At 44.6% G+C, this 129,608-nt stretch overlaps 1 protein-coding gene across 2 annotated transcripts; it reads right to left on the bottom strand.

Annotated features, from left to right (window-relative positions):
• Positions 1 to 13,130: 13,130 nt before the first annotated feature.
• On the bottom strand, positions 13,131 to 109,662 carry LOC132914052 (nucleolar protein 4-like). 2 transcript variants are annotated; one of them, XM_060972843.1, is made up of 9 exons: positions 108,305 to 109,662; positions 47,601 to 47,655; positions 39,538 to 39,771; positions 27,388 to 27,719; positions 26,084 to 26,287; positions 25,595 to 25,741; positions 20,850 to 21,064; positions 19,397 to 19,587; positions 13,131 to 18,591 (listed from the first exon to the last, which is right to left on the bottom strand). In XM_060972843.1, exons 1-9 carry the CDS (start codon positions 108,347 to 108,349, stop codon positions 18,425 to 18,427), a joined length of 1,590 nt encoding a protein of 529 aa, XP_060828826.1. In that variant the 5' UTR covers positions 108,350 to 109,662; the 3' UTR covers positions 13,131 to 18,424. The 2 variants fall into 2 exon arrangements, with proteins under 2 accessions (XP_060828826.1, XP_060828827.1); XM_060972844.1 differs by having other exon boundaries at positions 19,406 to 19,587.
• Positions 109,663 to 129,608: the final 19,946 nt, after the last annotated feature.

The raw sequence follows: 129,608 nt of genomic DNA, 5'->3' as shown, positions 1-129,608 counted from the left end.
TACGCGGTACAGTCAACATGAATCAGACTCGAGACGATGAGCAGAAAGATGACTACGAGTAGAGATTACACCGGAGATGACGCTCATTAATTAATCATTAAATATTTCCATTGAGAAACAGGATTCGATTCATGGAAATGGCACGTCACAGGTTACTCGATACAAAACCGTCAAGTCATTCGAAACATCGTTCGAAACTGTAGGTTCGTCGTAATCTTAGAAAGACTTCGTATACATATCTGACAAGTTTGAATAGAGAGTGCTGCGAGTCTTTGAATGACAACAATACATCGTATAATTTTCTATGTAGGTACTTACACCGCTAGATACCACGCACCTACATATGTTATATATTGTGCGCGTCGTAGAACTGCCGTTGCCGTTTTAATTAATATCAATTATTTTGATTTTCTTTGTCGATGCCAACGATACGAATAAATAGGGCTGCCTAACTTTCAAAGCTGAAAGCCTTATCAGACGCATCGGATTTCCAATATAAAAATACACAGGTACGCGAGTTTCTCGAACTCTGATTTCAATCGACGTCCAATTTCAAACGTCCAAAGCGATTCTTGTTTCTTTGGAACGGCATCGGTCGAAGAATCGCGGAATGGAGGATCGAACGCCCCATCGCGAGCTCTGAATGCATCCAGGTTGACCCTCGTGACACCCAGCAGCTTCCGAGCCATTAAACACAAGAACGTACACGCGGTTTCAGCGGTGATCGAACCGGTACCGGACGCTTCGCTCGTACAAATCTGCATTTTGATCCGCTGATCCTATCATGGCTAACATTACTGGAAACTGGTGCCTCATTAATTCTATCCAGCGGCCCTTGTTGTTTAAATGCACGGCACAGGGGAAGGCAAACCTGCCGCTAGATCCTCCGTGTCCATTAACCGGTCTTCCTGACGCATGGCTCTCTGCGTGCTCGAAGGGAGTCGCCAGAGGTCGAACAGGAACACTGCGCGCTCTCGTTTCTTTGCTCGCGTTTGCCATACGCTATACCGCGGTATCGATAGTTTCTTTTCGATTTCACTTTCGCATTACCCGTTGTACGCGTTACTCAAAATGAACGACTTTATATGCGCGATCCGACCTTAAATAATTATTCCTTTATCTTAAAACGATCTCAACGATGATTCTCCACCAGCTGTGCCTCACAGTGCTCTATTAAACACGAAATCGTTACATGCCAATTGCCTACGGTATCGTGTCCAACTGATCTAAGACTTTCAATTAGATATTTTGTTACCCTTGTTCCATGTTCGACACCTATTTTCTTCTTTCTTACTTCGCGTGTCACACGCAACGGTCTCTGCTAATTCGTTTTTCGAAAAAAAGAACGCACCTCGATCGCGTTTTATCGAGTACTCCGGCGCTCGATTAAAAACCACGTTTTTCGCGTGTCTTGACAAACTAGACCACCTTGAGGTTCTCGAAAATCGCGAATTTTAATCGATCCTGGCCGCACCATACCGACTTGCTCTCTCGAAAAATCCACGTTCCACCATTTGACATTTCAGCTAGAGTTATAAAGCACCGCTTTGTTTCGTTTCTCGCTTGTACGTTTCGTACGACCTTCAGCCTCCGAACTTTCCACGTTTTCCATCTCCATCGCTGAGACGCAGTCAAACGTAGAATCTCCACGCACACACGCGTGTAACACGCGTGGTCGCGTGCAAACACAGGGACGAACCGCGTGCATTAGCTGGCTGGCACGGTCTCTTAAACGGCATCGGTGCTCTCCGCAAAACAAGTGGTCTAGCCAGTCGAGCAAATTACCCACACTTATTCCCGCTGGTACGTAGGCAAGGGAACGTAGCCAGGACGTCTTCATTCGACATCGACAGCAGGCCGCGGTCTAGCAGTTGCCCGCCGCTGCCGACCTGTCCCGTTGCTCGCTATTTTTCCGCTCTCACGCACGATCAGCCTCGTCGATAATTATCAACGACGCTTCCATTCCCTGTTGAAGTCGCCGTGCCTGTCCCCCTCGAGATCCTGGAGGTCTCCTTTCGGTCGGAACGGACGGTGACCTCCGTGTTTTCCTCGATCGATCATTGACTCGCATCGGAATTTTCTAACGCGAGAATATCCGCTAGAAAATATCGCGGGATTGCTTGGAAAGTTGGCGGGGAAATTTGAATAATTTACGGGAAACGTTTTCATTTACAACGATACTTTAGGTAAAAATCTACGAGTACGTGGAATCGATTTCGTGTCGTATCTGCTGAAAAGTATCAGCCTAATTTCATGTTTTAAGTACTCGATAGACAAATCTCGCTGCCATAAGTTTAATTAGGAGAAATCTATGTTATCTGACATCGGAGGAACAGTAAATTCGCTTACCAATTATTTCACACTAGCGACGGCTTAATTAAGATTCCGACACCGTTTCGTTTCTTTCTACATTTTTCATGACACACGCGATTCACGTTCGAGATAATTACAATAGCTGTGCACCACCTATAACGCGTTATTAACAACGAAATGAATTTATATAATAACACGAATGTATATCGATCTGACAACTTCGACACAGTTTTACTCGCTTTACAACTGGTAGAGAAAAGACGAACAAAAGGTACTTGAAGTCGTGGTTCCACGCCGATTTATCCGTTCGCAATGCCGTTGTTCCAACAGTCGGCGATCTCAGACATCACCGACGATCGCGATCGTGGCGATAATCCGACTTCTGTTCGATCGCAACGGCGATATTTGGTCTTCTCGAGTACAAGAACGCCGATCGTTGCGAGGAAACTATAACAGGAAATAGTGGTCTCCGGGAACTTCAAAGGGAAGTGGTGAAAGAAAGTGAAAGTTATCGTCGGAAACGTTGAACGCGAACTCGACGTTGTAACCCGTCATCGGTCGGCCGAGGGAAACAAGGGCCGATCCTTGGCAAAATGGATCGTGCTGTCTTCGAACGGTTGCACAATAGAAATCGACAAAAGCGCGGAATTTAGCGAGACCGGAGTTGTACAACGCTGAAAATCGATACCAGCCACGCTCAACAATCGACTAATTTCAATGTAATTCGTGCGTCGGATTTCGTATTTCAGAAAGAGTTGGTATTGCGAGCGATCTGTCGAAAGAAGATATCTAAATTTCAAAAGTCCATTAGCGGGAAAGATCGATCTCGCTTTCCCCGGTAGCTTTATCCGACGCTAATTGAGAACTGATGCAGCGCTTCACGCTTCGCTCCAATCCTTACAACATCGAAAAAATATCTCTTCCAATGGGTAAGAATTTTACAACAGGTCCAAACGTAATGGCGATACGAACAGATACATATTAGGTAGGTTTCAAAGGCAGGTAGCCGAATAGTTTTACTGGCTATGCTATAAAAAAGAAAGAAGCTCAGTCACGCTTTATTTAGAAATAGGAGTTCGGTATAATACGAGGATCGAATTATCGGTACGATCTAACGACGCCAATGTATTCTAAGCGTGAAGTATTTGGAACGATCCAATCGTCGTTTTCATCAATCTTCATCGTCGTATCCCTCTCGAGCCGCACGCTCGCGTAATCGAATTCCACCGCTAATTCGTACGGGAGATTTCTGGCAGCCACAGATCGACGCGTAGCTCGTTTCACGGCACCATTATTTCGCCGGCAATTCGTACGCGCACCGAACCATATCGCGTTCCTTGAAAGGCTGTTTTCACGTGCGCCTCGTGGCCGTTAGGGTAAAAAGTACGTCAGCGATCGGTTGTAATTGCAGCTGAGAAGGGCGAGCAATTAATCTCCATTGGGCTGACACGAGCGTTAATGCGAAGGGAGCGTGCAGCATTGACACGTGACGAAAAATGGACCCGGAGATCGTGAGCAAAGATTTTCGTGGCCGCCGCGGTAATTGGCGTGGGCGGTTCGAGATACGAGTAATCCTCTCGAGAAACATGACAGGGAATTTGTTCGAACTTAAAAGGCCAGGTAAATTACTTACCTACGTTAAGAGTATGTTAATTATTTGTTGTATCCTTTCTTTTACAGATAGCCGTGTATACTGTGTTCGTGCAGACGATCGTAATATTACGTCATGCCATAATGAACGTCGTTTGCCGACGTTTTATTTAACTCTTCTGTACTTTTCGCCTTTCAGAGGTACATTACAAGGCACGCGCGCGTTCTTCGTACCGAGAGGATGGTACTCCAACGAAAGAAATCAGGCGCGAAACACGGTTACGTGATCGAATTCGAGTCCCACCGCGATATAGAAAGCCGTTTTGAGCCAGAGCCAAAGCGAACAAAGTGTTCGCGGCCGGATGATCCTGTGACCCGCGCGTAGACCACGAGTCGCGCGGAAAAATACGAAAACTCGGAAGGCTGCGAGTGGCTTAAACGCGTATGAATTATTCCGCGGACGTCGACGCCGCGCACGATACGCAATTAAGCCGGTCCGATGAATTGCAAATACAGTCGTTAGCTCGCCATTACATTCGAATGCTTTCAAGAGAGGCCGGCGGACACGCGGTCCGAGGGGAGAGCTACGAGAAACCGTCCAGCCAGCGTCACTGCAATCCGAGCCACGAGCGGAATTTCAATCTGCCGGCAAATAGAACACAGTGGTCCCATGGCGTAAAGGTCGCCAACCGCCATGCACGCCAACCTAGCCGGACGGTCTGATGATGCCCCGGGTCGGTCGTTACCCAGGCTAAGTGGACCGCCGTTACGGTGATCAGGGTAAGCGCTCCATATTCCGCGTGCTGTTTCATCGAATGGCTAGATAACACGCGAACCGGCCAGCCGACGATTCACAGCTGCGCATAGTCACTTGTCTTCGACTTTGGCCACGTGTCGCGTGAATTTAGATTCATCCTTCGCCGAATGCGATTCACCGTCATGGACTTTCTATGCGCATTACGTCGTACGGTATGGCTTAGACGAAGCTATCCGAAAACCTTGTTCGACTTCCTCGAGGATACGCGAGACGCGACGCGCGTTATATTTTGGCGAGCGCAGGTGTTTCGCAGATTCGAAAGTCGACATGCTTTTCGCAAGTTAAACCTGCTATTCATTTAAAAAATTGTCGAATTTAACGTGTCGGCGTTACAAGCATTTCTTTCATCCTGTGTACAAAGGAGTCTCCTATTCCCAAACCTCGACCCACAAGCCTGTAGCTTACGCATCAAATTCCGTGTCACGTCGTCCCTGTCATGAATGTAAATTACCTCCACCAACTCTGACTTGTCCTTGACTATTGTTATCGCATCCCACATGTCCACTTTCCACGCGTTGAACAAGGAACATCCGTCCAAGGCTATCTGTATCTTTCTTCTCGATCTCGCGTTTGCGAGAACTATTTTCCTAAGCAAAAAAAGTAGGAAAACGGTTTTAACCGTCCTCCACAGAGTGTGTGTATATATGTGTGTGTGTTTGTGTGTGATAGGACAGAGTTCGTGGTCGATTCAATACGCCGTGAATGGCTGAAATTTAAAAGACTTCTCGACCGCGTCTACAGGACCCTTTCTTCGTTTCTGCGAAGTCGTTAAAATTATTCAAAGTTTCTCGATACTGCACTTTCCAAAAAGTTTCGAGGAAACGCACGACGTAAGCACAAGCAATCCCTTCTTCTTTAAAAGTCGAAACTTTCATCGGTGAACTCGCTGGCTCGCGTGTTTTCGCCTTCCGATGCAGCAACGCGATCCAGTGGGAAATTTTCGACGCGTTTCCACGCGGAAGCGCGGCCAACAATGAATCGTTGGCATAATTGGTAAGCGCAAGAATAGTTTCGCAACGCGTACGTCGACTCTTCTCGTTCCGGACCGAGTCAGTAAGTCAGTCAGTCAGTCAGTCGGCTCGCTCAGCCGTGGGATTGGATCTCGACGTGCTAATGAGCGCCCGCGGTTACGCAACGCTCGTTAGAGCTTCTCCCGCGAGGATCCTCATGATCGGCCCGCCCCCGGTGAGAGTCCTTGCGCGGGCGTGACGATTCCTTGCGACATTTCGCACAACGCAATCATAGCCAGCCCACGCCGCTTCGTTTAGAAATTGCCCTCGCCCTATCGACGACGAAACTGACAATGAGCGCCATTCTTCGAGAATTCCTCGCGGGGCGGTGCCTGGCGAAAGCGACGCGTTTCGCGACGAGAATCGATTATTTTCTACGCTTCGTCTTTCCATTGGTAGAACCACAAGCAACATCGTTTCTTCGCTTCTTCTCCTCGAGAGAATCTTGCGAATTCAAGTAATCTTGCTTTCGAATACAACAAAGATCCTTTACAATTTTTGTGGAAAAATATCTTTCGAAATTATTGGATCAAAGTGCTGGAAGATCAATGCAATAAGTACCATTTTTCAAGGTTCTCCGTTCAATATCAAATTCCTATTCGCAATCTTTTTGTTCCTAACTGAACCGCCGTACGTGTTATCCATTTATGGCTACATTTCGAACGCGTCTAGTTTTATCGCGATATTAGACACGTGATTCTCGATACCTATCGCCTCTCTTCTTCTCGTTGCCACGACCTTCGTCGTCTGGAAGACGACCCTCTCTCGGAAGTAATCGAGAGCCCCTCATTATTTTCTAGTTGACTATCCGACACTCGATTATTCTCTCGATGATGGATTAATTAAGTTGCCCGATTTGCTGGTGTTCCTACGCGTCAACAGGTGTCGGACGAGTACAATCGATTTCTCAATTAATCTCGGATACCCTCTCGCGTATTTCTGTTCGCGTACGCTCGCCTCGATCTATCTCAAACATTTGTTATTTTCAGACAAAGGAGCCATTATCGTCTCGGATAACGATCGCTTTTCCATTAAAGGGTTCGAATTAACTTCTCGCCGATTAGTGTACGCGTTCGACTCGAAAGAAACAAAAGTCAATTTCAGTAGAATCTTTAATCGAACTCGTATCATTCCTAAAATAAATCACCCTTCTCATCCTTATTCGTTAGACCTTGGAACACCTTATTTCGTATACGAGAACGCCTCCCACAAGCCGAATCTCCCTCCGCTTCCTCTCCGTGGTAATTTCCATCGAACTACCAAGCCAAACAGCCTGTCCAATCAACCGCTCTAAACGAAATAAATCCAAAGAGACAAGCGCATACGGGCGAAACAAAACTGACACACGCTAGCTCGTAAAACCGCGTTCTTGGCAGCCGGTTTCCGACTAATAACGATAACGTGGCGAACGAAAAGATCGCTATTGGAAAATCCTTCGACCTCGTTCTCACGATGCCGGTTTGAACGGTAGATAGGAATTCTCGACGAAACGCGTACGTTTTCCAAGCGAAGCGAAATCCAAGGGGACCGGTCGATCCGGTCAGCGGCCTTGCGGTGTTTTTCGAAACAATTAGTAGAAGCGATTTTTCGTACCTACAATGGAGATTGGTTCGCCAGGCCTGCGAATAACGAGATTTCGCGAGGTCCCGATGGGAGAATATATATGGAGGCTGGGGCGGCCAGGCCAGGGGGCAGCACGTTTCTCTCATTATGCTGGCCGCGGCCGCTCGAAATCCTAACTGTACAATGCACTCACCCCGCCCAAGGGGCCAGCATCCTCGACACGCTCCCGTGTGGACGTGGAACGCAGGAACGTGCTCGATTATTTCGCCGAGCCGAGAGGGAGCGTGCGAGAAGGTCGCAGACACGCCGAGCTACTAAGGGCCTCCTCTCGAATCGGTCATCTTGATTTACGACGTCGGAAGCGGTCGTAGATACCTCACGCACTCGCGTACTCGCGACGGTTCTTCGTTCTGTCTACCGGCTGGTGCTGCTGCACTTGGAAAAATCGGTCCGCTTCTCCGCGTCCTTGAGACGCTTCGCGTTTTCATATTAGTATCGTGTGCGTGTGCGTTGACGCGCCACGTACGACGAAAGGAGAAAACGAAGGGGCGTACAGAAGGTTTTAAGGACTAGTTGTGGATGTAATTTCGGTTGAACGAGGTCGCACCTCGATATGCTTCTTCCATACGATTGATAATGGTCGACGATAGGACATGACGTAATCGGTAGCGCTAGTCGGTCCAATGGGTTGAAATAACATTGTATATCCATCGATCTGAGACGTAGAACGAAGCTAAACTGTCAGAATTGCGAAAGGCTACCTCGGCTAATTGCGTGTAGCAAAAGATAACGAACTCCGCAACTTTGGTAGTAATCGCGGAGCAATAAAAGTCAATCACCGGTGTAGCGAGGCCCGTGAGATTTATCCAGTTTTAAAGGTAAGAACGTTCCAACCTTTGGCCCCTTTTGCTGGCGTAAAGGAACCAACGCGATGACAAAAATCAATCACGGGAGGAAAAAACAACACCTACAGCGATATTAGCCAAGACTGGAGCGGCACGCGGTGGATTTGAACCGATCGACACCGAAAGGAGCCAGCTTCCGCTCTCGAACGCCTAATTGGACCTCTATACCAGCTCGTTGATCGTGATAATGACATTTACATAGGACCCGGTATCGGTTTACGGAACTGGTTCGGCCGCGAACTCGTTAACGAAACTAATCTCAATTAAGACTGAATCCGATAATGAGGTGACTTAGTGTTGGCGTGCGCGCCAGCGCGCTAGCTTCACGTATACATGTACACAGGGCAAAGCAAAGCCCATCGACTTATCTAACTTTCACATTCCAGCGAGCGCGAAACGATTTGCCTTGGTGCTTTATTAACAGGCTTTAATTGCGAATGCAGCAACCCGCCGCCGTGTTTGGTGTCGATTAATCACATTTGTCAGGACAAGGCGCACTTCCTAGTGCATCGTATAACCGAACAGACCCGATAGAGTATCCCTGATATCCTTGTCGCGATGATACAGAGCCAGGTGCTTCTACCAACTAGCGCCTATCGTATAATCGCGATTGATCGATAATTAACAGCGGCTTCGGCCCGTTCCTTTCTTCTTTATCGGATTCAGCTAAAAATCTCTGCTTACTTTGCCTTATCTAATGTCCGATTAGCCTTACCTCTGCTGTACAACGCGGTTTTTTAACGACGATGGTTTGCGATAAACCTTTTTTTCTAAGAAAAAAGAAAAACTTCCTTACGTTCTTGTATGATAATAATAGAGAAATAGGAAACAATAAGTTTTAATAAGGCTCAGCTACAACTATTTATACGTGTTCCGCGTATGCTCGACACACAGCTATTTTAAGATCTTGATGTTTAAAACGTAGAACCAGTCTCCTTTTTTCGCTTAGTCCGCTAGAGTCTGCTCGGAACAAGAGTTTCTTCCAGCAACGATAAGGTAGTTTTTTGTAGCAAGTAACTTGTTCTAGTCCACCCATACAAGCCCACTCTTTGTTACCTCTACGTGTACTTCGATTTCTTATACCCTTTAGATTGACCTTGTCGGATTAATTACTCCGTTACTCCACTGGTATTACATGTCTCGTTTCACGCGTGTCCATAGGAATTTATTTATTATCTCTAATATCGCAAAGATATTCGATACCGAATACCAGAAATTTCATATACATGCGTATAATAACGTAGGGAACGGGTGGAAGAAATTAATGGTTCCGAGTATTTGGAATTCTCAGCTGACTTTATCAGAAATAAAATCGAAAATAAGGTATCTTTAACGTAAGCCGACCTACATATCCTATTTATGATCTCGGTTGCATACAATGAAACCGTTATGCTTAACACAATAGAAAGTCAGAGAAATTTTTAAACAATTAAGCGAATACAATCACGTATAATCGCCACGTGTCGATAGAACGAAGTTGAAGAAGTATCGCGACAAAAACGTTAGCTAAACTGTTGTATCTAGCGATCGAACGATATATACAGTGGCGGATTAAAGCTGGTCGTAAGGGAATCGATTTCTCTAATCCTTGCCGAATATAAATCCTTCGGATGGAAACCGCGCACCACCGGATTCGCTTTCGAGTCACGTCCGACGATCGTTGGAATCGATTCACTGACGCGTGCACGCCTTGACCGCAACACGGCGCAACATATCCGCAAGGCTGAGGAACAGAGCTCGCCTTAACCTAGGCGAAGCAAAAGGCAGTGAAGCAGTGAGACGCGCGAAGCAGAGAGGCAGGCTACGCCGGAGGCCGAAATGAAAGAGAAGGTGAACGCAAATACGGCGTAAATCACGCGTGGCACGCACACGAAATCAATCGAACCGGTGATCGAAGATCGTGGCCGAGCCAGTATCAATAACCCCAATCACCGGGTCGTTAGAGATCGCGGTCGGTCGGCCCTTAACGATGCAATTAGAGCGCACGAGGGTGCTCGAATTAGGGCTGATAAATGTCAGGAACGCCCCCGCGCCGCTCGCGTCGTTTCGCTCGCAATCAGAGGCGGACGAATTTATTCGGTACGTAGCCGCAATATACCGAGTCAGTCCGCGTCATTAATCCTCTGTCGCGCCGGTAATAAGCCCTTAATCTTCTCCGCAAGTTGGCTACCAGCGCGTACCGAGCACGATCTCGCGAGTTATACTTGCGAGTAGCCATCCAGTCTGTTCCCGTTCGCGTTCACGTTGTATTCCGTGAATTTCTAAGCGAGCTACGCTTCTCACGCGGTCTCCGCGCGATATTTACGACGAGAAAGACACTTTTCGCGCCGTCGCGATTAATAAAGCTAATTAACGCGGTTAATAAATATCGGCTTGATCGCGTTAAATCACAGCGAAGGCCGGCCACCGGCTGGGATCCAGGCTTCTGAAGATTCTGAAACACGGGGCCGGTTGCCGATCAACCGTGGAATTTACCCTTCTTTTCTTTCTTTTCTCCTTCGTATCTTTGACGTTCTTTCTTTGTGCCCCTCCGCTTTTTTTCAGACGCTCTGGACGCTCCTCGATCGCGCCAGGTTGATCGAGTGTAGGAAGATGATTTATCGGCGGATCGCGGGGAATTTTTCGAGAGCTTCGAGCGTACATTGTTTCTGTTGCTGCTGCGTGTCGAGGATCCAACTCCGGAGAGTTCACGCGTAGCTAAAATGGCGCGTTAAATTGCCTTCTCGTTAAAATATTAAGTACTTTTACTTTGGTTCTCAATTTGGCGCGGAGCTGATAGAAACGGAGGAAGAGATCGTAAATTTAACGAGAATCCGCGAAAATCGACGAGAAATTTGCGGCAGGGATGGACGCTCGTGACTGCGCGTTCGCACGTGCAGCTACGTTCAGCGATCTTCGATTTCAATTCGTTTAAATACACCGTAAAAAGCGTCGATTTATTTCTGTCGCGTCACGTAATCGTCACGAAAGAGTTATTCTTTAGCGAAGGCGAAAGTTCGAGGATCGTCCACGGTGTCGTGTAAATCATTCGACCAGCAAGGAAATAAAAGAACGGAAACCCTTCTTGCTTGCGCCACCTCTCGCCTCCCTCCCGTCCTCTCCGTTTCGTTCGAGATTTCCAGGCAATTTTCAGACGCCTCTCTTCGATCCACCAAGTTTTCGTTTTTCCTCCGGAACCATCCATTTGTAATTCGAAATTGATAAAACGCGGTCTTCGTTGTCGAACCGATACCAAATTTAGCCCTATAATCAGAATTTTACTTAGACGAGAGCAAAAATTATCCATCCTTTGTCTGTTCGCCATACCTGGACCCTGAGAATGATTTGAGATATATTAGCCACAAGGTATCTTCATTTTCCTATTCTAATTTATCTTCGTCACTTGGAAGCCCATTGCAAGAAGATAAAAGAATGTATCAAAAAGCCGAAGACAATTCTTCTTAGCCACTACCGATAAGACAGTCGGTCAAATGCTAGCCGACATCCCAGCTGGGATTTCCATTACGCATTCGTCATCGTCAAGCAGTTAAAATAAACAGGCAAACAACAACAAGATACGAAAATATATTCATGCAACAAAAGCAAAGACCTAAGGCACGCAGTGGTAGCCGGAGGTTCGATGCCAGCGAAATCGCGGCTCGTAATCGTTGGCTGGTGAGTCTATACTATAACCTTGACGTGACCTTCCTTTGAATCGAATGACCCTGACAAGCGCACCGGACCCAGCGGGGGCCGGGCAACGTTCCCTATTTCGCAGCGCGGAGGCCTGCGATGAGTCCATCCCATTACGGGATGCGGTGGAAGGGCATTAAAGCCGGATTTAATGAGCGGTTTCGCCTTTCGGTTGGCGCGATACGCGCGCCGATTCCACGTCGTAATTGGTATAATTGGCGTTGGTCGATCGGTGACCGGGCTGCTCGTTTCAAGGGTCGTCGCCTTTGGCTGCGCCAAATTCGATCGGTCCGCTCGGTCTTCTCCGCGTTCGGACACATTATTTTGCGCGGCTTTGATCGATCTCGCCGGGACACTTTATCCTCGAAACTGGGTTACGACAGGCGCGTTCTCCTAGCGGAAATTTCAGCCTTTCGAGTCCCAGCTCATTTCGTAAACCCGGTGACTAATTTTCCTGAATTTTCGTTGTCCTGAGATTTTATTTTGTAGCTGACGATTCTGTAGCGGCACGGACGAAAATCTTTCGACCAGGATAAAAATAGATTCGCCAAGAATAACATTTTCCACAGACCTGGAACGACCTGGTTACAGATTTGGAATAAAGTTCCTGGAAATTCTTTCTGCAACGGGAATAGCCCGGCGTAAGACGAAAGTCAATGTTTTTCGTTGTTGGTATCGAACGATTCGAGCACTCGGCTCGGTTACACGGCAAAGGGACAAATAAAAGAACAAGGCCCGATGTTACTTTCATTCGTTGCTGTGAGCCGCGCTCGTGGGCAACTCTTATTTCACAATCGAACTATAAGATCGTGATCTCGCGCGGCTCTCATTCGACTTTCCATTTCGTTCGATACACCGCGCACATAATACATTACCCTGTTGCTTGTTCGCCGCTTTTAAGGCGCTGATTATGCATGCGTTCGGATATTTATGTGCCGCGGGAACTTCGGCCGATTTTTATTTTTGCCCGACGTTAATCACACCCGGCTGAGGACGACCAACCAAAAGATTTATGAGATTTCGTGGCGCGGAGCCACGGAGAGCCGCCGATCCTCTTTTTTTCTCTCAGCCTCGCTCGAATCTGATTTAAAATTGTCGGAATTATCGAGCAACGAAACAAATTTCACTTTGCGCTTGAATAAATATATTTCTCTCGTACGATGAGATTTCTCTCGGAGATTGTTCGTTTTAAAAGCATCGCGCTTCTAATTCGATTCTCAAAATCTTAAACAGGACCGGAGAAAGAAAGACAGGCTGGACTATAAGTTGAATAATCGATTATATTTGGTAAAACATTTACAAGGTAATAAGACTTTTTTTTTTGTTCATTTAACGTTACATTTACAGGCAAGGCATCATCAAAGACCGTACCAACTCTACAATAATCGTAATAATTGTATAATGTTTACTTATAAGAAAGTATGTACCATCAAATTATCTTTATCGTTACTATCGATATTAATATTACGGTAGTACTACTCTTATTAATTCTTTCTCAGGAACAAATACATATTCTTTTTTTTCTTTTCAATATATTTATATATTTATATATATACCTTTTTTTTTTGTTGCTTTAATCTTTAATCAATATACATCAATTCGCGATTACATTGAACGGTATTAGAACTGCACCCCGTGTAGGCAAATAAGATTATTTCGACACATTGTTCGAAGTGTGCCTCCACGCGTTCGTAGACGATCGAACGAACAAACAAATTATACGTGTTACATGTATATATAGAATATGTACGTGTATGCATACGAAAATGAAAAAGAAGATGAGAGATAAATGAAACCGTAAATGTGTGTTTGTATTGTTTCTTCCTTCCAAGTTTCTCGCTACTTTCTTCGTCTTTCCCTTTTCCTTTCGATCGCATGTCGGGCGTATCGTTGACTCGATGCTCTTTTCCCTGCGTGAACGGATTCGATCTACTATATGTTTCAATGGAATCGTAGTCGCGATTCGTCTTCCAAGAGACTTCGATCGATTTCAGTTTCCCTTTCGATGATCATCGTCGAGTGGAACTACGGAGGGTTTGGTCAGTCGCGGAGAAAATCGAACCGAACTCGCTGTACCGTGTTAATTATAAACGATTTTAATCGAAACAAGACGAGGAATGATTTTGAAACAGTTGCGTTCGAGGCTAGAAATAATAAGACTTTCGTGTCGGTAGATCGACGTGGAAACAACAACTGATCGTTATTCAAACTTAACCGAACGCAATCCAATTTCTTCGATTAAAGGATAATTGAATCACATACAAGATGGAAATCTATTTAAATTAAATATAATTCAGCTGTAATTACAATTAGTTTCCATCGAGTTTCGTTTAAAATTGCATTTATTCTATAGAACGGAACAATTTCCAGCTAACTCGGTCTAACCACGACGATAAAAAGAATACCGTACGTATTACGACAACTATAAAAGCGTTTCATTTCTTCCTACGTTCAGCTGAAAAATCGTTCGAAATCTATTATAATTCAACTCCATCGAGGTAAATAAGTTTCTTTGATTCTGCTTTTCGATTAAATTCGATTCGATCGTGTCGCGACTAACCGTAGAAACCGTGATGCAAAACGGAATTATCGTGGCGTGTTCGTGTAGATGCACGCGGTCCCATTACACACGGAACAAGTGTACAAGTCTGAGAGACACGGATCTAACGCGGTACAACTATCCTGTATGATACGACGATCCTAACGATTATTACATTTCGCGAAGAGGAGACGTTCGAATGAAAGGAGGCGTTCCACGGTGCCGCGAAGCGAAGTCTACTTTATGCTCACACGGAAAGAGACAGACAGACAGACAGACAGACAGACAGGCAGGCAGGCAGGCAGGCAGGCAGGCAGACAGACAGAGACAGAGAAAAAGAGTAGCACTTGTGTGTTTGTAGAGAACTATTGCACTATACAGATTGACGATACTTGCTCGATTAACTAGGCAGCGGCAGCGTTTCGTCGAGATTCCACAAACGAGACACGTTCGATGGTGGGCTCTCGTAGCGTTTCGAATCACTTCGAACGTGTGACGAAAGTTTTCGATCGTTTCAAACGTTGCCGAAACGTAGCTTGGAAATTATTCGGGAAAGTTTGGAGAATACCGTTTATTTATCGATAGAAATCTGGCGGCTTTCAGCATGAACTGGAATTTTTATACGAATTTTCCGAAGGTTGTCGTACACGGTAAAGTGACTTTTCGATCGTTCGTCCTGTTCAGTCATAAAATGTAGAGAAGAAAAAGTTAAAGTGTGTGAGTTACTTCTACTACTCTTATCCTCTCGGTAACAATAAATTTTCAAATATCTGCTACTTTGTCTTTTCCAACGACCGAATTATTCGATGCGGCATATAAATTGCGTTTATGTGTTCGATCTATTTGCTTATGGCTTATAATATTGCACTGTACGAATTATCATCGAAATGTATATGAAATAAATAAAGTTTAATCAAACTATATACAAATTAGATAACAATCTTTGCCAGACGCAAAAGAATAAAATCATAAGACAAAGTTCTTCAACACCGAATTCATTTATTACATAGACTTGTAACATTTAAACGATTCAAAATTTACAGATTCTTTGAAACTCTCGTCCCAATTTTCAAAACCTTTCGAAATGAGATCTCGATCTCCTCCAAGATTTCAAATTTTTTCCAATTCCTAGTAACCTTAGGAACTGTGGAAGTTCCATGTACTTGGACTAAAAATTATTAGAATTTTAAATAGACCGTCAATTTTCTTCCAAACCATTCGACTTCTCGCTGGTATTCTAAAGCCTTTCCATTTTCAGCAACGTTCGATTCGGTTCCAGTGTACGGTTGATCGAATTACTCGAACAATTAGCAACCCGCTTGTTTCTAGAGATATTCCAAACGGAGCGATCGTCGACCGATGGGACAAGTTGAAAACGAGTATATACGTTCGTTTGTCGAGAGACGAAAGCAATCGAATGCGCGATCGAATTCAATGATAACGGTCGTTGTCGAAACGGAGAAGGGAAAAGGAAGTACGACATCGTGTACAGGGGTCGGTTGATCGTAAAACAGTCGGAGAGTCGTTCGTCAACCCTTTCCTTCTTTCCAATTGTTCATTCATCCCTGCCGATGGAATGTTTCTCCGTGTCATTCTCAAGCTCGAGTTCACGGCGTCACGGCCATCAATCATCCGTAAAATATATTTTACAATGGTACATATACATTTATATATATATATATATATATGGATTTATATGTATAATAATAATTAATTAATTAATAATAATAATATATTCTCTCTTCGTATCCCGTTAAAAGCAATTCACATTTTCGAAATTTTCTTTCATCTCTCGATTTCTCCGTCGTAGCGTCGCGATACGACTTTTATGAACTATGTACAGAAAAAAAAAAAAAAAAAAAAGAAACAACGATAGAATCGAATTAACGCGCGAAAACTGTTAGCGATAAACTAGAAAGATTCTTCTAGAAAGCTTCCCTTTCGAATCGTCGGTTCGAGGGTAACATAAAATATAATAATGAAACGTAATAGCGAGCGAATAGCGATAGGTAGACGCAACGAAATCGATAGAATCGATAAAAATAATGCTTACGTGGCGGAAGATATCGGATGTGGCGCGGAATCTTTCTTTTCTTTTTTCTTCTTCTTATTTCCTCGTAAACACGTTAGAACGACTCGTTGGCTCAACGATAAAACAACGGTTTTGCCTTAGAAGAAAGTAAAACGGAGACCAAATAAAGAAAAAGTAGAGAGAAGAAGGAATAAACGCGTGTCTATATAGCCCTACATGTATCATCGTATAATGATAATGATGATAATAATAATAATAATAATAATAAAAATTATAATAAAAATAATAATAATAATAATAATAAACAGTGTTCTTTGGTAACACAGTGATGCGTCCGGAGACCACGAATACGATTTCAACGTATTGTCCGATCGTGACAAGATGGTCCCGATAAATATACGCAGCGTTGGTCGAGGATCCTAATTTTTAACATGTTTTTATGATAAAGCGCATTAAACTCCAAGTACTTGTTGTTTTCGCAGGGTCTCTATCTTTGAAGGAAAAGTTTCAGAGGTACAAATAAAATTCCATACATACTAAGTAGAAATATTTCAACACGTTTTTTCATAGATTAGACACGAATCGTTTACAAATATGGTTAGAACGTTTCAACTATTTAAAAATCATATATACAATGGTATTTTCAATGCGACAAATAAAAATACATGGAAATGTTCTATCGCGAAGTAGGTTTACCGCGTTCGAAGCGGTTGTCGAAACAGCCTCGAAAATCTTTTCCTTGAAAGCTAAGTTTCAAACAAGACTGGTCACTTTGCTAATAAAATTCTTAGAAATCCCCAAGCCAATCTGCACGATTCAAGTACTATGCTTTCAGCCAGTGCACAATTCCTGTGTACGATTGATCGTCTCGATCCACTGACCGTTTTCTCGCGTAACAAAGCACGGCCTGCATCTTGTCCCGCGACCTAATGTAGTACACACGTTTAATCGCGCGGACGTACATGTAGTTACGCTTGGGCTCTATATACACGTAAAGACTGCTGGAACGTTCTTCTTCGTTTCCAGGCTACTCGCGTCTCCCCGAGTTCTCATCTTTCATTCACGTAATTATGGTACGTGATCCTGTTTCTTTCACGTTGATTCGTATGTACATAACGACGTTCTCGGGTAAACGACAATGGCGACGTTCGATAAGTTACACGATAGACGTTCGAAGCAGCGAGCTTTGATCGATGGAACGAAAACGGCAGCTTCGAACGTTACAAGCGGTCGTTGCGATCGGGGATCGATTCGCGTGGCTAGCGGAATTACTCTAAAAAGATACGCCAAAGTGTACTTTCGAGTAACGATCGATCGATTGTTCCGCCGGGTCGCTCTTCGTCAAAGCCTCTTCCATGCATTCTCGCTCGCACGCACGCACGCAACACGCATCGTCTCGTATTCTCTTAAGCTTAAGCTTATCGATAGTTAAGTAAATATCTGTAAATCCTCTCTATGTACACCCTGTTTGAATAGTTCCCTTAAACCTAGCCCTAGAAGAACCGCGCGTGTTTTCCGGCGATCCCCTCGCTTGGCGCTTGGAACTCTGTTCTTTTTCACGAATAAAATTCGCTTTCACTTCGTCGTATCGATCCAGATGGACGTCTCTCGTTATTCTTTCGAGGCGTTACAGGCTGCGGAAGAAGCTAACCGCTGTCATGCTCGAACGATAGGAAATTCTATCATCCGACGTCCTCCGGTGTAAGTTTCGCCGGGTTGCATCGTTCGTTGCTTCCTCGGGGCGATCTGTTCTCTCTGTTCGGGAATCGTGTTTCCCATTGGTGGATAACGGAATCTCGTTACCAACAGTCGGTAATTTCGACTTAGAGCAAGGTAAACGGGCTTCGTTCGTATGCGGGCATTCGAGTCTCCGGATTCGAGGATCGGCCGTTTAGTCGGTATTCGCGTTGCATGGCAGTCTGGTTCCTCGTTAGGAAAGACTTACGAGCCGAGCTGTTGGCCACTGGCTACGTAAATGTAACTCTATGGTTGTTGAAGCAACAGCTGCTCCAGTTCGTCGGCAGATCTCAGAAGGAACGCTGCTGATTCTCGATATCCAGTGATCAATTGCCTGACGGCGGTCATCTCCGTCGCGTTTAACTTGTGACTGAGAAGCGGCTTCGTGTTCTTCATGCTGAGATCCGTCGGTCCTGGAAAAGTAATCACGGTTGGAAGAGGTTTCATCGTTCCTATCGCGCTGAGCTTTAAGCGTATTTTCAAGCGAACATCGTCCACCAATTTACGACACATCGACTGGTATTCGAATTAATCCTTTCGTCGCGGTATCTTCGGAATTGAAAGCGTTCTCGATATATACTTGGACCATGGAATCGGCTTTTCTTAATACGTTCCGTTGATCTACGCGTAATCTAAAATACAGACCTCGCGACAAACGAATTAAAACGTTGTAACGTAATGATATATGAACGATTTGGTACAGACCTTTTTCTACTCTATTACAGTTTCGTTCTAAGCAACCAATAAATAAACGTTTCTTTTTCCATTGTAATCCCAACGTGTAATTATTTGGAAAGCTACGCGTACGTCATCGTTCGAATTTACTACTGGAAAATCTACACCGACCGGATTATCTACTACCGTATTATATACAAACGAAAGCAAAAAGAAACATCTCGTTTGTTCTGCGGATCATCGAACAGTGAGAAATAGGCAACACGTTGAAACAACTTGTCAAAAGAAGGCGTATCTTTCCGAGATTAACTTCGATTTGCTTTGTACGAGCGATTCCTGCGTGAAACTGCGATGAAACTCGTACAGCACGTGACCGAATTCTCTGTCGGCAGAGGCTGAGCAAGATTTTCCGATCTCGTCACGAGTGCTTCGCGATTACTCGAATCTTATATACGCGAACGACGGAATATATAGCGGAACGAAAATAAAATGGAACTAGCGCAGCATAAGCAAACTCATAAGAACACCGATAAGCAATATTACTTTGTGTACCGTTGCTCAATAGACCCGACGTGAAGCTCTGCGTGGGGTAGAGGCCTGCTGACAAAGTTGGCGGCACTGTGGTCGGTCCAGCTCGCTGGAACGCTTGACTGAAGTTCGGTCTGTACATCGCCGTCGGTGCACCGCCGCTGGCAACACCGTTAACCGTCGACGAGCTGACTATCGTCGCCTGGCTGAAAAACGCGAGCGAGATTCGTGTTAACGATAACGCCATGTAGCATTGATTAGCTCCGCCCGATTCCGCCTCCGGTCTCTCTTTTAGTTTCGTTCCATGATCTTTGACCGTCTACGAGACGTTTTATCTGCGAGCTCCTTCCTTCGCCGCGGCTAACTCGGCTCTCGCTGTGAATGAGAGATCGTCGATCGCGGAGTGAGAATGGACGGTCGAGCCACCGATTACGACAGGAGAACGTGCTTTTTTTCATAACGATCGAACGTCGTGTCGACGCGCGAGCTCGAGGCGTGTAACGATCCAGTTGTGGAAGACATTTTACATCGACGCTGCTTTTATAGTTTCTATTCGTATTTCTGTTACTACGACGAACCGAACGTCACGTTTACGAAATTTCCGTTCTTAACGTTATAGAGGAGAGAAATATTTATTCGTCTTTCTTCTAATTTAATACGAAAGCTAGGACTGAAATTTTACTTAACTAATTATACTAAGTTAAGCTATTTTTAGCCGAGAGGAAAGGATAACTGTGTCTACTGAAATCCTTTTACTTGAAATCGAATTTCTCACTGATCTAAATCCGGTCACCTCGTCTAGACGCTATCTTCGTTTTTATAAAATCCAGCATCACAGTTCACTTTAAACGTATTCTCGCGAATTTAAAGCCATCGCCTATCTTTGTAGCGATGTAATTGACGCGAAGTTGAATTACCGGACCAAATAATATGATCTAGTCATTCGAAGTTCGTCGTTTATTTCATTTTTCAACGTATTTAACTTTGAATTAACGAAGCATATTTGATCTGACATGTTATATTTGACGTTTGAAAGTATCACGGTTTCTCGAAAGAAACTTCAACGCGTAGTTTTATAAAGATTCGGTAGAAACGGTAAAAAAAAAAAAAAAAAAAGAAAAGTAACTTTCAACTTCGTAATCTACAGATTTCTCCAAAACCGTTATTGCTTGAATTCTTTTTCAAGATGAAAATATCTTCGTAGCGTGAACGAAGATTTCGTAGCCTTCGTAGAGTTCGCTCTATCAGTATGTTCTAAAAATGGTATTAGTATCTTCTACTTATTAGTCAACAATTTAATAAATTACGCTTTTTAGAAATTAAACGATTATAAATTCAATTACAGTTACTGAACAAACTGATAACGGTGTAAATACAAGTAATCTGGAATTGCGAATCTCTAGTATTTACTGATTGTACGAATTATCAAAAATAATCGCTCCAGCGAAACTAAATAATTTATACTGACCTCATGAGACCCTTGTTGTCTCCTGGCGCGAGCAATTTCGACGCGGGTGCGAGAGACAGGGGTGTAGAAGAGAGGGTGCTGCTCGGCAAGTTCGCCAAACTGGTTAGAGGCGCCAGGGACGTTAGCGATGCCGGTGGTGTGTCCTCCCTCTTACCAGGAAGTGATTTCACCGGTGTACTGGAGAAATGGTCCAAACTTGACCGAACATCTGTTTGCTGTAACAAGCGGTGCATCTTAGCTCTCGTTCGAGCGCTAGTAGAATCGAAAGATCGTTGAATTTCAAACTTTTGGCTAAATTACAGAAAAATGAACTTCCGTTTATTCTCTGTTATTCGGTAACGAACGAACTTGATTGGAAACATACGTTTCGAATCTTAAGACTGATGGCTGAAGGGATGACGATCTTGTTGGAAACGATCTTCAAACATTTTCATTCGTATGAAAATATAAACGTTTATAAAATTCACAAACGAGCGCCTATAATACATCGCTTAATCCTTTGATCTTTTATTTCTGTATATCGATAACTACAATCGTTACATCGTGTTACAAGTGAGCTAATAATAATAATAATAATAATAATAGTGACAGTCCCATAGTTTGGATTCTCGTGGTGTTTGAAATTTCTTCGAAGCTCTTCCGAACGACGTTTTCTCTACGCTATCACGCGTATCGATAAACAGCCAATTCACGTAATTCTGTATAATTAAGAAAACTCCGTATCGACGAGTATCTGTATCAACAAATGGTATTCCAAACGACCGTCTATAATTAGCAACTCGAGAGAGCCAGTTCACCGATTCTCAGCTGAGATTGAACGACAACCGACGTAGTTGGACAAGTTACTTTTGAAGATGCACGATACACGATACATCGTCATATACGTAATTTCGAGTATCATAAAACAGCTGGTTTGTAAGCAAACTTTACAAGATGAATGTAAAAGGTTGCCGGTCGTGGCGAATCCGTAATTCAGCGAACAAGCTCGACTCGCACGTAAATTGATCGCAATCGAGTCTATTCGTGTCTGAGACGGGGCACGACTTTTGGATCGCTCGATAAATGGACCATAATCGTTACATTTTGTTGCCTCTGCTGATTGGCTGTATCCCTCCTCTCTTGGACGCCCCTCCACCCCCAACGCATGAGAAACCATTATCCGACGCTCCACATTTTTAAGCATTCTGACCCAGTTTTCGCCAGTGGCGATTGAGAATCGGTTTGGCGCGGAGAGTACGCGAAAATCGATCGGACGCGACGTCTCCTTTCGAGAATAAAACATGGAAGCACGTGGCCGTAAACTTCCTTCGTACCTGCTGGACCTGCACGCGATCGTACACCTGCTTGTGCATCACTCTTAGGTTCTTTTTCCTCATGTTTGTCCCTCGTTCTCTAGTCCGCTTCTTTGTCGTCACCGTCAACTCGCCAATGTTTCCTGCACTTGCTCGTTCCGATGCATCGTGACGGACGCACACTGGTCGTTTCTCGACGAGAAGATGTTCGCAAAGTCACTTGCAACTCGTCACTGACAAGCACACCATGGCCTCCTGAACCGGATTATCCTTGAAACTCGATGATACACCGTGTCACCAAAACACCACGTGTTGCCAGCGATGGCCGAATCAACGGACCACCGATCGTCGATCTGCCGGATGAACCCGCGACACGATCATCCTTCTGGTCGGGCAGACAGCCCGGGGTTGGGTCACCTGGCGCGAGAACGGTTCGGACGGATCGGCGAAAAACGGTGGCAAAAAAGGCGCGGAGGGACGGGAGCAACGAGATCGAGAGGCGGCCAGATGTGGCGGACAGGGACGTCGAGGCGTGAGTAAGCTCTCTCTCGTGGCCAAGGAAATTAATTCGTGGAAAGAGAGGCGTGCTAGTGGCGAAAGAAAGGGGAGAAACAGAACCGAGGAAAGGAAAGGAAAGGAAAGGAAAGAAAGAAAGAAAGAAAGAAGGAAAGAAAGAAGGAAAGAAAGAAAGAGCGGCGTAGAGAGACAGCAGAGGGGCGCGTACCGCGGGAGGGGTAAGGGAGAAGAACGTGATCACACAGGCGTGCACGGAGGAATGAAATCGTCAAGAGAGAGGAGAACGGATGTAGGGAGGTGTTTTTATGAAAGGCGAGCAGTGTGCGTTGACGTCAATTATATAGGTGGCCACGGCAGATAGCCGCGTCCGTACACGAACCCCGGTCTTCTCCTTAATGGGTTAGGTTTAGGTCGCCGCAGAGGTTATCGGTCTCTCCGACCTCCCTCTCTGCTCCTCGCCAAGCTGCCACGCTATCTTGCTCCTCCTCGCTAGGGATTTTCAAAGTAGATAAGCCTCGAGACGAGAAACTCCGATGGTTCTAGCTTCTTGCCTCTGATCCGAGCAGGGATCCTCCAGAGTAGGTATGTAATATTCACGAGGGCAGAAGGGAGGATTAGGCGCGCCAGTGACACGCTGCTGACACCCACGCGTTAGACGCGCGACACGGTGAACACGTCGCGCGATTCTACGTTTGTTGCAGGGTGAACGAACAGAACAGTGTCATGGTAACCAACGATACCGGTTGCAAAATGACTCGCTGTGCGCACTCTTGCAACTTGTGAAATTCGTGTTGAATTCGCGGCATCATCGACTACCGAGTAAACGCCGCATAGATGTCGCTGGCTTTGCGCCGCCATGATCCAACGGATGACGGCCTCCGCAGAGAACATCAGTCACACAGTTATACGACCAAGGGACGAGGTAATTCGTTGAAATGCTGGAATACGGCGGTTGGACGAACGAGAATGTGCGATTTTCTTGATCGGAAGGCGGAGCGAGTCAGCCGTGGCCCTTTTTAAACGATGTCACGGACGCGGGACGATGACTAACGCAAAAAAAGCTGAGACTGATGGTGATTCGGGCTCGTTATCACCACCTTTGACACATGTGTATCGTTCGATTTTTATCTGAGACAATACAGCCAGAAGAAGCGGCGATGCTTCGACCAAAAATCAAACCTCAGGTTAACTCTTTCTCTCGTGTGATTTCTTCGTTGTGAAAAGAACATCGATACGCGGTGTTGGATAACGCAACGATCTCTACGATATAATTTCTTTTTTTTTTTTTATGTTCGTAGAACGGTTTATGTTCGTAGAAGCGAAAGTTTGGAGTTGTCGCGTCGTCTATTAAAAAAATTAATTTTGTTGAAGTATCGCGAAAAGTCTGTTTCACTGGCTTATCGATCGTAGCCGGAGAGCTTTGTTGCCGCAAAAACAAACTCTGCTACGCGAAGACTAATTTCGATTTCGAACATGGTATTTCGTCCGCTCTTCGAACATACCATGGGAAAGCTATTCACGGCTGGAATCTCGGTGAAAATTTCGATCGAGCTATCCGTAGCTTGTTGACGACTCCTGGCCTGGCAGAGAGAAAAAGAGAGAGAGACAGAGAGAGAATATTTCGATTTTTCCGTCGTTACACGACCACGCGTGGAACGTGGTCAGCGTGTGTGCGTTGCATCAGAGTGGGAGAGGTGCGCGACCCATGGGGTTATCATCGGCCTCTCTGTGTACCTATATCAATCCTAGCTTCGTTTCACGTATCACGCTCCGAAGCGTTGCGCAGGAGCCGCGCGACGTTCTCTCGGATCTCGACGCGCGATAATTTTATGGACGGAGCTACTTTCATGGAAAACTTTATCGTACACGGTTGCGTCACCAACACGATCGGGATCCTCTGTCGCGAACCGTCGATCTCCACTCCTATACTTGGTCACTTTTAGCGAAATATATTCGTATTCGATCGCACATTTCCGTTTTTAAAAATGGTAAGACGTCGCTTTTGACAAATCGTCCGTCGCTTCGCGAGTAGTTAACTATTCGTAATGGAAAAGAAAGTGGCATATTATCAGTCGTATCGTATTTGAATGGTCGGGTTTTGTTTGCATCGCACTTTCGATCGCTCGTACGTCAAAATTACGACAAAATAGCGTTTGAGGTTATCGACAAACGTATTGAACGATATAAATTATTTATTACTTTTCCTAGAATGAAAAGCTAGATACGCAGCTAGAAAGTTACGTCAGGTGATGTCATACGATCGATATATTTCATAGAAGAGATTGATACTTCTTCGATAATTTAGTGGAACGTACGCATCAATTAGAAGAAAAAGTATAGAGTGCCGATGCTGTTGCAATACTATTCACGTGCAAAGCGTTGTTAGGATCATATAATAATCACGTGATGGTTCGGCAAGCATCTCTAACGCACGACGATTTTTGTTTTATCAGCATCAATAGAGAAGGCTGACGATGATACATGTGTACATAATTTCCCATTTCCTATGCTGAAACGATACTGTATCGTCGTGAAATAGTATCGAGTTACGTTGCTTTGCGCATTGAATTAGAAAACAAAAGTGCAAACACGTTATCGTTTCTTCCAGTTTTCGATTTTGACATGCAATAACCGTAATTACGCTGACGTTAACATATCGAAACGTGATACAGAATATTTCGAGAATCGATCTTGCGATATTATCATCGCTGTGGTCGTTGCGTCGTTATTTCCCTCCTCGTCGCTAAATTAATAATTTGAAACGGAAAACAGAAACCTTGAAAAGTCTTCATTTTCGAGCAGGCACTTTAGGTTGAAATAAAAAAGTTAGCGGTCAAGAGAACGAACCGTAAACCGCGACAGGCAGAACACGAAGCAGAGAGGTTGAAACCGCGTGGACGAGCGCGATCGTGCTCTTTTCATTCTAATTTTACTCACCGTTGCGGCCGGAAGAGTTGGCATGGGCTGTGAGACGGGTTCCAGACCGAGTCTCATGCGTTTAGCGTTGTCGCTCTCATTTTCGCATGCCGTTGCCAAAATCTGCTCGGCCTGTACGGAGGTCAAGTGTGCCGGAGTGGGCCTCGCCTAAAAAGAAATCCCACGGTCACGTGATCGTCGCATACCGAAAAGCTCGAACTTGACTCAGACCTCCGGAATTCGCGAGCCTTCGCGGCCGATCTTCCGTGGTCCGCGTCGAGAACGTTCCTCGAGAATTTTTCCCGTGCAATTTTCGTACGTTCGACACAGTCGAGGACGCACCGACGCTAATACATCTTTACGATAGCGAAACACGGCAAGTTACTAAAATAAGCAATATTCGTCTTCTTTCCGATTACCGATACTACATCTTCAGATACCTACCCACCCACCGTATCGCTCGAAATTGTTTCTCACTGAGCTCACGCGACAAAATAAACTTGGACTCACCGCGTCCCAGGGTGCACCTTCCCTGCCACGTTTGTTTCTCCGACAGCTTTTCAGGTACGTTCTAATCCTCTTTCTGGCCCTCTCCGCGAATTCTGGGAACTGCCTGGTGCAACTGTCGATGATGGCTTGTATCTTCTCCTTCGGTTGCTTGGAGATCGGCACGATACGGTCCAGGTTCTCGTCGACGAACAGCCTGACGAACATCTGTAAAGACGCGACGCGGACAGACCGCCGCGGAATGAATTAAACGAGCCCGTACAACTTAGCCGGCGCAGGAATTAAGGATTTCTGCGATGGTGGGAGCGTGTACCGCGGCCCTCTATTAAACTAATTGTAATTAATTAAGGAGACGCTGGCTAGCCGACCGACTCACGGCCATCTGCGGGACCCGCTTGGATTTCAGGTTCCGCGAGGGCAGAAGGGAGGCTGCGTGCCGCCGCGACGTTGCCTTCGTAAAACTTTACGATAATTGCGGCTTTTTCGGGGCGAAAAAGTCCAATACCGGTCTGGTTTAGCTTTCATTTCGAACACACCCTCCCCCCGCCCGCCGCCTCAGCCTTTCCGTTGCGAACGCGCGAACAACAATTTCGTATCTTTTTACGCGGTTACGGAGCACCCCGGCTAATACCAGCCGCAATAAACTCGCCGTTTCCGGTTTAATGCGGCCTGCTGCTCCAGCATACGGTAGTAACGGCAGACGCTGCTCCGGGGTTACGGTTTCAGGTGTTCCTACGGACGTTTAGCGCGGATAATTACGCGAAAACGATCGTTCGCCGGTGATGCGCCGTACACCGAAGAACAGAGTTTCTCTATCGATCGTATGATCGTGCTAGTGACTTTGGAAAATGGTGGTTTCAGCGTGTTACGGTAATGGTGTTTTGCATAATCGTAAGAATAGTCTTGCGAATGTAACGTTCCAACTATATATTTGGAAAAGCTAGAGATATTCTTTGGAATGGAACGCCTTTGCTGCGTCGAAAAACACGCGTAAAAATTAAGCGCGAAAACGTTAATTCCGAAGGTAGGTGACTTATCGCGGCCCAGTTACTACGTTCTTGTCCGCAAAATCCCAATCGCAGCGTCGCTCTTCGTCTCTGAACGTAGCCAAAAGATTCATCGTTCTCGCCAACCCTCGATTCGAAAAAAAAGCAGATACGAAACCTACTCTCAACTCCGTCTCGCGTCATTAATCACGTCGCCACGGTGCGACAGGGTAGCCTCGCGTTTCGTCTTCACCCCGAAACAAAATAAGAAGAAAAAGGATAAAGACCGGCAGAAGGGAATTACGTAAATCGCGAACTTACGTTGAAAGCCTTCTGGCGCTCTGGGTCGTGATGTCTGGGATCCAACCTCTCGTCGGCATCCTCGTCGTCGTCGTCCTCGTCCTCCTTGTTACCGCTGCTGCTCGTTTCGTCGTGAGCGCTGCCCGTTCCCTCTCCAGGTGGACTGGACTCGCGATCGCGATCGGATCGCGAGGGCGTGGCAGCGGACGCTGGCGGCGGTGTCTTCTTTAGTCCCATGGCGTAAGAAGCCCACAAGGATGCCATATCCTCGCCTCCGACTCCTGCCACCGCTCCCAAATTCGGAACGGTCCCGGCTGGCATATCTACCAAATCCGAGGACCCGTTTCGCGAGTCTGCAATATCGATAAAAGAGCGTGGTTATTCGTCGTTATATCGGTCATTGATCCGCTGAGGATAGAAAGGTGGATAGAGGGATTTAGGTTCTGGGGTTAGCGTGGAATAGATCGCGAATTTTAGCTGGCCATAGTCGTTACGCTGAAAGACAATTTCGAACAAACGATGGTTGGTCGTTATCGTAGATTCGTCTGCCTCAAACCTTCCGGAATTTTAGCGCATAAATCGTCGAAAACGCGGGAAATGCGGAAAGTAGGAGTCAATTTCTCCTCGAACGTGACTCGAGAAACACGTGAACTTGGTGGTGCTAGATGTTCGATGACGGGTTTGAAGCAGTCCGAGGTACGTTCCTGTCCATAAATCACCGAATGTTCGCTACGCCGCGATGAAATGCTTCCAGGTAAGATCTTGGAAAGGAATGGGAATTATTTCTAGTGAAAATCAAACTTAAAGCAAACACACGGATCATACGGAGAAAGAACAGCGCCGTAGGCACTCGTTTTCGTTCTGGTTTTGTTTTCAAGTACGAAGGAATTCTTGGCCCGCCGTATCCTTCTGTGAAGAAAGGCATTCCAATTGACCCCGACCATAATTGTGCTCAAAAGCAAGAACGTAATTGGCCCGAAACGTTCGACTAAAGTGCTAAAAGCCGAAAACCATGCCTGTGTCGTCAATCTTCCCATCAAACAATTCGCCCGACGTTCACGAATTACGCGAAACGGTGAAACGAAACGTCCAATTCCGCATTTACATCAACGACCAGTCGCGTAGCTCGGCATTAAACCGTGAAGTTTTTATCGCCGCATCTAGAACGGCGTCTGTCAACTTGTTGCGCCTAGCCAACCCGCGAAGACAATTCAAATAACCTCTCAGTTTTCCGTAGAACTTGTTCTCATCTGGCGATCTAGCAATTCCCTTCGAGCCTCGATTCTCCCGTTTCTCGGGATCTCGCGAAGCGATAGATCACTAGGACGACGTTCGTTCGGAATCACGCGATTGGCAAAATATTATCGCGCCAAAGAGAATTATTAAGGACAAAATATCGAGTCGAGAGGAAAGCTTTCGCGTTTATAGCATGTCGACTCGAATAGAATATTAGCGCCGATGCGATCGATATCATGCAACTTTTCCATATTTTTTGGAAGCTTGCAAATAAAAAGATCAGGCTTGCATATAAATAATGTAATTTGCATACAGAGTTAGGAAGGATGTAACGTTTAAAAAAGCAATCGTGCTATATGTGGTTCACGGTTGTTCAACCATGCTAATTCTGTTTTCTTCGATTTTGTTACGCAGAGTAAAACACGCTTGAAAATCTCAAAGATACATCGGATGACTTTAAACGCGGAATACAAGCTGTTAACTGGAGGAAGATTGATGGGGCGTTCCTGTTCAATTGAATTCCTGTTCGCGGAAGAGAAGGACGATCCCCTTTCTTCCCACGGTTAAACTGGAAAACACTAACCGGTTAAATAAACCAACTGACAACGAGCATGTGGGTGGTATTTATGGCATAAATATAATAACGATGCTACGTTTGAATTGCGTGACGCCACTGATTAAGGACGATCGAAGGAACAGCGAGCCGGCTCGCTCTACCGTATGCATCGTATCTGAGAACGGGGCTGTTAGCATTACAGTTATTCAAGTCTACGATGGAGATGTGATAATTTCAGTTGTACTAGCACGATCAAACAAGAATACTATCCAAAGTCGTATCGGCATTTGTCGTTAAACGAACTTGTTATAAATTCTCCTTTCAACGGACGACTATCAGATCAGATATATAGAGCGATATTTAGCAAAGTTTTTTATTATTAATTAAATAAATCGATTCCTTAAAATCTCAACACGCTATAAGCAGAAATCGTAGCACGAAAATTAAAGATCTGCGTTTATCGAACCCCGTTCGACGGTTCCTCGTAAACTCGCCACTAAAAACACACATTGTCTAACAATCCTCCACCTAGAAAACCATAAACTTAACGAACGGCTCTTCACACACCAAAATTACTCTTCTAAAGTTCTTCGCTGCCGCGAACCATCGCATCTCGGTTCGTAGCTCCTGGTATAATCACTCCTCGGCCGAGTTCAACCAATTGCCAACGAAACGGCCACGGGAATAAAACATAACAGAACGGAACACTGTCGTCGCGTTAACAACAGGATATCTTAACGGTTCCCGAAGAAACTCGCTCGGCAAAGTTGGAGCGTCGAGCCGCGTAAAGTCGCGATGCCTATTAGAAAATCGTTCTTAGGCAACGAAACGGCTCATCTTCGCCTTTTAACGGCTCCGTATTATTCCGAACGATCGGGTTCCGTCGAGAAAAATTGCAGTCCGCGACCCGCGCTCGTTCGAATAATGAACATCGTCGACAAGTTGGCGCGAGTACGCGTGCAACATGGAGCGCGGCGTCCCGAATACGGGCCTCTGTCTCCGCACCAACCGCTATTTACAGGCTTGTCTCGAGGCGTCTCTTAGGAACGTATCCTTTCCGCCGTGCAAAAAGGCCGACCTGTTTCCAAAACCCGTAATAAGTCTAAGTAGATCCCTTCCACCGGGTGTAAGAAAGAGGCACGCCACCGCGGTCCCGGGAGAGAACGTACCGGGCGAAGGTGCTTTCACGAGGATGTTGCCGAGGACAGGTACGAGTCGGATCGGCGCGGCGAGAGAGGCTACACGCGCGAACTCGACCGACACCGACGCGGATCCGTGGGTAGGGAGCGCCGCGGGGGAATCGTAAAGAGGCTACCTCGGCTTCGTCCACTTCTTCCACTCTACCTGCTCGATAATCGATTTTGCATTAGGAAAACAAAAATCGAGGTTTGGGAGGAAAGCGTGATTGTCTGCGAAGGATGTTTAGATCGCATGGATTTTTCAATTTCGCTAAAGTAGCTACACGCGTAGAAAGCTACTTATTATTCCTCGATAATTTTACTCTGGAAAAAATTAATCGCCTACCAAATTCCGCATTCGACGACTCGAACTCGACTCGAAAGACTCGCACAACGCATACGCTTCGATCGGCGAGAAACTCTCTGCCGCGTTTCCCACGAAGCAGCGCGCAACGTGAGCAGAAGTCATCGGACAGGAAGTCCAACCCTCTTGTACCGAGAGAAAAAATCCACCACAATACTAAACTTACACAGTTAGACCAGGCGCTCGACGGTGCGAGCAGAGTAGTCTGACCAGTCGCTCCACAATGAAACTGGCTGCCACGAGCGTCGAAAACAACAAGATTAATGGCTAAATAATCGCGTTTTCAATGCCGTCTGCGTCTCGTTCAGCCGAGGGACAAATTGCAGGACGCGACATCATCCCGGAAGCCGTTCGACTCGAGATTTGCGTGGCGTCTACGTCGTAAGGCGATGTCATTGGTAGAAAGCCGGGCGCCGCGTCGCTCATCGTTGACCACCCCGAGTCGCTTACCGATTCTAATTCCGCGCCGCGCGTTCAACGATCGCGCGCACGCAACCACGCATGCCGCTTCCAGGAAGATTCCGGTAGAACCAGTAACTGAACGCGCGAGTAGACGACCCAGGAAACTGGACCCTCGTCCAGGAGGCGGCGCAACATCGGCTCTCCTTCCCTCTTTCTCTACGACTGAAACGGCTCCGAGGTTGCTGCACCTTGGTTCTTGCGCCCGTACACTCGGCTCAAACAATTCGTGGCCACGAGGAACGCGCTGAGCGGAACGGCTTCCCTATTCCCCACCCCTTGTCCTGGGTCAGGGAACGATTTCCCAGTTTGGTCATGCTCGATTGTGTTGCAGAAACATTTCGCGGCGGATGCGATACAAAGACCGTTGCTCGATTTTTTGACCGAGTTTGCAGCCTTTTTAGGGTGAAATTGAAGTTCCATTAAATCGAAGATAATTTTGAGAAGGGAAATCGCTCGTTTCGTAACTCAAGGAAGAACATCGAAGAGTCGTGTCCGGTTCCACGCTTCCTTGATATATTTTTTACATTTACGTACATGTGTATGTATATATCATTTTTATTAATCGAGACGATAAGCGGATGTAAGTTGGCGTTACTGCGAACGTAGAATGTTAACGTAGAACGAAAGCATACGTGTATCGGATTTACCAAGCCGTAGATACTAGTACCGAATACGTCTGAACAAGTGCAATATGAGTTTGCAGTATCACAAATGCGATTTACAGGCTGCGAATTAACTAGCGAGGATAAATAGCTATCCGATGTGGGAGAAAAGTCCGTGTGAACGTAGATGATCTCATGAGGGCATACTTTAACAACGCAGCGAGTCGAGGACAATGAATAAAGCTATTAATGATCTTCAAAAGGAATAACAAATCCGCCACGATGCTCTTTGACCGAAGAAATCGCAGATTCAGCAAGAACATAATAGGGTTGTAATTACGATTAGTAAGAGACCTACTCGAACCCAACCTATATGCCGTGAACTCAAGAAATTTACGCTGCACCCTCTCGGTGTGTTGTTTGTATTTTATCTGCTTTGGCACGCTACGACGCAAAGTGACGAATAATTTTTTATTTCTGCCGAGAACGAATATTCCTATTCCACGCACAGAAGTAGTAAATAATAGATAATTTCGCGTATCTAAAATTCTAATATAATATCGCGTATCTAATATCGTTTCACTCTCACTTCCTGATTCTCTCACCATGCAACGTTTCGTTTTGATATTTATTTCAAAGAAAACGTAATATAATATTACCCTCGCCATTGCCTCTTATTAACTCTCCTCTCCGATAGTCAATAGCTGCTTCAGGCCCAAAACAAAATTACTAAAACCAGCCATTGCTTCATCCCCCGTCCCGTTCCACGTCTCGACTGCCGTCGGTGAAAAAGCGTGCAAAACGAATCGAAGCATCGGTGTTCGTCCTGCTGGCGAGTCGTTTGAGCCGAATGTACATAGGTACTGGTACGTGTACGGGTATACGCACGCAACGTGCAGCGGATAGGAGCAACGCACGGTATACGGCGCATACGGGGTACGGTACTACGCTTACACCGAGGCATCGAGGGTTTCTGGCCTGCGGCGAGCGGATGCCGGCGTTGCAAAAGCAGCAGAGGGGCCAGGGGAACCCGGCCTAGGCTCGGCTAGAAAGCCGGTTAGCAATCCCAATCCCACCAGGCAGCACCGTTCCTGAACTCGAATGGCCGTCCTGAACCTGAAATCAGTCGCCTCGCCACCCCACCCGGCAGAGTTCGTCCTCCTCATTCTTTCAACCGCTTCCCGCAAAAGGAAACTAATACCCGGCCCAGGCGACTTCCTCTTTTTCTAGCCGCTACATGCGTGGCCGTGCAACAAAATTCACGGACGAGCTGGCGCACGCCCACGGCCCCGTCCGGCCAGCTATGAATACATACCGGCAAACCAACTCCGAGCCAGCGTGTGTTTTATCTCGTTCAGCCAACGATACACGCTAGAATGTTGCCTGGGATATAGCGTGGAACACGCCGGGGCTTGAATCCGAGAGGATGTCGTGGATTTTAACGGCATGGTCGCTGCCGCGATACCGCACCAACCGCCGGACGTTTACGCGTTTCGTTCTGACTTTGTTGCGTTGGTGTTGATGTTCGTTCGGCTAAGGGTAGGGATAAGGATCTTTCGTCCTTTTACTTTACGCTTTACATGGTTCTGCCGATGGAAAATTTTATATTAACGTAATGCGAATACGTGGTTCGTCCGCCTGTTTTCGCAATCTATCGGTATTTTTCTCTTTCAACGATTTTGGAGTAACAGCTTGCCCACCCATCCTTGTTTTCCTTGAATATTTTATTTCGACCATCGGCTTGTTTCGATAATATATCTAGACGGATAAAATATCTGTATGTGCTAGATTACAGAAATTCAGAAATTTCCAGTTCGATCGATCCGATGCCATTCGCCCGACGCCGCAGTAAGTGCACGGTCGTTTAGAACTATCTTATAAACTGTCAAGCATCGAATCCTACTGCATACAAAGTAGTCTGGCAACACTTTCTCTGACGGTACATAATCGTAATATCATTTTCATATCTCGTGCCGATATGTTCGCACCAGTTGTCGTCCCATAGATAGATGTTTCATTCTATTTTAACTTATAGAGGCGTTATATATTTTAATGAACGTTTAACGAAACGCGATGACTTTCACTCTTCCCCCGATATTATATCTCGATACATAATTGTAGTATCATTTTCTGCACGAGAGAATACAATTGATCGAGTTAGCGACGTTTCGTAATTAGACAGAATTATAGCCTTGTTTCAATTATAAGACTATTTGCAATCTAATTCAATTACGAACTTGTTGGAAACTTCTTTGCGACTCGAAGCTACTGTTATTTTTGAAAAAAGGAAGAAAGAGATTATCCCTACGCTTTCGCGATTTCTTCGCGTCAATTTTCACGTTAAAATTCTTTGAATCACCAAGTATAATACATTCTGAAACTCGTAGCGTCCACGTAATTCCGTGGTAAACGCAAATACGAACAGATTCGCTGGCACAGAGTCTTATCAAGATTCGCGTTATCCGAAAATCGCCTGACGACACGTACGGCCATGACGAGAGAAAGAAAGTATCCGTGGCAACCGAGCTAATAACCATACGAGAAAATCACCGGGGACACGATTCGCCTCGCAACAGGCGTTACTTCGCGTCGCTTTCGTAAATGTCACCAACCATTAAAGCGAAGATTCTTTATCGCGTCGCCGACCGCAGGTTCTGCGAAACAACGAGATCTAAAATCTCGATATTCGCTCGAAAGATGAAAAATCGCGAAAAGACGTTTTTCCGTGGCAAAGAGAGAATTCTGTACGGAGCGTATGTCGCAACAGCCGTATGCTCTTCTCCGAACGAACGAAATTCGTATCTTGTAATTTTATTACGAGCCGGAGATATTCGTACATAATTTAAAGACAGTCGGTGGAAAATTTTAAATTTCATATTTATCGTACGATCGAAGCAAGAACACGCGTACGAAGTGTCTAGTCGTAAGTAGTATAAGTACAAATTAAAATGACAATGCGTTGCTCGCATCTATCGATTCGAAATTTTACGATCGTTCGTACCTGACGTATCTCTATTCCCACGGAGACAAAACCAAAGAAACAACGTACACCATGGAAACAGATTTCTTTCGCCGATTAATAGATTTACATAACAGCCATGACTATCCTTTGTCACGAGCGGCCGTGTTTCTGACCAACGTCTGTTCGCCTACGAGTATTTCGCAAAATCGATTTCCCGATAAAGGCCCCGCCATTCCGCGCCGCGATCGCGTTGAAAAGATCGCCGGGAAAATATACAACGAGCGAACTTTCGTTTCGCAAGCGCGGCTGCTATCTGCCTTTTGAATCGTCCGACGAGAATTCACCTTTCTACAAAAATATAAAAAGGAAAAAAGAAAGGGAGAGAGCGAAAGAAAGAAGGAGGAAAGAAAGGACGAACCTTCCCTTAATGGTCAGTGACATTTGCGAGGATGACGGAACAATCCGCGCGTCTCCCCACACCTCCGCGAGATTCCTGATACCGCACCGGCACTTTTGTTCCTTTTTTCTTCCCTCGACCTCGTGTTCGCGTTGGCAGTCCAACGTTTCGCGAGAATTCATTTTCCTGGGACATTAATAAATTCTTTGGCCGAATAGCACGCGAAAGAACGTGGAATTGCTTCGTACGGATGGCCGACGTCTTTGGTGGCAAGAGTTTTCGGCGATTTATGAGCAACGGTTCGTTAAACGATATTTCTCAAGCAATTGTATTTGTATCTCTAAAGCTCTAGTCATTTCTGGCTACTTTTGATAAAAATTCTACTTCGTAGGCGCGTTCGTTTAAAAATTTATTACCTCGCCTATTTTCCATATATCGCGAGGCAACTCTCACGAATATCAAACGGTAATTTAACGAAGAGACAAAGCAGTCGTAGAAGAAAATCACTTTTGCTATGCAAAATCAGGTTTGGTAATCGCACGACATCAGGCATCTACCGTGCAGTAGGTACGCGTTCTCTTTGGCAAACATCGTCGAGGAAAGATTCTTTACCGTTAAGGCACAACTTGAGCAGGAGTGTATTAACTGATTGAAAATCCTGATAACCACACGATGATAGGACGAAGATTTATTCGTTCTTCTCTCGAAGCTGTTCTGTCGACGTCGGATGACAGGCGCAGCCTTCTTGGAAGAATTCATCCGTAAGATACATCGTTGCCCACGAGAACTTTTATTAGGAAAAAAAAATCGACTTATCTTACCGGCTACTGTTTCGAAATTCTATTCGCCGTTAATGGCTTTATCGGTAGTTCGAAGCTTGTACAGGGACCGGACGTTAACGAGTAGTCGGGTGATTTGTCGATGTATTTAAGTTACGAGCGTCGCCACGGTAGAAACATCTGTCGCGAAGGACAAATCCAAGATTCGTACACTTCGCCATCGCAAAAAGCAGAAACCTAGAGATGCGCGATTAAAATACGTTTCTCGTTTTTATCGGAAACAATCTAACATCGCAGGAACGAAATTCAAAAATCAGACAAACTCGAAATCCTCGGAATTCCCAAAGCGTGATAAACATTTCAATTAACACACCCTGTGCACGCAGCCAGGCGAGACGGGACGAGACGGAGGCAGAGCTGAAACCGGCGTGAACGACAAGCGGGATGGGAGGGACGCTGGAACGGGGCGAAACACCAGTAAACCGGTATAAAATATCGTCCGCCATTTTCCCAGCAAATTTTCCGCGGCGATCGTAAAACGGCGGCCGCGCGTGTTTATCGCGAAATCGATTTGCGAAACGCGCGTCCGGGGACAGGAGAACGACGACGAGCTGTCCCGCGTGAAACGCAGAATCCGCGCGCTGGTCACCGCCGCCGGTAAAGGAGCGCAGAGAGGCAGAAGGGGAGGCGTGGAACGATCCTCCGGTTTGCGCGCGTACCATCGCGTCTTCGTCGGGCTGGTTCATTACGCAATGACCAGGTCCGAGATGCGGAGGCCCGGTTCGAAACCAGTTTTGCGAAACGGCCGCCGCCGACCAGGATCCCGGAGGAGGGGACAGAGGGCAACGGTGAATTATCCTTCCGCAACCTCGCCTAACTGAACCGCTTCGGCATCGAGTCAACGGCGAAAAAGGAGAAGGGAAGGCTGCTCGGTCTCCGACAGGAGGTGGTGTGCATGTCATCGTGATTTAACTCTTTCGCTACGGCCGAGTTGCCCTAAAAATGCTACCGTTCTACGACAACCTCAATTACGAGCGTGGATATTAATCAGGATGACGAGTTATATCGTCGTTCGCCAATTACACGACGAAGCGATCTGCTTAAGATTCCGAAATTCCGAAATTAATTTTATTAAAAAATGTTATGACGAAAGTTTTATGAATCGAGAGAGAATAAAGATTCCGATGGTAAGCTCGTTGCTAATCGTACGATTAATCTCAATGTATACTTGCAAATCGGCTGTCAGAACGAAATTGATTCATCGCTTTGATGCCTAATGTATACTTAATTCGACTATGAAGATTTAAACCTTATTGTAGAGTCGCTTATCTAAATGAATAATCGCGGAGAAAGAGAAAGAGATCCTTCGATATTAATCTCGACGATCAACATTCAATTGAATGCATTCATTGATTCAGATCGATGTAGCGAGGAAAGAGAAAGGACTGCTTTGGAGTTCAATGTCTAATTCGACGGTAAAGAGTAACGTCGGCACGCAGTCGCGTATCTGAATCGATTCGTTCTTGCGAGAAAGAAACCGGGTATCCGATGTCTGATATGATAAGATCACTATGTACTCGTGTATCCGAATGGCTTTAATGCTTGTTCGCTTGTATCGATTCTTACCACCTTGAATGGAAGATAAGAAATAGTTGCTTACGTACTGCAGCGTTTGAAATAACTGATACGTTAAATAGGTGTTATTTAAAAAAATACGCACACGTGCCGTACCGTGCATTCGGATAACGATAAAATTAGTTCCATTAATAAACGTGAGTTGTCGCGACCTTGTATCGAAACCGATTTTAAACGTAGCGCTGTTTTCGTGCTATTAACAATCGGAAATTAAAAACTTAGAATCTCACGATTTAGCCAATTCGGAGAAAAACGTGAAATATAAAAATTGAAGAACTAGAATCCATCTATCGGGCTGTAAAATCGTTTAATCGTAATTAAATTTCATTTTTACGTTGCAAGGTAACATCGTTCTCTCTTCTGTGTCGCGATTTTCCAGACAACGAAAGTTCCCGAAATAATCCAACATAAAACGTCAACCGATCGATCCGCGTAATCCCATGCATGAATCTTCGTAACATTGCAGCATTAGTCGAGCGATTCCGTCAGACGATAAAGCGACACGAGCCCGAGACGATTCCCAGCGCGAAAATATTCCAACGAACGATTCCAATCCCCGTCCACGGCTGATCGAGGCATTTTCTTCAACGTTCCCGTGCATTCTATATCTCTAAGTACTCCTGCGTTCCCGAATATCCGCGATTTATTTCTGCTCGCCGAACGACGCTAGGGATTTGCGAGTACTGCGAATCGTTCGACCGTGTTGATGCAAAGTCTAATTGTTATTACGTTTCGTTGATATTTGAAGATTTTCCTTCGCTCTACGATTTATCATCGAATGCGCGATCACGGGTAAAGTAAAGGAATACGACCGTAAGTGATGTTGATATTCGCAAAAGTACTAAATCTTTTTCCACGATGTAAAACCGCAAAATGATCGTTCTTCGTCTCCGGCGAGCATTCTATGTAAGGTTGAAAACCGAATGACAAAAGCGAATTTCCTCATCGCGTAAGTACGTACCGCGCGATACAACGGGCCACGCGTGGGTGACATGAGAAATGAAGCACGGTTAATTAGCGGCGTTAATCACGGTCGATTAACAGAGAGAAGTATGTCGCCTTCGAAACGGCTCTGTTTCGCGGGCCAAAGAAGGCGCAGTCTGAATTTCCTGCGCGGCACGTCACGGCCCGACAATCCATTAGTCACGTCAGCCACCACGACAAAACTCGCGCGAGCTAAATAGCCGGTACACCTTGGCCCCGCGAAACCTGCAATTCACTGGCCGCCGCAGAAGGACGCGAAACTCGAGCATTGAAGTCTCCATGTTTATGCCGTCGTTGCCGCGAGATCCTTTTCAGCCTGCGTCCAGCGTTTCGTCATCAAAGTGGAATCAAGCCTTTCTTCCTTTATATACCGCGTAACGTTATTTCAAAGGATATCCTTGTATCGTTCCCATCGTTTTTAAGACGAATCGCTCCGACGAAAATTCCTCGAACTAAAAATTGTTTAACCGTACCACGAGTACACTACGTTAAACGCTTGCCTTTCCTCCCGCCCCCGTCCCCCTCCCTCTCGCAAGCGAATCAATACGATTCAAACAGATATCCAAATTACAAAGAAAAAAGAAAGAAGAAACACTCCATACCAACCACAAAGTACATATAACAACTACTAATGTCAACGAAATATTGCAACAATATTACCAACCAAACAAGATATACTATACGAAAATACCAACTTCCTATATTCATGCTGATAAACAACACACGTTATCAAATTCTCGAAGTCCTTTTTAGTCTTCCCATCGAGAAAGAAAAGCGAAAGGAAAAAAAAATATATCGACCCCGGTTGAAAAACTTCAAATGTCTACCGACGTCGCAGCAACCGATCTTTCAAGCAAATAAAAAAACCTCTGTACTGTTTCGTTACTCGCGATCCACGGTCACATGGAAGAAACGATCGTCTTAATTCTTTGTTAAAAAAAAAAAAAAAAAAAAAAACGTGGAAACTGCGGGAAGCTCGCGGTCGGTCGTTCGCGGTCGATGAAATAAGGTGTTACCTGTAAGTGTGGAGTTGTTAATGGTGTTGTTTGCCGTGGAAATGGCCGATTGGCTGGTGACAGGTGTGCCAACGGTGGTGGCCGTGGTTGTCGAGGAGTTATTTGGCGAGAGGGCCGCGTTGGCGGCCTGAGCCTGTGCCTGGGCCTGGGCCTGAGCCTGAGCCTGCTGTTGAAGATTATAATTCCAAGCGAGCAGCATCAGCTTCAGCTTATCCGCGTCTTTCATGAGCGCGCCTGCCGAAATTAAAAGTGCCAATTGGTCTCAGGGCATGATTAACACGGTGAATGGTGCCGATGGAGGGGTGAGAGTCGGATTTTTCGCGCCCACTTCCGGCCCGGCCGAGGCCAGACCGGAGACCGGACCTTTCTGGTAGTGCGACTTGCATATAACATACATAATATATTGGGATTGTTAGATTGTGACGTGGTGCTTGAACGATCGAGATCGTTAAGGATCGTGATACTGTAGTTTCTATGATCGTTTAATACTCGATGGAGAATTTTAACATGGTGATTTATTCGATGCTTTGATTTGCGTTTCACATCGAGTTTAATTATTTGGGTAACCTTTGGGAAATATCGTATAGTTCGTTTTGTCTTTCCTTTTTGGTCTTTCGCGGAGGAATATCCGTGAAAATCGTAATATCTAAAGACTCTTGTACTTTTCTTTACTAATGGATAATAAAAATTGCCCTAAGGTCGACGTTATCTTCTAGCGTCTGAACGAAGATCGAAAAAGTTAAGAGCAGAGAAAATTTTCAATGAATTACTTTCGATGAAAATAAACGAGCTAATGATCGCGTAATCGATAACTCCTTCGTTTCGTATATTCCTGATAACGGTTATCGACAGTCACGCATGCTTGTAACTCTTGTTAAAAATATCATTTGTTTTGTAATCTCTATGAAAATAACACAAATTACTTCGTATCGTTTACACAAATTACTTATTTATAAATACAACGTCGAATCTTTGGCAAATATATTTTAGCGTTAGTAGCCTCGAATTAAAACGTTAGTTAAATTACATCCATGCTCGTTAAAGTAATTCCCTGCGTTTCTCTAAAATACTTTGGAATATGAAAAATTATAAACCACGTACGTAAACTTTCTTCGCGCTAACAACGATTATCGCCACTTCAGCATGTATTAAATTGCTTGACTCGGGATACTTATACTCGAAAAGTATGTAGTCTCGGTATTATCATCCTATATAGAAGACTACTAATTGGTCATTCGCCGAATGTACATGCGCATAACAGACTTTCAAACTCACTTTCTTCGAACGCGAAACCTAACACGTCCGACGCTAATTTCTAATTTAAGATGGAAAATATTTCAGAAATATCCTCGATAATCATTTTTGCCAACTGCGTGATTAAAAGAACTCAATCTGCTATCATCGGAAGTAATCTCAACGATATGTTCCTGGTCAAAAAACAATTATAAAATTGTACGATTCGGAGAACTATTTTGTTTGCATAATAATCGACGCGTATAGCACCGTAAATAATGAAAATCCGATCAGCAGCGAAGGTGTTAAGCATTGAACAAAGTCTTTCTCGCGCGAGAATTCCTTAGTGGCATCTACGTCGATTCGTTTCTCGGTCGATCGACGTTCCCATCCCTTCGAACGGGTTCTGCGATGCAACAGGTCCAACCATCGAAATTCTCCGGCATTCGACGAATTCCCGAGCTCATTCGCGCGAAAATGCAGCTACGTTAACAGTTTCGTCACCGATCGCGCATGGATGCCGCGTTTTCAGGATTTTCGTTCGATCGCGTCAACAGGTACACACACGCGCGCACACACACACACACGTAGACGCACAAACGTTTCGAATCACGAACAAAGAACGGACATACTGTTTGGACGAACAGCGAAGGCGTTTCGTCGAATATTTTTACTCTCGGAACAATGCGTACCATTCCGAGCAATTTCATGCGTGACGTTTTTCGTTTTCCGCCTGGTCCTCCCTTTTTTAATTGGATTTGGGTGCAGTGCCGATTTGGAATTCGAGTTTCGTGACTCGTGAAATCGTTGATGGACGGCGGTAAAAGTTATCGATAATCTTGTAGAGTTTAATATAGACAAGTTTTTATGAGAAATTTCGTACGAACGATTCTAATAAGAAATTTTAGATACATAGAGCGGTCACCGTCGATCGGTAGTTCTCTCTCACAGGTCACGACGAGCCTTAAAAATGCTTAACTCTTGCTCTTTAATATGCTGTATGGAAACTCTGGAAGAAAAAGTGTCATGTAAGTGGTACAGATAGAAGAGAAAGCACAGCAGAAGCGTGGTAAACGCGACGCAGAAAGGCGACAGTGAGTTCGTCGAGTGTCAATTAAAACCTCATGCCCAATAAGTACGAGCCCCATCTCGATCGTGCACGCGCTTATCGATCTCTCGTCGTCTCGTACGAGTAAAGATTCCCTTACGCTCGAAGACAGATTGCGCTGCAACAAGTTACAACGAGAAATCATTCGTCGAAGCATTTTTGGCACAGCCAACCTCGTCGTTTTACCCAAGTCTGAAATCATATTTGGAAAATGGAATAACCGTAAAATAAGAATTAAAACACTTAGATTTAACCGAAATGGATATGTTAATGCCAGTACGAATATATTAAAACGAATTAAGTTCCAACACGTTAAATCTTCGAGAGTTAGACTATAAAATTCGCTAAATCGACGATCCACGTTTCGCGTATCGAATATATACATCATACTTCGTAATTACAATAAAATGTGATGATATAAATGTTTCAAATGCAATTCCGTTTAATTAATCAGCCCGAAATCAGATTAAATACAATTAATCCGGTTCTGCCTGCCATTGTAGATTTCACCGCGTTTCATTTATCTAAAAATCATTGTGTATAGAAACAAAATTGAATACAATCACGTACAACGACTGCGTATAATCAACCAATCGACAAGCTTTCGTTCGAAGCGTGTAAAACTTGGAACGTTACGTTATCACCGTGTAATTTAATTAAATTACACGGAACTGTCATTTTCCTATAATCTTTATAAGGAGAACGTCACGGTGACAGCTCACGGTTGATCGTTTCGGACAAGTCTATCGCCGCCGATGGATATCACTTTGAAAATTTGTTTACGTAAACGCCAAGTTCGCGCAACATCCTAATACTTGGAATTTGATCACCTTTTTGGTTGCCGCGTGTGTCGCGTCGGTTCGAGTCGCGTTCAAACTTGGAACACAGGAGGAAAGTTTGCATGTGGTTAACGAAGCCTGAAGAGAGCCTCGTAACACGAATCTCGAACAATAAGACTCGATGATCGCTCTCGACGGAACAAGCTTCGAAAAGAATTCGTTCGATACGAGTCGTTTGAAAATTGTGACTACAAATGTTTCATTTCCATATTGAAAGATTAATCGCGAGACCACTTGCGTACGAACGTTGAAAATTGGCGACGTAAATCTATTAGATCGCGATTTTTCACTCGTCGAATCACTTTCATAATGGTCCAAAGTAAATACGAAGGTAGAAGTAACGACGAGACGTAAACACTCGGTTACATCTATCACGTAACATCGCGTATAGCATCGCGTAGCGCGAGTCGAAGATCCTAGGAGATCGGGAACGTGCTACGTACAATTTCATCTGATCGAAATGCCGCGGCATCGTGATCGAAGGAGGACGCCACGGTGTCGGTGCGAAGATCCTCGTCTGATTAATCGGTCGATTCTCGGAACCGCGAGGCAGCGTCATCGCGCGTGAGACGCGAGTGTATCCCGTTCTTTTATGTAAGAGGCCGCGGTAACGAGATTACGAGGTTGAAGTGTCGGTACATGCTAATAAATACGTAGCTCGTTCGTGACGCGGATGAATCGGCTCGCTTTTACCAACGCGTTTTTGAAAAAGTTCCTCTTACACGCTCGAGCCTCCATCGTTCGAATCGATCGTTATTTCAATAAAATCGTTAGACACGCGTTTACAATGACGTCTATAAACTGATTAACGACTTGTATAGTAAAATTATGCATTTTTTTTTTTTTTTATGTTTTCGCATATTGACGTGGAGTATAGACCCTCATCGGAAAGTAGGAGCGGATGAAGAATTGTTTTCCTCGAAGAGGAATACTTGGAAGAAGAATTACAAATTACTGAAACGCAAAAAATAGCAGTCGCTTAAGCTCTCCACAAAATGATGTGAATTTTCTAGACGAACGAAGCTCAAGTATACCTATTCGTAGTACGATTAATGGAGCGTAGACGCGCATCTTGAAAAATTCTATTAAACCGAGCAATGTTCGTAGAAATAATTCCCGGAACAGTTTACAAACTGAAAAATATAGGAACCTATGAGCGAACGCACTCGATCTACGAGCAGAAGGCAGGGGAAACGGAAGAGTGGGGGCGAACGAGTGACAGTGGATTGCCTGTAGTCTATAGTCAGACACATTTTACACCGAATGCGATAATCGCTATAGAGAATGCATCGACAGTGACAGTGCAGCCACGGGTCACGTATAAGGCTTCGTTTTCGAGAAAATCGATTCAGATTTGTACAAGTACGCGTGCACTTAAGTGCAAGCTAAGTGCGGTTCTTCGTAGAAATATGTTTCTATTTTAATTTGTATCATTGCCAATGTAACGAACTGTAACAACGCCGTGCATGATCGTAAAAAATATTATCAATCTCGTTTCGATTCTACGGACATCTGGCTGTATGCCCCTAAGCAGAATTCATATTCTTGACCTACGATGACATATGTATATGCGATGAAAAATATTCTACTGCTGCATAATTATGAACACTCGTGCGCATTCAAAGAAGTCGGTATTTCTTTCAATAAAAATTACGCTATCGTTGATTCTTCGAGAAACTTCAGGCAGAATCGAAGAACACCGCGGATTATCGAATATCCAGAGATCTGCTTTTTGAAGGTTATTTTCATACTATTCGTTGGCAATCTTTACGCAGAAACGAAAAACGTATTTCAAAGAGAGTCTTACCAACGTGCCATGGTCATTTGAATTTCGACCAATTCGTTTGCAATGTTCAATTGTTTAAAATTCATTTAGTCCGAGCCTTTGCCGTTTTAAATACCCAATCTCGACCTCCTCGAAAATGAAGCCCTGTACGAAGAGAGATTATTCCAAAGTTTAGACTTAGTTTTCGCAGAAAAAAAGACCAGCCGATGCAAGATTGGGCTGTCGTTATTGCCGGATCCTGTATATTCATGCAACCTTTGAAGAACACGTTGAGAAAAAATTGCTTGAATTAATGGGAACTTCAAAGATTCGTATAGATTTGCATACATGATTCTTGGCATACGTTTCTGTGTATCCCTTTAGGTTGGATTAAAATTATCTCTTTCGTGCCCTGGGAAAAGTTTCTTCGCCTATGGTGAACTTTTAAAAAGAAATTTGGTTCCACTGTATCGCTTTGGTAGATCTTCGATGGTAGGCAACTACTGAGTCCTAGCGTAACAAGTTTCACAGCTGCCGACAACAATGGTAAAACTAACGTATCAAGATTTTTAATTCACCTCGCCCTAGCGACGAAAAATATTCGCCACGCCCCTTTTACCTAAAACCGCGATCGCACAGCTTAGAAATATCATTTACTCGGATTGTACGAAACTGACGCTTCGACCAACCACAGGCGCTAAACTCTCAAGAATACAACGTGTAAGCAAAGTCCGCCTGCTTTCGCATTAACGAGTTCGTAACACTCGCTACCTGAATTTCCTTTATACGATATAAAATCATAAATATTATAGAATAAAAGTTGTAATTTGTTAAAGAACGACACATCGTTGCCTGGCAAAGCGAGGATTGAAAAACAATTTCAATTATCACCTCCGTTTTTGCCATTAGTAGTAGAGAATATGGATATCCGATTCTAGAGAAAAACAGTCGGTATGAAATAAATTGCTGTTATTCAGGCATCATTACTCAATCGTTAATGACTTACAATTACTTAAAACGCAGAATCGTATTTATGCGTAATAATAAAATGTATAAACGATATAAAAACGATCTGCCGATTTGAAAGACACGTTGCTAATGACTCGTTGAGAAACCATGCTCTAAACGTTAAAACTTTTTCAAGTTGATGAATCAATCGCATAGAAGTGATATAAATTCAAAGACGATCGATGTGCATAATCGAAATTACTCTTCTTCGCTACTTTATCGCGTTTCTCTCTAATCCTTAACTATCGCTTCCAAGTTAATTTTATTCTCAACATTTAAATATATCTCCATCGCGCGTCAGCAGTTAAGGATTAATTAACCCATCCAGCAATAAAAAGGAACCAACTGAAACGAAACGAAAAAGAAGTGGAAAAGGAAAATACGACGAGCGAAACGTAGACAAAGTAAGTCGCAGTGCAAATCGAAGCACGTCGCCCGATGAGAATCGATATTGGCACCCCATGATCGGTCTCTGCCACGAAACCATGATCGGCTGAGTAGCTCGCTGCACTCCACATTTCCCTCCAGTTGCAGCGTCGATTCGTTCAAGCGGGAGAATTAGCAGTGACACGTAGAAGGGTACTCGAGTCGCGCCAGAACGAAAGCATACGGAGCGAGAGAGCGAGAGAGATTTATTAGCAGCCGGATAAAGTTGGCGGCTGACGGGGACGGTGTGACGTCTAAATCATTCAGTCCGTTCAATAATGCAGAAACGCGACGCCACCACCGTAGGATTTGGGTCAGATTCTCGAAACGGCCGCGACCTGACCCCGTCCAGGGGACAACGAACGTAAAATTGAGCGATTCCCCTGCTGGAGTTCGTCGATCTCCGAGCGGACGCCCGATCGCAGAAATAGTGAACGCGTTTTCATGAATGCGTTCAGGGGGGAGAGGGGGATTTTCTAAAATCATCATCTGTTACGAGAAGAAAAGGATAACTTTAGACTGATCGCATTTTGATCGATCGAATCTCACACTTGGTCGTATCTCGATAGAAATTTAATTCCGAAATTAAGCAATTAAAATTTCTCACGAAGAATTTCCAAAATAGGACGATACGACGGTCAAATCGAACGATCTTGTTCCTGAATTCTTCTGATTCAAAGATCCATCGCTTCGGCCTAACGCATCGCGATCGGTTTTATCGTGAACGACACCGACGTTCCATCTAGTCGAAAGAGTCAAGTGCCGTACGTCCAGATGCTCGCTTCCAGAAAATCCCACCTTTACGCAACTGTCTTGCGTCTTTTTTGGAAGACATTTGATCACGCAGAAAAATCGTACGACGGTCTAGGTGCGAGTATGGTCGCGGAGAATGTTCCAAAGGTTCGCGAGTATGGATGCATCGATGAATGGAAGTTTGGAAGAGTTGTACGTTCTTTTAGAAAGTTATGAATCCTTCCAAAATGGAATTGCGCAGCAAAGTGATTTAGCGAAAATAAACGAGTATTTGTTATATCGTTTCGTTGTATATTATGGCGTTTTTTAATATTTCGTCCGCGTGATTATGTTGCGATCATTTGAACAATTTTGTCTGGAACGCAATTGGTCAATGGTAAAAATGTGTACGAAAATAAAAAAAAAAAAAAATGGATCGGATATATTACGTATAGCGAAGAATTATCGTGCTTGGATTTAGGATGGTTATGTATCATTTGTAGATTGCTTCATACATATTTAATGTACAAGAAAGGGGACAAAATTACGTAAGGGTGAACAGTAGAGTCATAGGAGAAGGGAAACGCATTTAATTGGACATGAAACACATGCATTGAGATTCGCTGTATGATTCGAACGTTGCGATAAATGTATATTCTGATATTTTATGGAATCACGAAATTACTTTAAACGTATCGAATGCTACTTGAGATCGGTAATTATTTTCGAAACTTGCAAACTTCTATCCCGATTCGTCTATTCGTATTATAATTAAAGAATACGAACAAAAGGTTTATTCTCCTCTGTTAAATAATTTTTTCTACGACTTCGGGAACGCGTGTATAGCAAGAGCGTGACGTTAAAAACCTCGTCTCGCGTTCTGATCGCCTCTGACACGAATGGAAGAACAACAAGGTCCACGAGTGTACGGGTAATGAAAGGTTTTGCTTACTTGAGTAGTGATCCTCCTCGGATATGTCGGCTGGCTCCGGGGTCGAGATGTTTTCCTGCAACAAGATGCAAACGCGTCGTTAGCAGCGTGCACATTGCCACTTGTCGCGCGTAGTCGAACGATCTTCTCGCGCGAGCGCGAGAGGTGCAAAAGAGCTTTTCAACTTCCTCCCAAATAGTTTCCATGTGCTATTCTCACTGTCGGTAATCCTTAATAAGAAACGACGCGACGAAAACACACGCTATGCTACTTTTGAATATTCCACGAGACGCGTGCTACTTCGCAGGAAAAATGATATCGCCGTGTATTTATTATACGTGTCACGAGGTTCGAGTAACGCGAAGTGCAGTGTCTTTATAGCATTATATATTGGATTAGAGATTGTAATACGTAACGTTTTGTTAGGCGCGAGCGAAGAGAAGCGGTTTCAGTTTGTTTCGAAAGACATTTCAAAACGCGGTACATGATTGATTGAACATTAAACGAATGGAGCGATTTAATCGTCGTTTAATCGAAAATTGACAAGCTGCTACTGAAACGGGAGGAAGGATTACCATGGAATTTGTAGAGAAAAGGGGGATTTGGGAAGTTCGTTAAATAAATATTTAGAAAAATTCTAAATGATTTTAATTATATTTCACGTATAACTTTTAATTGAATTTATCGAAAGGCTCGCAGCGTTATAAATTTCGCATGGGGAAAAGCCGATACCTGCGATTAAAACTAGAAGAGATCAAGCTCGAACCTAAAACGCGTCGTCTCGGAAAAACACGAGGCGGCTAACGCGAATCCATAGAAACCGACAAAGTGGGACGACTTCCCGGGAACTCGATTATTGAAAAATTAAGAGGCCGCAACCTCAGACGAACCTCACGGTTCCGCGGTCGAACGTGCACGCTTGGTGTCCGACGCGTTTCATGGAATCGCGATTGTCTTCATCCGCGATTGCGCCACGTTGAAACACACCAACACAAGGCTTTCCGTACACCCACGGAACGGCCGTGGACTTTATTGTCCCGGATCGAGAGCTGGCTGTGGCGGCTTGTGGTTCGTCCGAACGCAAATTACTTACGCCTCGGCTAGGCTCGGTGACGCTACGTGCCGTGGGAGACAGAATCGTGGCACGTCGAGAATCTCCGATCGATAGCGTAAGACGGCGAGCCGCGGGAAAACCGAAACCCGCCTGCCACCCAACTATCCGGCGTTCATGTCACCAAGAATAGCCACAGCTTTTCGTCACGAAAGTTCCTACGTCCGATGGCAACAAGTTTTCGAACGTGCGTACTTTTTGCAAGTTTGACTACGGCTGCTTCGGACGTGATCCCTAACGATTTTAACGAAACTTCGTAGATAAGATTTTTCATCGCTTATTTGCGCTTGAAAATGTTGCATAAAGTAATTAAATATAAAACGAAGAATGTTCGTTGATGTATTATATCGTTAGACGCGGCTGCGATAAAAAAGAATCTTGTGCAATGTATTTTCATTCTTCGATTCTTCGTGATCCTGTCTGCGGCATCGCACGGCCGTTTAATCTCTCGATCAAGATTCAAATGTCATTCTCTACGAATAATAATCATATTCCCTGTGATATCTATATAATTATTATAATAACAGAATATACAGACACTAAAAGGTACGGATAATTTCCTCATTACTTAACGAGAATAGAAGGTTTCCAATTAACCACATTTAAAAGTCCTTAATAGCTGACTACCATCATCGTAACGCGTAAGTATTCCCAGATGTCTCGTCGTTGTTACAAGCAACGAGTTACGAACAGGACACACACGTCGTTTCCCTTTTTCTCGAATAATCGTAACGTGAAAAATTAATCAGTCTAATAACACATGCGATTGTCAGTTTAGGTAATTTCGAATAATTTTCTGCAGCGAATATCCCATAAACGATATCGCACTATCCAATCCTCGACCAAGAGCCGTCACGCGTTCATTCAAACACTGCCGTTCGCATTCGCACACTCTAGATCGAAGCGGCATTTCGATCGATTCTAGGATCACGAGGTCGTGGTATCCTCCCATGCCGAGTCCGCGTGGCAACGTTGGTCCTTTTCTCGTCACCCAGGGTTTCCCGTTGAAACGAACGGCGTTCGGTTTCGCAAGGCGTGTGCACGGTGTGCGCGCGGCTGGTCTGTCACACCGACCGAGCGCGGCTCTCCTATCTGTGTCAGGTCTCGTGTTGCAACTGCAGAAGGTCGACCGGTGTACGCGGAGAGCACGGCCAATTGATACCGGCCGCAATTTTGTCCGGCGGTGTAGGACGACCGGCACGACCGACTTGCACGCGCATACCGCGCTGTACCGGCGCAAAAACTGCCGCTGATGTAACCGAGAAATTCCGTACCGTGCGCGAGACCGTTCGGCGATTCGCTCCATCGAATCCGGCTACGAAAAAATCTGCCAGGTACTCTAAGTTTTATCGGATAATCGACCCGTGGCAGAACGGAACACGACCCGGTAGATATCGTCTTACGAACGAGCTTTTACCCCGACCTGATCTTGCGCGATGCGAACATGAAAAGCTTCGCGTGAATGGAACCGCGTGCATCGGTCTTTGCACGGATTTCAAGATGACTCGTAATTTACGTGTCTGAACGAGGCGTCCTATTATTTGAACTAAAAATGACAGATAACGAGGAAAAGCAAAGAACTCGTTTTATATCGGTACCATAAAGAGCGATTGCGAATGCTCGGAGAAGCATAGTAGGAAGTCACGATTTTAACTCGGCGATGTTCGAACTGCAGCTTCGTAACGTCATTTGACCACCCGCTTTAACACGATCTGTACCACGTGTACCGTTTTCGGTGCACGCGAACGTTTCCAACGTATGTAAAACAAGCGATGACATGCACCACAACGGTGGTACGTGTGACTTGAATGGAACGTCGTGCGGAAGAAGCGCGACGCGAAACGTGTTAGCCACCGTTGGTTTTAACCTTACTTCTCTGACTTTCTTCTCTTCCCGTATAAGTTTTCTATCGTTTCCTTCTCCGTTTTACCGAGATACTTTCCAACTTTCGAGTGTTTCGTTTCCTTGGCTTTATTAACCAGCGATTGAAAACTACGTAGCGCCTCGTCAGATGTCGCGTCTATCATATCTAATTGGCAAAAGCGGTCGAGCAGAGATCTTTGAAAAGATGTATTACATAAGCCTCTAATTAATCAACAAGTCCCGCTGATTATGTTGTGAATATTACCTTACTACCGGTGTAAAGATACACCTATATCCTTACAAACATCGAGACCAAGATCGCAGTCATCTATCAAGATCCTTTAAAAGATCTTTACGTCTCGTGTGCATACAGTCATATTTCAAATTCATTAATCTTGAAGCGTAGATGGGATCGTACGAGCCGAATGAAGAACGAATGAAACAATTAAAAGGCACACGTAAGCGGCCATAGAAATCTCGCGGCCGTCTGGCGAATTGATAGTCCAGATCACGAATAAAAGGTGAATCCATTAACCCATTTGCCGGATACCCGCCGCGATAAATCTCTCCGCCTACTGGTATCGCGTGAATTGTGCAATCCTCTCGAGCTCGAGGAAAAAAAGGGAAAAACGGAAGAAATAAGAAGAAAAAAAAAGAGGATCATTGACACGAATAGCTTCCTTTGAAAAACGACAGGTCGGTGATTTGCCATTCTCGTTTCTCCGATCCTGAGAAATCGCAACACCCACCACCGATCGTTTCTCCCGTCGTTCCGCCAAGAACAACGAGACACCGTCCTCTCGAGGGTCTACCGTTACAATCCTCCCGCGCATTCCTCTCGTAATCGCACGATCGAACGATCCGATAGCTGGCTACCGAGACCTCTGCGTTTAATAATCGGTGGAATTTATTGGCTAACAGCTCGTATCTTCGTTCTCCGACTACAGCTTCGACTTTGCACGGCACGGGTTATTTTAAGAATCTTTCATTAAGAATTTAATATAACTCTGTTCCGGCTAATCATTGGTGCGCGCTTGCGAGGCGCCACTTTTGTTGCCGGTTCCGCGTCGCGCTTCGTCCATATCGCGAGAATTTCGCGACAGTGTTTCTGGTTTTCCACAGATTCAACAGCTGTCTGTAAAAAGAATGACCTACGTATCTAGCTAATGTAAAGGGGGAAGAATCACGAACACGAGGAAATTGCGAGTTTATCGATTTCGAAAAGAGATAATAATTATCTGCTGTTCACCTTTTTATATCTTTAAATAATTTATCGATGAACAGGATGTAAAAAAATACTATTATCGTGGAAATATCAATAAGATGAAGTCATTGTATTGTATTCGAAATGGAGAAGCCGATAATCATCCTATTGCTATTTCACCCCTCTCGAAAACCAGTCTACCAATCGAATATCGTAAGCTGAAGAATCTGTAGCGATCTGTGTCGAATTTTTAGGCGATCCGTTCGTTATCAGCGATAAACATAACCGGTTACGCCGATCGATCGATCGGACAGCTTTAATACGGGTAATTCATTTTAGAATTTTAATTAATTCAATCTCTTACGACCTGTCCCGCCTTCCACGATCCTTGTCGCAATTAAAATTCGCCGACATCCGGGAAGCACGAGTCGGGCAAATTTTTAGCAGACAACCGGCACGTCAGTCCGAATTGCTTGTTTTTACTCAGATTAGAATCGACGCACCAAAAAATCGAGCAACTTGTCGCTATCGATTTGTTAGAGTATTTCCTTCGAACAGACAGGCACCGATCTCCGATCGACGTGGACGACTGTGTTAATTGTTTCAGCGTATAGAGAAATAACGTAAAACGTTGCATTTTCTTGGAACTTACGCTACGTAATCGCAAACAATAGAATAATTGAAGAAAACGTGAAAGTAAAGAAGGCTGTTACTAGAGTTTTATGCAGAAACAATGTTGTTTATCGACAAATTAAAGCAAGACGTATCTGTTACGTGTGCTTTATATAACTTTGCAACATTTTTATCGCAATGTTTCGACGATCTGTTGTCAGTTAGCGATAACGAGAATCTTATATTTTAAGAAAGGATGTAAGTTCGTTATGTAGTTTCCATGAAAAGGTTGCGAAGTGTCGGAATCCAGAAAGTGACAAATGACGGAAATAACAATTTTCGGAAACGTCTTTTTGAAATCGAAGACGGAACGCACATGTTCGAGCACGAGGGAATGATCACACATGCCAGTGGCACATGCCAGTTACAGCCTAATTTGGAAACCTGATCGTGTAAGATACATTCTATATCGCGCATGAAACGCTAAAGACTGTGTCGATTATTGTGATTTCCTACTGATAACGAACTTCGCATAAACAACCCTCTTTAGGGAAAAGGAATTTTCTTTCAAGTGGCGCTTACAGCATGTTTTGCTTTTCCATTTTGCGATCACGGATTCGAATTGTGGAATTTTAAATACTTCACGACGCTAGTTTCTTTTTTCCCCACTTCGACGTCTTAAAGTTTGATCAAGATAAATTTACGACATCTTCGTGAAATACAAGATTATAAAATCGAAATGTTCGATCAACTTCCGAGTATCTTCGTGGGGTGTCACTTACTTTTATCGTTCAGCGGACACGAGTGAGCAAAAATCGGACGCTTCGTAGCAACTGTGGCCGATCGTCGGACCTAAACCGACTCGTAAATCATGCGACAGCAGAGACGAGGTATCCTGAGGTCGCAGGTAGTAATGAACAATGTCCTCTGGCTTTCTCTCTCTGGTGACCGTCTATCTTCTCTCTTTCTCCCCGTCTCACCTACGCACGGGCCGCCCCACTTCCGCCGGATGTACCCTGATAAATGGGAATCTCGGCGAGCGCGCGGCCAGTCGGCCGTATACACCTACGACATAGCGCACCGCGCCGAATGAGAAACGAGCCGGGAGCGGTGCTCGTCTTCGAGGCCGGCAACAAGAGGCAGAAAGAGAAAAATGAGGGGACGAGCTCCCTCGAACTCACCATGGGGCCGTCCGACTAGCCAGAAGGAAACGACCGGTTAACACATTGCGATTGTGTACTGAAACGACAGTTTTCAGTTTTTCGATATTCCGCAAGATCTCCGATAAAAATGTTGATAACAAAATTTCCAGCATGTTAGTTCCTCCCTGGTTTACTTTTCTCGTATAAGGCGTTATGAAAAAAGATTTCATAATCCCGGAAAACTGCCCAAATTAGATAGCACCAGATAATACGAGCAAAACTTCCAATTGACACGAAAGTCGACATTTTACATCGAGATCTCTGTCAACTTGTGCTTCTTTAATTAATTTCCATTTGTTCGAACTTTCAAATTAGTGAAATTACTGCTATCAATTTCAATCGCGCGAACGCTGTATACTTTTCATTTAAACGAAACACGTTGAATATACGCCCTGCTGTTCTTCGGGGACTTTCCTTAAATAATTCCAACTTTGTCACACCCTAATAAAGAGTGCTAAAAATAAACGAATTGGCAGATGTCTACTTCGTGACGACGAAATTAATTCCACGGGAATGAGGGGTACGAAAGCCGAGTTCACGCTACCCGGTCGAATCTCTTTTGGCAGCAATTGCCGCGTCACCGAGAAAACTCTATCAGCGACTAGATAACGTCGTGGAGATGGTACGCGAGACGTCGGACCCGTTTCCCATTTAAATCACAAACGTTTCTTGGAAAAAGGGCAGCTGGTTCCGGTAGTAGTTCACCGATTATCCGCTCAAGCCGCTGAAAATAGAGCGGCGCTGATGAGAGATACCTACGACAGGATGACACGTAGCATCTCTCTCCTTGTGGCTGCTTCGTTCACACCGACGGCTAATATAGCGGTTTCAACGCTCTCATCCCGAGATCTGTATTTGTCGTGCACATTAACGGCGTGACAAACGCGTCACGCTGTCCGGCTGCTCGGTTGAACAACTTTGTCTCGCAATTGTCACGTAAGAGCGGCCGGCGAGGGAATACTCGGCGACGAAAAGGCACGAGGCGCGTAAGAAAAATCGAAAACACCAAGGGACGGAGAAGAAGAAAAAGGACGAGGTTGGCGCAGGATCGGACTATCCTCGACTATGGACCTGGAACCCGGCCTATAAGGGAGAAGAAATTGTCGAGAGTGTGGAGGGAGAGGGAGGTACACACGGCCAGGGAGATACGGTTGGAACATTTGTTTAGTTGGCTGCAATTAAGCCACTTGGCGGCAATTGTTTGTCGCTCAGCACAGAATTCCGCTCCCACCGTGCGGATACGCGGTCATAAAGCGCGCGCGGACGCGTGTGCGTACCGCGCGCGCCTTGTGTTGTACCAACTCGCCACCAACACCGCAATTCCAGACGATAAAGCCGAGCGAGTTGCCGGGGTTAGAGGTCAACCGGGTCCAGTAGCCGGTGTCCGACCAATCAGCGACTGGCAACCGGCCGGACACTTCGCGAGATCGAGTCGGACGATTGTCTTTTGTCTTCGGCTGCTCGTAAGACGGACGTCGATGAATTGTACGTCGAAGTCACGCGACCGACCGTGCCCGCCGACCGGCTGCTCTGAATTTTTATTCGCTTCGACCGATCGCCGCGCCAGCCGATCGATTGCCACGGTTGGCGCTGCGCTCGTGGGATCCGCTTCGTTCTTCGTACGCGCGTACGATTCTCATGCGTGAACTTGACTTTTTAACTTCGATCGATCAACCGATCTCCTGACGTTCTCAAACATCGAAAACTTCCGCGCGAAATCAGCAGCCAGACGCTTTAGTCGGTGTGCAGAAACGTTCGCAGCGCGGAGAAGTTTCGCGCGTACAGCAAGGCCCGCTTCTAAATCGTTGACGAAAGGTTGCACGGTTTGCCAAGCGTCTCGAGCGACCGTGTCCTGGCTCCGACCGAGAAATGAAAGAGATTGGGCCATTAGAACCGGGGAATCGGTCCACCGGTTGATTTAGGTTGCCGTGGCTTGACCGGCTCTTTGGATAATGGGCAAATGATCGTCGCCTGTCGGTGATTTCAGGGCCGTGTGTTTTGACTGCAGTGAAGCACCTATCGACGATTCCGCTCTTTCTCGCTCTATCTATTCTCCCATCCCTGTCGCTCTGCCTCTTGGGTAAGCGTCTCTCAATTTCGGCTCATTTGCCTACCAAATCCGCCGGCCTATAAATACACGGCTACTCCTTCGGTGAACCGGGTCTCAAGGTCATCGGTAATTACCTCACCAACGACGCTACGCCCTTGTACGGACGTTTCTCTTTCGCCTTTTTTTAAGCTCCGTTCGATTTTTATCGTTCCTGCCGCTGTATTCGGTCGGGCCTTTATTAAACTCCCTTTCGTTGCGCTTAATCTTCCAGTTTTCTTCTCACGATTCACGTTACCGAGTTCCTTTCTGTTCTTACATTAATTTTCTTCGGACAAAGATATCGATCGTATCGATAGATAATTATGGAAGCAGGCGGTACTTTTTATAATTGTCCATACGTTTTCATCTCTATGAAGGGTGTCATAACGAATAGACTAACCGGAGACACGATGAAAGAAATTACTGATTGCGAGTACGATACAACACATCTAAAGACACTTACCTATCAAACGCAGGACGTCGGCTTCATTGAATAATTTCCCCTTGATACATTAACCTCGAAAAATAAATCGACAAAACCTATGGACGTGGAACGAAGAAGGCGAGCCAGACCACCGATCGAGAGGCCCAAGCATCAAAGCTACCACAGCAATTTCACACGACGTCGTTCAATTCCCTCCAACGTATACACGTAGCCAACCTACGAATGAATCATACAACGAGTCGCTTCTTTCTCTAAACAAAACCAAGACTGCATCCTCTAACGGCCCATTTCGAAAACCGAGGAATTGAAACGTTCCGCCGATGGATTCCGTACCGTGTTGTACTCAGAAAGAAGAAAGAAGCCAATCCAACAGGACACACCTGCAAGCCATCAGCTACGCACGAGGCAAAAAGAGAGGCGGCCGTTCCAACGTTCCCATCGCTCGAGAACGCGCGAGTGTATACACTGACGCTCGAAGCTATCCGCGATCGCGCGCTTCGAGAAAACACGATTTAACAAGAATTATAAAAAGATGCAAAACGATCCAGTGATCTTAATTCCTTACGATCGATACCGTTACGCGTAGCGTAATATATTATCGCGCGACAAAGAGCTAATTTATACCTCGTAGCGATTAAAAGTGATCTACCGACTCCATAATTCACGATTAACTTTCACAATTTAATCAAACTCACGTACTGTCGCGTAATTACATTCGCGTAGCGTATATCTGTCCGTGGACGTTCCGACTGGCCAAGGATACCGATCTTTGCACGCCCGTTTTGGAACATATTCGTCGCGTTGCAAGAGAGCTGGAACAGGAGGACGAGTACGAGGAGGAACGGAGGAGCGGCGCTGGCCTGACGTCATCGGGAACGAATGCTCCGAAGCGGCGTCGTTCAGGTTGCGTCAGGGGGATCCGTGATGATGGTCGGAGCTCTTCTGATCTGGTAAGCGGTCGCGGAGTAGGAGGAGAGGACGACGGGGTCACCGTCGCCGGGATAACCTCACACGTGTGCGGCCCAAAAAAAGAAAGGCCAAGAAGGAAAGACGACGGCGACGCCGGAGGCGAACAGCTCCAGCTCGTCGATGGGGAAGGAACGGGAAGAGAAGAGGACGGTCCGCGGAAAAATAACCGACTCGCTACGAACGGAGGCCGATCCTCGTTTTCTTATCGGCCGCGGCGTCGATGATCGTCAGTTAATCGCGCAACCCAGGTGATAACGACCGTTTCCGTCGACGTTCTGGGACGGGCTACTGCGAACGTGAAAAATTTTCCATTCGTATCCAGAGAAAACTGGTTTCGAGCTAGTCGCGAAGTCTGGTAGTTGATTTAAAAAGAAAAAAAAAAGAGAGAGAGAGAGAGAGACGTTGTAAATTATCTCGATTCTTGTTCAAATGTAACTTAACGGATCGCGATTATCTTGGAACGATTGGTATAATGGCTGTCTATAGGGATTATTTAATTTAATTCATAGTTCATTTTGAAACGTTTGTAGATTTTACGGAACAGTTTCGCGTTAATAACTGAGACATCCTAATTAACTCGAGCTCAACTCAACTGCTTCTTTTCCCAGAGTTTAAAAATTTATAGCAACGTACAGTACCATTAAATCGGTAATATCGAATGATATTTCAAACGAATATTCGGAACATAAGTGCGACGATTAAAAGAGTCTAGTATCGAAACGTTTCGAGTTAAATTGTCTAAAGTGCGTAAAAACTGGCTTAGCTCGCTATTTCGCTAGTAGATAAGAATAAAAATATGACCATTCGTATATCTCTTAAGAAAAAGAAAAAAAAAGAACTAATTCGAACGAACCACGTTGTTATTCAGCTGAAAATTTCATCGAATCGCCCGAAACGTCTCGCTTCAAACACCGAAGAAGCTTGGAAAATCCACGAAGGTTTTGAACGAGACAGAAAGCTAAGTCAGGCACAAGTATCTCGAGCTGATGGCCTAATCATCGGGGGCAGGCTTGCCCCGGCTTGAAACGGCACGGAGGCGACGTCGACTGTTACTATATCAGGCGACAGGCGTGACGATATCGTAAAGTAACGTCGTTGTTTTCCCACCGGGCTGTCGCTGTATTTTCGAGCTGGTCTGCAGTTTATCCAGCACCAGTCACGGATGACAACGGTGCACAGCGTGGCCGCTTGGCTACCTTACTTGACCCCCGTACAACGAGGGACAATTGGGTGTAACAGTCTCCCATTCGTTTGTCCGTCCGTCCATCCGACGAGCTGTTCGTCCCATGCAGGCCGTTCGTGTTTCTCTGAATCCACGGCCGTGTAACACGTCCATTATGCCCGCGATGCAGCCGCGTCTGCGAACGTGTTCTCGTCTACGTAGATACGTGTGCGTGCAATCTCTTTCTTTCGATCCTTCTCTTTTCTCTCTTTCACCGTCGCTTGTCTTTCATCGTTTTTCAATTCCGTTAGAATATCGTTTCTTATTCTTATCTCCTTTCCTTCGCACGAAGGAAAAATCCACCTTTGGAAATCACTTCGTTTAGTCCACGAATAAAAATTTCCTCTCTTCTGTCGCTCTGCAACTGTGACTCGGCACAGGTTCCCGGGACACCCAGTACATCGCACAGAAAATTGTACCTTCCAAAAGTTAGTGAAACTTTGAGATCGTGTATTTAAAAAAGTTACAAGTTTCAAAGGGGTCCACGAAACTGATGACGAAAAAGAAAGAGACCATCCATAGATTCGTCCAACGTTCTTCGCTTTTACGTTCAACGTAGCTCGAACCTTTCTTCCTGTTTTTTTTTCCGGAAGCGCCCCTTGCATCGAACATCAATCGACAAAGACCCGTATCGGCATGCTGGTGCGTGAGGTACGTATCACCTGATCGAGTATTCGCGGCATTTGGCCACGAGGGAAGAGAACACGAGGGAGGCGAACGTACGAAAAAGAGGAAGAGAATAGAACCTCGGTTTCGAGCACGCGCCCTACTCTATTCGCTTCCGCCGCGTAGACGCGTTCGATTCGTTCTCTTCAGTCGCGTCTCACGCCACGAGCAGGGAGTGTGCATTCCTCGTCACCGGTTTTCTCCGGAACTCGTCGATCCGCGCTTTAAAATATACGTCTCGTTTAAATACCTTGCAAAGATACATTGTCTCTGTAATTCGATGTCACGATTCACTGTACGCAGAATCTTAAGTACAACGCGTTAATTGTGTCACCTTTTGACAGAAAAAGATAATCGATTAGGAAGATAAAAAATGCGATATCGTCTCGGTATTCCTAAGATTCTAGCGTTGATTTCCAACTCTAGCAGTCGCTAGATCAATCTAATATTTGCTCGTTTTTTTCATTTTTCCTCTTTCCATCCTCGCCTACATGACGTGTCGACGAGTACGTGATCAAGATTCGAGGTTCGGCAACGTTGACGTTAACGAGAAGTCCCGACGACGTAGGAACGATGAAACACATGCGGTAAACCGATTATGTAACATCGATCGCTGGGATCACCAGACGATCCTTCGTTTCGATCGGTATTATTCGAACTTTTATTTCAGTATCTTTTCTCCGTCTAACCGATAGAATTCTTCGAGTGCTATTAATTAAAGACACTCTGGAATTCTTTCTCGCGCGATTCGACTAATATTATTAGCGAAATTTTACAAAGCACACGTTGTGAGTTAACGCTAGTAATAGGTTGTCTTGTACAACGAAGTAACAAGTTTAATAACAAAGGAAACAAAGTTGTTGGCTTTGTCTTGTCTAGATTTGTTTTTCTTTTTTTTCGATGCTTATAATATTTCTTTCATTCGGAAAGATATAAATAAATGTGATAACGTGAATCGGCAATCGTGCAACTTTTTTTCAATCGAGACGGCTCATGGAGCAAGTGCTTTCTGAGTCATCGAACAAAGCGAAGCTGGTTATATTTTATACCCTGCCGTTAATTGCGCCCGTAAAGATTCGTTTATACAAGACTTATAAATAATGATGCACCGTGTCACTCAACAAATAACGGTCTTATCTGTGTAATAAAGAACAGTTTGAGCGTATACAGCGCTATCAAACGAGTCTTATTCAATGCTAAATCAATATAGAGGCAGTAGCAACGTTTTCATTCAATTCTGACAATTCTTCGCAGAAAATTCACATAGCTGAAACGTATATTCCATGTTGTGCCTGTGAAGCGAATATACGTACATACACGCTTAAAATTACTAAAAATAGTTGGCAACCAACGTTAAAATGCATCCAGCAAGCATCTTAACGAACGAATGTTTATTCAATCTTTCCCACGTGTTTATCAATCTGCTACGTTTCAAGCATCGAGATTACCTTCAATATGCACGTTTGAAACCGTTGAAAATTTTAATAATTCCTTGACTTCGAGTTAGCGTTGTACGCAGCCTGGCGTGCTACAGAAAATAAAAAAAATTTCTTGCGTTCGAATGCGACGTTTCGTCAATTTTCGAGGCTTCGCTGTTAATTAAAAGTGTCACACGCGTGCTTCGCTCTCTTCCTATTCGTTTATCTATTCGCTACGAAGGATATGCGTACAATTTGCGGAAATCTAACATGTTTATTCACTGTAACACAGAAGCATCTCTACTTTCCTTTACACGCGTTATGCCTTTATTAATTATTCATTGTGCAATGTTTGCGTTCGTGTTTCTTTCGTGTCGAGAAAACTTGTCTCGATTCGCACACCGGAAACGCTTTTACTTCCAAGGATGCCGTAGCTATAGTGCTAGCTCGGTGCTTAGCTGCTTTGGCTCGAATCGAATGGCATTCTATTTTATCCTATTTCTCTGACTTTCAAGGATTTCGTATCAATTTTTATAACATATGTGCAACAGTGTGTCTCGAAGAAACGTCGCGTCATCGAAACGTCTGATCCTCGTGGATCGGAAGAGCGAGTTAGTCAAAAATTGCCTTCTCGTCCCGCGCGGAACCCAGCCAACGAACGGACGGGCTAATTTAATCTTCCCATAAATTAATCACGACGCATCTATGCAACGCATCGCGACCGCACAGATGAGCGATTACGAGCTCATCGCGTCGCTTTCATGCTAATTTCTAACCAGACGTATAATATTCTTATTAAAGGCAACCGCGCGTTACGCGACCACTTGGTCGACACCATTGTTTCGCACACCTAATCCAGCTACGTTAATCGACATCGTCTAGAAGCGGACACGTCGTTTCGAAGATCAACCTTTCTACGCACGTGTTTTATTTGTTTAATTTTCTCCTATTTAATCAACGTGTATATAGTTGCTCGTTCATATTACAGGTACATTCGTCGAATAACAAATAAGATCGCGTTGTGCGTATTTCGACAAAGATAGTCGAATCAATGGTGTAATGCAATTAAGAAGGTGTAAATTGTACAGGGTAGTGGATAGAATAAATAATAAAGCATACGAGCAAGATAAGCAGCGAGTAATTCGACTAAACAAATTGATGTTGAAATAAGATGTATCGATTGAAAAACATGAACAGAAAACGGTTTTTATAGCAAAATGTACTAAAACGAAGGAAATGATTCTCTAAATCGACGAACAAACAAGTAAGCTAAATAAAAATCATTAAAATCACAGATGTCGAATAATTTTATTTAAAAGTAGATTTTATATAACAGATAGGAATATAGAACTGTATATAGTATACATAGTAGTTACTATATAGTTATATAGATAGTATGTGAGATTGTTGCGTGATGCGATTGAAGAGATACATGTTTTTGAAGGAGAGTTAAAAATAATAAGCACGAAATTAATGATCAAATTTGCACAGTTGCGTGCTAAAGTCATCGATCAGATAAATTCTTCTGCCAAGTTTCTAACGCGTTCATTGAATAAAATGGCAAATAACTTTGCGTGTTTCGATAGGCGTGAAATAAAATGATTCATAAAATGTACAGAAAATTTCAATCTTCGAGTTTAAACGTTTCAGTGTATCTGAGTAAAAGAAAATGAGATACAACACTCGTAGGTAAGTTAACGGTGAACATTATCGGACGTAAAACGCGATTCGTTGTAATTCTGACACATAATTCTCAATTAATTCTCGGTTCTCAATTAACACTCAATTAATTGTGAATATAGCTTAAGCGTTAAAATAGCTCGACTGTTTTCCGTATCTCGAATTTTGTTCCATTTGCTGTCGCCTTTTATTTGGTTTTCTTCTTTCGCTGTGCGAGCTTCACGCTTGTTTTCGTGTCTTACCGACGTTAAACCAGTGTTTAATTACAAGTAATTACAGGAATAAAGAAATAGTCTGTATCATAATTCGTTCGTTATCTAGAAAACAGACGAAATAAAGTAGAAATGCCGTGTGAAAGATGTAACAGATGCTTTGAAATTAACTAAAACCACGAATCTCAGTTTCTTCCTAACTGTAATCTGCCCTAACCCTTCGACGATAGAATAGTTTCACGAAGGCTGGAGTTGTGCGAACGGAGAAGTTCCAGATGAGAAAATTATTCCAAACTTTCCGTACCTAGATTTCGAAGAGTGGCCATTTAAATGAAATAAAACTCGCGACATCCGAGGTTCTTTCTTTATTCTACTTTGACAAATAGGCTGTTAAAAGATATTGGTCTAAGCTAAAAGCCGAAGCGATAGCAACGTGAATCTAAATAACAAATAATATTCGATTTAACGAATTGCCAACGTGCTAGGAACTACGAGTATTATATTAATTTTTATTAGAAACGTGCATGGACGTGATACACAAAGATAGTTTCTACGCGAGCGAATAAAACGGCGAGTGGCCTGGTTCTTAGTCGTCGGCAACCGGCAATCCCTTTTCGGAGCATCGAACGACGTCGAAATCCGTCGTGCCCATCGAGGGAAACTTCTCTCCGCGCTCGTCACAAGCGTCGAGGGGCCCCTCGAGCTGAACTCGCATGCGAGAGAAGCCAGAGCCCAAGCCTGCCAAGGGAATATTATACTTGACGATGACGCGTACGCTCCGCTCCGCGAGGAGGAGGCCTGTCTCGCCTCCGCGTCGGAGCAGAGGAACCTCCACGAAGAGGAACAGAGACGGAGATAGCGAGCTTTCGACAGAGACAAAACGAGCGGAAAGGGATAAGAGAGGGGAGGAAAATAGGAGTCTGAGAGTTTAAAGGAGAAAGAGAGACGAGCCGAGAGGGCAACAGGGCTCGGGAATAAAAAGAAGGAAGGCTAAAGAGACCGAGGAGTGGTGGGAAAAAGAAGAGAGCAAGGAGACCGTGGAGCGAGAAGGAGGGGGAGGGGACGATTGGGAAATGAGAAATTGAAATGAAAATTGAGAATGCGAAAACAGTTGGAGAGACAAGGGGCAAACAGAGCGAAAAATTGGCGCAATTAAGCAAAATGCAAGAAAACTTAAAAGGGAACAAAGCGAGAGGAGGGTAGCTCGCGGTTAAACTGAAGGATCAAGAAGAAAAAAAAACGGAACAAGAGTAGGGAACATAATAACGTAGAAAAAGTGGTTACCGTGTGTGGGCGTAGAACAAAAGAACGAGTGGAAACAGGAAGGAAAATATAGAATTTAAGGAAGGAAATGTACAAGCACGATGAATCTAGGAAGCGAATTCTTTCCTATTTAGCTCTATGTTGATGACCGATCGCCGTCATATTTTCTTTTCGTATTTTCATCGCTAGATTCGAAAAGATGAGTACGAGAACCAACTAACTAAAACATAAAGAAAATTCCAATTAAATAAATGAGCGTCTCGGAATTTAATTCTAAGATAGGAATAAAAGATGAAAGCTAATAAAAAAGAAAAAAGAAAAAATATAGAGTTTATTACATATAATATTTGATTCCACAGAGATCGGATAAGAAAACTAATTAACTAAAGCATAAAGAAAATTCCAATTAAATAAATGAGCATCTGAGAATTTAATTCTAAGATAGAAATAAAAGACGGAGGCTAATGAAAAAAATAGAGTTTATTACATGTAACGTTTGATTCCGCAGAGATCGGTTAAGAAGAAATCTATCGTACTCTTTGCTTTAATGCCGAGCCATGTTGCAACGATAAAAACGATAAAAATGCAGGGAAAAGATGTGCAGGGAAAGTGAAAGAGAAAGAGAGAAAGAGTAGGAGATAGACGTAGCAAAGATTTAATCAGACGGGACTATTCGCATCAATCTTTTCGGTACGCGTAGATTCGAGCAAACGAAGGAATCGTTAGTTGAAAGCGGAACCGATGTCCCTTAAAAGTCGACGTCCAAGCAAGATCCACGGGTGGTCCCGGGGATATCGGAGAATTCCCGGTAGAAATCCGACGGCGAGAAAGTAAAATGTGTCCGTTGATAATCGCACCGTCGCTTATCGCTGGCAGCAAGGTATGCCAAGGACTTCCGGGGTAGCTTTAATCGATTCGAACGATTGAAGATATATACATAGGTATGCCGGTATGTCTGCGCTTTAGCACCGATGGCCGTTGGGATCTGGGGAATTTTGACTAGCAATTCGGTCAAGTTCAACGCCGACGTTGCGATATAATACGAATAAAATTTTAGATAAATATCGCATAATAAACACAGTTATTTTATCAGTTATTTGTTTAAACAGCGTTTGGTTAAGTCATATTTTTATTAGTCGTTCCCATTACTTTTTCGCGACGAACTAATCATTTTTCGTTAAAGCAACGAAATCGTTTTGTACGCGATTTGCGATGACTGAAATAATTAGCACGTTTTACTTAAAACTCCGCTTCTGAAGAAGCGATATCAAATTAAAAAAAAACAAAAAAACAAAAAATTATCTTAAACGATCGTTCAAGCGTTGGTAAAACATTTTAATACAGAGACCCGCCTTATCGCAACCACAGATTGCGCAATTAAAAGCTACGCGAGAACTGCGTGTCACCCGGTATATACTGGCGCACTGAGTATGTAATTGCGAGGGTCCCCTCTTGCATTGACCCCGGTCCCGTCAGACGACTCGGCCGCAGAAATCTCAAAAGCTGATCATACAAGACATCCGGACGCATTTTTAGGCCGGGTTGGCCACGTGTTGTGTGCCGGTGCTTGACGAGCCGAGAAGCAAGCTGTCCTTGAGCCGGATGACCAAACACGGCCAGGCCGGTGACACGAGAGACCTCGAAAACGGGGAGATCGCGACACGATTGCGGTGCCGCCGTTGGCTGGAAACGTTCGCGGAGAGGAGAAAGCGAACGCTACCAGAGGTCAATTCTGCCTGTGCTTATCAGCGTTTGCCCTTTGCTTCGTGCTTCTCTCGGCCGGTGCTCGATAACGGAACGCGAGGCGTCGCGAACCAGCCTCGTAAATCGCCGCACGGATCTTTAGAGCGAGCGGTACTCGTCGCACAGATGAAGATGAATTTCAGCGAGCCGCGAGGCACGCGCTGCCGAGAGAAGCGTTCGCCAAGGGGAATATAAATACCGTGTGCCGGACTACGGAGCTGATTTCGAGTGACAAATGTTGCGCAGACCGTGAGGAGTGCGTACGAGCGTGTTTGCGTGTGTTTGCACGGCGTTGAGATATACCGCCGAGGTTCGTGATCGATAGAGATACGAGCGAGAACGATCGAACATGGTAATTAGATGTAATTAGGAGAAAACGAAAGTACACACGTAGCTAGAAAGGACCGTTGGATCGTTGAATTCTGCTTTATGGATTTATTTACGTTGCATCAACCACGCATCACGGTTGTTAGCGATGATTACCGTGGAACGACGAATTTCTAGTTAAATCGCAGTTACGAAACTTTTATTTCGAAGGAATCTTTTCTTAAATTCACCAGGGACGATATTGCTCGATGAAAGTCCGCAATAGATATCGAATTAAATGCAGTCTGATCGCGCCCGTTCCACGATTAAAGTAGAATAAACAGCATCGAGTCAATTTGTATATCTTTCATCAGAATTCAGTATTTCTCCTCGAAACAATTCCAAGCAGGAAATCGTTAAAAAAAAAAGAAGATCAACAAGTTAATCCAAGTTTGATAGCCAAACATCGACGATCTTCAAGGGCTCCGCTTCCAGTCTTCCCGATTATCGGATTTCCTTTCTTTTTCTTTTAGGCTGCACCTTTCGTCGACCTGCCGGAGGAATACGTAAACGACAACGTTACCGAGATGACGGCAATTGAGACGAATAAAGTGCATTACGATTCGTTCGAGAACGAATCGAAATCAACGATGTCGAAAGTTTTCTAAACCCTGCCAACGTTGGTATCGTACGTGTATTTGGATACGTGTGAAACGAAGGCCTCCACTCGTCTAAGACAGACGCGGCATTGATCGTAATCGAAGCAAAGGTGAAAACCCGCTCCATCTTCGAGTTAACTCTACGAAACAACAAACCAGAACTAGTTGAACGATAAAACGACAGGAAGTACATCACGAGGATCATAAATATTAATTACACGTTTCTATAAGACGTTCGAATCTCGTGCAACGCTCCAGATACAAGCTGCACCTTATTACGTCGATCGAGTCAGCAGCAAGACAGTCCATCAAGACTATCTTGGGAGGAAGCGTGTCAGCGAGAGGTCGACACGAGCACGCATCCGGCACGCTTGAATGATGAACAGCTCTCGATCAGACACAGCGAGGCGGCCCGTGTCTTCGATAATCGATCGGCCGGGGCCGAGTTTCGGGGCAACGGAATCGTCAAGATTGAGCCATCGGGGACACTCGGTTGGACAGGGAGCACAATGAGCGCGACTGTGCGCGCAACTCGATCGTCTCTCACCGTCCAATCCATAAATCGAGAGCTACCTCCGTTTTGTACTTCGCTAATTGCCCTCGAGGGGAATCGGTTTCCCAGAGTCTAATAAAGAGCCGCTGTCTCTGTCCGTCTTTTACCTGGTCCGCATCGACGGCAGCGACGCGCGCGCACTCCACGAAAGAAAGAGAACGAGAGCCATCCTCCTCCCTTTCTCCACTCTTTTGCCAGCTCTTACCAGCTGCCGAGGTCTCGAGTTGATCGCGAATCTCCCGACAGAGCGAAAAAGCTGAAAGAAACGCGGCAGACGGAGCAAAAGAGCGAAAGAGGAAGAAGACGGTGGAGGGTCGGTCCCCGTTTTATTTTGGCACGCCGCGAGGAGAGAGGAGGATCCTTTTTATTTCTCCCGTAGCACTGGCAGCCACGCTCGCTATAAGGTATTCTATGATGGTTCGTCGGTTTCAACGGCGCCCCTGCTAAATGGAATACGACCGGAGACGGGTTGGCCAGAGAGAGCGAGAGAAAGAGAAAGAGAGAGAGAGAGGAAGAGTAGGGCCGTACAAGAAAGGAGGAACACCAACGGCGTGCAAGAAGAAGAAGAAACAGAAGAAGAGGAATACGACTACGACTACGACGACGACGACGACGACGACGACGACCAAGACGACGACGAAGAAGTAGAAGAAGCAGAAGAAGAAGAAGAAGAGGAGAAGGAGAAGGAAGAGGAGGAGGAGGAGCTGCACGATGGGGGAGCCACGGTGTAACTCTCCTTCCTTCTTACCAGGCATCATCCTCTCTCAGCTAGACTCGGTCCTCTGCCGCCCCGCAGGACCACTCCTGCCCCCATTTCCCCTGGCATTGGGGGATTTTTTCGAGGGCTTGGCCAACGGAGCGAGAGAGAAAGCCGACTCGTAGTCGCCGGCCTGGCAAATGTTCTCGGCCGTACGTACCCACACACCTACGGGGCCTCGTCGTCGAGGTCGATACACGCGCTCCTCCACTTCGCTTCGCTTCGCTCCGCTTTACTCGCTCCTGGTAGGACGCGTCGTACAGAGCGAGACAGCCTTAGGTGTATGTATACGCGCGAGAATCAGCCGTCGCGCCGAAATCGACTGACAACCGGTGCGACAAGGCCGACAGATAAGATAAGTCCTTCGCGAGGAGAACAGCTTCGAGAGCCTGCTATTCCTCGCGATCTTGTCTGGCTTATCGATCCGTTTCCATCGATTGCCTGCGCGAACGGTATTTTGATCGCTTTAGAACAGCTTATGGAGTTATCGGGAGCAGGAAGACGAGACCTTTCGGACGAATTAGGTATGATTTTATCTTACGAGTCGTGCACGACCCTGTAACGGGCTAAATTGGATAGTTGTTTTCCGTCGAATTTAATATATTATCGTACTTGGTACATTCCGCGCTCGAAGCTCGATGTACCGAAACGAAATCTTATTTAGCGTTCGATTAATCGAACTCGCCGAATCCATCTATTCCACTCGATGGATTACCGTGTTCGGTTATGCATACAGTTTGTCACTCTCGCAAACGTAAATTTAATGCTTCGGAATAGCCTACGCTGCAACGAATCTTAAGGCACTCCTAGTTGCGAAACGTCGTTCCACGTGACCGTCGAAGCGATTTTTCTACGGTAACGTACGTACAACGGTGCTCAACGCTGAAGAGCCTAACAACCATGGACTATCTGCCTGCTGCTTGTGCTTCAAATTCAATTGCCGCGGAGTTCAAGTATCGGAAACTGTTTCATACCATCCATTCTGCGTGCTTCGAGTTTTAAGTTGATCTTGTCACATAGAGGAAACCTCTTTCGATATTTACAATTCTGATTTTTAAATAATATCGTTAGGATACCTTGAGAAACACTAATAAGTATCCGCGTAAGAGTAGTTCGTGGCATTTTTCAATATATTTCGTTTATTCCTATCTTTACAGCCTTTGTCTTTTCTTCCTTCTCTTTTTCGTTCCGCTTCCTACTTATTCTTTTATTCGTCCCACGTTTTATCGCGTCACACGAATTACTAGACGACATTAATGGAAATTCTGACCGCAAATGCGTTAAAAATTTCACGGAAAGTAAAGAACTTCCATACGTACCACGAGGTGGAAAAGTATTTCAATAATACACATTCTTTCGGATAAATTCTGTATTCTGTTTTAGCTATTTATAATCAGGATACTCTCCAACGATAAAACGCGTATACACGCGAGTAACTTGCAAACTTCTGTGTACCTGATTCTGGCTAATTTCTAGGAAAATTCTTATTTTATTTATCGTCGAAACCAACAACACAACGGAGCAACAACGGATTGACAGCGAGCCAAGAATCGAATCGGAACAAAATCCGAGTCACCGAGCGAAAACAACGTCGGAAGTTCTGCTCGTTCGCGGTATCGCTCGTCGTGCTAATTCGTCAGCAACATAAAAGTCACCGTTACCAGTCGGTTGCAACCTGGTTGGTCATCCTAGCTCCATGCTGGCAACCTATTTCGAACAGCGACCGCCAGCGGCTCGGGAGACAGCGTTCCACGTGTCGTCCCCGGGAAATACGCTTATCTGCGAGTCATTCGGGCCCAGCGATGCTAGGCACATCTGCACGTCCGTGCACAGGCCACGTCGGCTTTCGTACTTACACGAGCAAAAGAGCGGGAAAAAGAGAGACGAGAGAAGAACACACGTAGTCAGAGGCTACAAAGCCAGCAAGAGAAGCCAAGAAAGTAGCGGCGAAGCATGGGGTGGGGGTCGTTGGGCGGTTGGGTCGAGGGGTTAGACGAAGAAGCTACGAGACGTTGGCTTTAGCGTCGGCGAAACGACAGAGAGAAAAAGAGAGAGAAAGAGAGAGAGAGAGAGAGAAACAGACAGACAGACAGAGACAGAGAAACAGACAGGCAGACAGAGCAAGGGAGAATCGGTAGGAGAGAACTGTTGGAGTCGGATTGAGAAAGGAGGAGTAGATAGGGCGACGGAGGCGTGGGTCGAAGGGAGGGGGCGGGAAGAAGAGAGGCAGAAAGAACCAGAGACGCCAGAAGTGGGAGTCAAGAACCCTACAAGGAATTAAGAGCTTATTCGTAACAGGCACCGTGATGAAGATCCTATGGCTCGTGAAGCGGGGAATGGAAGGAGGAAAGTGCCTCGACTCTCCCACACCGGGGATCTTTGGAATACCAATCAACCGGCTAATACGTTCGCCAGTTTGCCCATGCGGGCGCCAAATTGCCTGGGACGAGAGGCCCTCCGCGTTCCAACTTTCGTCCCTCTGTTGCGAACGTCACAGGGTCCTGCCTCGTTCCAATCCACGAAGAGCGACCGACAGTGGAGAATTCGTAACGCGACCGGGGTCGAACGACCGGGTTTTGTTTTCAAGAGGCTACTGCGGTCAAAACCTTTTTCCACGAAATAGCTTAGGACGAGCGGAAAGACCGAGGTGCGTGGGAGACGGTGTTGGTTAATGGAGCACGGGAATTTACGAAACTGTTCTCTGGAATATCGTTAAAACCGTGGACATTTAACGGCGGTTAAACGGATAAACCTGTGTTTGCGAGAGCGCAGGTTTTTATCTGTTTTACCGAATCCCGAAGAGACGACGGCAGTTCGTCCCATTGCTGCGTGAAATTTCAGTAAGCGACTTTCACGCTACTTCATTATGCGTTTGAAAACGTTTGTCGAGCAGCCTCTAACTTCTCGTGGAAATTCTCGGAAATTTTTTCATTGCTCTTTAAACATTCCGTACAAAAGAATTCTTTCTTTTTATATTACGTCAACACAGACGATAGAGCATTTATAGGATACTCTGAAACAATTGGAAGACTGTTCGATTTAGAAAACTATAAAATTCTGTCTATAGCATGATATTAAGCAGAAAACGATCGTTGGTCTGGCCGTAACAGCACTGTACTCGTTCTACTTAAATGTAGTCATTGATCGAACAAGGAAGCGTTTCATCAAAATTTCTTTCCAACATTATAAAAAATTCTAAGTCCGCTTTCACTACGAAATGATAAAAGAAGCACGATGTTCGAACGACAGACGCTTTTTCAGAAAACCGGCTTTATCCTATGAAAAATCGCTATATGTTACACCACATCTTGCCACTGTTCCATATTCTCGACTAATTTCTTCCCGCTTTCAGTCGTTTCTTTTATCGCCACACCCTCCTCCATTTGCTTTCCTCCCACATCCTCGTCGACCGACTCCCTTACGATCTTCTTCTGTAGAATCAAAAACCAAGAACGTCGGAACGCGTCGCATAAAGCTTGGACTCCTCGCTACTCGAGCAAGAGTTCGTCATGGAGAGAAGGCGTGAAAAATGCTGCCATTTAGCCGCGATGCGTGGCAGAGAATCGTCGTATTCCTTTGAAAGCATTGTACCCCGCCGCGCCGTGACGCCGACTCGTTACAGGTCTTTGAAGCACCTCTTCACGCCAGAACGCGGTAAGAGTCGTATAAGCGGAGCGATCGCGGGGCAGTTTGCACACTGGACGATCAGCGTCGCGGCGCTATAACGGGCCGCCAAGTTACGACGAAGGCTTAAACTTTTACTGGTGCAGAAGCGTCAGCGTCTGGTCTTGTTTTTGCTCGTTCCGCGATTCACGAGAAGCGGTGATACAGCTCGTCCGACGCTTTTTAAATCGGCATTGTCTCTCGTTCGTTCTCTACGGATTTCGTGAATGTTCTCGGAAAAACACGATTCTTCTCTAATGATTTTTAGCGAAGTTTCTTCTGATTCTAGAATAACGTACGAAAATATAATTATCCATATTGAAATAATTTCTTTCGTTTCTCTTTTCTGCTGTCCATATGGTATTAACGCGATTCTTACTCCTTCGCTGCTTGGACTTCGACGGGTTAAGAAACTTTAGCGTTGAAAAGTCGAAATAAACGCGACATCTCACTTGCGAAATTCAAAAACGAGAACCGACGACGTTCGACGAAGGCGATATCTTGTTAAAGCAAGACGTATGGTATGGCATTTTTTTAACAGGCCATCGAGAATCGCAGGGAAATGGATAAGAAAAGCAGTATCGCATCTAACACCAAGCATCGTCTGAAAAGGGAGTTATACGTCGCGATGGAGCACGATATTGGCTTGGGGCTTTAGTCCGTGGGGTGGCCAGGCTGGGCAAGCCTTAAAACGGCAGTGAGACTTTATAGGAGTTTATCCTTCCAGCGATGGGAGTGTTGTATAGGAATGAAGTCGTTGGGAATTTCTGGCCGTAGCCGTGGCCAACGAGGACGTGGAAAATGCCAAGGAACCGGAATTACGGTAGAACAAGGGTACTGACAAGATCGAACGACCTCTAGGACGATGATATGTCAGGAAAGATGAAAGGACGTCGTTGAAGCGGATTCACACTGCACAGCTAAACGCCTGCGACTCTGATTCACTTTTCCGAGAAGATTCGAGGATTAAGATTTCTCTTTGCAAACGTAACGATAGCAGGAATGTCGAACGTTGTTCGTCGAAAGTTCAGAAATTGGAAAATTTAGAAATTTGTTACGAAGCTCGAAGTCTTGGAAACTCGGCGATCTAAAGATCCAAGATTATGCAAATTGGAGAGTTTGAAAATATGCAAGAACTTGCGAGCTTGAAACTTTATTAATTCTATAGTAGCTGGTACTTTGACGTGTCAAATCTCGAGCTTGAACTTGAAACTTTTCAATCCTACGATAAATCCTGAAGTTCGGCATAGAGTTCGCGGATACGGCAGGGCAAAAACCACGAAGTTTCTTTATATTTTTAAATAACTAATCGTCGAGACTTTCAACCAAAATTTCATCGATCGCCGATCTCTGAAGAGAAAGTCTAAAACTTCAAACCAAAGGATTTCCTTGAAATCTACCGCAGAATCCCGATCGATCCAGCACCTTTTACCGTTGCCAAGCGAATTCACAGCTGGTATGGAATTCTTCTTTGACAAGAGGAGGCGAGGATGGCCTGCTAAAATTGCTGTGAACACCTGCGAAGTATTAGCATAGCTTGACTTATTAACAAGGCTAAGTAGCCGTCGAGAGAACCAGATGAAAGTTTCCAACGGAGAGACTTCGCGAGCTTTCCGGCGTTAAGTCATCGACGAGGCTGCAGCCGTTAGTAATGGAACCAGAACACCGTAACGAAGTCCCACACATTCCTGGTTTAACGAACCGTCTCGGCATATTCAAGGTCCCCTTCGTCAATCGCGCTGATCTCCTGGAGGTTGACGCGAACTCGTCAAATCGTTCGGCACACTCGAGACATCATCGTTTCGCGTAACTCGTTACACGACCACCGTCTTGCTGGATGGACTAATTCATCGTTTCGATACGGAAAGAATTAGATTAACACCTATTATACTAAACGATCTGCTATTTCGTACGATACGTAGCGTGTAGACGAAGCTGATGTAGAAATTAGAAACTTTGGTTGAAAACGTAATTTACGATGTAGTTGAAATATAATCTGTACGCGCGACTTAAAGAGGCCAAGGAACTCGAGATAATTGATTCTAATTCGATCAAAAGTTATCCGCTATCGCTGCTTTCCTTTTTCCAACGAATTCTACTTCGCTTAGGAAACAGGCAAAGACGACGAAGTATCTGCCAAGGTGATGTACCGAACGGCTGGTTTTGCGCGAAACTCGAACACGACTCGCGCGATCTTTTTTCCACCGTTACTCCTTGACGCGTTCGCGGACCGCGCTTGTCAGTGCCGCAAGAAGCGACGCTTCGAGACGCGTGACGCGGGGCTGACAGGGCAGATCGAAGGGCCGCCACCGTTTCAGGGGAGACTCGGCAGCGAGAAAGAGAGTAGCGAAGAGGGGAAGCGAGCGAAAAATGGAGGGATAGGCGAGGGTGGTACACACGCGTGCACGACCAAAACTCAATGAACTGCTATCGATTAGTTGCTCATTTTATTTCTCGTTCGCGTTCGTGCGGCTGACTCGTTAAACGCTCCGACCCCTTCCCTCTTCGCCTCTGGCCGTCCCGTCGTCGCTTCTCATCATTCGCGTTTTTTTTTCCCCGCAGGGGTAGAGAACCGAGTCACGAGGGTAGTGGGTCACGGCGCGGCTTTTTTTTTCCCCGCCAAACGACAAAACGGAGAAAGCAGGTCGCGCGGGATGCTTTACGGTGTCCTCCGCTATTACATAGGCTCCTCTCTTCGGTAGCTTGACCAGCACGCGCTGCGGTAAGAACGTGATTTTCTAAATAGCTGGGCCTGGATAACGGGCCCCGGTGCTCGGTTCTGATCTGCCGGTGAACGGAATCGCGTGCATTTGTTCCACGATGTAGAACGATGGTTAGGGTTTGGGATTGAGTTTCTTTGCAGATTTGAAAATGATTGGCGACGTAAGTGGGGAAAAAATATATAGCTTATCAGGTAGGTAGAGTGTACCTAACAAATAAATAAATTTAAGTAGTTTTGCTCGAATCTATGAAGGCGAATGCTGGAAGTTTATATAGCGTTCAAGTGCCAAAATGAACAAACCAGATTTTATGTTACTTCTGACAATTACGTCATTTACTGCTTTAGCTTCTCGATTATTAAACGCGCTACTCCCTTTTTCATATCTCCAACCAAGTAATTTCGTCGTAAATTAGAAACTGGGATGGATACAATTTATAGAAGTTTTTATAGCAGATGCGTAAACTTATTACCACTTGCATATAGCAGATATGTCCTAAAATGAAATTTATGCGAACGGTAAGCATAAATCGAGTAATTAACCGGGGTGTTGAATCGCGGATCACCAACGGCTTTCACTTGTTACATTTTACAACCATATGTTGCTTCGATGCTCTGGACTGGATGTCTTAAAATACAGATTCTCCGATGTAATTAGTGATTAGTACAAAAGTAGAATGAGGACGGTAATTAATATCGCGAATAAAAATTATCACTAACATCGATAAAAGTCATATTGATATTTCTCGTATCCTGTTTCTATCCGAACATATGTATATAATACATGAATCATAAATAGTCGTATATATATATATTTTCAAATATTTCCATCTTCGTACTATTTAACATGTACATACATTTTTCATTCATTATTGTAATTCAGCTGAATGATCGCGTTGTGGGCGAATAAATTACGTTGACTATCCAAGTATACTCGTAAAAGGACGTATACATAAAATTATAGTTTCCATTGAACGTATCGAATAATTTTTGCTCCTAACGTGTACTATAAATATTATACCTTAATGTGTATATATACTTAATGCGTACCATAATCGTATATCAAGGAAAATTCAATAGAAAGTCAAGCAAACGTAGTCGTACCTGAAAAGGAAACAGGACTTCCTCTATTAGTTTGCCCCTTGCCTCCAACGTAATACCTACTTCTCACGTGAATGACCAAGAATCATCGTTTCAGAGAGAAATCCGGTTAATTCGCGGTTCGACTTAACGAGCGATCGTTCGATTTGGCCCGCATCCAATTGTATTCGTTCGCCGAGCAAGGGAGACCGAGGAGGAGAGTCGAGTCGCGGGGGAGGCAGACGAAGAGTTGGAAGCGGGCAAAGAAAGAGAAGAGGTGGCGGCCGCGTGTCGAAAGGTGCGTTGTACTCAAACAAAGTAAGATATAATTAGACGGGTAGACGGCTGCGACTGCAGGAAGCCCACGTGTGAAAGTCGCTCGCAGAAACCTCTCGGTCATCGCTAAAAAGATCCCCAGAAGCACGGGAAATCGCGCACTTTCTACGACTTTTACCGCGATGCACGATCGCTGTTGCGCCGAAACTTACTCGGAAATAGACTGTTCCCCGAACGTTCCAGCTGTTTTCGAGTGGCCATCTCGATTCCTCCTTGCGTTCGATGCCGAATCGCTCGATAGAATTCGACTGCAACGCGTATCTACGTACACTATCGTTTAAAAGTATCTGCACGTTTGCTGCGAGTTTGCTCAGCTGCTGACACGATGTAAATCGATTAAGAAATTATAGATAAAAAGATCTTGCGATTATTTTACTTTATCGTTGTTGTTCGATTATCAGACGTTAGACGTAAATTGATAAAAATATAGATTACCGTTAAGATCGACGATGAGACTAGTTTAAGCGATAATACCTAGTAACGCGAATATCAACTTCTACGTGCTTTTTCGTTTTTATCGTTTTCAAGTCTTCTATCTTTCAAAGGAAAGAATCGCTGGTTTCCTTCTTTAGTCCATTAATCGCTTCAAATCCATTCTAATTCCGTTAATCTCTCCTCTCTCTCTGTCTCTCTTTTTCTTTTCTGACGCTTTAAAAATCTGAATTCGTTTTAGTAGAAAATTATCCTTAAAACACGTTGCTACGAAATTCTTTCCACGTATTCGGAACAACGCGATAGGTGCCAGAATATCGATCCTATTTTTCGTCGGGCGAGTGCATAACGCAGCGACGCCCAAATATTTACCCGTTTCGAAATATCTACCCCCTTCTATTGCCACGGCCAGCCAGATGAGAACTGCTGAGGTCGGGACTCATTGTCAGAAGTCTTGGCATCTCTCGTGCGAGTGGGCGTCGCTAGCGATGGAACGTCTGTCGGTAGCTCATGGTTTCGTCGCTTCTCTCTACGTATTGTCTGTGTATGTGTGCGTACATGCGCGTGCGAATATGCGTGCAATGCTCGTGGTTCACACGTAACCACACGCACCTTATGCGAGCGGATGCACACCTACTACCTACGTAGATGCACGCCAGATCGACGCATCCTGCGTCATTTCAACGTTGAAACGTTGCTCCGCTCGATTTGGCAGAGGCGATTCTGTCATCTTTTACCGAGATCGTGGCAGCAATAGCGGAGTACGTTCTACGATTGCTTAAACAGTTTTTTCTAAACGATTTCAACGCGAAAAATATTTTTACTCTAAAATGTCTATTTTTTTTCTTTTGTGGCGATTGAAATTCATCGAACGGAAAAGCAAGATTCTTTTCGAACGAATTCGTCCAACGTTGAAACCGTACGGAACTTTCTTGGACGAATAGCACTGCGTGATCAGGAAAGAACCTCGCCACTGTATGTTTAATCAACCGCGACGATTTTTGCAAACTTTACGAGACACTGTCGTCCACGGAACCCGCATTCGCAGCGAACGACCTGACGTAACGCCGTCATGCGTCATCGAATGCAAAGTCCAAGACATGTTCCATTTCCGAATACATACCGCTAGCAAAAACCTATGTTCTTGCAACTACTACGCTTTGTGACATAAATATTCGCATCTATTAAGCAAGGATCACGTGCTTGTCTCGTACTTAAAATTAAAATTCCTTCAAACTTTTCACCACGCGTACTTCTTCAAGTACAATCGACGAACAAACGGAAATTATTGAAATTTCAATTATCGGGATTATCCCCTTAATTTTAACAACGATATTCTCAATAGCAAGTTGAAGATACGTGGAGCGATTTAAAAATCTCCGAGACTGTTCGAAAACTCTCAATTTCGAGCACAATCCGAGGCAATTCGTGGTTTCCGGCGCACGGTTGCGGTGGCCGAGGTCTTTTCAGCCCATCGCTAAATCCAGCAGGGTGATAAGTAAAAAAATACTCTTCGTCCCCCACCGTGGTATCGTCGCGGATTGTCTGCAAATTGCACTCGACCGGTGCGTCGTCTGGCACGGCCAGGTCGATGTACCCGGTGTTCGAAAAATGCGCGATGACCTGCGTCACCGTCTGTTGCGAGTTTGCTGCGTATACGGCGTACACCTCGGCAGTCCAATCATCGGGTGCAGTCACGATCCGGCCAATGAATACGAGCTGAATGCTGTTGCACCCACACTGCGTTTCCGAGATCACACGCGTACACCGATCGATCTATCGAAAGTGGCTTGGTTGCGATTCTTCGCGGATTTGTTCAAGGCGAACGGTTTCGTTCGTTCGGCGAATCATCGAAGATTTTTATAATTGCTTTTGCTTCGCTGACTCTCGAGACGATATTACGAGTAGCCGGTGCAATAGGATAAACTAGTCTGTAAAGTTCGATCGCTTTTCTAATGGCAAAAGTAACGGACAAACGCGAATGTGAGAAAAAGAAAATAAAGTAGAAAATATGGAATGTACAAAGAACGCGGTATTAGGATACATCGCGTAGGATGTGAGATGTAAGACGTAGGACGTGGAAGATCGGATAGAATATTCGAGTTTCCGATGTCCGATCTAAATAACCGCGCAACGATCATTTCGAAACCGACTAAACAACCGCGAGTACTTGACGAATATTAAAATTCGATTTTCACGTAAACGTAAAAGTGCGTTCGTACCACTGTTTCGGCAGTATTCTGTACAGAATGTAATAATTACTAGAAATCTGAGAGACTGTCAGAATTTATTTGTCACAAATCATTTGAAAATCGAAGAAACTTATGCCGCGCGAACGATATTACATAAAATAACATGCAGAAATGAGATTCGTAAAGGTGAAAATCTCTACGTCGGACCATTATCCGGCACACAAATCAAGGGAAGGTGTTGGCGTGATAGTTAGCCGAGACGCTTGTAATCAGTGATTAGCGATCGAGCGACAAATCGTCCGTTATTGGTGCTTGGCCGAGCATCGTGGCTCGCTCGTTAATATCACTCTTCTCCCCCTTTCATGACGAGGACGAGGAGCAAGTTCAAAGTCGTAGATTTCAATTAGCTTGACCGGTGCAACGAAGCACATCAGGCTGAGAGAGAAATAAGAGAGGGAGAGACTGCGACAGAATGCGCCGCCGCTCATAATCGAAATGCAAACCGGCCAGATCGATGATATTAGCCGTGATAGCTTATCTGCGACTCGTCGCGATAATGGAAGGGCAACGGGCCTCCGCGGCATCGTGATTGATGCAGTCGTACACGGAATAAGACTGGTGTCTGGCCTGCGCAATTAATCGCGCCTGTCACCCCTAATTCGTTATCGTTCCCCTAACTCAGCGCGTACAAAGAGTATGGCACAAGCGGCTGAGCGATCGGTTTTGGGGCTTCGGATTATCTCTTTTCGATCGGAGTTCATGATTTCTCGAGATTGCCTGTACTTTCGAACCAAGAGGTCTGATCGATGGCCGTGCTTTTTTTACTTTGATCGCTGGACGATTTTGTCGATGAACTTTGCGGGTAACTTTACGACGATATAATAAACGAAGCAATTAGACGCTCGGATAGTAAGGAAGATACAAAGTAGACGAGGTTACGGTGAGTGTTTAAACGCAATTGTATAGTGTTTTTTTCGTATGAAAAATTGTTTTCGTATGACGCGTATCGTATTATATGGTTGCTGGAGATATCGGCAGAAAAACAGCCGAAAAGTATAAACGTAAAGAGATCTTCGATCGATGGTACGAGACGAAAAATTGAAGGTTCACGGCGACCGAGAGCTGGCAGCAGTAGTAGCGTTTCAGGCATCCTACTCTAGAAAGCAATCGACCGGTTGATTACTATACTTTCTCTCGGGCAGCAGCTTGACTGCCACGAAACTTAGGTGTTACGTGCATCATCGGGTGGTGAGTTTAGCATAAAAATCTCCTTGAAACGATGCCGTATGAGCGCGCGTGCAGATATTACCGGGTATTACCGTAACTGCCGCTGGATTATGGCAATTTTCAATTTTGCCGCGCTCTCAATCGACCCCACTCTGAATGACTCGGCTACTATGCCAACCAAAGAAAAATCCGCCGGACATCGCAGAGTGGTAGAATTTCTTTTCTCTTGGACCGTATTGATGCAAAAAATTGATCGATGTAAAAAGGATCAATAATATCCCAGTTATAGTTAGAAGAGTAAATTTCCAGCAGAGACGTTCTAGAATTTTTAATATTTCGTCCCGTGTCTGCGAACTTTTTTCCAATATTTGCACTCTTTTGCATTACAAGAGCGATATGCTCTTGCGTAAACTGAATCGAACTTGCGCGTCTAATTTTGTAAACGTCTACCTGCGTATAAAATTACTTCAAAAGAATACATTTTTAGTTGCGAAAAATAAATAAAACCCAATATCAAACTCTTTATATTCTAAAATCAATACGAAGCGAGAAAGATTGTAAATGAATGTAATTTTTCCATATTTATCTAGCGAAATTAAACTGAAGCAGTTAAACAAATAATCGTAAATAATATAATTTAAGAAAGATTGCAACTACCTTCAAACTGTTTCTGTTCGTTTTCCCTCCAAAGAGTCGTGTAGGGGACACAGTGGCGAACTCAGTAATTACAACTCACCTATAAAGAAATAGAGAACAATTTTTAATTGCTCAAAATATAATTACAAGCGTAACGAGTACAATTACATTACGTTTATCTTTGAAAAGTATTTTCATTCATCGATGAAATGTAATTAAAAACTGGTGAAACCAGTTCGATTCCACTTTTATATACCTATGACGTTGCAGAAAGGTTTAAGAATTTACTCATCGGACAAGTTTTGTCCTACGTGAACAATTTCAAAGATATTCGCGGGAATCGATTTAAATGTAACATCCTGTATGAAAGAAGAGGTCAAAAAAGCAGGAAACATTCAACCGTAAGAATACAAATTCCAAATACAAACACGCGTTTTTGCATGGTTGTCGGATTTGCGCGGTCAATTTAACCGAATCGTCAAATACCCGCGAGCGAACCTTCTTTAGTCCCGGTGAATTCCTCGTGGAAAAAAAAAAAGAAAAAGAAGGAAAAAAAAGAAGAGAGAAGGATAAAAACGAAGAGGCGACACGCGTGCAGAAACCACGTTCTAAATTGCGCTCGACAAACGAGGCGATTTGACGCAGCTTCGTTGGCTCGTTCTACTCGCGCCCGTTCGTGACTGCTCGAAGAAGTAACGGTGAGGATCGCGAGGATTCTTTGGCGAAGGTAACGGAGTGGATGGCAGGAAAGGTCGTCAGGTGTATCGAGCTAAATTCATCGCACAAGATCGATAATGCTCGACGTTCTGCCCGCCAAGGATCCTGATCTACGAGATCTACGACGAACTGAGTCAGGGGAACGCGATTACATCGACGCGTGCATCATTGATCCTTGAGAAGAAGCATTCCCTCGTTATTTAACCTTTTCCTACGAGAAACGCATCGTATAAATTAACCACTGCAGTGTATAGATTTAATTGATAACGGCAGATGATTTTATACATGGTGTGTGTGATCAGAAAGTGGTTTGTGAAAGTGTTCCGAGCAATTTTTGAAGGATACACGAAGCGTGAAAAATTCGAAAGGTAACTGCACGATCTCAAAATCCAGCGTTACGTTGTTTCGTCGCTTATTTTTTCTACAAAATTTCACTGTTTGTTTGTTATTTGCCCGTAAAGAATCCACGCGACTATTTATTTTCTTCTCTAACGTACATACACGTTCGTTTAACACATATTCGTTGGAACACGGTGGCGAAGTAAGGGAGAACGCGATGGCGGAGGTTCAACCGAATTCTCACTGTTTCCCGGAGCAATTCCATCGAGAGTCGGTTTACGATCCCATCCCAGACCGTACCTCGATTTCTTTGTCGACGTTACAACCGAGCCGTACATTTCGCTTGGCGAATGTCAGAGGTAACGTTGTGCCGTGCTCGCCGACGGTTTTTCGCTGCGAGTATGCTCCGAACGCGATACGAGCCGGACGGAGGCGGAATGAAAGCCGTTGAAAGCATCGCCGAGAAGGAATAAGAGGGGAAAAGGACCACGGCGAAAGAGGAGACACTCGTCTCTTTTGAAAGACTTGTTTAACTGCTAATTGATTCTGCTTTATTACTTTTTAGATAGCGCGAATGAAAATGAACGTTTGAAGAATGGAGCGATAAAGAAATTTATACCGTGTCCGAGAATATGGATTTTTCGATTTATTTTACCGTTTATGAGTATCATATAGGTATATGTTAAGCGATGCTTACAAAAAATGAGGTTGCGTCTTTTATCATAGCTTCGATCTTTTTGCGATCATCGCATCGCTAACGTTTCTAGTTTCTCGTTCGCAAATAATACCAACGATTTTCTGACGAAAGCTTTTCTAAAACAAAAAACAGTAATTCAAGGAAACTTTATCGCTATCGCATTTGCCTCTCGATTTTTCTTTTCGTTTCCCTGTAACTTTCACAAACATTCACGTGTCATAAAACTCAAGCGGAACAACGATCATCGAGCCAGCCCAGTAGCGGGGCGTACAATTTCAAAAATCATCCCCTAGACGAAACGTATACACTGCTCACGCACACGTCAACGTGTTTTCGCCGATGCATCGGCAAATAAATTAAATTTTCCTACCTCGCAAACCGGTCGATAGTGCAACGATATTTTACATTTTCCATCGACAAGCGGTCACGGTCCCCGGTTACCCGATGATTTAAACTCGGGCGCATCATCGCGTCGGCACATCAAAAAATTAAATCAATTAAAACAATTCGTTTAATTGAAATGATAATTGAGTTACACGCGAGCATCGGGATGCCGGTCGCTCGAACCTTCGTTCGCACCTTGCCGACCCGGAAAACGTCAATTTTTGGTTGTAATTTGCTAATTAAATGTTAATGCTCGCCAAACAAATGTGCCTCGTCTTAATGAATAAACGTTCGAGTGCTCGGCTGGCACCCCGTCGCGTTCACCGCGAACGATATTCCCTCTCGAAGCTGCCTCGCCACGGCGACAGCTCGTTAATGGGAAAGAGGAATAACGTATCCCGGCTATTAGCGTTTGTTGCCGGTGTAATTTGGCATAATAAGGCCGATGGCCGCGTTTTAATCTTCGTTATTGAATTCGTTGGCTAAACATCCCCGACTGCCGATTGAAACGCATCGGACCCGATTTTATGACGATTGATTTTTGGCTCTGGCAATCCTGTTCAGCACGCGATAATTATGTACATTCGATTTTATACCTATTACGGTCGCTCTCTGATATACAGCTCTACCGTACATACAGTTCCGACCATCCAGTGTAGATGTTTTGCAGAAGTCGATGTAAAATATGATTTATTCGGAATATAAACGGAAGATCATCTTTTTTAACGGGTATCCGTTCGAGCGTGTTTTGATTAATTTTTATCCAATTTCAAATTGACTTTACACGCTTAACTTACTTTCATCCGTTGTTGTACAGTCTCGGATTTTAATATCAAAAACTACTAGCTGTAGCACGGAGTTGCAAAAAGAAAAAGGAAAAAAGAAAAGAGAAAAGAAAAAGAAACACAAAACGCTAAAAAATATAGCAACAAGCCGAAAAAACGCCTTCTCCTCCGGTCGTTTCTTCGATGACGAGACCATACATTCAATTTCCCCGAGCCAAGCTGCTTCCATTTACAGATTAAAACGCGACACCCAGTATAAGAGACGCACACCCAGTTTCAGGTGAAAGAAACACAAGCAGCAAAACGATCTCGTCCTCCGGAGAGATCTCGCGCAATAATTTCCCGATCCATTAAGGCACGCCGAGTCACAGGCGTTCGCGAATACACGCGAACTCCCGAGTTCCAACGTGTACACACCCGTACAAACACGTATTCGAAGGTTCGCGCACATACACCGTGTCCTCTAACAGGCAGAAGACCCTGAAGGGCCTGGCCGCGTCGTAGGTGGTACGTTGGACGGTCGCCACTAAGAATTCAATTAACGGTAATTATATAGCGACCCAACCCTCGTTGCTTTTCACCAATCGGTCCTGCAACCCTCTGCCAACCCTTTTCCACTCTTTCGCGCAGGTGCATCCGCGGTGTGCACAGAGAAAACTGGCTGCCAGAAACTTCTTACCAAGTCCCATTTCGAAAGCTAAAACTAGGCAACAGCCCCCGTCTGTCCCTCTTACCCTCTTTCCATTCTTTCCAACCCTCTTTCTCCCAATCCTTCGTTTCCTTGCTTTCTCTTTATCCGCCAACCACTACCATCGCTGCCATAGCCACCAGTCCCAGCACCTCGAGCAAAGGGGTTTGCATTTAATACTGGCGGAAGGTTCTCAAGAATTGGCAGAAATATCCGTGGCTGCACGATCCCCTAATTGTGTGTCCGCGGAGTTTGCGGAGCGGGGTGGTCGCTTTTATCCCCAAGCTGCATCAGGCTGGCTGCCAACCTCGCCGAATCTTAAGCCCTGCTCCGGTGGACCTTCTTTTTTGCCCGTCGCGATAAAAGCTCTTCTCCCCTGCCCGTGAATTACAGCCGCGTTGCGTAATTAGGGGTTTTTGATCGGTCAAAGGGCAGATTCGCCTATAGTCGGGGTACCGCGATGCTGATCTTTTTCGAATTCGACGAATGAAACGTTTAAAGAGTGTGCCCGCTTTGACCGACGGTTTTAGGGGAGCTTCTGGGTATCTTCGACGATTTGCTTACTGTTTCGTTGAGAAGCTGATTAATTTATTTACGTTGCGCGAGATATAAGCTGGATACGATGATATTAATCGTAAATAGTTCTGATCGCTGCTTTTGAATCGCGCGAGACTCCGAGCGAAGATACGCGGTTAACGATAAATCATTTTTCTTTTTTTTTTTATTATTATAACGCTTTGCCACCACCCTCAGTAATTTCAAATATTTCCATCGAAAACACCAAAAGATTTATTACACCCTGTTCTACGATTACATGTTATGGAATACTAATAAAGTATATATATATGACAAAAAAAATAAAAAAAAGGTAAAATAGAATGAAATAAAATACAAAAGGAATATCAGAGAGAAATACGACGAACGGCAAGAAAAATTGCTATTTAAACTCAACAGATATCCGACCGCGACTACTTTCGCGAAAATTGAAGAGTGAAATAAAATAAATAAAATAAAATAAAAAGGTGAAAGAGGAAAAAAAGGAAAAATGTCCTAACTGGCCCACGCCCGCCGAAACGGCAGATTAACAACGGCCGTAGTTTCTACAGCTCGGGCGGATATTTTTCATTTAACCGGCATCGAGCTTTTAAAATCGGAAATATTTTTTGCCAGGGCAAACACGAACGAACGGCCGAAACAACGGCCGGCAATCGTCAGTAAATTTCACGAGCGAGCTCTCTTCCGCGCGCGCGGGGGTGTAATATCAATTATAAACGCGTAACCAATAACTATGCCCGCCTATATCTGTTCCAGCAGTCGCCGGCCCGGAATTCGTCGAATATTTACCAATCCTGCGTAATCGAAAAAGCGGGAAACGACCGTCAGAATACCTTTTCATCGCGTTTACAAAACACATTCGTTTCCCGCCACTGATCCACCAGCCAATCCCGATACTCTAGGATCGTGCCACGTTTCTGTTTGCCCTTCCTTTTGTCCTTATGTGCCACCTTATCGTTGTCAGAGATCGATCTTTTGCCTCGTTTCGACAGATAAAACGTAAAATATAACGATAATGACAAAATATAGAAATATCTACGTATCATAGACTATAGATGATGGCGAACGGAAGGATCTTTCATCTAACGTTCTAGTTTAGTTACATTCTTTCGAAAGAGTCGAATCTTTCCTTTCACGTAACATTTCTCTATTTTTGTACGATGTGTTTCTCTTTTCTTTTTCAATAGCATTTTTAGTTAACGTTAAAGTTTATCGGCACTAGGAAAAAATGGAGCGTAAAACGAACAGGAATTTAGCAACGACAGATCTTAATGAAATTTTGAAATTTATACTCCTTTCCACATTTTGTTTCGTGTAACGATACACGTTTCCGAAATTTTGTGAAATACGAGAGCGGCAATAAATACGAGAATTTCCAGATTTATATTCCTATTTACTCTATGTCGCAATAACAAGTGCGTTCCGGCTCTCGAATGATTTTTTGACAATTTTTTTTAGTAACGCGCTTTATTTTTTGAGTTCAATGGAAAAAAAGACTCGACCTTTATCCCATCGAAAACAGAATTTCTAAACAGAGAAGAATGGAGAAAAAGAAGAGAGATAAAAGGGACAAATCGCTCATAAATAATACTTTAAACCTCCAAACGCTATCTAAATGCTTTTTGACGCTATCCGAAATACCTGTACAATACGTATCGTAACCAAATAATTGTCGTAAAGTAAAATCGACCGAGTCCGACCAAACTGAAAGCTACGATTGACGCCAATCGTTTGTCGTTCCATCGAGAAAAGTTCGATCGAATTAGCAGTGTTTAGTTAACTGCTATATTTTCGCGTCGAATGGTTTCTCATGACGGGATAGCAAGTACGTTTAAGGCTTAATACGAGATTTGTGGAAGAGAGTATTAAAAGATTAAATCGTCGAGACGCGTTGTAACCGAAGCTGTGTAAAGAGGGGTTAATAAAACTGAACAGGATCGTAAAACACTTGGACGAAGATCAGAGGGGTTCTCACCCCTAATGACAACTCGTATATCCTTCCATCGGAATCGTAAACGGAACGCTAAACGATCGTCACGCACATTCGTCTTTTAAACCCCCTTTGCTGACATCGCAAGCTCCTCGATATGGCGATACGGCATCCTGATTTCTGTTTGAAACAATTATCTACGTTCGAAGCTCGAACGCTTTAGACGCTCCGTCTCCAAAATATAAATCTTCTCGAACGAATATCTCCGTCGAATCGCTGCTATATTCTTCTCGCTTTTATATTTTTTACGATCCTCGTGATTATACCTTTATTGTCCACAGTTTCTCTATTTTCTAGTACTACTTTCATAATATCACATTTCCAAGCCAAAACTTTCTAAATCCCGCATCACTATGCATTCTCGATTACTGTCAATGATCTCGGATATCTAACAAATGCTAACGGAATTAACCAATCGCTAGAGGAAGCGAACGTATCTATGGTCGAGGACTCGGTGACGAAACGAACGTATCGAACGTAAATTATCGAGAGACGAGCAAAGTCCGTGGAGTATATCTCGCAAGGAAGATTTTCAAAGAACAGGGAATAAAGAAGGGAACGAACGATACGTCGGGCAATTGAAAAGTTCGGATTCGATCGACGACGACACGTACACGCGGCTCGCTTCGAAACTCGTGGCGGGTTAACCGTGAAAGCCGCGTGAGCAAAGATAAGTGTTAGGTATCAACTTGTTGCATTAATTACAGCGGGGAGACTATTAGCCATCGATTCGCGCGAAACCTCGTTTCTCTCTAGTTACCTCTCTTCCCGGTTTCCGTGTACATAGACGCACGCGTACACCGTCACGTTGCTGTTTAGAGGCTTCCTACACACGCGTTCAAGTCTTCCGGATTTACGACACGCGCGTATAACGAAATCCACGTAGATACGGGCTAATAAAGAATACTTTGCCATCCTGATCGATACCAAATCTACTTTTATTAGTAATACGGAATTGAATAGAACTTGCCAATGGTGAAACGCCAGCTTTCTATCTATTTAATGGTAGATTATCAAATTTGTAAACATGTTATTGCTTTGGATTTCTATATTAAAATACAAAATGAAGATAGTATACTATACGGATTGAGCAATACACCCGTTTAAAAACTTATATAAGCCGCGCTCTATAAAATTTCTTTTGCTGTTATATAATGTTTTAATACTGAATCAGTCGAACCACTGGAAACTTTTTTCTTAAAAACTGGTTCTGATTTAACTAAAGTTCACCTTCGCGAGTTTTTCCTCGCTCGCTTCGTAGTAAACACTGTCTGCTCTTTAATTGTGCCGATGATTATGAAAGTGGCCGGAGTCAAGAATCTAAAAAAAAAAAGACCGAGCTTATCACTTATTTTGCATCGCGTCTATTTACGCTACGATAATCTGAAACCGTTTTCGCAAAATAGTAGAAATTGAACCGTTGGACCGAGTTGATCGTTGCGTCATTAAACGGAATACAGTTGATGCGTCGAACCTATAACTTGAAATAGCTCGAAACAAGAAATATACGACTTAAGTCGCTTTCATAATCATCCGTACGATCGATGTTTCCCAATTAAAGAAACATAAAATCCACCGCGGCATAATGTACATACGGCATAAATAAATAATATGGCAAGTGTATTATATTTCAATTATATTGTACGTAACAAATTTCACGGTTAGAGCGATCACGACACGAGTAACTCGCTATAACTGTTGTGTTCTTTCGCGAATATAATCGGAACGCGTGTTCTGCACATCTGAGTCGTATCATTGATAAGCGGAACACAGCAAAATATAAATACGTGAATCAATTTTGCCGGCAGTGATAACCTCTTTGCTCGAAACAGATCGCGCGTGTCGCAAATATCTTATATACATGTATGTATATAGATGGCAAGAGGTAGGAACGTGGTCCCCTTTTTGTAGAAAGAGACTAAGAATCGTGCAAATTATTCAATTTCAAGGTTAATTCAGTGACAGACGCGAAATGGCAGAAAACTCGAATGCTAAACTTAGACTTTCTAGTACCCACGTAAATATTTTCTAGACGAACGCTATTTTCTTCTGTTTCCTGCTGTAGAAGATCTTGGGAAAACGTGCGAGGAGATGGATGTTCAAAACGTGGAAAACCGAATGTCAAGAATTGTATAAAATTTGTAATGTCGCGTATCAGAGGTGATAAAATAAAATTTCCTCGATGTCCACGGGGTAACCAGTTAAAATATGTCATTGTTTTAGTAAAAGGGGATTTACACAGGCAAGGAGCTGTAAGAGTCCTTCGTAACGTTTTACATTCTCGCGGAAGCGCGTGTTACTTTCCGGCGAAAGGAAGGTGCTTGCAGGAGCGGATACGTGGACCGGAAGTGGTCGGTAGCACCGCGCCGGCAATTACGCAGACCTGCATGGCTATCCCTATCAGCTCGTCCACACGTGACCGTGTGGAAAATCTACGTGTGTGTTAACGCGCGCACACACGCTATACTCCTCCTCGAGCATTCCCTTAAGCCCTGTTCACATACCACCAAGAAGTTGAATTTAATTTTCCTACGGCGTTCTAGGTTCACAAAGCCTACGAATTTAACTCCTTATGTTCGCTAATTTTTAAACGCGTTCGTAAACCTATCCACGTAGCCAGTTCCGATTCAAAGAAATAACAAAAATGAATAAAACATATATATTCATATGCATGTGATACACGTCCGAGTCGTTCTTAACTCGCACGTGTGTATGGCATTTTATTATAGCGATACCAATCGCTCGTTTATGTCGATAATTTCCTAGATTTCAAGGAACTCTAATCGATCGCGATTATTTGCTTTCGTAAGCAGATGAAACTGCAGTTACGAGAGATCGAACACTTTTACATCGTACTTGGATGGATGCAACGGAACACGGAATCTTAATCCTCCGGTTTACGCAATACGAACCGGCAACTTATGCAATTTCATCAAACAGAACACAGAACTGTATCAATTGCATCATAGCGTTCGACGCGATCGAATTATCAATAACACCCACTGGCCACGCCGATAGGAAGCGGCCGGCATGGCAACGCGTTGCTGACGATTCGCGGTGTAAACGCGGCTTTAGCCGCGCGAACCCGTGGTCAGCTCACCGGATGAAAAAAGCGCGCCGTTCTTTTTTTCTTCTTCTGTCGGCGCGGCGCGGTCGGCTCACCTTGATAATGCGAGATATCACGCGAGTACACCAACAAACGAGAGTGTATATGGAAAGGAAAAAAAGGAAAAATAGCAGAGCCGCGGAGGGGGCAAGAGAAGAGGCCAGTGGGTATCTGTAACTGAACACTGTGGTTCGCGTGAATATGGCGGCCTACGAGGAAAATTAAATATTACAACAGCGATCGTTGACACGAAATTTTCTCTTTTTCAAATTTTCCTTCGCTCTTTCCCACCGAGGCTTGATTCGGGGTGTATAGCGGTTAATGCGCAGAACGCATTACTGGCTGTTGATTCGCTGAACCGAACTGCTAGAATAGGAAGGGAATTTGGTCCCCGAAAAAGAAAGATAATTTACGTTGGAATTCGGTTGTTTCGTACTTTGAACTTTTAGCGTGGGGAAAGATGCTGGGAACAAGAGGAATCTATCGTTGAAAAATATTATTTTCTCGTGATTTCATGATTTTTCGTCGTTAATTCGGATCGAAAAAAATATACGATTATTAGTATTGTAAATGCACAGTGTTTGAAACGATATGTTGTATAATTATAAAAAATATCGTTTTTCAATGCTTAAAGTATAAAATATTCGTATGTGCGTAGGTGTTTAGTGTTCTAAAGAAGGATTTCAGTCGAGAAATTATTAAACGTATCGAAACAAAACAATCGAGTAAAATCTACGCAACGAAATATTGCATGTATGGCATAAACAATTTTTAAAAATTAAAAATTCGACCTCTCGTGTATATGTGGAGTACATCGCTGCACGCTTTTAGTTTAATAACCAATGCGCTGTTACTACTCGTACCGTTGCAAAATTCATTTCGCCCAGAACGCAATAGAAATCTGTGAAAATTTCATTAAAAATTGATTGCGTACACGGCACTTCATGAGAATCGATACGACGTTCAATCGTACAATTTTCAGTTGGTACTCTCTGTGATTTATATTTGAAATTAATCGCAATTAATTACCATTATCTCGTTAATTACCTAACTATCCCAATTTAACTAATCCACGACTCATAGTGTAACATTGTCATTATATCCTTTCGGATCGGCGATGCTCGTGTCAACTTTAACGGCACTTTTAAAATCTAGTATCGCTTCGTTGAAAGAACAACGCTGTAAAACGAGGGATTCGCGCTCTTTACGGAAACAAACGTCGCTCGACGAATGAATATTTTCTCTACTTCCTAAATACGCGATATTTGATTCGCCTCTAGATCAGTGCGATCACTTTTCGTCGCTTATCTCGAGGATACAAATACGAGAAAATATAACGAAGAAAAGAATAAATTCGTAAAGCGACCAAGCCGAAATTGCAGCAGGTTCGATCGCAAAATAAACTTTCGCGCGACTTTGATTCACCGTAAAGTAAAAGGTAAAACAATTTTACAGCGAAAACAGAGTCGCGGTAGCCCTGAAACGAAGGAACGTTCAAGAACGAGGATTCCTCGAAATAGAATAATTTCGCGAGAGGAGGGAAGATGCGAGACACCTGAACGAGATCGACGATCTCTGTGCGGTGATCGAGCGGCGTCCCCCGTTCGATGGCCGGTCGATCGCAGCAACCGCATATCCCGACTAAATTCGAAAAGGTCGATATTTCAAATGCCAGCGTCAGGGGTTAACCGGGGGCTATTTTGAGTGTGCCGTACGGCATGTAGGACCCGAACACACCACCCGTCAATAATCCGCTGAATAAACTATCGTCCGCCCGCCCACACGGCCACCCACCCGTCCACCACAACTCCACTCAACCGCCACGTACAGCCAGACATATATCACGTACGAGTGTGGCGTGTGCGCGCGTGCGACGCTGTTTCACGGCGTTGTGTGCGTCGAACGTGCTAATATATGTACCGCAGGCGCGGCTGCACGAGCTTCCACCTTCTCTCCGCGTTCCATACACGTATACGTCTGTCCGTGCATACGAATGTTTACGTGTGCTCTCGTATATGTGCGAATACGTATGTGTGCGCGCGTCACCGTGTATGGGAAGCGGCCACGCCGGGGTTGGAGGCGGGAGAGAGCCGTAAACTCGACCAGAGAGCAGCCACGAGGGAGATACAACGATGGCTACGACCGAGGAAATGAGTAAAGTTCCGCGAATAAAATAATAATTTTGCTGCGCCGCTGTCCACGCTCGAAATTCCGTCGTGGAAATTGCGCGCTTGACGCCGCCACCTTCCAACCGCCGCACCCTGCAACCGTCGAACGTGTCGATGCCGTGTAAATAACCACGGTATTTTGCGAAACCGTCGGAAAATGTAAATGTCGAATGGCGAATGCGTATGGACGATCTCGCCAATTGCACGATGCTCGGTCAAACTGGGAAATTTGTGGCTCCAGAAGACCGGGAAATTGTAATGTACCCAGAGCCAACAGACAATATCTTACGATCGTTATTGCGTTCTTATTTCTTCATAAATATCGTTACATCGATTCGTCCGATACTACCAGCTCCAGCGTTATTCCTTTATAAAGATACATCGCACAGTTTACAAGAGCTTTTTGGATATCTGATCGAACGAGGAAGCGTGTAAAGCTGGTAATTCGAGCGGTCCGATAAAATTTTGTAAATCCGTACGACGCTGTTTGAGCCGCATCGAGTCGATATAGCGTATTGTAATTTATGTATTTTGTATCTGCGCGAATTACTCGAAGATTATTTAAATTCGATTAGAATGGAATTCAGCTTGAAAAGGGACTAGTTCTCGACACATATTTCCTACTCGAAATCTTCTTACAGCCATAAAATCTTCTATCGTTCGAATTCTACGAGCATAATCGAGACTCAAACTCAAAGATACGATCTCCGAGAATATCTTCCTTCGTGAGAATAAAAGACGATATTCAGGATTCTTGTTCGTGCAGGAACGCGGCTCGAATATCCGCTACCAAGAGTCACCTACATACGAACAGCACGATGTATTATTGACACCGCAACCCCCAATGTAGCCCGCCATCGTCGACCCCCTTTGTGTCCTCTCTTGTTGGAAATCGGACAGGTATGTGCACACGTATATGTGCGATATATGCACATATATGCGTCTGGGTACCGGGTGGCGTTCTACAAACCGCTGTAGGGCTCGTATCGCGAACGCGTCCAATAAATTTTTCCCGATGTTTTTATTCCACCGTGGAAAACCGAATCTTCGCTCGAAACACGAAATCACAGACACGGTGTGACGGCACCGTTTGTTCCAGTCTTAAAATTGTTCGACCAGGCTACGAAAGAAATCAGTACGTAACTTTTACATACGTGCTTCTTCTTTTCAACAGGACTACATACAGCTTTTTGCGTTTTAAAACGTTGTTTCGGCAAGAACACCGCATCCTCGAAGAACGTGAATCGAAACTAGTACGTCGTCAAACGGATAGAAACCTAAGTTTTAATGTATTCTGCCAGGCCAGAGTTTGCCGTACAAAAATATTGATCTGCGAATAAGTATAAAGAAAATTCTACGCCGTTTCTTGTCCACCTATTCCACCTGATCAAAAAACAAAGCCATAACATCTATCTTGGAGAAGGACCTTAAAAGAGCGCGATATAATATCCCGATCGACCCGCTTCCACGAAACGTCGAGTCGTAAGCCAAGAAACGTAGTCATCGCGGTCGCTCGAGCCGTCAAAGAAATTGAAAGATCGACGAACGGGGCCTTCTATTGGCCGGTGTGGTTCTATACACGAAGAAATAACGTTTCCATACGCGATGGCCCTCTAAGTCCCAGCCTGTCTGACAGGCCGTTTCATCGGTAATTTCCTGGATCCTCTCTGTCCCGTGGAACGAAATGTGGGAGGGCAACCTCGAGGCTCGGTCGCCTACCTATGCGCATGTATAATGAAAATCCACAGACTCGGTATAATTACCGGTGGAACGTCGTATCCGGCCTCGATTTGGACGATCGTTGCCGTCGAGCTTTTCGGTTTTCGGCCACGGAACGAACAAAGGTAGACATCGCTACGCAGAGACAGCCTGTGTATTGCCCGTCTCGATTTCACATAACCGTAACTAACCGAGATCTCAGAGAAATAAGTACAAAAGAACAAAGTCTAAAATTCCTGTCGGGTTGTTAACGATTTCTCCGCGTATCGTCGTTCATCGCGCGTGAAGATTATCAGCGCATCGTTCCCCAATTACGTCCAATTTATGAATTAACCCTTGCAACATTGAACGTAAGCACGAGCTTTGAAAGATTGCTCGTTCCGCGTTGAAATTCCATTTGTGTATCGTCCAATCTTATTTTTAGCGTCGCGACGGAAGGAGAGGGACGGAGAGAAGAAAGTTGGAGAATTGGATTAAGCGGTGGAAAGTCGTCGGTGTGTACCTTTGACTCGCGATACCCCAGCTACTACGCTGTTCGACCGGAATCGTTTTCCGACAGGGACAACGACACGTTACTTACCCTAGGTTCGGGATTACTCGACGATAATCGAATTCGCTCGCCGCTAATTGACTGCAGGAGTAATCGCGAGTAAAACTTTCATGCTTCGGTCGATTCGCGCCGCTCTGCTTGACTGACAAGCGACACGGGACGAGGAACAAATGACTATGGAGAAAGGACGACAGGGTAGAAGGGTGGAAGAGGATCGGGTGAACGATATCACCGGAGATGCCTCTCAGGTTGCACGGTAATTGAAGTAAAACGGGAATCCTTCCCTCGAATGTCAAAACGAATTTACTACAGCGCATACAGCCGGTTCTTTTGTCTTCGCGTTCGCCTGTGACGAGCCTTTCGTGTGTTTGAAACTACTGAATTTAAAGATCGTTAAGTTTTACATTCATACAGGCTGATTATACTTTATAGCACATTCTCAGACCAATGCAGGTATTGTATATAGTAGCTTATTTCGAACAATAGAATTCTATAACTCCGATTGCTAACATTGTAAACATTTATGTCTATAAAATGTTAAAGTCCGAAACAAACATTTCATTCTTAAAATCCACAATTGTCCGAGTTCGTAAATTCGGAAAATATAACCAATCTGAAACTCTAAATATTCCAATCGGTTAACGAACAACATTACCACCCTGTCCTTTATCCCCGAAACTACAGACAAAGCCTCTAGATTGCGCCTAGAGTTGTTCCTCGACAACGTCGTTAACAGCTACGCAGAGAGAACACCACAAATAATGCTCTCGCATAATCGTGTTCCTAGTACACGCCCGTAAAAGTCCCGGGACGTACCAAGGGACCTCTACAAAAGGTGGGACGAGCATTGTTCCATAAATTCGAACGACGTATCTTTTAAGCGCTGTTTATAGCATTCAGGTAACAAGCTAACCGTTCGAACAACAGTCGCTAGCCAGTTTCGGCTCTCCATGGATTACAAACAGTGTCGTCAGCGAACAGGTATTTCACGAGCCTGAGAGAGGGCAGATGGTTGAATTATGTACGAGGCAGGTCAGGTAGATTCTCAGTAGGTGACCTTCGAACCGACGGTAATTCGGTTATCGCTTGAATTTTTCCTCGAAGGAAGAGCCCATAACGGGTTTGAGCGTTTCCATCACGAAATTGTTTAGAATCTACGCGATTAAGGTCGATGATGGAATCGACGTTATGATAATGGCGTGTAAAAATTGCGTAGACCGATAGTTGCTATATTTAGAATTTAAGAGCATAAACTGTTCGATACACCGACCAAAACACCAACAAAGAATGAAAGTAGAAACAAAGTTCGGCCATTTCCATTCTCCCTCGACAAAAGAAACGAGAAACTACTCGCGTAATTTTTCTTAAATTCGCGACTCTTACTACCGGTAACTTTAATTTGTACGTGCGATAATTCCACAACTTCTGCATACCGAAGTTTTGCTCGCGCGGTTTCAATAACCGAAAGAACGAAACGCGAAAAGTATCGGAACCAGGTCAGAAGTCAAAAAGAAAGATCTAATCGGCCAGGTTGAGCCATCGTGCGATCCAGAAACGACATAACTCATCGGCTCGCGGTTGCCTTAATTATCTGCTCGAGTGCGCGACTAAAATTACGCGTCAGGTCGAGCCTTATTTCACAATGTCACCAGCCGCGTGATTATATCGATCGGCTGCATTCCAAGTGTCGATACGTTTTCGTAACAACACAGAAAACCGGCCTGTCCTGCGGCGCTCTCGATCGCTTCGTAATTTCCTTCCGGCGGCGCGTTTCGCGTAATTTATCGATGAATCGCGTGTTCCAGCTAATAGAATCGTCGGTTAAAAAGACGATATAGCGGTGTTTCTTACGAGCGAAATTATCTCGCCGAGTAACTCATTCGCCGTTCGAAACACTTGGCACCTTGCAGAATTTTCGTCCCATTTCTCCAATTCGGGATAAGAGGGAGCAGGGTTTGCGCGAATCTGTCCTTCTTCTCTTCGTAACGATCATCTCATATTTCGAAAAGAGGAAACATTAATGGAATTTAATCGTCATTTATCATTTTTTGCTTGCTTTGCGAGTAGAACGATATCTGAACGAGCGGTGGATTACGCGAGAGCAGAGAAATCATCGATGATACTCGATGACAAAGCGATGATTCTCGTAAAACAATTTTATTACGTATCTTTATAAAATATTCACTCTCGAACGCTTGCATCTGCTTGCAGATAAAAGCAAACGAGCACTCGATCCAAGTAATTATGTACACGTTTCGATTGGACGTCTGAAGTGTAACGAGTTAATGGTACACCTTCCTACAATAGCTATAATTTAAGATAATAACGGATAATACTGTATTTTTCTAACTCTTCGTACGTGATTCGATTTCGCTTAAGAAGTTTATTTTTAAAATACGAAAATCCGAATGTGAATGCTCGCGTATCAAAGATACTAGCGATATCCGCGACTTTTAAATCCCAACTTCTTTCATACTCCATGTATCTCATTAATGTACCGATAATCAGTTCCACTGCTTTCGAACCACTCTAGTTCGATAATTTTCCATCAGGCTCGAACGTCTACCATTCTCCGTTCCACCCCTAATTGTAGCCCGATTTCCAATCCATCCTGTAGACCGCGAGGCGAGCGCCATGCAAGCTACAGAGTCGATCGTTCTGTCGGTACGTGTGCACGTGACTGGTGCAAAAAGAACACAGGACGTTGCATGTGGACGTCGATGTGGTGTACCTTGACACGGATGGCTCCCTGAATCAGCCGACAGCTAGCAACAAACATCACTTCGCTATCACACACGCCTACCGGCCGTACACGATCACCAATGCACGTTGGCAAGCGGTGTGCGTGCGTGTGTGCCGGTTGACGAACGGTGCCGATAAGCTCGTCATCAGGCTGGCCAACGACGATGAGCACGACCACCACCACCGTTGCCTCCGTAGGAAATTCCATTTCCTCGAGCCGTGAGCCGGACCGCTGATATTACCGGCCCACCAAGGATTCGTTCGGAGGTGAATCGCTGGACGTAGCTTTATCGAGAAGCAGGATGATGGGTCTACTTTATGCATCGCGGCTTTCATCAAAATCCGTTGAGATATTACTCACGAAATGACGAATGCGAGAGGAATAGCCTTAATATAGAATCATTTGTACATGTTTCGAAACATATTAAAAAGAAAAAGAATATATATATATATGATAGTATTATTTATAGAGGCGTTAAATTTAGAAGCAAAAACGAAGCTGCGACTTCTAGTACGAATATGATAAATTGATCTTTCAAGAGTGCAACTATAACGCACGACTCTAATAAGACTAAACATCAACGCGTGCAAATAAGCATCATTTACACGTTGCGCACGCACTTATTACCTGCTAGTTTAGTTTGTATTTATATCAGAGCCACGTTTTGTTGAAAAAAGAAACGGTTATTAAAGCAATCAGCATATCGATGTTTGAAGAAATTTTAACACGATTTTTCTAAAAAGATTTCCTCCTTTCTCGAAAATTCTATTGGAAATTTAATCCCTAAGAGGCAAGTACGACGGTAAAACGAGTTGAGAAGAGATTTTAGAAAAGCCACAGCCCAACGACGGCCCCCAAGATCGGTCCGCCTATTAATACTTCACGCGCGGAATTCACGGTACGTAAACCCAGAATCTTTACCGCGGCTCCGACAGACTATAAAGGTAACCGCAAAGCAACTCTGCCAAGGAGCCAGGGCTAGAGGCGATCTTGGAACGTGAACAACGTGGCTCGCGGTTCGCTCACGAAAGAAGGATGAGAGGGCGTGGTTCCACCCCGAGTGCATTACCAGAGAGTATACTTTTGGAACATCGGCTGCTCCCGCTTTTGGGGTAGCGCTTGCTATCGGAGGGGTGGAAATAGCCTCCTCTCTCTATGTACTCCACTTCGGGTGCTCGCGTCATGGATAGGAACAAAAGCATCCATCGATTGCATCGTTGCTTTTGGGAAATCGGTTAACACGTTTTGTGCCGCGTGCGCCATCGATGGTCCTCCGTGAATACCAAAGAGAAAATTTTCATTGGTCAAAGGAACGCGTTTTCCAATTTATTATTTACGTAAAGTAGGGGTGACGAGGCCATTTTTTTTCCTGCGCATTTACTGAAATCCAGTTGTCCTAGACGATACGATAAGAATCAAATATTATTCGCAAATTTTTTCGACATACTTACACGATACCGTAAAAGTATCCGCGATATTATTGCACGGGGTTTATCTTCTTCCCTTTGCTACGCAAGTTAGACAATCAGTTGAAAGTACCGCTCTACGAAACAAGAAAATGTCTTCCCTTTTCTGTTATCAGCGTTTGTCAAACGATTATCTCAAACCCTCGGTCCACGAAATATAACGAAAGATAGCAAATATACGAGCGAATATACGTGTATATATTTGGAACGTACCATGCGACATGATGAAACGGGGGCTAGAAAAGAGCGCAGGGGTCGCTCGAAACGGGCCAAGAGAAGGGATGCCTCGGTTCTTCCCTTTTCACCCCTTCACGCCTGTTCCCTTTCACCGCGTATAGCGAACGAGCACACTGACACACCCTTATTGTCGGTTCCAGGCACCAGCATACCTGATCTTATGGGAAATCCATACTGGCCCTTACCTCGCTGGGAATACGAGGGGTGCGAGATACCCCTCGCTCTCAAACTCTTTCCTTCTCCTCTTTTGCAAGGCTGTCGTGGGACGAACAGCTCCCCGCTAACGCCCCCTTCCATCGCCGATGAACTCGCCCTGCGAAGACTGTCCAATCGGAAAATGCAACGCGTCAAAATATTTTTCGCTTTATCGTACATGATCTAGTCGGTCAAATTTGGTGCGAAATTCTTCCGAATTCGAATTTTTTGGAAAGCGAGTGAAAGTTAAAAAGGTGAATACCGTATGATCGGTTGTTCGAACTCGGTGTATCAGGCTAGTCGAAAATTCGCAAGGCGGAGAACACCCGTCAACAGTTGCGTGTTAGGCTGGCACGTGTGTAGGTGAGTTAATTGGCTGAACGAATGGGAACGATCGTGTGAATGATAAACTGGAGACTTCGAAGTCGATGGTAGAAGTACCTTTGCCGACTAACCGAAGTGGCGATGTATCAACGGCACGATTAAGGGCGTTATTTCCACAACGAAATATGTTTCACGAAATCAGAATAAAAATTTAGACTCCTTGCTAGATGAACTACGTTCGACTTTCCGATAATTGTGCAATTTCATTTCATATAAATATTTATTGAAAAATTTGTTCTTTCGTTTTAAAATAAAACAAGTTGATAATTGAGGTCTTTCTGTCCACTGCTTTTCCTTATTTATGCCACCAACCTTATCGATCTTAATACTAAAATTAAAAACAAAATGCTAAATGTGTGTTTCAATAGAAAGCGCGAGAGCTGGGGGCAAAAGAACAAAAAAAGAAAAAGAAGGGAAAAAGCGGACATATTGAAAAATAACGTTTTGCTGGCAAATCGATTTTCCGTCATTTACAAGCTCCATTAAGCCCTTGAGATCGTTGTTAAAGAACGAAACCTCTTATGCCAAACCTTCAGCCTTTTGCCGCGACTTTCCACGTTCAGTAATTTAATCCTTTAAAGAGAGAATCGCACGCCTCATTAGCGCCCCAGGATTCTGCACGGGAAGCGTTGCAAAGCAGCCTTTAAGAGTTCTGTCTGCAGGATTTCAAGAATTTATATTGCCAGCGACTGTCTCAGAGAACTGAATTTTGAATACTTCGCCTTCGATGCGCCAGAATAAAACGAGTCAACCTATTGTTTTCGTACATACACGCACGCGTGTACGTTGTTCTTACAAGGACAACGCTAAACGTCAATTTTTTGCGCAACGTTATAATATTTAGATTTGGTAAATAAAGAAAGAAACGAACAAATAATTCCTTTGGTAGGTATCGCTTCTTGTACGACACGTCAACGTCGAAGCAACAAAGCACATTTTGGATTATATTAAACTTTAGATCGTGCCTAATTAAGTAAATTTCGCACTTCGTGTAATCGAGTAAGTTTCACACTCTGTGTTCCATGTAATTAAGTAAATTTTATATTCAAATTAACTTGGCGAACTTTAAACTTACTTAAACATCAATTTTGCACATACTTACTTTATGTGTGATCGGGTAAATTTGTTTTGTAAATTTACGTAAATTTCGTGACTATGTAACTAAATTCTGCTACTTACATTTCCATTAGTACAAAAATAAACCAAATGCGACTAAAACTGTTGATTTACGTCCAATTTTAATAAAACCTCGAGTCACTCTCTTTCAGGAAGACAACTTCAAGATTACCCTCGAGTGTTTACCTTTCTTTAAAGAGACACTCGAGGAGGCGGCCTTTCAAATATAATTTTACATATACTTTTCCACTCATCCACCTTTTCTATACGCTCTACCCCTTTTTAAATACTTCAAGTAATTCTTTATTAACTCTTGGCTCCGAATGGCGTACTCGTACGTGTACAAGCCTGTGTAGAAAATTGCCGTTTACTGATCAAAAGCGTATGTACGACCTTAACTGATATCGCGGCGAATATTCGAAAATATCAAGAAGCCGTCACGTTCACCGCCGACTGCTCAATTGTTACGAGGAAGGATCGTGTGTCCACAGAAAGATGGAAAAACGCTGTTGTAAAGAAAATGAAACGTTTATCACGGTAAATCGATAGAATTCCGAGCAACCTTTAACGCCTGCATGCTACATCACCCACGTATAAAAAAATTTAACTCCATATTTTTCACTCTCACATCGCATAGATTATATCACACGGCAGGAACACATCGTCTCCTGTCTCTTTTGTCTTTTTTTAACCAAAGAATAACGACGCAAATAAATAGCATCCATCGTCCAAGTAGGCGAGCAGCAAGGACACAGAGTAAATATTACATCGCGAACAGGCGGCAATAATACGCTAAAAGCGTCCCAGTTACAAACGTTTCTTGCTGTTTCCTTTTAAACGCGTCGTCCATTCCCGGCTAATCCGGCTTAACTCTTGCCACATTACTTGGCCGAAATACAAGGGGAAACGATAATCGTATAATGTATTCGCGACGAATACGTCGGTATCGAATTACGCGTTCATCTTGCGTCCCGTTCCTTCGCGTTTAACTGGCTGATTCACATGGTCGCTCGCTCGCTCGGTCATGCGCTAAATATTTTTCAATTCGCATCTCCGTGACAGATACGTCCGTATTATCGTCGACGAACCGCGGACGACGTCGATAAGAAATTTTGATGCGCCACCGCATCGCTGGCAACAACGTCGACGTGTCGGGGAATTCCCGCCGTCGATCAATCGGGAAAATTTAAAAGGAACGCACACCCGCTTGCATCATTTTTTATGTTTTGCCGTTCTATTCAAAGACAGAGGAACGAAAGGTATTATACGCGCTTCGTTATACGAGAACGTCAACGACGATATTTCTTTGCGCGTTCTTTTACGTAAGAATAACGTTTCTGGTATTTTATCAACGTTGAGTGTGATATAATTGTGGCCAATATAGATCCACGTGGTTCAGCCTCGCGTAACATCAGAGGGAATAAATTATTACGTTCCAACATCCGAAAATATTATTTTCTCCTCCGCGAGCTTTTTACGAGTCCTAGCAACTATGTTTTTAAAAGTAGCGTTACGTTGCAACTGAAATTGCTTTACACGGCTGGCAATGCCAAACGTAGGAAATAGTCGCCGTGCTGCAATCACGCATGAATTTACGCTGAAAATACGCGTGTCTGCAAATACTATTTCGTAATCTCTAGGGTCTAGGCAATCTCTGTTATTCCGTGGACGCTGACGTTGTCTTCCATTCATGACACATAGGCCACTTTACGATTCTAAATATTGCCCGTTCGTAACGACAAATATTAATAAAAGATAATCGCTAATGACGCGTTTCTGTCAGCGCGCGTAATTACTATCGTGGGACCCCCGGAAATGTTACGCTTTTATGGATATAAATATCGTTAATTTAGACACGCCACCATCTTTCTAATACGCACATACGCACACGTTTGCGCGGCAAACTTTGGCAAGCTGTGCGCGCAGCCCATTCGCTTCTATACTTCATCCCCGATAATTTTTCGAAAGCCTGGTTTTTCAGCTGCCTCCTCTGGTTTTTTAAAAATTCCATATCCGTTGATAACGGTCAGACGGAAACATAAAGGGTAATAATTTTTTTAAGTAACACCGAGACCGGTGCGGTTAATACGCGCCGCGAATCTACCATACTAATCCAATTCGTGTTAAATGAAAAACGTGCACGTGCTTCTATATTATTTAAAAGAACAGATGGTGGGATTAACAGTGCGAAATGTTAAAAGGCGCATTATAGCAAATCATGTACGTACGTAACACGGTTGAATTATAACGAATACTTTGACAAATTCTAAATTAAATCATTATCACGAAACGCGAATTTCTGTACAGTGTATAAAATTTATTAGAGTATTAAGGTGGCAGGGGATCCAATTATTCATAAAAATCTATATATTTAAGTACAAGATAGTTATAGTTTCAAGGGAAGACGTGTTTTCTGCATTTTTCATACTATCAGCATATTCTACGTTATCGACGATTGTCGCAACGAAGTGGAATAAATTTCAACGCTACGTAGAATAAGATATTTTCGCAGCAAAGTTCGAGCCGTATGCCATTTACCTGGGATCATTCGATTTCGCAAAAATCATTCGATACCGGTTTATTTTGTTAGAGAACAATCGTCTGACGTCAGTGGAAACGAACAACGTGAATCGGACGTAACGTGTTTGCGTTCGAGACGCCAGAAGCGCGATACGCGATGAAAAACTGCCGGAAAAGCTGGTATTGTATTATTAAGATCGAAATCGCTTGCAACAAGCCCATCTAATCTAATCTCGTTGTGTGGAAAACGACATCGCTGTTTTTATTATATAAAGACATGTAAATGTATAAAATGTACAGAATTTAAGCTCGTTTGGGTACGATCATGAAGTTCGAATGACGATAATTCTTCTAAATCGACGATGATTTAACAACCTCAAAATTCCATTCAGAAATAACAACGTTTTTCCGAGAGATCGATCCTTCCAAGCGCGGAATACCGCGCGAAATGGAAAAGTCAGAGTTATTCGGCACTATGCGAAGAATCGTTGAATGTGGAATCGCGACGATGAGAAACAGCGCGATGCTCCGCGTAGCTTCCTAATTACCTGGTTGTGAGCGCGATCGACGTAGCCGAAAGGGTGGTCGAACGAGCGCGGTGGGGTGAGTCGGAGCGTTGCGTATCCGGCGGGCGCAAGCGTGAAAAACTTTCGAACGTAGCGGGAAGAAAGCTCGGTCGGGTCGTCGTGGAGGCGACAACGAACGAAAGGGAGTCGAGAGGGAAGATTGATTGGCCACAGCGAGTACGCGGCCGAAAGAGAGAAACAAGAGTACGCGAGAGTAGGAGAGTGGGAGGAGGTGGAGGAAAGGGGGAGAAAAAGACGGGCGAAGGAAGACGGGTCGAGGGAGAGAGCTGGAAAAATATAACCTGTTGGACCGTGAGGGAGAGAGAGCGAAGAAGCGCAGGCGCGAACAGGACGAGCGATTCAGTGAACGACAGCGAGAAAGAGAAGAAAAGAGAGGCGGCAAAGCGAGACAGCCTCGTTAGTTCAAGAAGAGGGGAACTCGAGGAGCGAGTGCTAGCGGAGGAAAAGAGAAAGAGAAGGAGCGGCTATGCATAGAGGGGAGAGAGAAGGACACAGACGTCCCGAACCTGCCTCAACTCCAACTTGACTTTCGCGGTTCGATTCTGATCGGATCGATCTAACTAGCGCGCCGGCAAGCAAACCGGCCACCGGTATTTACTGTTGCTCTCTTCGTCGTGCGCGCGCTCGCCGCTGTACTCACGCGCCTTCTCCGCCCGTTTATCATGTGTTGCATCGCGTTCGATCGGCGTGAGCCGCGATCGTTCTTCAACCGGGACCATTTGTCCTTCCTTTTGCCATTTTTCTTTTCCTTTTTCTACCCTTCGTCCTGTTCGTTGTTTTGCTTTCGGTCGGAATGGACGCATCGCCGCGATGGACGAGATTGCAAGAATTAGAGAGCCGATAGCGGATTGCTTTGTTCGTAGTTTCCTTGAAAATGAAACTGCACACTATTGGGAATACCTAACTGTAGCATTTTGTAGCTTGTTCGATCGCATCCCTGTAGGTTAGACAAAGTACGGGATTTTCAAATGGTAAGAGATATTATTGGCAACTTTGCTTTCGTCGGACAATGGACGTAATTGGAGTATCGCGTGAAGTAAAAAATTCCGTAATTGTTTTTCACTTGCGACGATACATCGTGCTTTCTTCGCATCGAAACCGCTATGTCTCCGTAAAGGCGGAAATAGATTTACCAAACTTTTTACAACTGTAGGTATATCCTGTTTGTAAGTTTCTATAGAAACTGCAGAAGATACGTGTAGCGGCGAGTTACGTGTTCGGTGAAATAAAAGTTCTAGACACTACGTTTTTAATTTGAAGATACAAAACACGTAGAATTTTATCAAAAAAAAGTTTATAAAAACAAATATGTAACAGATCTGCCGAACAAAGTTTTTAAACGTTAACCACCGCGCTTAACCGCGTTAAAAGCGCTTAAATTTAATTAAATATTAAAAATATCAAATCTATTATATACGATTTCTTCGTTAAAAAGTAGCTAAGAATGCCAGTCGAGAGTAAATACCCAGCCAATATCGTATAAAATTTGTATTTCGAACGTGAAGCAGATAATCTCGACGCTTCACACACCGACTGTTCATAATTGATCGACCAACAACCAATAGCTGGAATTTATTTTTTCTACAATTTGTGAATACCGAATGCACCGTTTTATCAAAATAAATCATCAAACAATTTCAAAGTTACTTCACTTGTGTAAAATAAATTACTCGATTCTTAAGAATACAAATAACTCGTTTATTCTGTATTTCATCCACGATAAAACACGAATAAAGTTAGAATAATTATTCCGGTAATTTTACTTTCGAACGAAACGCACTTCCCATCCAGGCGTTTTCGATAAATCGTACTCTGAAATTGAAGTAAATACCAAGTGCATCGAACCTCTCTATAATCTCTTACCCGTGTTAAAAAGAACATAAAAATAGACCCGGGCACGGTATAAACCAGCGACGCTGTTAATTCTAATTGTAACACAAAACCAAAACATTTGTTCCGATTGACAAACGCTGGTGTTCGATTTTGTTCTGAATTATCCAGTAAAATTTCCCGACCGGCGAATTGTTGGAAATTCAGCGTTTCAACGTGGACAAAAGGGCACTGCAGCCGCGCGAAAGATTCAAAGGCAAAACGAGTACATTTTTCGAATCGATCATTGTTACACCGTTGCGTAGGCTAACAGGATGGTATATGGTTTTTGGAGCTAAATACGGTCGGCATAGCCAGGATTAATTTATGCAACCGGACGATCGATCGGCTAATGGAGTTCACAGGGTTGAATATATCCACAGGCCTGGCTCGCGATCCTTTTCCACGAATTTTATTTCATTCACGGTTGAACAGCACGGATAAAAGGAACCGGCTCGTTTAAATCGATAATTTTGAAAATGTTTGAAATATCCCTCGATCGTGGAAGAAATGGATCTCGAATATACGCTATTATGGCTTCGCCTGTTATCGATTATGATTAATACAAAATTTACAAAGCGCTTTAAAGAGATAAACGATTAAGCAGGGACTAAGGGTGAAAGAAACGAAATATAGAGCGATCTTTAGCCCAGCGAAAGGATCACGTTTTGGAAAAGAAATCCGCGGTAGCGAAATGATCGATGGAACAAGGAACTGCAGTCGAGGGTGAGGATAGATTGCAGACTGTGAAATAGCAAAAAGAAGAAAGTATCGGAAAAAACATTTTTTGCCCTAGAACGATATTTTTTTGAGGGGTTCGATATTTTCCCGTTTCTTTCGTTTCTCCGAAAACATTCCCCTGAACCCCATCGCCGCAACATATGCAATTAATCGTGGATTTTAACGATGTTTCGGTCACCCTATCTGCACGCCACCCTCAAAATTACATTTCCGCGTCAATTACCCCGGGCACGAATAATTAGAATAGATATCCGGGGAACGAATCGAAAATATGCAAATATAATAATAAAATAACGTTCGGTTACGATCGACACCCCTTTAACGCCTCCGTAACTTAAAACACCTCAAATATTAATGAAATTACAGGAAATATGAATGGTAATGAGTTCCAAGTACAAACAATGAATTAAAACTGAATTCCATTCGTTTCGTGACTACGTTACATTTCCTTTTATAGATAACCAGACCGTTTGACGACATTTCTGGCTGAATAACAACAACGGAATATATACACTTGATACCTTAGAATCGTTACCTCTTAATTGGATCAAAAATATAAAGAGCACGATATTATTCGCAAATAAGTGAATCGTTAAAGGCTCCTAGTTTCTTAACACGTTTGTGTGCTAATAAACGAATACATTGTTCAAAATATTCTCTAGTTCTATTTTCTCAATTTTCTGTACATAATACGTATATGCCGTAAAATAAGCCAACAAGATGCTATCGTTTTAAAGCAACAGAAATTATAATGTTCGCCGTAGAGAACGCGTGAGAAATACTACAAAACCGTCTTATTTAAAAGAAAAGGTACATGCGTATGCCTGTCCTACTATGCTATCGCGTTAAATGTATTATAATAAAGATATTACTTCCCAAGGGATTAAGTCCCATTTTCTAAATTCATTAAGTAAGAAATTACCGTGTATTTATTTAAATTGTTCTACATCAAGGAAGAAGCTAAAAATGATCGCTTACAGGCAATAAAACGATCCGGCGTATATTAAAATTTAAATAACGCGCGAGTGAAGGAAACGGAGTAGGTACATAATTCCACGTCGCGTCGATGCGCCTAGTCACGGAGATTCTTGAATCGAGCACGTGCTCCACCGAGCTCCCTAGAAACGCGATCCACGGATTATCTTTCGTGCAAGATACACAGGTCTAATCTAACCAAGGAGAAGAAAAAGCCCCGCGATAAGTCCGATCCGACAAGTTCGTCATCGAGTATCGTTTATTTCTGCGATTTGCGTGTCGTCAAGTGAATATCCGGGAATTCTGCGATGCTTTCCCAATCTACGTATTATCCAAGTACCGTGACAACAAAATCTAATTTTAACGTATTCGTTTTATAAGAAAACGGCATACTCTACGAATAGATGAATATCAAAGTGGTAAAATAAAAGAAGAAAATTTATAAGGACTATCGGAAAGTGCGAAGAATCGTTAGTAAAATATTTCACGCTGTATAAAAGTTGTCAAAGCTCTTCCGCGTAGTTGTTCATTGTACAGTTGTACAAGTTAAACTTGGCTATACCAAGTGAAATGTAAAATGCGATCAGAGTACAAATGGTTAATTACACAAAGTTATTTAAATTGCGTTAATTTATTACTCGATTCATGCAAAATTATTAATAATATGTACGTTTAAGTTATAACGAATAGGAGCTTTTATGCGACTCCAAAATTTGATTCCACCTTTTCTAAAGGAAATAAAATAAAACAACGACAATTTATTCATACGAGATTCGTGAATTTTCATATTTTATTAGATTATATTATATTAATAGATTATTCGAAAAAAAGATTGATGTCTTCAAACAGTTCGTATAAATTGTTTCTAATCTTTTCCCGATGATATAAGAACGAAAAAACGGCTCGGAAGCGTCGTCTAATCATGCGCTATTCTCGATAAAAAGTTTCGATATATTCGCAGTTTTCTCTTCGCGATACCAACTGTACCCTTATTTCAATATGAAACACAAAATTGTTAAAGCAAATTTGTTACGCAACAAATGTACCAAGTACGTACTTTGAAACTTTGGAAAAAGAACAAACGAAAAGACGTACATAGTATCCATTACCGATATACAACGAGATTAAAAATGAAATTCAGGTTGCCACTAAATTCCTGGTCGATACAAAAGTACCAATGTACATCGAAAAAGAAAAGAAAAAAAAAAAAAAAAAACAGGAAAACGTTGAAGCCGGTACTCGTACGCGTCCGCGTACGGGTTCCAGTAGTTCGAAAAACAAAAATTGGGAATAACGACGCAAGCAACGGTTAATGAGTCAATACGCGTTAAGTGTTAGCCTCGCAACTTTTCCGCGCTTGCGTCCCCTCCGACGAAATTCGTGTAACTCTTTCAATTAAAACTTTCGCGCGCGGTACATCTTCCCCCCCCCCCTTCCCTCTCATCCGCCCACTCTCGCACCGACTGCCTCGTTCGCAACTCCAAAAAACACGGAGAGAAAAAATTAGACTGCAACGGAATAATGAGTTGCACGAGGAAGGAACGCAACCTGGCGGCAGAAAACTCCAATTTTCCGAACACCCAGTACCGTCAGGCCCCCCCTCCCCGCCCCTCTTCCACCATCCTCGCTCCGCTTACGCGACAAACATCCCCTCCGTTCATACTCTTTACGACTTTACGATATTATCGTATCGCGATTCAACAACGACAAACGTGGTGTTCGCGCAACACAGTTACACACGACGACACGGTACGTACGACTCGTAGCAAAGAAAATGCCAACCTTGAACCTCGAGCTGCTGTTATAGCCCATGAGTTAAACTTTGACTCCAACGAGTTTTTACTAGATCGACGCATCGACGACTCGCTTTACGGAGTCCTGTGGCGAAAAAAGTCGGATCACGTGGTGATACGGTGACAATCTCGATCGACTCACCTTGTGATGCTGCATGATGGCAGTGGCCTTTCGCTTGGCGGACATATTCAATTCCAGCGCGCGTGTCTTTCTTCTTCCTCGTGGAGCGACAACCGTATCTCTGTCTCTTTCTTGCCGCGTCGCTATTCCGCGAGTGCTCTTTGTCTCGCTCGTGCTATCGGCTTTACCCTCACTGACAAACTGCGCTCCAAACAACGAAAGCACGGACGATCTCGCGATACAAAAGATTGGCCGATGTTCTTTATTTATCGTACTTCCCTTGCTCGATCTTCCGACCTGTCCTTGTACTTGATTCAATCACGAAACAATAACACGAATCGTATACACGTACGTATAGATAGGTGATATTGAAAGAATGGAGTAAAGACGAGATGTTTTGTATATGTGACGGTGGCACGTATCGCTTCAACTTTCTCAGAGTTCTTAGTTTTGTTCTGTCTCTGTCCGACACTGGTACTCTGTCACCTTCTAGTTAGACACGTACATAGAACGCGCGCTGTCCTTCTCCCGCGCACGGTCCGCGAACTTTAAGCTGGCGCACAACACCACGCAGCAGCGACGCCGCGAACCGCCGCGATAAAATTCCCGCGGTTACCGCAGGTGTTGACGTTGACGGGCGCGAGCAAAAAAAGGGCTGTGTACCCGCGCGAAAACTGTTCCCTCGTCCACCGACGATCTAACCTTTCGCTCACGTACGCGATACTCCACGGACGAGCTGCCTCTATAAAGTCCATTGAGCCGATGCAACACTGCCAGAATCGCGATCAGCTGGTCGATGAAAATGTTCGCGCATCACGCAGACACTGACACGCACAGACGTAGTATCTGGCTACGCCGCGTAAACGTTCCAAGAGAGATCGTCTTTGGTGAGCGAGCACGGTAATCGGTAGCTTGCAGTCTCGGGAAACGTTACACACTGACGAACAGAATGCCCGCCAACTGCAAGGACATACAGGCCTCGACACACAAAGGTAAATAAGAAGGAAAATGTTGCGCTCCTTGTTGCACGAGGGACGCTCGTATTCCTCGTGTACGCGTCGCGTGGTCGCGCACGCCGCGGGTTTTTTGACTGTCGAATATCGGCCGGGCACTGTGGCGCACAACGATCTTCGGTCGTCTCTTGCTGGTAAAATCGTCGATTCCACTGGTCTCGACCGACGTCTGTCCGTTACGCGCGAAGAGGGAACGCGAGTTGCGTGAAAACAAACGCGTTCTTCCCCGTTGCTAGTGCCAGTGCTATGAGAGCGCCACGCTCCTGAACGAAATCATAGAACGTCCTCACATCACGAGCGCTCACGGCAAACTGGTGACTGGCGACGCGGCGGCGACCCCCTCTCTTCGCCTACCTCACCCTTTCCACTACTCTTCTCTCCGCCTCCGCGCCGCTCCCCTGTTCCTCTCGACTCCCCCACGTCTCCTCACCCCAACCACGCCAACCTCACTCCACGTTTCACCCATAACCCACTCTCTCTCTTCCCTTCTCTTTCTCCTTCTCGCGCCGGTACTCTCTCTCCCTTTCTCGCTCTCTGTCACACCCCCTCCCCGCCGTACCCCGGCCCCTTTTCCCATTCCCTCGTTCCGTCTCTGTCTCTCCCTAATGCCGCGCCCTGCTATGACCCGTACCGCTCTCACTCCCCAGAGCGGTCCTCCTCGAACGCGTCAACCCTCTCTCCTTCACCCCTGGTATTCCTTTCTGGTCTCTGCTTCCGTCTCTCTTCCGCTCGTTCGCTCCCCTATACCTCTCCTGTCTCTTTCTCCTTCTATCTGTCCGTCGCGTTCTCTCTGTTCAGCCAACTGTCCGTCTCGGTTCTTCCTTTCCACCGTTCCAGCGCCCTCGCCGGTTCGCCTCGACCCTCCCCGGCCCACGGCGGCGGTGGCGGCGGCGGTGGCGGCGGCGGCGGCGGCGGCGGCAGCGGAGGCGGTAAGGTAGGGTCTGTCACCATCAGAACACCGAAGGGGCCGGTGGACGGGTAACTCTCCGAGGGAAAGGAGGGATCGAAAGGGGCGCAAGGGGCCGCACACGAGCATCCACACAGGGCTTTCGGGGGAAGGGAGAATCGAGAGAGAGTACCTTTAGCTCTGGGTGTTGGGGTAAAGGGGGACTGGCAGGAGTGTTGCGCGCGAGGGGAAAGGGACGTCGGCACTCATCGGCCGAAGGGGCTTCCACGGGTGTGTTAGGCTTGTGCTTAGGAGGGTATGTGCACGCCACTGCTGCTCGCCTCTCTCACTCTCTCTCTCTCTCTTATTTTCTCTCTCACTCTCTCATTCTCTCACTCTCTCTCTCTCTCTCTTTCTGTATGGACACGTCCCCGCGTGTATGGATACGTCTGTATGGATACGTGGACGGCCGTACACGGGATCTGTGCTCTCCGTTGCCAGCCGTCTATCTGTATGTCCATCTCTGTCTCCCGTCCTCTCCCTCTCTCTCTTTCTCTCTATCTCTCGCTCTCGCTCTCTCGTGGCACACCGTTGTGTGCGATATCGTTGCGCGCGGTTCCGCTCTCCTCGTGTGTGCGCGCACCGCGACTTACACGCACGTCGTTGATGATGACGAGTCATCCGAGAGGCGCGTCTCGAGTGCGTGTTCCACCACGGCTCTTTAATGGTACGTTTTTCGAGTTATTAGCCGGCCAAGCTAACGGCCTCCTCGTCGACCACCTGCGGGTTGATAAGGGAGGATACGATCGAGAGGGTGTCCTGCTTTGACTCTGGAAACATTGGTCACGGCTAACGTCCAACCAACGGTTTTACAACAGAGACTTTGTTCTCGGTGCCTCGTCTCGTGTCTCGAGTCTCGAGTCTCGATGCCTGGAATATGTAGAAAATGCATGCTTCTTAGAATCGCCAGAGAGACTGTGAGCTACTCTATAGTTCCGTCCCTTACGCGTGCACGACGTTTTCATTAGGAATTGCCGTAAAAACGATTCGATGGAACGTTATGTAGCGTCGTCGTAAATAAGAGCTCGTCCTATTCCAGCTACGATGTTTCCAGCGTTTGAATCGGTATCGATCAAGCGGATGTGGATAGTTCTACTCATCGTACGTTTACCTACATATTAGAAATAATTTTGCAAACATAGAAAGAAACTAAGAAACTACTAACAAACTGCTTCTAACAGTAGCCTCGATTGTAGTAACACGTATAATTTTCTTTATTCTCGCGTACTTCTCTTATCGAGATCCTAGCATATCGGAGTACCAACGTGAAATATGTAGCATAGCAAGTGGCAGTTCGTAGAAACTTGACATATTTCTTATCGACACGTAACGTGTCTGTGATTCTACGCTTACGGTCAAGCATGTTTACGGTCTATAATCTATTTGAAATACTCGAATCGAGAATTCACACCTGACCGAAAAGTTCTACCGTCGGTTATTTTTATAATCCCCTGCCTCCTGGACAGAGGCAGAAGCGTCGAACGGATGCCACCTACGTCCGATCAAAAATCTAACGAACCGCAAAAATTATTACTCCTTTCATTCCGTTTCAACCGATGAAACCAATCGAGTCCGAAGCTCGATTTACGCCCCTTTTTACGCGTTACATCGGCCGACGTTTCGCTATGGGGCTGTCCGTTTCGCTGCGAAAGGGCATCCACCGTTTTATTAGCGAGTTCATATTTCATTCGCGACGATCTCGACGAAACGGAGGCCCGTCTCTTTATATCGGTAATCAGATTAAAGCGTGTCTGCGGTACCCTTTTTAAACGGCGCTCATTAACCGGCGAATTGAAAAGTCGCGGGAGCGAATGGAAGGGGAATAAAGCCGCGACCCCACGTCGGTGGCGAGATTGTTTCTAATTCTTCCGACCTCCGTCGATAGGGGCGGAGGGGAGGCTTATCGGCCGCGGCCGTACACGCGATAACGATCTAAGCAACAGTTTGCCGCGGGGGCGGAAAACTTCGGGACACGGCGGCGCATAAAAAACCTCGAAACTTTCCGGTGAAAGTGCGATCTTCCGCTTTCGATTCGACTGCCGCCGCTGTCGGTGGGGGGAGGGGGGGCGACACCACCCTGCCGCTAGGTCACGATGCGTACGTACAAGAGATTCCGCGTTCGATCGACCGCTTTTTGCGCTTTAGTTCGCTTCCTCGATACCGCAGTTCATCGATTGTTTTACGCGATTGCTTTTATGTTTCTTCGTTCCGATGTTCCGGATTTTCCGAGGGTTGGGAAGATTTCGGGAAATCGAGCGCATACACTGCAACACGACGTGTAGGTAATAAAAGGGAGAAACTTGGAATACAAAAAGTTGAATGGTTGCGCTACTTTGTCGTGATCATTGAAATCGAAGTGTTCGTACATCCGAAGAGGAGTTTCTTCCATGGAAATATTATATCGAAAGGAAGATAGTCTTGCAGCGGAAACGAAACGATTACAGATACAAGAACAGTACCGTTACGAATTTGATATTAGAGTGTTGTTATAGAACAGCAGATCGCAATTGCAACGATCTATTGCTTCGTTCTGGTCGTAAGTAACGTAAGGCTCCTATACGGTAATGAATCGCAGCGTGTCTCTAAAAATAAACGCATATCGGAATATTCGATCTGCCAAAACTTCTGACAGCGCTCCATAAGAACGAGATAGAAGGGCGAGAGAGCCTTCTCTCGTCGTACTTCTTACGAATCGTTCGCGAGCCGGATGTACAACGTCGATAGAATCGTTAAGAAGGGCCAGATAGACGATTTAATACTCGCTATAGGTAAAGAAAAGTTAGGTTAATACGTGCTAGGTAAGATCTTTTCTAGTTTCGACTTGTACGAACGAAGATCCAACGTTTATGCGCCGTGTACATTAGTTTCAACGTGTCCACGTCTCGTTTCATCCATTTTCATTCCAAAGGTCTCGTGACTCCGACGACCAGTTTCAATCTCCCATCAAATATCTTCATTTGCAAAAGCTTCCGTGAGTCTTCGTGTTTCTGGCGTTCTAAGGAATAGCAAGACGCAGTTAGGAGCGAAACGAGTCAACCAGGCAGCACGCCAAACGAACTTTCTCAAGACGCAAAAAGCCACGAGGAGCTTCGCTTCTCAGTCTAGCAGAGACGTATACGTGTATACACGTACATATCGGCGATGCAAGCGGCGCGCTCGCGCCCTCGCAACGTGTCATCCCACGAGGGAACAAAGACCACTCGACCCGTCGCACACCCCCGCATACTTTCAGAAGCGTCGAACCACGCCGCCTTCCTCGCCCTGCTACTCCCTTCGTCCACGGCAAAAAACTACGTCCCGTCCGTGTCTGAAAGCGGTCGAATTAGATCTATAATACCCAGACCCGGCCGCCATCCCCCTTAGAGCCGCGCGCGTGTATACGTGTGTCCCGTTTTCCGATGCGACCATAATGCAACGCCGGCCTGACGTTTGGTCGGTACTCGTACCTAATACAGCGGTGGCTCGTGGCACCATGTACTGGATCCATTTACGCTGCTATCGACGCAAGATACGCGCGTGCATTTCGCGCAACGTTCCATCCACACACGTAGTACACGAGCACGATATACATGGAACACGCGCGTGTACGCGACGCGTGCAACCTGCCTGTTCGTGTCCCCGTGTGTACTTACACGTCCGTGTCGTGCTGTCTTTCGCGTGTGTTGGCTCCATGCGCGCTTGTGTGTACACAGTGTGTCATCTCGCGAGCGAACAAAGTCCACTCGGCATTAGACACCCTTGGTTTCTGAAGCCTTGGGCGGTAGTCCCCTACCCTTTGCCAGCACCCCTATGTATCTCTCTCCACCCGACCCACAACCTTCCCCCCTGAGCGCAACGACCCTCCTTCCTCTCTCGACCACCATCCACCTTCACCGCCTTCACCCTAACCCTCCCTCTCTCTCTCTCTCTCTCTCTCACTGTCTCTCTCTCTCTCTCTCTTTCTCTCTCTATGGCTCGACCCCTTCCATCCTCTATCTATGTTTCTCGTTCCCTAGAGCAGCCCCTGCTTGCTGCCAGTTCTGTCTCTCCCCCTCTGCCGCCCCCACAGCCCCCGGCTGATCCCCCTTGCCGCCTTCCTGCTCTGTCCCCTCGTCCGTCCGCCGCCCCCTGTTCTCTCTGATGGGTCTGCCGCTCCTCACGGCTCACGGTCGCCCCCGTCCCTCCTGCGTCCCCCTCGCTCGCCAGCACGCTGCTCCTTCACAAAAAACCCAAGTCCAGTGTAGGCGCAACGGGGGGTTTCTCCCTTCGCCTTCTTTTACCCTCTTCCCATCGTACGTCGTTCCTCCTTCGCCTCCGCCGCTCTCCCCCGCCGAGCGCCGCTCCACTGCTCCCCCTTCCTCCGTTCCCGTTTCTGTCCCTCTTCCAAGCCAAGTCTCATCATGCTCTATACCTTGGTCTGATCGTTCTGTTCTCTCTTGGCTCCCTTTCCTGCTCTTTCTCGCTTTCTCCGACGGTTTCTTTTTTTCTCCGTCCCTCTATCTGAGTTACGCTGACACTCTGACGTTCCTTCTCTCTCGCTGCCTGTCTTTCGGCCTCTTGGGTAGTGACTCTCAACCTACGTCAGTCGATGACTCGAGGAGTCGCTCGTTCCACCGGAGAACTCGTCTCTTCTCTCTATGGGAGAATGTTCTCGGTTCTACACGGTGGCCACCAGCACGGGGTGCTCGCTACGTTGTGCGATATCGGTGGCAAATGAACTGCGTGATCGTGCAGGGAAACCAGGGGCTTGTGTTATTGCGTTACGAAGCGTCCTATCGTAAATAATAATAACGTTGATGGAGTTGGCGATGGTAATAATAGCGATGACGCGATTCTAGTAATTTGATTAAAAAGGGAATTAAATGGTAACCACGTATTGCGCGTTCAAAGATCGGCCGTCGGATCTTTTGTGAATTTTCAACAATCTCGACAGAAATAAGTCGAAAATGCCGCCGTTTCACGCCTGTCCGTCACGCTGATTAAAATATCTCAAGTTCGAAAGCGAGAAGCGAGATCATCGGAGTTGAATCGAACGAAACCGCTTAATCGGATTCGCATATTCATAAAGTCGTTCCGTTGTTTTTTTCTGCGCGTATGCTTAATGACTTATTCCCCTCTTGCGTTATAATTCTTGTCATAACTTCGTACGGAAGAAAGGGGAACGAGCTTTGGTTCCTTATTAATGACTCCACATATGCGAACGTGAGATTTTTATTACCAACGACAGCATTAATTTAATCGTTTTTTTAGCGTAATTGACTCCTAATGATCATTTAGAATGTATTAAGAGTGGACGAATAAGACTAAAAAATGAGTACACCATCTTCTTTTATACGCGCAAGCAACTAAAATTAGATCGTATGCCTCGCAAGTATCGTCAGATCGAAGACATCTTAAAGTTGATAAATCGCGACAACCTTTTTACATTAAGTATTCAAATTATAATGATATACTCGCTTCAGTTACACGATAGCATTACGATGAAACTACTTTAAAAATCATAATCCCACTTCAAACTTCACCATCGTTACGCCCAAAAACGCTTAACCGCGTGGCACAACACAAATCACTAGCAAACGAGTCCTTGCTGTATTCAAAGATAATTACACTTATCCACGGTGCTAATATTTAACTTTGCCATCGAACACGCAACATACGCGCGGACCTGCACCGAACATTCCAAGACACGTTGCTCGTCCAACCTGCGATTCTCGCAGCTGACAAAAGAAGCATTCTTGATCGTAAAACACCGCATCGGCACGATCCCGGACATTCTAGTTGCCGAACGAGAAGTTTCACGGGTTGTCGCGCAAAAGGGAGGCGGAAACTGGTTCACGGACGGCCACGGTAGCATTGTATCGATCCGAGGTATCGATGATATTCGTAACGGGATCGCGTGTCAGAAGATCGGACGCCGGCTAAACGCATTACTTCGTACCGTTAAGACGAATCGGCATTTAATCGGATAATCCCATTAAAATGGACGAAGAATCAGCAGCAGGATAGACACGTTTTACGCTGGTAAAAGACAACGCGTTGGTAAATTATCGTCGACGTGACGCGGTGCGACTCGCATGCGATGCAACGCTCTCGTCTCGATCCCAACCACTCCCTTTGCCTCTTATTACCTTGTTCCATTTACGCGGGAAAAAAAATGAGATACGCTATTACTTTCGATGGCTGTTTCGCGTTGCCGATGCGATCTATGAGGCGTGTTTAACTGTCCCGTCATGTTACTAGCTTTTAACAAAGCGGTCTCCTTTTTCGCCCTCCCTCGTCCTGCAGTTTTCGAGTTAGCTTGGCGGGAACTATCGACACGTCGATCATTCGATCACAACTTCATCGACGTTCCAAGCTCGTCGTGAACGCGTATGTACATTGTACGATAGAATTCCGTTTATTCGAACACGACGGGCATGGCAGGACAACTCCGAAACCCGACTCAAACCGAATGCTTTCGATGATTCACTAGCAATTCCCTTTGTTTCTTATTAGCTCCGATAAGAGGAACGTTCAGAAAATTCAAGTTACACAGGTTGGTTTCGCAGCACAGTATGGAAGTACGCTATTGTGGAACAGTATCCATGAATGGATCAACAAGTTCGAAAGTGGATGATTTTCCATCGATGAGCAACTGTAAGCAGCGGCGCGTACCTGGCTTATCTCTCAACTGAGAGCATTTTATTTTCAGAGTACGGTAAAGGATGTAGTAAAACTCGTACAGCGATGGATTACGCATTGCATTAAGAGGGAACTATGTTGAAAAATAACACAGAAGGATGCATAGTTACGAGTGCATTGGATTTTCCCGTAGCTGTTCGCGTTTCGATGGTGATTTGCCAAGGGAATTTTTGTTGGTCGTGCGTCGTGATATCTTGCGAAAAATGGGAATGAAAATTCATTTTCTTCGCGCATTTGGAATCTTGTTTCGCGTAATGGCTCTAACGAATGGCATATTCGTTCATTTTGTCGACAATTCCCTTATGCGTGCTACGCACCAGAAATTTGTTCTTTGCATGATAATTGGACGAATTCTTTTTAATCAGCAATTTGCGATGGTTTCGGAATCGTGAATACATGTGACGAATTGTTTGTTATCGAACAGAGCAACGTACAGGGATAGAGGTAAAGGGATCGTACGATTTTTCCGTTTCACTTTTGTCTCCTTAAGCGTATCCGCTTTTCAATCGTTCCTATCTTACGACCTCGAATTATATCGATACGTATCGATGCAAGGAGTCGTACAATTTCTCTGCCCTTTCTTCTTCCGTTCCAATTTTTCTCGTTTTATCCCTGTATCTCCCCTCTATTGAAAAAGGTTGAGCGGTGGCTGTGTTTCACCCTTTGCTTCGTCAAATATTTTTGTTTGCCCATTCTCCGTTACGTTGTCCAATTATTCGCGCGTTGCTGTCATGTAGAGAACCGACGGCATTTTTTACTGTTCCTTTTTTTTACCTCTTAAGCATTTTATTACACCTACAAATGAATCTTGAATGGGTATAAAATTGTTACGGATATTAAATTATCTAATTTCACAATTTCCTGCCCTTTCCAAACCTCTATTTTATCTTCTTCTTCTCTTTTGTCTTTTTTTTTTTTCTTTAATCTGAAAGATTACTTTTATATTATAATAAAAGATGATCGTAAGTCCCTTTCATAACGTTAGAATATAATTACCCCTCTACCCCTTTACTTACTATATAATTGTATTCTTTTCAGATATTTCCATCTCTTTGAGACTTTTTCGATCTCGTACCTTTCCATTGATTACCCTACACGATCAATTAGCTCGTATTCAAATTCCGATAAGAATAAAAAAGAGAGAGAGAGAGAGAGAGAGAGAAAAAGAACAAAAACATACAAAACCGTCCAATTTCTTCACCCACCCCCATTGCCAGAAGCTGGCCGCGCCACGGTTTTCTAAACGGTTCCATCGCCACGAGCGAATGTTGTCTCATCGTCTGAAATTCCTGGCCGGTTCTTTCAAAAACCATAAAGCAGCGCACACAAAGAGAGAAAAAGAAAAGAGAAGAAGAAGAAGAAGAAGAAGAAGAAGAAGAAGAAGACGAAAAAGAGGAGGAAGAAGTAGAAGAAGAGAAGCGTATCCGTGGTCTCCGTGGCCAGGTACGAGTCAGCCGGCAGAAGCATCTCCGGCTGCGTAGTCCCTCTCTTATATGCAGGACGTGGCGGGGCGCAGATATATGTCCGGCTACGAGCCGAGAAAGAAACGTTCAGCTTTGCCATCACACATGGTGGCCACGTTGCCGCCTCCTCGGCGCACGGCTCGCCTCCACCTCTAATGTATTCCCCGGCGTTAATACCCGAGGAAGGCTCACCGAGGCCGTTCTGTCTCCATCACACGTGCAAAGACGAGGTCCAAGCCGGCATACACCCGTCTCTGTCCGCCTCGCGGACACGGTTCGCGTTGTCTTACCTCTCTCGGGGGTGAGAGGCTTCTTTTAATAGTGCTAGAACAGGATCCGCAGCTTTCACGAGAGCGCGCGAGCGCGCGTGTGACAGAGAGCCACACCGGGATGACTTTCAACTCACGCCACTTTTTCTCCGTTGATTTTATGGATGTCTTTTGTGTCTTGCTTAGAGAGACCCTTTGTCCTTCCGTTGCTCGTTCCTCTCTTACCGTTAGACTCGGTAGTTAGACGTGGCTGGACTTTGAGGTTTCTTGGGAAATTAGGAAGGTTCACGGAGGCCGGTGGTTTCGAGGGCCGGTGGCTCGAGCTGGGAATACATGGCCCAGTTTTACATCAGGTGTAGACATTAGCGTTGTGGATTTGGCTTTCGAAATAGTTTCGATCGGTCTCGATGGTATCGCTCTTACGTAGGAAGATTAACAACAATTTTGGATCGTGGGTATTCGCTCTCGTCCATAAATCATTCATCTTAAACGAAATACTCGTCGAATCAGATCTGTGCGATATTTTTGGAATATAATGCAATTCTTCGTTTCTTCGTAACGAGAGAATAAAATTTTACCACCAAAATCTAGATATTTTCTTATTCCTCGCTGTAGCTGTGAACCTGTACCTCGAACAGCATCCGTTTCATGTCGCGATACTCGATTAAACCTAACGGCGTCCACCGTAATTAATACCCTATGCACGAAGCAAACGAGTAGATAACGAGGCCATCGTTTGCACAGTGTCTCTCTTCCTGATCCCCTGGAGAGCGGTGAAGTTCCACGATTTTCATAAACGTATCCTGTGCCGAGGTGAAGTTTGTATCAAGGAACAATTTGACGCACCGCCGAATTCCACGTCTCTGTCCATCCGTGTGGTCGACGCGTCGAGGGAATACCTAAAGTTGTTCACTGGACGAAGATATCCGTGGCAAACAAGAGGACGAGTTGCTCATTGTTCTCAATTAGGCGGCGACCGTACAGCCGGATAGATCTGGATCCGTGTGGACAGAGATTCCGGGGACGATTGCTTGAACGAAGGCGTTTCGGTGATCGGATGCGTGACGTGGTCTGCAATTGCTAGCTTTTACCGGCGATCTCGGTCACACGCGAATTACTACTCGGTTGCTACTGCTTTTTTTTTTTTTTTTTTTTTTCTTAGGGGACAAAAGGAAGCACCGTTATACAGAGTACGGAGTAATGCGAAGGGTGAAGCGTTCCTTTAGAAAAGTTACCGATTCCTTTCGGTTGAAGTTATCGTCAACGTTTATTGATTACGTGTAACGCGAGTAGAAGATTTATAGAAAAAAGCTCGCAAATACGGCAAAGGGAAAAATGGTGAGTCAGTACGAAAGAGATAGTAAGAAATAAACAAATGAAAAATGTTAGATCGTTGATGTAAAAAAAACAGGAAACGGAATATATAGAAACAGAAAATCATTTCCCTTCCTCGTATCAATTCAAATTACTCGAATCGCCAATTTCCATCACATTTTCATCACAATTCATTGATCAATTTCATCAGATACCTCTCCATTGATGTCATTAAATATCATACGTTTTAACGATTAGTCGCATCGTGGCACATTAAAAAGTGAAATTATCGGCAAATGGAAATGTTTCATCGCGCGTAAGATTTACGGATGCGTGTGAGTTTATTCTATCCACCGTTAGGCGGTAGTATCACACGTAATTATTTCTATAATTAATACCTCGAAACTTGACCATTAATTATATTACGCTGCGGCCACTGGTTCGTTCTCGTATATTTCGCGGTGATCATTAATGCGATCGTCATTATTATTCCGAAAAATTGTGGTATTATCGTGAACACCGGCGGAGACGTCGCAAGATATATGTTTGTGATATCGATGAACTGTTTGGCAGCGAAGCAGCGACTAACAAACGCGTTAGATCGCCTTGCTGTTAGATATTTGGCCACGCTAAAAACTCGTTGTTGGAAGCTTCGTTTCCAAAAGATATATCGGTATTAAACTGTTTGCATTTTTCGAGGAGTATCGAACAGACAATCTCGCTGAGTATGGAAAATTTAAATTATTACTCGCAACCACGAGTATACGTATAACAGTACATTCATCGATATTTGATGCTTCGCATGGAAATATTCGATGCTTCAATTTGAGACTTTGTCATACCGCGTCGGTTCATAAAATTCCGCTTCGAGGACGAGTATACTCGATTGCATCTTTTTTATACACCGGGTCCAATCGAGAGTGCGTCTCCGCGCGGCGAGTCCCGCCGGGAATCCAGCTTATCGCAAAACGTCGCCTCGGTTTACTCGATCGGCGCGGCGTAGAGAGAGACGCGAAACACGCTGGCGTGTCCTCGATGACACGCGTGCGTTGCCGCGTGCACGCACGCAGCAATGTGTGCGTCGTGTGCGTGTCCGTTGCGCGTGTGCATCGTGCAACGCAGTGTGCGATGGTACCACCCACTAAACGTAAAGCCACCGGCCAGAGCCGCGACTCCCCTTTAGTACAGGCAACCGGGCAATGGCCACGTTCTTGCACACGAACGCGTTGCACACGATGCACCGCGCTACATCCCGAACCGTACGGAGAATGCACTCCGTGGACCGGCATAAACGGCTTAGCTGGAACGTTCAATTGCTGCGAATGGGAGTCGCCGTCGCCACTGCCACGCTACGCTGGCAACAGCTATCCAAATCACAGGCAAGATGTTCCAACGTCTCGGTTATATAGATCTGGAACGACATGGTTTTTAGTTTTAGTCCGTGAAAATTGCTCGTTGGTTATTCAGGACGTACTTTTTTCTCTAGGTCTTTACGTTTAATCCTCGATCAAGCATAATTATCTTTTCTATATCAGTGGAACACGCTCATTTTTCTAAGAGTAGTTGCTTTCGACTTGATTTCGAACAATCGCCCGTTCTTCCAAACGTAGGATCGACGTTCTAACGCGTACTTAATTAATATGCTGTAGATCGACGATTCGTGCTTGTCGAAAACACCTACGTGTTCTTAGCGTTTAAAAGATCGTTCCGACGGATTCGATAATTCCAGCGCCGATATCGTTTCAACCGAGACAAGCGGACTGAACGAGTACGTGGACGAATAACTGTGGAAGGTGATCGAAGCGTAAGGTATCTTCGATTCGGTTCATCGCGTTCCCACTACCGATATCACCGTTTTACCTAAAATCATGAAACGACAAGAAGAAAGTCGGCCGTTTAATTGACCGTAAAACTAGACTCGGAACGTCTTCTACGAGCAGGCGCAAAAACAATGAAAAAGTGAAATTTAATCAAGCGGTCACAGGCAGAGGGTACAACGTACCTTAACGTGGAGTGATCTAGCCAGGCTGTTGAAGCGGGCTCGGTGCATGTACGCGTGTGTTACATCGTGCGTGCAACGATGCACTGCAGCGTGGTGCATCCGAGTGCTGCACCGAGAATGCACTCTCCGCGGACCACCATAAACGATTGCACGCGCGAAGGGCCGCCTTGCCGTTCGTAAATCTGTCAGGAGCAGCATTTACGACGGCATTAATAAGCCCGGTACTGATGTAATCTGTCAGAATTCGTCGAATCGGCCTGCTCATTGCTGGTTATCCAGCTTTTCGAACCGCCTGCTAATGAAAGGCGAGGAGCGTATGAAAATTTTGCAAAATGTGCATATATCGCGACGTTGGGCAACGCTTGTATCGAATTACGGATAAAATGATAACGAGTAAATTCGATTTACTCGTTGTTCATTTGCTACTCGCCGTAAACATCGTTTTAGCGGAATATATGATATTTCAGTGAAGTTAGTATTTTTCTTTTTTTTTTTTTTTTTTTGTTATCGAAAATCTGAAAATACTCGAGAACTCTAAAGACGTTTAAAAGTAGAATTTCAGATTCGGTTTATCTTCTGCCACATGTGATAATCCTAAAAGTGTAGCCGAAGAATTCTCTACCTAGAACGACATTCCTGATGACTTAACATCCCTAAGAGAAAAGTTACTTTGGCGATTTGAGAAAAGTGGCGGAAAGGTAGCGTCTTCCTTGCGAAAGCGGCGATGACACAAACCAAGCAAGCTCTACCGCACTGCGCAAAGGGTGAAAAGTACGTACGCTCCACTTTCGAGGTGCATTTGCGTTTTGGGGCATGATGCAACTGGTCAGGGAACGAAGTATTCGAAGTTTCCCCCCAAAAAGCTGCTTCAAAATTCAACGGTTCACGAACTCGCTTTTCGCAGAGGGATAAAAGAATCGCCAAGATTCCTCGATGACGAAATTGTAATTTTTCATACTTTTGCTTTTCCGGTGTTCCAATTCACCCTGAAGTATATATAATCGTTCGGTTATTCAAAAATCATTTCGATTTTTCGTCGGCATGTAATCGTTACGTAACCAACTCCGAGAGATACGCGTCACATCGAGCGTGAAAAGGTCAGCTTTACGATCGTAATTGTAACTCGAAACTTAAATTTTTTATTGGTATTCCTGGAAACCATGAAAGAGTTAACACAGATATTCCGTTTCACCGTGGCGGTTAAGGGTTAAAAACAATTAACCTCGCCAAACCACGATATTTATCAAGCAGGTACTTACTATCGTTCGAGGCGTAACACGCGACGAGACACGCGATAGAAACGATATGCCAACCGGTCGGGTCGCATTAAAGCTGCAACGCAGCGCGACGCCAAAAACAGTAGCATTTCGTCGTGGGCAAAAACGGAAAAGGAAAATCGATAGCGCGGGCAGCAGCGCAGGGCGGACGGTCAGAGGGGGTGGGGAAAAAGGGCACGGCGTCATCGTGGACAAACAGCTCGCGGGAAGGCACACGGAACGACCGCGTCCCATTTTCATCGTTCCACCAGGCGAGCCAGCGAAGGCCACCGATACGCGGGCCAGTATTTGACGAATTTGTATGCACATTCACGCGCGCCCGTCTATACGTCCCACGCCAGAACGTCCGGACGAATACAAGCGGCGCGGGAATGCGACAGCCGGCCCGGCCTGACGTCGCAGGGACCGGCACACACTGTTGCCAACGCGATAAAACCAATCGTCGAAATAACCGCGGACCGCGGACTGCTGGATACGCGTGTACCATCGCCACCCCTGCGAAACCTGATACCCACCACGCATTCGATGCACTTCGTACAGCGTTTCAAAAAAGGGCTATAAGATCGTACAGGTATTTCATTCGGAGGAGCGTAGAACGACGAGTCAATCTTTTTTAAATCGTCATTTTTTTTCTATGCTTGATCTGGAAAATAAAAATGGTCGATAGTCGTTGCGACTAACAGCTTGCTCGAGGCGAAGACGACGAAGAAAACGTGCAAATAGGTTTCGAGAAATATACTCGCGATAATAGAAACGAACTTGGATGTCTAAAAGCGTGTGTAATCGTTCTATTATCGAATACCGTGTACAACGATAACCAATAATTTCTATAAAACGCGTCGCTTTTGCTTCCGTCGTACTCTTCGCTGTATATAAATTTTTCATTGTGCCATTGAAAGAATGTTTTTTTAAAAAAATTAAATTGGACGTTTGACACGCGCTGATGAACGCGAGCGAAGTCCATTCGCAACATTGTACGTTGCATAAATTCAAAAAAGAAAATACCGCGGCAAATACAATTGAAAATATTTGCCAAACACACATGAAAATGTCAGCAGATTAAAAATTTCGAACGATGATTTTAACCTTTGCGATAAATCCAGGTTCGATCCTCGACTGAAATACCAACAGAACGACGCGATACAGGCTTTAATCGAATTAGGACGAGATTTAGCGATACCAAAAATGACGAAAAACTGAATTTCTCACCGTTTTAAAATTACTGCCATGGATATTTTGGTCGAGACCGCGATACCGAAAAGTCTTTCCAAGTTGAATCAAAGTTGCTCGCTTCTACTCGGGTCTTTCGTTTAAAACTAACTTTTATTCTTCCCTTGGTCTTCTCTTGGTTCCCTCAAAATCCTGCCATCATTTTTCTTTGTCCAAAAACGAAAAAGAAAAAAAAAGAAAAAAAAGAAATCGTCCGCGCGCAGACTGTGACTCTCCACGCGTTTCCCTTTTAACCTTCGCCAATATTTGTATATTTATGAAACCACACCCCTCGTATGGCTGAAAATCAAAGAGTCGATGGGATCAGTTGCACAATTTCGACCTACATTTTTCTAAAAACATCACCCCCTCGAGCGACGATTTCCTAGCGCACGACCCTCGCCTGCTTCTATCCATTTCGCTTCCCTCTTCCACCCTTTCTCTCCGCGTCGCTCGACGTTTCACTTGGCCGGGCGCGCGTGTGTACACGCTTCTCCCCTTCCAACCCCCTTCGACCCTCTGCCTGGCTCTCTCTGCTAGCTCTCCGTTCGCGGATAGGAACGTGTCGCAGCCTACGGTGTAGAGGTATGCGTAGCTTGGAGCGCTGCGGCTCACCGATGCCACCACTGAAGGTTTAATTAGTGAATCGGTTAATTCGATACGTGACTATTAGCGTGAAATCCGGGGGTGCGTCACAGGGCGAAAAAACACCGAGGACGGCTGTTCTATGGTCGATTTCGCGTCGCTTCGTTTGACCAGCTTGTTTGTTTAGTCACGTTACGACGGACGGGAAGCGCGCGCGACTTTAATGTTCGGAATTTAGGTGAAATTTTACGAGAACGATAAGGGAAGGTTGCTTAAGAGTCTGCGGTTTCTCGGTAGAGGGTGATGTAAGAAAAGGATAACATAGGGTTGTATACGTATAATAGAAGTGGAGATCACTTCTTTTAGATTAGACTGTACATTTTTTACGTTTAGGTCCGTTACATGTTTGCGTGAAATATGTATTTTTGTTGTAAAACATCGAACATCGTGGTAAACTTAAACCATCGTATTCTCAATTTCGATTAAATTGCTATCTTACACGTGCAAGGGATACGATTGTGAAAATTATTTACGAGATAGATGTAGAAGAGAATTCCAAAGAAGAGAAGTCTAAATACCATCTTCAAACACTCTAATCCTCTTTTCTCTCGAATAATCAAATAAGCGACGAATAAATAAATATTATCTTTCACGTAATAAGTAGCGATGAGTAATGATAAACGCTGAAAGATGTACAATCTAAACGCAGATAAAGACGTAAAAGTTGTACGCAAACAAATGGAAATTGAGCAAATAGAGATTTCCACGCGCCTACTATGCTCGGAAATTCATGTAGAAAATAAGCTATGTAAATATGTACTTGTTTGCCATCAAATTCGGTAGCATTATTTTTCCTGTTCTAACAAGGAGATAATTATACGCAACAAAATAAAGAGGAAATGAACGAAACTATTACTTAACGTATACCATTGGTTCATTCATTGACCGATTGATTCTTCCTTCTCCACAACAACGATATTACTATTATTACTACGATAAATACAAAAATATCGTAATAACGCGATAAGATGTTGCTCTCTACGTTAAAACGATCAAAAATGACCTGAACGATCAACGTTCGTTGATAGAATCGCGAAGAGAACGAATTAGTAAAACGGAGGATTAACATCTCTTGCAGTAGGAAACGGAGAAACGTAAAAAATAATAAGATAAAGGAACGTAGAATGCATGGGTGGTCGCAAGGGGGTTGAATTACGAACTGCCGCGTGCCAATACGACTCTCGTTGACCGGCTTTCCACCCTCGCTAGGTGAGGCAGAGTTTAAAGGAGGCTGGCACGCGCGCAACTGCCACAATTTATATTCCCAGTCCAGTTTATATCGCGAGAGACCACTTCGCGCGCTAGGCTAGAAAAAACGAAAATCGCGAAAGAGTAGCGGAGGAGATTGGACGCGTCTTGCGAACGTGCCGTCTCGCCGAGCTCAACTAATGGCAGCATAAACTCGTCTTAAAATCTTAAAATAGGTCCGGTAATTTATACGTCCTGTTGTTGCACCTTTGCCACCATTCACCCGCTACGATCTCTCCCATTATCGATGCTTCTTCTACTCTAGAAACGATCGCCACTGAATTAGGAAGATAGGAAAGAAGTTGTTCGCTTATGCTCGCGAATGTACACCTGCATCGCCGCGATAGCATACCGTGGGATAAAAATCGAGGTGCGAGTGCGATACGAAATTGTAGATGGAAGGTGTTTCTTTGAAGTACGAAGGGTAGAATTTTGTAGCGGATCGTTCGCTGTTGGCGGAGAATCGACATCGATGCGAGTAGAATTCTGTTCCTGCTATGCACAGCAGTTTCTCAATACGGGCTGGTAACTCGAAGCTTTGTAATTTGTAAAATTTCAATAATAATGCTACATCGATCTCGCCAAGTTTCTGCCGTATAGGGAAATTGGATAAAATGGAAATATCGATAAATTTCGAGTAATACCTGGCGGGTATTTATTTAAAAATTCCGCACGTTAATACGGTCATGGAATTAATTCATTCGCGAAAACGAGTTGCAAGATGTCTTGAATGTTGCGTTTCATCTTCGAGCGGTGTTTATCCTTGCTAAATGTTATATCAAACGCAATGCAATCAAACAGGAATCGATAAGACAGTGAGATGCCCTAGGTGGTGCCGTCTGAATCGAGGTCATTGGGAAATTAATGCATGTTAGGGTCAAATACATGAAATTAGGAGAGCCTTGTTCAAACCTGCTCTAAACCTGAAATACCAATCCGATCTCGTGCTGAATTTCCGGCGAATGTGGTCACGCACGCATTACGTGTAAAGATAATTTGCGCGCAAAAATCTAATATACGATACTAACCATAATACGGTGTAATTATGAAAGAATAAAGCTGCGTATCGCGTTTATCGATCCAACGACGATACAGCGAGCTTATTAAGATCGAACGCATCCGCGAAAGTTGATCGGAAGTATTTTGTAATTACGAATGATACGACAGGAACGTATAAAATAGGTAATAAATAGGTAATAAAACTTCGTAAATGCATCTTTATACGGTTATGTAGTTTCGGGCAATAAAGCTACACATTCTATGCAATAACGTAGGCAACAATGGAGGCTCGATTCATAAGGTCGCGTTACATTTTGAACTCTAGCCAACCAGAATCAGGACCAACGTTGTTGCATAAAATGAGTTACGCGTAATGCGTAGTCGTAAATGCGAGTCAAATCGTTCGTCGTTAATCATTTCAGAAGATAAACTCTGTTCGAGGGCTTAGAACGATTATATACTTTCTACTAGAATCACTGCACGTACCGTAACCTTAAGATACGTGTTTTTCCATGTATCTTCAATTAATAAAATCTCTTCGCACAGGTAACATACCTAGGTTTGTTCAGTAAAATCTGAAGCATCCTGTATACTTCACTGGCTCTATCAAGAAACATTATTCTCTTCTAAAATACCCACACAAATTCCAATCGTACTCCATCACCGTAACAAAATTTATCCAATCCCACTCAGCATAATTCAAAATCGATTCGATTCGGTTAAACACCCTCCAACGACCCCTCCGATAATCTCCATTCTACCTCGATCGACTGAAGCTTCGTAGAACACCTCCGCAAAAAAGAAGCTGCTCGTTTCCAGGAAAAGGAAAAAGCGTGGCCGACAAATGCACGCTTTGTAACTTGGCTCGAACGTGCATCGTTCTCCGTCGCCCAAGAAATCGTCAGAATTGTAGATAAGCGGGTAAAATTGCGTCCGCGTGCAACCCAGAGCCACACACGTCGCCACCTACGTGCACTTCACCAGGGTCCGATACGAAATAGCTGGCACTGAGCTGGCCGAAGATAGGGACGTGGACACCTTTCACGCCCACTTCCGGCACGAAAGGGTGTTTGCTACCGGACCAGGACAGATAGCAGAACGCCTCGAATCTGTTATCCACGGCGTGTTGGCTGCTCCTGCGGAATAGTTGTCGGGATTTCGACGAAAGGAGAAAGGGAGAAGGACCGGTAAACATCGGGACTACGGTGTCGTTGCGATAAAAAGAGCTGTAACTGTTGGAATCCGGTCGATGGCGGCAGTCGACAGACTGATACTGTACAGCCGGAAGCGGACGTGAAATAGACAAGGCAGTCTTTGGGCGATAGGTCGCCGAAGAAGGAAAACATGCGTGTACAGAGCGTTTCAAAACGTTGGAGAAAATGTTGGTTAGATCGCACGCGTTAAAATAAATGCAAAGGTTCGTACAACGGGACTTTCACTCGTTTTGATCTTCGATTCTGACTCTTGTTGAATTTCGAAGAGGGGAAAGGATAAGTTTATGAACCCCTCTGCCTTTGTGTTCACCCATGAATAACATAACGAACGATTAATATAAATCACAGTTCCCCAACTCCATCAATTCGTAATAGCGCGTTGTTCTTCTCGTGTACGACGCGATCGTATTTGAACATAGTACACGTACATGTTCTATTCTTTATTCTACTTTGAACGATTCGTTGTAACACTCTTCGAGAGCTCGAATTTTCAAAAAGCAAGCATATAATGGTATAAAACGAATATTCGAATGTTCGAGTATTCTCAATAATGGAAAAATTCGGAAAAGAAGAAAAAATAGGAAGACTACGATAATAAACTGTAACGTCGAAAAATCTTCAAACCCATTTCCTCATCTTCAGCCATACATACACATCCGCAAGAAAACATATGCGAGCGTTGCGCAACAGTATTTTCGCAGTGGAGCGCGAAGCGCTCTTCCAAGGAACCGACAGGGCATTTTTGGCCAAGATATACAGTCGCGCAAATAAACAGGTCGGAGCCGAGCACCGAGGTTTGTTTGCAGTCGGATACGAGGATCCAGGATAACAATTTGTAACAACAAACTGGTCGTAGAATTTCTGGTGCGTGCAAAGGGCTGCAAAGGGAAGAAGGTCTCCCTCTACTACCCTATCTCGTTCCTTGCACGAGCCCCACCCCTGATGATCGTTCAGCCACCAAGCCAGAGGGTATTTTTTTATTGCGCGACAGCCAGGCACCAGCCAGTCATCCTGCCACCGCTAAGACGTTCTCCTAAAGCGTTTTTTCTCTCGGAGGGAACCGATA

The sequence above is a fragment of the Bombus pascuorum genome, chromosome 14 (genome assembly GCF_905332965.1).
Source record: "Bombus pascuorum chromosome 14, iyBomPasc1.1, whole genome shotgun sequence".
Taxonomy (NCBI): Eukaryota; Metazoa; Arthropoda; class Insecta; order Hymenoptera; family Apidae; genus Bombus; species Bombus pascuorum.
Note: the sequence above shows the minus strand (reverse complement) of the source record. Positions and strands in the feature narration are given on the sequence as shown.

Bases quoted from the DNA above. Each gene is read 5' to 3' on its own strand.
- LOC132914052 (XM_060972843.1), bottom strand. From the start codon at position 108,349: ATGTCCGCCAAGCGAAAGGCCACTGCCATCATGCAGCATCACAAG. The intron at 26,288-27,387 runs GTAAGTTCGCGA...GCGTCTTTACAG, and splicing joins AGCGCCAGAAGGCTTTCAAC to ATGTTCGTCAGGCTGTTCGT. The intron at 25,742-26,083 runs GTGAGTCCAAGT...ATTTCTTTTTAG, and splicing joins AAGGTGCACCCTGGGACGCG to GCGAGGCCCACTCCGGCACA.